This window comes from Eupeodes corollae, chromosome 3 (genome assembly GCF_945859685.1).
Source record: "Eupeodes corollae chromosome 3, idEupCoro1.1, whole genome shotgun sequence".
NCBI classification, from domain to species: domain Eukaryota; kingdom Metazoa; phylum Arthropoda; class Insecta; order Diptera; family Syrphidae; genus Eupeodes; species Eupeodes corollae.
In genome coordinates, this window is record NC_079149.1 from 88669970 (window position 1) to 88814148 (window position 144179).

The 144179-nt window shown below is 34.8% G+C and overlaps 9 protein-coding genes and 1 pseudogene across 14 annotated transcripts in view; 4 read left to right on the forward strand and 6 right to left on the reverse strand.

Moving 5' to 3' along the window:
* Positions 1-5186: 5186 nt before the first annotated feature.
* Positions 5187-8038, reverse strand: LOC129950889 (fatty-acid amide hydrolase 2-A). The gene is made up of 6 exons (XM_056062821.1): positions 7487-8038; positions 6650-7346; positions 6403-6584; positions 6199-6341; positions 5568-6000; positions 5187-5502 (listed from the first exon to the last, which is right to left on the reverse strand). Exons 1-6 carry the CDS (start codon positions 7649-7651, stop codon positions 5356-5358), a joined length of 1767 nt encoding a protein of 588 aa, XP_055918796.1. The 5' UTR covers positions 7652-8038; the 3' UTR covers positions 5187-5355.
* Positions 8039-13122: 5084 nt separating this feature from the next.
* Positions 13123-62964, reverse strand: LOC129951330 (pH-sensitive chloride channel 2-like). 2 transcript variants are annotated; one of them, XM_056063427.1, is made up of 7 exons: positions 62145-62964; positions 21264-21373; positions 20230-20634; positions 20007-20165; positions 14377-14532; positions 13969-14315; positions 13123-13900 (listed from the first exon to the last, which is right to left on the reverse strand). In XM_056063427.1, the coding sequence occupies exons 1-7, from the start codon at positions 62678-62680 to the stop codon at positions 13610-13612; spliced, it is 2004 nt and encodes a 667-aa protein (XP_055919402.1). In that variant the 5' UTR covers positions 62681-62964; the 3' UTR covers positions 13123-13609. The 2 variants fall into 2 exon arrangements, with proteins under 2 accessions (XP_055919402.1, XP_055919403.1); XM_056063428.1 differs by lacking the exon at positions 62145-62964 and adding an exon at positions 47622-48002.
* A 37079-nt stretch (positions 62965-100043) lies between these two features.
* On the forward strand, positions 100044-101467 carry LOC129950886 (cyclin-dependent kinase 1). The gene has a single exon (XM_056062819.1). It carries the CDS (start codon positions 100213-100215, stop codon positions 101107-101109), a length of 897 nt encoding a protein of 298 aa, XP_055918794.1. The 5' UTR covers positions 100044-100212; the 3' UTR covers positions 101110-101467.
* Positions 101468-116236: 14769 nt separating this feature from the next.
* Positions 116237-118855, reverse strand: LOC129951602 (transducin beta-like protein 3). The gene is made up of 2 exons (XM_056063844.1): positions 118725-118855; positions 116237-118657 (listed from the first exon to the last, which is right to left on the reverse strand). Exons 1-2 carry the CDS (start codon positions 118751-118753, stop codon positions 116254-116256), a joined length of 2433 nt encoding a protein of 810 aa, XP_055919819.1. The 5' UTR covers positions 118754-118855; the 3' UTR covers positions 116237-116253.
* Positions 118856-119865: 1010 nt separating this feature from the next.
* On the forward strand, positions 119866-120647 carry LOC129952837 (uncharacterized). Its single transcript, XM_056065692.1, has one exon. The coding sequence runs from the start codon at positions 120150-120152 to the stop codon at positions 120597-120599; it is 450 nt and encodes a 149-aa protein (XP_055921667.1). The 5' UTR covers positions 119866-120149; the 3' UTR covers positions 120600-120647.
* An 875-nt stretch (positions 120648-121522) lies between these two features.
* On the reverse strand, positions 121523-122853 carry LOC129950676 (uncharacterized; annotated as a pseudogene).
* A 619-nt stretch (positions 122854-123472) lies between these two features.
* LOC129949540 (transmembrane protein 186) lies at positions 123473-124295 on the forward strand. Its single transcript, XM_056061061.1, has 2 exons — positions 123473-123837; positions 123899-124295. The coding sequence occupies exons 1-2, from the start codon at positions 123549-123551 to the stop codon at positions 124231-124233; spliced, it is 624 nt and encodes a 207-aa protein (XP_055917036.1). The 5' UTR covers positions 123473-123548; the 3' UTR covers positions 124234-124295.
* On the reverse strand, positions 124229-125159 carry LOC129949539 (28S ribosomal protein S7, mitochondrial). Its single transcript, XM_056061060.1, has 2 exons — positions 124999-125159; positions 124229-124943 (listed from the first exon to the last, which is right to left on the reverse strand). Exons 1-2 carry the CDS (start codon positions 125031-125033, stop codon positions 124304-124306), a joined length of 675 nt encoding a protein of 224 aa, XP_055917035.1. The 5' UTR covers positions 125034-125159; the 3' UTR covers positions 124229-124303.
* Positions 125160-126647: 1488 nt separating this feature from the next.
* LOC129952621 (uncharacterized) lies at positions 126648-134805 on the forward strand. Its single transcript, XM_056065338.1, has 4 exons — positions 126648-127477; positions 127545-127827; positions 134117-134163; positions 134226-134805. The coding sequence occupies exons 1-4, from the start codon at positions 126787-126789 to the stop codon at positions 134636-134638; spliced, it is 1434 nt and encodes a 477-aa protein (XP_055921313.1). The 5' UTR covers positions 126648-126786; the 3' UTR covers positions 134639-134805.
* A 5126-nt stretch (positions 134806-139931) lies between these two features.
* LOC129949825 (pyroglutamyl-peptidase 1) overlaps positions 139932-144179 on the reverse strand; it is an 11020-nt gene continuing 6772 nt past the window's right edge. For all 5 annotated transcript variants that reach the window (XM_056061483.1, XM_056061484.1, XM_056061485.1 and 2 more), the window contains exon 3: positions 139932-140741. In XM_056061483.1, coding sequence (XP_055917458.1) covers positions 140250-140741 — 492 coding nt within the window. In that variant the 3' untranslated portion in view covers positions 139932-140249. The remainder of the gene's footprint in view (positions 140742-144179) is intronic.

Genomic DNA, 144179 nt, shown 5'->3' on the forward strand with positions numbered 1-144179 from the left:
TTTATTTTGCAAGTTTTGACGAGTGCTTCGGATAATTATCCTGCTGTAGGATCCATTTTAAAGGCATATCCTCTTCCGCATATGGCAGCATCGTGTTCGTCATAATATTAAAATACGCTACTTGATCCATTTTGCCTTCAATAAGATGAATAGGTCCAACGCCATACCAGGAGAAACATCCCCAAAGTAGAATACTTCCACATCCATGCTTTACAGTCTTTATGGTATATTTAGAATTGAGTTCACAACTTTTTGGCTTTCGAATAACTTACCTGCTATCACTTCCGAACAAGTTGATCTTCGTTTCGTCAGTCCAGAAAACAATTCTTCATTTTTGAATTCCTTCCTGTCCGGTCCAACTAAGATGTTCTTTTGCAAATTTTAAGCGAGATGCTATATTTTTTTTCTTAAAAGGGGCACTGTCCCTGCGATTCGCTCGTGCAAATTAGTTTCGGCAAGTCTCCTGCTAACTGTTCTGGAAGAAACTCCAAGCTGTAACTCGGCTCTAATCTCTTTTGAAGACTTAAAAGGATCTTTTTTCTTGGCTGGCCTAATTGTTTTTTTCCTCGTTGGCTTAAATGCGTTTACAACTAGCTTGAGAGATCTACCAACTTTCTCAGCTATTTTTCTTAACGAAAACCGTTCTTTACTTACTTAAGAAGGCGCTACAGTCCGGGGCGGACCTGGGCCTCAACCAACAAGCGTCTCCAGCCAGCTCGGTCCCTAGCTAGCTGTCTCCAGTTTCGTTCTCCAAGTTGGTTGAGGTCCTCTCCCACCTGAGTGCGCCACCTGAGTCGTGGTCTTCCTCTACTGCGCCGTCCCTCGGGATTGGATTCGAAGACCTTCCGGGCTGGAAGACCTACATGACCTAGCCATCTAAGCCGTTGGGCTTTAATTCTGCTAACCAGGTCAGTGTCGCTGTACAGCCCGTACAGCTCGTCGTTATATCTTCTCCTGCATTCTTCATCTATGCGTACGGGACCAAAAATCACCCGAAGAATTTTCTCTCGAAGCATCCTAAGACGCTCTCATCTTTCTTTTACAGGGTCCAGGCCTCAGCGCCATAAATGAGAACCGGGATGATGAGTGTCTAATACATGCTTAAGAGAGGACTTTACTTCTCAATTGCCTTCTAAGTCCAAAGAAGCAGCGATTTGCAAGAGTTATTCTTCGTTTGATTGCAGCGCTGGTGTTGTCTGTGTTTATAGCGGTTCCAAGGTAGACAAAGTCCTTAACTACCTCGAAGTTACATCTGTCTATGGCGACGTTTTGTCCAAGACGTCTTTGTTCAATGTCCTTTTTTGATGACAGGTTATACTTGGTCTTGCCCTCATTGACCACTAAACCCATCTTCTTCGATACCGTCACAATGCTCAAAAACGCTCCACTGACATCACGCTTTGATCTTCCAATTATGTCAATATCATCTGCGTATCCGAGTAGTTGGATGGAGCTTTGGAAGATTGTGCCTCTAGTGTTGACGGTTGAGTTTTGCACAATTCTTTCCAGAACAATATTAAAGAAGTCGCATGGCAGTGCATTGCCTTGTCCAAAACCTTTCTTGACATCAAATGAATCGGTGAGATATTTTCCGACCTTGATAGAGCAGCGTGCATTCTCCATCGTAATTCTGCATAAAGGGATAAGTTTAACAGGGATGCCAAAACTAGACATTGCTCGGTAGAGCTCTTCCCTATAGATGCTGTCATAGGCGGCTTTAAAATCGATAAAGAGATGGTGGGTATCGATTTGAAGCTCATGGATTTTTTCCAGGATCTGCTGCAGTGTGAATATTTGGCCAATGGTGGACTTTCCTGGTCTGAAGCCACACTGATAAGGACCAATCAGGTTGTTGACGAATGGCTTCAGACGTTTACATAATACGGCAGAAAGGATCTTATACGCAATGTTAAGGAGACTGATGCCTCTGCAGTTGGCGCAGTTGAGAGGGCCTCCTTTCTTAAGTATCGGGCACAGATTCCACTCATCGGGCATGCTTTCTTCCGACCATATTTTGCAGATGAGTTGGTGCATGCTCCCTAGCAAGTCATTGCCTGCCGCTTTGTTTGACTTAAGTTTAGATATAGCTATCTTCACTTCGTCAAGGTCTGGTAGGCGGAATTGTTGATCTGCGTCGCCGAGATTGAGTGGTTCTATCTCTCTTACAGTGGAATTCGGTTCGTCATCGCGGTTATATAATTTGGAGAAGTGATCTTTCCATATTCTCAGCATCGACTGCGGTTCTACTACGATGTTTCCCTGATCGTCTTTACAGGCTTCGGTTCGCGGCTGGTACCCTTGGGAGGTTTTTTTTACCTTTTGGTAAAATTTACGAACATCATTCCTGTTGTGACATCCTTCTATATCCTCGATCGCGCGCTTCTCATGCTCTCTTTTTTTCCATCTAAGAAGCCGGTGTTCCTCTCTCCTCTTCTGCTCGTAGAGCTCGCGAGCAGCTCTAGTCCTTTTGTGCAGCGCCGTTTTGTATGCCTCTTGTTTCGCTGCGTACGCTTGCCGGCATTCGTCGTCAAACCAAGGGTTTCGCTGTAATGGCCGTGTGAAACCTAGCACTTCAGAGTCGGCATCTCTGATGGCTGCAAGGCAATGTTGCCACTGGTTTTCAATGCTTAATGCAGGCAGCATAGGACTCCTTAAGAAGTTACTAGAGACTCGATCGGAAGAGGACATGGCAATCTCTTGCGATTGAAATCGTCTAACGTCAAATCTTCTCACAGTACTTCCTTGTTTTGGCTTGGATCGGGATATCCGTAGCCTTACCTTGGCTACAACGAGGTAGTGGTCTGAGTCAATGTTGGTCCCTAGGAATTTTCGAATATCCTGTATACTGGAGAAGTTCGTGCGTCGATCTTAATGTGGTCAATCTGTAATCTCTCTGTAATTTCAAAAAATCCTTATTAGTCGTAAGTCTTCACATGAACCATGTATGCTAAAACAATTTACCTTATTACAAATACATAGTATTAAGGTTATAACCTCAAGTTTTTGAAATAGGAGCATATTAAAAAATCGGTATTTCTGAGTACATACATATACAACCATGGCCAAAATAATAGCAACGCTCCTTACTTTTAGGTGATGTCTGCTTTATAGCAGTCTAGAACCTCCTCTAATTCTTCGGCTGCACGTGGTCTTTTAAGGGATCTAACATTCCACGTACCGATCCGAAGTTCGTTGTCCTTACTTCGTTTGCGTGGGTTGTCAACAGTGAATCCGTCCGTATCCGAGGCTTGTTGTTGCTTCGCAACTAAAGGTATTTTGTACGTGGCCAGGAAGTCACCCGACGGCACAACCAGCAACTTGGAGGGCCAGATCCTTAGTATAACTCCAAGGAAGGGGAGCCGGATAAACCGCTCCTTACAGGCCTCGGCTCCGAATATGTCGAAGAAGCCCTATAAGGTGTTCACTAAGTAGTTAAACCTTACTGGAACTGTAGACGCCACCGTTGGTTCCATCTCGAGAATTCGTCCGCTGCCGCCTGGATAAGGAGGGGCGTTAGTGAAAACACCTCTCCCCACCTCTCTCGTTTGCTGCCCCAACAACTTTCCACTGGGGTTGGAACCCAATCTCCAGTTGAGGTACTAGGCACCCGATGTTCACCGCGGGGAGGTGAGAGTAGGAGTTGATAGACAGAGGTGGGTTTTGAGAAAAACCTGTGGACGCTTGTGTCTTCTTGAATGCACATGTCTACCATTTGAACATCTTCTTTACGCAAAATTAAAATTGTACTTTTCTCTTCTTTGCTGCAGTGCGTTCCACGCGCCATAATCTCTAAACTTTTAAACTTTATATACATTTATATATAAAAAAAAAACAAGATGGTACATACCGCTTGGCTAATTTAAGATATTTAAAATATTATTGATTTTTTTTAGCTTAAAGATAAATACGTCTTGATTATTGCACTGTTTCTATTTTAATGAGCAGGCAAAATATAAACTCAATAAACTTGTCATTTACAATAAGAAAGAAAGAGAGAAAAAACTAAGGATCCCATAATTTAAAATAAAGTAGTATTACTGAGTTTATAATAACAGTTAGAATTATGAAAATTGCTTGCGCCGGGTATTTTTTCCCAATATCAACTCTAACATAATAAGTTCCTGGATGGCTGCCCAGATATCTCCTCGACCATTCGTTTCCATGAGATCCCTATAGATTTTATATACAATGAGAAGATTCTCTGTGTTAAAAAATCAAGTTAATAATTTTACGTTAAAATCAAAACGGATATTGTCTTCGAATGAAACAGAAATCTCATTTTCGAAATATGTACTAGTAATATTTTTTTCATCATCCAAAAGTAAAATTTGTAAGCGTTTTTGAATTGATGTATTTCTAAACATCAATACAATTTAAAATAAGTCAAATGTCAAAAAATCACTTAACAATGGGCAGGTTCAGACGACATAAGGGACTTGAAAGTTAGGCAAGTTTCCCGTATCTGATTGGCCAGCTGCCAAAAAATTACCTTCCAATTAAGGCAAATTTAATGGAAAGCTGACTGGAAAGTTAGTCAAGAAAAATCTCCATAACTTCAAGTCAAGTCTACTTCTATCAAAATGACAGTTGATAATGTTTTTTTTCATTAAACTGAAAGCTGAACTTTATTACTCTATGATTTATTGATATATGTATGATTGATCTATTTAACGCTTTATGTAAAAGGGTTCCTTGTCAATTTAGAAGAGAAATAACTAATATTTCCTTACAATACAAAATACAAGTGTTTTTAAGTCAGTAGATTTCTTCGTACTTTTTGTTCTATGTACTTAAAGAAGAGATTTAAATTTCATGACGCTGAATTTAAAATTCATGACGCTGGAAAAACTAACTAGTTGCCTTGGTCAAAATGTACGTTCTAAGAATGAAGTTGACTGCAAATGAAGTCCCTTGTGTTGCCTGAACCTGCCGAATTCCTTGCAGATAAGAAAATAAATCTTTTTAAAATATTGAAAGTAGATTTTACTTTAAGATAAGGTTGACTATTTAGAAAAAAAAAACAATGTTTTTAGGAATTCTGACTTGGAAATCAAACTCATTCTACCGCAGAAATTTGCTTAAATGTTTCCTAAGTTATTATCGATTTTAACGACAAGGATACATCCAAATAAAAATGTTCTTCTTTGTAAAGAATGACCGATACATATTTGAATGTAAAAGTTAGATGAACTTTATCAACAGAACCCGTGACTTTTTTTTATTAAAATTTATAAGAATTTATGTTAATACTAAATTTAATATAATTTCATAAAAACTTAACATACAATTAATTTCTTCCTTTTTTTAACATTCCTCTCACCAATTTACAACTTAAAGCTTAAATATTAAATTTGATTAATTCCTATTTTCAAAAGGAGCAACCCATCCACCAAATTCCTTTTCGAGTTCTTCAGCTACAGCCAGACAAAGTCTATCACAATTTTTAGCAGCCACAACTTGTATGCCAAGTGGCATACCCTTCGAGTCCAATCCCATGGGAACCTGAATCACAAAAAAGTATATTTATAAGCACAGCTTTTAACAAACAAATAAGCTCATAAGCTCACCTGTGTAGCTGGAACACGTAAGACATTGAAAATACTAAAATAACTAAAGTCCATAATCTTAATAAGTGGATAATAATGGAATGGTGCAGTTCGGGGCGAACTATGGAAGAATAAAACACCATCATCACCAAGAAGTTCAGCTAATGCTTCACTGCATTTTGTTGTTGCTTCTTCCATCAAAGGACCCTTTTCAGCGGGAAGCAATCCATCGATGAGTGAATATATCGAAGCCATTGTGAACTCACTTCTTCCCATGATTTTCTTGAAAAGCTCTACGAATGGATTTAAAGAAGCTCCATTGCCCAGTAGTTTGTTAAAATCAGCTGGTTCCCGAGTCATCCAATAGCGCCATAGTTTTCCAGTAATTTCAGTTCCTGGCAATGATGCCTGCTTCACTTCTTCACCGGTAAGGTCAGAAAAGTAGCGTGTTACCCTAAAAACAGGAATAATAAAGGAAAAGTAGAGAGACACCAAAAATGCGTATAATTATTGGAAACTAAAAATATATTGCACAATTAAATTATTCAACTTGTAATCACTTAAGTTTTTAAGCTTTGTTATAATTAATAAAGCCTCCAACCCAATTTCTAAAGTTTGATGAAATCAATTAAAAATAAGCAAAATCACTCACTTGAACATCATTGACTGGGTTTCACGATTCACTGGATTGCACGCAGGCATATCGTTACTGGGAATGTAAAAGTATCGCAATTTTGTAACATCAACTTCTTCGCTTAGTTTCAACTCAGAAGACATTTCTGGTTCTGCAAGAACCTGAAAATAAAAAACAAATGATTTCCTTCATCAAACCTTTCAAAAGAGAGAAAAGATAAACCTTAAATAGAGGCATTAAATCGGCAGCATGTCGAGACATAGGACCTGCAACGACCATCGTTTCCTTTTCCTTTCCAGTTCTGAATGTACATCCTTTTATATTGACTGTTCCCACAGTTGGTTTATGACCAAAAACACCACAATTGAATGCCGGAATTCGAATAGATCCACCAATATCGGTTCCTGAAAATATTCCAAAAACCATCGTGAGTTTATGCGTTGCTAAAAAAACATTATTTAATTCTTACCTAATCCAAAGCCAGTAGCACAAGCTGCAATCAAAGAAGCTTCACCGCCCGACGAACCACCGGCACTTCTCCTGGTGTCATATGGGTTGTTAGTCTGTCCAAAGAGAGAACTACGGCTTTCAGTCCACTTATTGACTTCAGGAACATTGGATGTAGCAATGATAATTGCACCTGCTTCCTTCATCAGCCTCACACACTCAGCGTCGGCAACAGATTTTTCATTTTTTCGAGATATCAATCCAAGGGTGTGGAGTTTGCCTTTGACAGAGGTGCTGTCTTTTGTGGTAAAGGGAACTCCAAGGAATGGCTTCTTTGAGAAATCGCTTTCGGTCAATAGGCCACTGGCAATTTTTTCATCAATTTCCTTAGCTTCGTCGAGTGCTTCCATAAAGGGACCATCGGCGACGGCATTCAATACTTTATTCACTTCTTTCATGCGATTAATATAAGCTTTGACCACATCGTGAGCCTTGAGTTTTCGTTCTCTTATCAGTTTTGCCAATTCCACTGCACTCTTGGAGCAGAGTTTTTGGTCGTCTGAACTGATAGCTGGACAACGTTTCTTATCACCTAAATACCACCCAAGGCCAAATTCGAGAAGGGCGTCGAGTACAATGTGCACAAAAACTAAGAACGTCCCCAAGATGTTTGCCCAAACTGAACCCATTTTTGAACTTTTCTTGCTACGACGATGTCTCTGTAATTAAAAAAAAAACTTATTACAAGAAACTAAGGGTATACGTATAATTATGCAATCTTCATTTTATTTGGTAATGTTTCAACAATTTTTTTATAGCGATTGCAGGGAAACATTATAATGGAATAATCTTAACCAACCTTTCTACTTGTACTTTGATCAGTCTCTGATGCACGTTCCCTGTGGCTCTTGTGTTCTCGGTTACTAGTGCGCTCGCGGTGTGAACGACGATGTCGTCTGTGCCTATGGCTACCACTACGCTCGCCTTCGGATTCTTGAGTATTGCTATCTTCAATTACGCTCATTGCAATTTTTAATTCTTCTTCTTCGATTCGAACCAAATATAAAATGCTTATCTCAAGAAATCTGATATAATAACAAAAATGGTAAAAAATATAAATAAATTGCTTAGGTTGCTGCGCGATTGATTTTCACAATGAAAAACGCTGATTTCATCGAACTTTGGATTCGAATTCGATTGAGCTTCTTAGCTCATTTAAATTCAGTGAGTTGGATATTTTGTTTTAAATCGCTTTTAACATAGTGACAGGTAGTATAACATTAGTAGATGGAAGCGGAAACAACTGTGGTCGTGTTGGTCGAGGCCGGAGCAGGTTTAAAATTGATAATTTATACGTAATTATTAAATTTTCGCAGTCCCCTCTTCTTTTTTCATTTTGTGGAGAAAGTTGCTTAATGTTTATTCGCCTTTTGTCAGTAAACAACTATTTTGACATATAAACAAAAACATTAGAATGGCAGTGTTCAGCTGAGTATATTTTGCATCAAGTCGATAAAGTGACATCTTTATGTCAAGTTATCACCTAGCCAGTATTCACATTGAATTTTTTTAGGGCGACATCCAGTCGTATTATTTTATCATTTATCAGATATTTATTTCAAAAAATGATTTCTGCCTCAGTACTTTTACTCTAAAACGAGATAAAATGTTGCTAATTCAAATTATTTCAAAATAAAAGAGGTCAGTCATTTTGTCATATGAGAAAGAATGATTATTATAATTGTTGACTTCAGAAATTTAGGGATATATTTTCCGCCGTGGATAATCTGTTAATAGTTGGTAAGGTTTTTAACAACACTTTCAGAGGTTCTTTTTCAATGGTGCTAATAAATCGTAAGTGTCTGATTAGTATAATACATAATTGTCTTTGAAAACTCTACATAACTTCCTAAAATGCTAGTTAACGTGCGAATTTGAGGATGTATGAGCTGAAATAACTACGCACTATAAATAAAATAACCATGAATTTTCGATTTGATTATCTTAACAGTTCATGGCATTTTCATGGTCATGGGTTAATTTGCATTGGATTTTTTTTGGCAGGTCGTTTGTAGCTATAATTAGAAATTTCTGCCATTGAACACAATTTTCTGATTGAAATCCACCGACAAATTTTTACTGGCAGAAATCTGTCAAGTGTGTGAAATTGAAGCACAAACCAGTGGAACGATTTATTTCACTTTTGAACATAAAAGTTCAGGAAAATTACTTACTTACTTAAGGTGGCGCTACAGTCCTGTGTAAACTAGCGCCCAACAAACTTCTCCATCTAGCTCGGTCCCTAGCTAGATGTCTCCAGTTTCACGCTCCAAGTTGGGTGAGGTCATCTTCAACTCGTGCGCGCCACCTGATCCGCGGTCTTCTTCTACTGCGCTGTCCTGTGGGTGTGGATTCGAAGACTTTCCGGGCCTGAGCATTGGTTTCCATGCGCTCTACGTGAGCCAGCCTTCTTAGTCGTTGGACTTTTACCCTTCTGGCTAAGTCTACGTCGCTGTACAGTTCGTTGGTCCATCTTCTCCTCTACTCCCCTTTGATGCACACGGGACCGTAGATCACACGAAGAACTTTTCTCTCGAACCGACCCAAGGTGCTTTCATCCACTTTTGTCATAGTCCATGCTTCTGCATCGTATAGCAGGACGGGGATGATAAGGGTCTTATATAGCAACACTTTGGTCCCTCGAGAGAGGACTTTACCACTCAATTGATTTGTTAGCCCAAAGAAACAGTGGTTAGCAAGAGTATTCTGCGTTTAATCTCAGCGCTGGTGTTGTTTTCTGCGTTTACAGCGGAGTCTAGGTAGACGAAGTCCTTGACTACCTCAAAGTTACGTCTGTCGATGGTGACGTTTTGACCAAGACGTCGTCGGTGTTGTATGTCCTTTCTTGACGACAGCATGTGTTTTGTTTTAACCTCATTAACCGTTAAACCCATTTTTGCAGCCTCTGCTTCAATACTCACAAAAGCGCCATTGACATCACGCTGAGTTCTTCCGATTATGTCAATGTCATCAGCATATGCCAGTAATTGGACAGACTTTTGAAAGATAGTGCTTCTAGTGTTGAGGTGTGAGCTTTGCACTATTCTTTCAAGCACGATGTTAAAAAAATCGCATGACAGCGCATCACCTTGTCTAAAGCCTTTTTTGACATCAAAAGGTTCTGTTAAGTTGTTTCCAACCTTTATGGAGCAGCGTGAATTCTCCATGGTCATCCTGCACAAACGGACGAGTTTGGCAGGAATGCCAAAACTAGACATGGCTCTATACAGCTCGTCCCTGTATATGCTGTCTTATGCTGCCTTGAAATCGATGAAAAGATGGTGGATGTCGATTTGGTGTTCTTGGGTTTTTTTCCAGGATCTGCCGTAATGTGAATATTTGACCGACTGTGGAATTTCCTGGTCTAAAACCACACTGATGAGGACCTATCAGGTTGTTGACGATGGGCTTTAGACGTTTATTATATTACGGCAGAGAAGATTTTATAGGCGATGTTAAGTACGCTGATTCCTCTATAGTTGATGCAGTTTAGAGGGTCTCCTTTTTTCAGGATCGGGCAAACAATACTGAGGTTCCATTCATCGGGAATGCTTTCTTCCGACGATATCTTATAGATAAGTTGTTGCATGCTCCCAATCAACTTATCTCCCGCTGCTTTAAAAAGCTCGGCATTCAAGCCATCCGCCCCAGCGGCTTTATTAGACTTCAGCTTAGATATGGCAATCTTTACTTCGTCTAAGTCGGGAGGACGGGATTGTTGGATTTCGTCGTCTATGTTGTAATGGATCATCCTGCCTGACAGCGGAATTCAGTTCGTCATCACCGTTATACAGTCTGTAGAAGTGGTCCTTCCATATCCTCAGCATTGACTGTGGTTCCACTATGATGTTTCCACTTTCGTCATTGCAGCCTTCGGTTCTAGTTTAATGTATCTGAATTTCGTTTCACCTGTTCATAAAACTTTCAAACTTCATTCCTGCTTTTAAAGCTCTTAACATCTTCGACCGCACGCTTCTCATGCCCCCTCCTTTTCCTTCTGAGAAGTCGGTGTTCCTCTCGCCTCTTCTGCCTGTTGTTTGGCTGCATTTGCCTGCCGACATTCCTCATCAAACCAGGGGTTCCTTGTTGGTGGCTGTTTGAAACCCAGCACATCTAATAACCGTGCGCGTGATCGAGGAGATAGAGGGATGTCACAACAGGAATGAGGTTCGTTAATTTTACCAAAAGGTAAAAAAAACTTCCCAAGGGTACCAGCCACGAACCGAAGCCTGTAAAGGCGATCAGGGGAACATCGTAATAGAACCGCAGTCAATCTTGAGAATATGGAAAGACCACTTCTCTAAATTATAAAACAGCGATGACAAACCGAATTCCGCTGTAAGGGAGATAGAACCACTCAACCTCGGCGACGAAGATCAACAATTCCGCCTACCCGGGAACGCTGCCGAACTATTCAAAGCAGCAGACGGGGGCTTGGTAGGGAGCATGCACCAACTCATCTTCAAAATATGGTCGGAAGAAAGCATGCCCGATGAGTGGAATCTCAGCATAGTATGCCCCATACATAAGAAAGAAGATCCTCTAAATTCCGCCAACTACAGAGGCATCAGTCTCCTTAACATGTCATATAGGATCCTCTCTGGCGTATTATGTGAACGTCTGAAGACAACCTGATTGGTCCTTATCAGTGTGGCTTCAGACCAGGAATGTCCACTATCGGCCAAATTTTCACACTACGGCAGATCTTGAAAAAAAACCAGGAGTTTCAAATCGATACCCACCATCTCTTTATCGATTTTAAATCCGCGTATGACAGCATCTATAGGGAAGAGCTCTACAGAGCAATGTCTAGTTTTCTCATATCTGTCAAACTTATCCGTTTGTGTAGAATGACGATGGAGAATGCACGCTGCTTTATCAAGGTCGGAAAAGATCTTACCGATGCATTTGATGTCAAAAAAGGTTTTAGACAAGGCGATGCACTGTCATGCGACTTCTTCATCATCGTTCTGGAAAGAATTGTGCAAAACTCAACCGTCAACACTAGAGGCACAATCTTCCAAAGGTCCATCCAAATACTCGGATACGCAGATGATTTTGACATAATTGGAAGATCAAAGCGTGATGTCAGTGGAGCGTTTTAGAGCATTGCGACGGAAGCGAAGAAGATGGGTTTAGTGGTCAATGAGGGCAAGACCAAGTATATGCTGTCATCAAAAAAGGACACTGAACGACGACGTCTTGGACAAAACGTCACCATGGACAGCTATAACTTTGAGGTGGTTAAGGACTTTGTCTACCTAGGCACCGCTATTAATGCAGACAACGACACCAGCGCTGAAATCAAACGAAGAATAACTCTTGCAAATCGCTGCTTCTTTGGATTTAGAAGGCAATTGAGAAGTTAAGTCCTCTCTCGAGCATGTAGAATCACCATCTATAAGACACTCATCATCCCGGTTCTCATTTATGGCGCTGAGGCCTGGACCCTGTCAAAGAAAGATGAGAGCGTCTTAGGATGCTTCGAGAGAAAAATTCTTCGGGTGATTTTTGGTCCCGTACGCATAGATGGAGAATGGAGGAGAAGATATAACGACGAACTGTACGGGCTGTACAGCGACACTGACCTAGTTAGCAGAATTAAAGTCCAACGGCTTAGATGGCTTGGTCATGTAGAGCGGATGGAAATCAACGCTCCAGCCCGGAAGGTCTTCGAATCCAATCCCAAAAGACGGCGCGGCGCAGCAGAGGAAGACTGCGTCTCAGGTGGCACACCCAGGTGGGAGAGGACCTCAACCAACTTGGCGTGCGAAACTGGAGACAGCTAGCTAGGGACCGAGCTGGCTGGAGACGCTTGTTGGTTGAGGCCCAGGTCCGCCCGGACTGTAGCGCCACCTTAAGTAAGTAAGTAAGGAATATTAGATGGTAACTGCGAGCTATGACTGCAAATTGTTCAACATTTCTTAGCCAATTTTGAAAATGTCACTAGTTGTTCAAGAGCATTTTGTTACATTTTTTTAGTAGTTCTTTTTGGCAAAAAGGATAACCCCCTAAATATCAAGCTTATAAAACCTTAGTGTTCTAACTCTTGCCTCACAGTTTTTGTTTAATATGGCTTTAAACCAAGCATTGTAGTGTTGGGTATATTATGATGGAACGAAGATTCATATAGAATAAATGCAAACAGTCTTTATAAAATAAAAATAAAAACAAATTATATTACAATTATTTACACATATATTCACGTATTCAATAAAGTTATTAACATAAAATGAATTTTTTTCTATTGTCTTTTTATAAAAGAATTAAATCGCATCCATTCATGAATTGCAATATTTTATAACAATGTAATGTAAAAATATATATATAAGGTTTATGAAGATTAAAATATAAACGAAGTGAATGTTATAAAATACGTTATATATATATAATACTTAACAAACAAAATGGCATAACTAAACAAAATACAAACAATTCTATTTCTGATATTCAATTGAGACGATATTTGTGAATCTTATGCATATATAATACACTATCTTCAGTTTGATCACATTAAGTTGGCGTTTTTGTTGTTTCGAAAAATAAAATAAGTAAACTTTAATTTAAAAAAAAAAACAAACAAAAGTTTATAAATTAAAACAACAACATTAATAGAAAAATTCCTTCAAACTGGTAAAAAGGATATTCTCATAGGAACACTTTTGCACAAAAAACACACATAATTAAAATATTTTTCTTGTTTTTCACTTATAGAATAATAAAATGTTGACTATTAAATATAAAAATAAATACATAAAACAAAAGAAGTATACAAAATGGTAAAAATTAAGTCTGAATTCATGGCTCAGTTCCATAAAAGAGATTGTGCAAACGTTGGTCGAGATAAAAAACATTTCTTTTTGTAATTTAAAAAACCTGAAAACTGGCTACATATGGCGTAAATGACGTTTTGAGAACATTTTTATAAACAATAAACAAATGTCCAGAAGAGTGCATTGAATACGATGAATGACAGAGGGAATATGAATCTTGCCCTTCTGTCAATCCAAATGGAGATTTCTTGAGGCGTCATTGTAGTCCAACCGTTGCGATTGGAGTTGCCATTGTTTTTGTTTCCACCGACAAAATTGTCATCTATACTGATTGAGGCACATTTAGACATATTGTTGTTTGAACCCTTCTCCACATCAAGTGTAAGATTGCCATTTCCCGAGAAGTCTTCTTCACACTGGGTTGTGATAATAGGAAGTGTCTGAAACAAAAACAATAAAGATAATAATAAAATTTAGGAAAATAGGAAAACTCTTTTTCTCTACTTACATGAACAGTCAAATAATTGTTGTAGTTATGTGGTTCCTTAGTGCTATTCTCTGACTGTCCATCGTTCAAACTCGAACACGATCTTGACTTTTGCATTCCCATATCCTTTCTGGCCAATCGTGGAGTAAGTGTTGACTTTAAGATGTATTTGCTGTTGATTTTTTTCAGCTCAACGTTCTTCTTTCGTCGCCAGATGGTGTTAACGAAAGCAAACTCCACCAAACTTCCAAAAATAAACAACGTGCATCCCAAGAACCACACTTCGGAAACCTTTATGTAACTGACTTTGGGCAATGTTTTTCCTTGTGCTGAAGCCAGTGTAATAAACGTCAACATAGTACTTGTTCCTATAGTGATTTGGGGTATGTGAAACATTTTATTAGATTGAAATATTTTAAAAAGACTTACCCAACATAATTCGTGGAGCTGACTGATCGGCTTGTAACCAAAAGGATACCCAAGAAATGGCCACAATCATCATCGAAGGTAAGAAATAGTCCATGAGATAGTAGCCTACTTCACGTGTCAGATGCACAGTGAAACTTAAAGAACTGTAGTTACCAGCTATAAATAAAAATGATCAACAATTTCATTACGCCACTATCTAAATTTAGAACATACATAAGTTAAAAAGATAGTGTTTTTTTTTTGTTATGAAGGCAATTAATAAAATATAAATAAAAGTAAGTAAAAAAGAAGAATGACGAATTAAGTAAAATTAGTTCGTACTTTTTATAGTCTGAATTATATCCGGCAATCAATCTTAGTGAAGAAATCAAGATAATAAAACATTTAGCAGCTATCTAGTTAAATTTGTCTATGTCAATTGAGGTATCAGTTATTTAGGGCTTAACGATGGAAAGAAAATTTTTGTAAGGTGCTATAAACTTTTATTTACTAAAAATGTGTAATGTGAAGTTTTGGAATTTGTGACACATCGAGTGAACTCAATAAGTGTGTTTGGTAACATAGAACCATTATATTTTATCTTAGACGTGTGGTTTTTAATCTGGCAATATTTTTTACAAAATGATTCGTCTTGACAGCTATTGCTTGATTTCTGCAAAGATGAGGGAACTCTTGTTCTTTTAAACGTTTCTAATGACGTGGAAGTTGACAATTATGATTCGTTAAATTCGTAAATACAATTAATTAATCATGTCAAAATAAGTTTAAATAGATTCTCGATCTTGAGTTTGTTCTTAAGGATACAAATGGTTTAGTTTCTGAATCAGACTTTCCTTTAGTTAGAAATTAAATTAATCACAAAGCCATATCCTACTCATATTTGAGGCTTTATAATTTTCAACCTGTGAGTAAAAATAATTAATTTAATTTTAATTACAAAAGGGCTGACTTTATTTTATTAAATAATTATTATATTTCCATTAATTGGAAACTTGCTTTAACAGATAAATAGATTTCTATAGATTTTGGATTTTAAATTTTGTTTGAGTGTGTTCAGCGGTTTTTCAATGTGATTTGAAAGAGAGCGTCTTTTAAAGGTCCTTGGCCAATAAAAGGTTTTAGGAATTAGGATAATGTTAAAAACAAGGCTTAATGGCTGAATCACAAACACGCTTCAGCTTCGGCTTCACCTGACGTTCACGACAAAAACACTCTATATAAAGATATAAATCCTTAGTACGTATCACCCTCCAAACCCCACTTGTTTAAATCGTTGCATTTGTAATGTAGACGAATTCAACGAGAAAAATTGACGTGTTTTCACGCATACATAGAAATACTTACAGAGTTTTTTGGGGAAATTTAATAAATTAGAGGAGAAATTACACGCACACTATAAAAAAGTTTATGAGGCTGATTTCTTGTTTAGCTTGTAGTCAAACCAAGATGTCTACCGGGGATTTATATCTTCATATAGAGTGTTTTTGGTTCACGAGTTCAGCCATAGGAATTTAATGCCTGCTATCACAATGGAACTTCGGCTTCACGTTTCGTTTGACAATCGTTAGTAAAGGAACGTAATGTGACTCCAAACCGAAGCTCTATTATTTTTAATTATCTGAACTTTTGCTTTGTCTGATAGCTCAACAGCTGTACAAAAATATCAACAATCAAAATATTTGCTCTTTGGACGGATGAAATAATATAAATGTCATTCAAAGCAACCTCGAAGCAGGCCCACCGTAACGCAGATGAAGCCGAAGCTGAAGCGTCTTTGTGATTCACCCGTAAAAGGGATCTAAATTTACAATTAAAGCCGACGGTGAATGCTCTTATGATACCAAAGCAACATGTACCTTGTTCGCAAAAGTGGTAATTTGTGTGCCTAATGATTTTTAGCTGAAGCACAAGAACGCATCAACTTCGGCTTCGGCTGACGTTTACGAGTTCAGCCATAGGAATTCAATGCAATCTATCGCAACGAAGCTTCGAATTCACGTTTCATTTGACAATTGTAAGTTAATAACGTAATGTTACGTAATGTGACTCCAAACGGAAGCTCTAGTTCAAATTTGCTGAACATTTGCTTTGTCTGATAGCTCAACAGCTGTAAAATGTCAACAAACAAAATACATTTGCTTTTGGAGGGATTCTTATTGGTTATTATAGGCTGTGTAAGCTACTTCCGCGATAAATTTAACTTTTTCGATTTTAAAACTCATATTTTTTTATTTTGAGAAAAAATTACAGCTGCTAATGACAGAAGTGCCATTTGAGAAATGTCATATTGGAAATGTCATCCAAAGCAACCTCGAAGCAGGCCCAACACATAACGCAGATGAAGACAAAGTTGAAGCGTGTTTGTGTTTCAGCCATTAAGTTCTTGAATTCGATGTTTTTTCTTTGACAGATCAAGATCGAGTAATTAAAGCACTGTTCACATGAGCACGACCAACGACAAACGAATGAACGAATATTCGTCGATTTTGACATTTCTTTCACATGAGAGTTTTTCATTCGTCGCGATTGAATACCATTCACCACCGAAACCAAAACAAGAATGATTTTTTAAGTACGTGCGATTATTTTATTCGTTGCCAGTATGGATAATTGTGAAACGCGAATAAAGTTTGACAGTTCGTATCAACTACAATTTTTTTCGCGACGAGTACATTTGTTTTCTTAAATTTATTACTATATGATTTTGAAAAGTAAAAGAATGAATCATAAATCAAATATAAACTATATTGCTATCGTTTTGTTAAGGATTTGTATGAAAATATGTCTTCAAACGTATTTAAACTCACATTTTGTAATTCATTCGTCGTTCGTTGGTCGCACTCATGTGAATACTGCTTAAGTCAGCTTGACTTAAATATCGGTTAGATTTAATTCTTTTACTTCTGCTATCTAAACGTCCGATTTCACTGAATTTTGCAGTGAAAGAAGTTATAACTTCAAAAAATCATGGTTTCTGTAGTGGTTGCTTAACAACAACTAATTCATGTCTTTTCGAAAACTTTTGTTTGAGGAATGCAGGTGATGTCTTACAAACACGTTGCTTGAAAGCATTCGGTAAAGAAGTCTACCACACTTTTTCAACAGGATTTAAACTTGTTTTTCAGAAATTATTGGAATCATATTTATCGAATCGTAAGTAGATTGTAAAAATTGAAGATGATCAATCTTTTTTTATTGAGATATTGGCAGATCTGCCTTAGTTTAATCATTTGGTGCCTCTCCTTTTTAATGTGTGATTTCACTTGGAGATGTGTTATAAATTATTTTTTATAAATCAACTTTTCTCTGGTGTCTTTTTAGAAGAGTGGAAAATATCTTTGATTAGCCCTATTTAAAAAAGTAGTCTTAAGCATTTTATTATATTTTCGACCAAAACTTTCGGTGATTGCAAAACTTTTAAAAAAGTTGATTCTCAATAGACTGAATTTTGCAGTGAATAAAGTTCTAACTTCAAGAAATAATGGTTTCCGTAGTGGTCGATAAACTACAACTAGTTTGTGTCTTCTCAGTAACTTTTGTTTGAGGAATGCAGGTGATGTCTTACAAACAAATTTCTTGAAAGCATTCGGTAACGTTTACTACACTCTTTCAAAAAGAAAGATTATAAAAATGGGATTTAAACTTGGTTTTCTGAAATAATTGGAATCATATTTATCGAATCGTAAGCGGATTGTAAAAATTGAAGATGATCAATCTTTTTTTATTGAGATATTGGCAGGTCTGCCTTAGGGTAGTCATTTGGGGCCTCTCCTTTTTAACTTATTTGTCAATAAGATTCAGGATTGTTTAAAATTTGCAATTTGTGTAATGTTCGCAATATTAAATTTTTCAGCATCTTCAATTGATGACTGTTTTGAGTTCCAAAAAGACATAGATGCAGTGTTGTATAAATATCTCTAAGTGCAAAATATTAAGATGATACTCAGTTGAAGTCTTGGTTACCGCAGTTGTTATATTGACTACCACAGTTGTCGTATTGACTACCACGCTAGTCAATATGACAACCGTAGTTTCAATTTCTTTTAACCAAAGTTGTCATGTTGACTACAAAGTTGTAAATATTTCGCATCCCAAAATTGACAACCGAAAATTATTGTTCTTTTGTCTATCGCGGTAGTTGGCTGAAAATTGAATGTTTTGAATATAATTGTGCAAAACTCAACCGTCAACACTAGAGGCACAATCTTCCAAGGGTCCACCCAATTATTCGGATATGCAAATTATATTGACATAATTGTATGATCAAAGCGTGATGTCAGTGGAGCGTTTTTGAGCAGTGTGACGGAAGCAAAGAAGATAGGTTTAGTGGTCAATGAGGTCAAGACTATGTATATCCTGTCATCAAAAAAGAACATTGAACAACGATGTCTTGGAGAAAACGTCACCATGGACAGCTATTACTTCTAGGTAGTTAAGGACTTTGTCTACCTAGGCACCGCTATAAACACAGACAACGGCACCAGCGCTGAAATCAAACGAAGAATAACTCTTGCAAATCGCTGCTTCTTTAGACAATTGAGAAGTAGAATCCTCTCTAGAGCAAATAAGGCACTCATCATCCCGGTTCTCATTTATGGCGCTGAGGTCTGAAACCTGTCAAAGAAAGATGAGAGCGTCTTAGGATGCTTCGAGAGGAAAATTCTTCGGGTGATTTTTGGTCCGGTACGCATAGATGGAGAATGGAGGAGAAGATATAACGACAAACTGTACGGGCTGTATAGCAACACTGACCTAATTAACAGAATTAAAGTCCAACGGCTTAGATGGCTAGGTCATGTAGAGCGAATGGACATAAACGCTCCAGCGCTTAGGCAGGTGGATAAAGACCTCAACCAACTTTTCGTGGGAAACTGGAGACAGCTAGCTAGGAACCGAGCTGGCTGGGGACGCATGTTGGTTGGGGCCCAGGTCCGCCCGGACTGTAGCACCACCTTAAGTAAGTAAGTAAGTATCTTTAATAATATTAATATTGAAATATTGCAGCGTTGTTTTGTCACCTGTTTTTTCAATATATTTAATTTTCGAAAACTAAATTGAGTCGAAAACAATTTTCACCAACTTTTAGTAATATTTGTTGAAGTTTTTATTTTTTTTTGTAAAAAAAACTGTCAATTCGATTTTCCAAAAGCGTTGTTTTTCAAAAAATTGAATTCAAAGATTTTTAGCGGGCAACAATAAGAAGTTATCAGCCTCTTTTTTATTCGTGAAAATCACACGTTCACAAAAAACACCCTTTACAAAATATAAATTGAAGAGTAAATATTTAATGTATAATTTTTTCTCTCAAATAAAGTCTCCGAATGTTTCCGTCATCGTTGTTCAAGAATATATGTTTTTTATATCGATGCAGTTATTGTTTTTTTTTTATAAATATTTACATAAGGCATATGCTCATAAGTAGTAATAGTAATATTAATTAAATTTCGTTCAGTAAACAAGAAAAACTGGTAGACCCGCCTAGAATCATTTTTCATTATAGTTTAAAAAGGTGGAAAACAGAATGAAAAATGTCTCAAAATAGATGCTAGAGTTATTCATAAGATAACTTATACTCGAGATATCTCCAATTGTTAACGTTTTGTTTATAAATAAAATATAAGAGGACTTACCAAAAGCTCCATGCCTTAAATCATTTAAGTCAGCGTTAACTACAGTCTCGTTGGACCAAGCACTTAGCAAAACATATTCAGTCAAATGTAGATCTGGATCAAAAGTCACCGGAGATTTAGTTTCCCAATGAAGAACAAGTTCTGATGTATTATACATCCCTACAAATAATAACAAACAAAATATTAATGTTTTGAAATAATAAACAACATATCAAACACTTACAGCTTTCCAAAACTGTTGAACAGTATTGTTCATCAAAAGGAAACTTTTGCAAATTCATCCAACAATATAGAGTTGCTTGTATTCTCGTTGAAATTATCACAGTGCCATCTGGTGAGATTGATGTTAAAATATCTTTTTCGGCTGTACCTAAAATACTTGAGTCTCGTTCGTTGGCAAAGAAAATATGTGGCACCCAAAGGGTATCCCTTAAAGATTTTTCCCCCAAAATCGGTTGCTTCCTTTTGGGGGCAACCTCTTTGAACACCAATCGAGGATCAACAAAACGCAATTGTAATAATGCATGCATTTTGAATTGCAAGTCGTGAGCTTCTAAATTTTGCATAAAGTAAACATAGGCACGAGTGTGTACGTCGACAGGCAGACGTTCACCTTTTTCATTGAAAGCTGAAAATAAAATTAAAATTAAAAAAAAAACCATTACAATTAAGTAAAAATGTACATAAGCTTATATTAAGTTTTTTTTATGAAAGTTTACTTAGGCTAAGCTTGTTGAAAACAATTTGACATGGTTCCTCAATTTGTCACCGAAATCTGAGTCTCGTAGCACTAAAATTTTCAAGAAATTTGAATTCCCTAAAGTTAATCTTAAAAACAATCGTTACAGGAGGAAGTAATGAATGAAAGGAACTGAGGATAATTTTAAAAGAAAAAAGTAGGTTAAAACAGTTATGACTTTAATTAAATCTATTTTTCTTTTGATTTCCTGAACCTAGCTTTGATTTTCTTTCTTTAAACCATAAGTTCCCCCGCACTTTAATATCTAATTGAAAAAATGTTTCTAACCTTGAAGACAATTAGCCTATAAATACAAGCAATTATAATTAAACATTATGTCATTATAAAAATGTTCTTAACTTAACGCGTCAATTAAATAATAATGTCAATGATGTTAATATTGAAATTATTGAAACATCTTTCATTTATTTTGTTGTATCATTATAAACAAGTTTAATCTAAGTTTATTTACTAACTACTATTTAATTATGTATATATATAGTCAATAAATAACTTACTTATTGGTCTCTCAAGGCGATCATAACGACAAGGTGCCGTTAGTCTTTGGATCAGTTGGGTTTGTGACAAACTGTCTGCATCGACTAATGTTGGGCATTCTTCGTCCGATCTGAAAAAAGGAAACAAAAAATTAAAAATTGGTAGAATATTTCAAAACATTATTCTTCAAATAAAATTATTTTTTGATACATTTAATCGTCGATAATATTTACGAACATATTTTAAGTGTCAAGCTTTAATTTGTTGCGTTTTAGTTTCAATAGCAGTATTAAGGGATACAGGGGGGGGCATAGTATAAATCATAACAACCCTGGAATTTTTTTTTTTCGAAGAAATTCTCTTGAATTTAAATCTAATCGCATTGCGTTAATTATATTTTAAATTATTAATTTATCACATGTAAATATATAAAAATAAATTTTGTATTTAAGTGCTTTCCACTTTATTGGTTAAAGGGATAATTTTAACTGAGGACTGGACCAAGAACATAATAAACGGTGATTTTTTAAGAGCTTAAGAACTTTTTTAAAAAAAAACGCATAAAATTTGCATAAAATCATCGATTCTGTATTTGAAACGTTAGATTGGTCCATGACATTTACTTTTTGAAGATAATTTCATTTAAATGTTGACCGCGGCTGCGTCTTAGGTGGTCCATTCGGAAAGTCCAATTTTGGGTAACTTTTTCGAGCATTTCGGCCGGAATAGCCCGAATTTCTTCGGAAATGTTGTCTTCCAAAGCTGGAATAGTTGCTGGTTTATTTGTGTAGACCATAGAATCGCGAGCTGTGTGGCATGTAGCGCCATCTTGTTGAAACCACATGTCAACCAAGTTCAGTTCTTCCATTTTTGGCAACAAAAAGTTTGTTAGCATTGAACGATAGCGATCGCCATTCACCGTAACGTTGCGTCCAACAGCATCTTTAAAAAAATACGGTCCAATGATTCCACCAGCGTACAAACCACACCAAACAGTGCATTTTTCGGGATGCATGGGCAGGTCTTGAACGGCTTCTGGTTGCTCTTCACTCCAAATGCGGCAATTTTGCTTATTTACGTAGCCATTCAACCAGAAATGAGCCTCATCGCTGAACAAAATTTGTCGATAAAAAAGCGGATTTTCTGCCAACTTTTCTAGGGCCCATTCACTCACTGGCTTCAGTTCTTGCACGAGCTGTATTTTATACGGTTTTACACCAAGATCTTTGCGTAAAATCTTCCATGTGGTCGAATAACACAAACCCAATTGCTGCGAACGGCGACGAATCGACATTTCACGGTCTTCAGCAATACTCTCAGAAACAGACGCAATATTCTCTTCTGTACGCACTGTACGCATTCGTGTGGTTGGTTTAATGTCCAATAAAGTAAACTGAGTGCGAAACTTGGTCACAATCGCATTAATTATTTGCTCACTTGGTCGATTATGTAGACCATAAATCGGACGTAAAGCGCGAAACACATTTCGAACCGAACACTGATTTTGGTAATAAAATTAAATGATTTGCAAGCGTTGCTCGTTAGTAAGTCTATTCATGATCAAATGTCAAAGCATACTGAGCATCTTTCTCTTTGACACCATGTCTAAAATCCCGCGTGATCTGTCAAATACTAATGCATGAAAATCCTAACCTCAAAAAAATCACCCTTTACAAAGGAAATCCAGGCCTATTCCAATCCCAAATCCGTATCAACTTTTAACCACTGGATGGTCCAGGGAGAGTTATGTATATTAGCCTCGAAGCTCATACAGTAAAGTTCACAAAATGTTCACAAAATTTAAAAATTGGAAAAACTCAAGTAATACCATTGAATAATTAATTAATTTGTAATTGTTCAATGCTAATACTTTAAATTTAGCATGAAGACTTTTTCTGAGAGAACTAGCAAAATTGCAGATTCTTCTTGAGAAAGCAATTTTTTTTATTTTTTTAACACAAACTAAAGTTGCCTTTAAATTTCTGAAACTCGTCTTAAATGTCATCTTATTTTTTTGTACGCTAATGAAGAGTTTTTGGTTTTCCTTAAATTTATCTATTAAATACAAAAACTTTTAAGATCTTAATAAATTGAAGAATTCTACTTCTTGAGGTGAATTTCTTTTTATTTTAAGATTTTATTGTGTCCAGCAAGTGTAGGGATATTTATTAGGAGATTGTTTTGAAATCGAACAAAACTTCGAAATTAATTCAAACTTATTATAAAAGCGTAAATTCAAATGTAGTACAAAACGCTAAGATTATCGTCAGTGTTCGTACATGACTTTGGACGACTTGTGGTTCAAAGAAGCCACACAAGCTTTTATTGTGTAAGAAGTTTCCAAGTCAAATAATTTCATATTTCGGTACCATAAATTTATCACCAAGATAATACGATTTTCCACCGTAAAATTTTTACTTGGGGCATATAAGAACGATATGGCTAGTTTTACATTCGTAAACTCGAGATTTTAATCAAATATTACATCGCGATGAGAAGTCGAAAAAAGTGGATCTCCCGATTCCACCCATCTGACTGTTTGTCCGGGTTTCGATTGACTCCAAATTTGGAAATTAGGATCTTAAACCGATTAGTATTACTTTTCTTTTTTGTTTTAAGACTAAAAATAACAGCAGTTATTATTATTATACATACACATTTGTTGTTCAAAAATCGAAAATTCAAATTTCATCAAAACCATATCGCAATGAGTGCGTGAAGTTAGCCCCCCTTTTTTTGATTTTCCAATTTTAGAAAGTTGTTCCAGGTTGTTCCCGGTTTGTTCCGCATTGTTCCAAAGTTTTTTTGAAAAATACCCGAAAATGGGGGTTTCAGACCCCAAAAACTATTTTTGACCTAGCCCCCCCTTTTTCGAAAATCGTTTTTTTGAAAATTGTTCCAGATTGTTCTAGTTGTTCTAAACATTGTTCTAAATTTTTGGACCTCTATGATCAAAATTTTAAAAGTTATGGGCAAAATTTGAAAAAATTCTAGCCCCCCCTTTTTCGAAATTCCAACTTTTTTTATTTTTTTTAGATTCTAAAAAGTGTTCTAACCATTGTTCCAAAAAATGAGAGTCGTAAAATGTATATTTTAAGAGATATTGGCTCCAAATTTTTTTTTTCAAAAATGCAATATACATCTCCCAATTTTTTTGTTTTTTTTTTTTAAGCCTACATTTTAATAAAACGTGATTAAGCACATGCACAGCAACCAAAACTTGGCTTATAAACTATTATTTACGCTGATGATCGATCTTTCAAAAAAATGACTATTTTGTAAAAAATATTTTAGCCTCCCCTTTTCAAAAATTAAAAATTAAAAAAGTGTTCCAAGTCAAACCATACTTCTCCCAGCTCGTATCCAAATTTTGTCCAAAACCATAAGCAAATAACGCTGAAGGCGCACAAAAAAGAAACAAATAATATTTACCCTCCCGAGTGCCCCCCCTCGAAAAATTTTAAAATTTTAAGCCAAAGCTGTATTCTTTTAGCAAAGAACAAAATGTTTTTAAGATTCCAACTCTATGAAGTTAAAAATTAATATGCCTACACTCAAAAAAACATCCCCAACCCCCCATTTAAAAACTCCCAAACTTAAACAATATTTTTATATCCATAATCACTCACATAGAATTGTTCCAAACTTTCATTCAAATATGTTCAAAAATAAAGATATTAAGTCCAAATAAAACTTAACAGTGTACCACTCTGTTAAACATATTCTGGCCCCCCTTTTCCGAAATTCAAAATTCCAAAACTTGTTCCCAATTGTTCCGGGGCTCTTCTAAATTGTTCCAGAGATTCGTTTCTTAATATTGATTTTTAGTATGAAAAATTTACAAAAAATGCATTTCGGAAAAGGGGGGCCAGAACAAGGATAACATGATTTTTCGACTTAAAGTGTTTTTTTGGCTTCAACCCTTCATTTTTGAATATTTTTGAATGAATCTTTGGAACAATTTGATTTGAGTGATTTTGGATAGGGAACAAGTTTTAGATTTTCGATTTTGGAAAAGGGGGGGCGGGGGTGCATTTTTTGTAAATTTTTCATACTAAAAATCAATATTAAGAAACGAATCTCTGGAACAATTTAGAAGAGCCCCGGAACAATTGGGAACAAGTTTTGGAATTTTGAATTTCGGAAAAGGGGGGCCAGAATATGTTTAACAGAGTGGTACACTGTTAAGTTTTATTTGGACTTAATATCTTTATTTTTGAACATATTTGAATGAAAGTTTGGAACAATTCTATGTGAGTGATTATGGATATAAAAATATTGTTTAAGTTTGGGAGTTTTTAAATGGGGGGTTGGGGATGTTTTTTTGAGTGTAGGCATATTAATTTTTAACTTCATAGAGTTGGAATCTTAAAAACATTTTGTTCTTTGCTAAAAGAATACAGCTTTGGCTTAAAATTTTAAAATTTTTCGAGGGGGGGCACTCGGGAGGGTAAATATTATTTGTTTCTTTTTTGTGCGCCTTCAGCGTTATTTGCTTATGGTTTTGGACAAAATTTGGATACGAGCTGGGAGAAGTATGGTTTGACTTGGAACACTTTTTTAATTTTTAATTTTTGAAAAGGGGAGGCTAAAATATTTTTTACAAAATAGTCATTTTTTTGAAAGATCGATCATCAGCGTAAATAATAGTTTATAAGCCAAGTTTTGGTTGCTGTGCATGTGCTTAATCACGTTTTATTAAAATGTAGGCTTAAAAAAAAAAACAAAAAAATTGGGAGATGTATATTGCATTTTTGAAAAAAAAAATTTGGAGGCAATATCTCTTAAAATATACATTTTACAACTCTCATTTTTTGGAACAATGGTTAGAACACTTTTTAGAATCTAAAAAAAATAAAAAAAGTTGGAATTTCGAAAAAGGGGGGGCTAGAATTTTTTCAAATTTTGCCCATAACTTTTAAAATTTTGATCATAGAGGTCCAAAAATTTAGAACAATGTTTAGAACAACTAGAACAATCTGGAACAATTTTCAAAAAAACGATTTTCGAAAAAGGGGGGGCTAGGTCAAAAATAGTTTTTGGGGTCTGAAACCCCCATTTTCGGGTATTTTTCAAAAAAACTTTGGAACAATGCGGAACAAACCGGGAACAACCTGGAACAACTTTCTAAAATTGGAAAATCAAAAAAAGGGGGGCTAACTTCACGCACTCTATCGCAATAGATATTTTCATTTAAATTGTATCTACATTTTTGTTCTTAATTTGGTTTCTATCAATAAAAAAAAATATTTTTGCATTGCTCCAGAAGTGTTCCGCCCATAGAACCGTTATTTTGTTTTTACCGACTTCAGTCATTTTGTTTTCTGCATAAGCTTTATACAGTCTCAAAAATATTTAATGAGCAAAAATTTCATTGTTTTTATTTTTAAATTAAAAAAATATTAAACTTTTTGTTTTGAAAATTTGCTGTCTTGAAAATGGGTCATAATTTTTTACGAAATTGAAATGTAAAACGTATATTAATAAGCTCCGAATAACTGCATACTTAAAATATTTGTACACTAAAACTGAAATATTATATGTACAGTTGTGTTCATAAAAGTAGCAGTGCTGGTCACATTTTATTAGACTGTAAATTATTTAAATAATGGAAATTCTTACAAAAAAAATTACCATGTAACTTGCATCTTACGGTCTTTCGTATTCCTACAAGAGACTTTTAGCTTGAAGTTATACCCTGCTTTTCCCGGTGAACACCAATTATTTCAAACTCCCTGGATATAGAGTGTTCATAAAAATAGCAGTGCTTTTAATTTTATGATTAAAAAGTGTTAAAAAATCAATTTTTTATTTTTCGTTGAGTTAATATTTTACTATATAAAGTATTTGTAACATACTAGCATATAAAAAATTAATAAATATTAGCTCAAAAATTAACAATGGGACGGTCAAGACACTGCACCGAAAAATTCGAAAAATTATTAGAAAACTGCGTTTGGAAGGAAAAACCTACCAAAATATTCCAGACAGCCAATGACGCTCAATAAAAATTAAAAATGCTGCCTTCAAATGATAAAATACATTAAATAGAACTTACAACAAAAAATTCAGTTAGCAAAAGAGAACCTTTTCATAGGCTCTAGGAAAGTAAGAAAGGGACTTCAACTTTATAAGCGAAGTTACCAGCCCAAAGTCCACGCAAGGTACGGTTTTGACGAAACGGCATGTGACCAAGAGAATGGAGTTGGTTAAAGCGCATAGAGATTAGGCAAAAGAGAAATGGAGGAATGTTCTGTAGAGCGATGAAAGCAAAGTCTTCCTTTTAGGGTCCAAAGGACGCCGGGAATATGTGACAAGACCCTAAAATGCTGAAATCGATCCACGGTACCCTATAAAAACAGTATGAGGCAAAAATTATGATATGGGCTTGCTTTTAATATTACGGGGTCGGGCCTATTTATCTTATCGGGGGTATAAGGGATGCAACCGACTATGTGAAAATTCTCGAGCAGGTAATGTTACCCTATGCTGAAGACGAAATGCCGTTGGTTTGAGTATACCAACAAGACTATGACCCAAAGCATACGTCAAAAAGGCAAAACCATGGTTCGCGCAGAAGAAGTTATCCGTTATGGAGTGGCCCGCTCAATCCCCCGACCTTTACCCCATCGAAAATTTGTGTGGGGGTGTTAAGAACGCAATGTATAAAGCAAAACCCAAGAATTCGAAAGAATTGTGGTGAAGCAGTGCGTGATTCGTGGAACGCAATACCAGTAGAGAGGTGTCAGGTTTTAGTTGACTTGATGCCACGTAGATGCATAGCAGTCATAAAAAACAATTGTTAAGCAACAAAGTACTAATTGTAAGGTAATGTTATTTGTATAATTTCATATAACTTATTACAGTTTTTCTTACTTCTAACGTAATAGATCCTTTACTTTGTCATGCACTGCTATTTTTATGAACAAGCTAACGGTAAAAAATCAATAATACTTATTTTCTGTTTTTATGAACAAAATATTTTAGTTTGTTATTAGATGTTTAATGAAATATATTATAACGTTGATATTGAAGCACTTTTTGTTTTATTTGGAGAGCACTGCTATTTTTATTTAAAAAAAACTGCTATATAACAATTTTAATTTTTTTTTCAAACCAAGTTTTTTTTGAAAAATCAAATGGCATTTAAATTTTTGAAAATAACTTTTTTAACAGTTACATTTTTAAATTTTCAAAAACAAGACATATTTTTAACGTTTTTGCGTACGTGAGCAAGTTCGTAAAACCCAGTCGTGCATTTTTAACTTCTCATAGGAAGTTATTGTAATCGGCCCGATTTGTCAAACTTAAAATTTTGACATTTTTCGACTTTTCAAGGTCCCTATAATCTAAATAAAAGATCTTTAGAAAGATATCTATGGATGCGTGTGTACCGGCGGCGTTTGTACGTCCATACGTTCGGGAAGTTTTTTCGTCGTTCTTTTACCAAAACAATTTAAAACAAGAGACTAGGATGCGACCCACACTGATAACTTCCCATCCCGTCTGTCGATTTGTCTTGCTTAAAAGTTTGTCTATATGTACTCGTTTCAATTTTTACCAAATTTGCGTACTATTTTTTGTAGATTTTATTTTTTATGAAAAAAACGGACTGTTGGATTTTTATATAAAAATTACTGAATATCGAAAGCAATATTTTCTGTGAAATCCAATATTTTTAAGTTTGGAAAAACTATTTGAGTCGAAGTTTTAAATAAATAAATTGGGTGGCGCAATAGTCCGTTGAGAACTAGGGCCTAGTAATTTTGTCTGGAATGGACGGGACCTACAGGTTATATGCCGAATCCGAACGGTTAATTTGAGAAAGCACTTTTTCAAGACAATAGTTACTCTTGGAGAATTTGTCAATTCCTAGCAAGAGGCAGTACCCGTGAAAAGACTTTAGATGGCATAGGGAGGGATCGAACCCAATACCTCTGGCATGACAGTCCAACGCACTAACCATCATGCCACGGGGACTACTACGAAGTTTTAGTATTGTTTTTTTTAGAGTTTTATTTTTTGTAAAAGAAACTGTCAGTTCGATTTTCTAAAAATTTTACCAAATGTTGAAAACAATATTTCTTATGAGATAAAATTACTTTGAAGCCAATATTTAAAATTTTTGAAAAGATATTTGAGTCGAAAATCAATTTTTACCAACTTTTATACATTTTTTTTTTAGATTTTTATTATTTATAAAAAAACTGTCAATTAGATTTTTCTCAAAATTGTATTAGATGTCAAAAACATTATTCTTCGTTGCACAAAATTGTTTTAGAGATGAAATCATATTTCAGTCGTAAAATTTTGGAGGTGACAATTTTTTTTTTCAGTTTTATTGATTTAAAAAAAAAACCGTTATATTGATTTTTTTTCAAAAAATATACCTGTTTGGCATCATGTTACAATATATTATATAAAATTAAATTCAAGTCTCTAGCGTTTTTGGTTCGTAAGATATTTAGAGTTAACCAAAATGTTCAACTTTTTTCAAACTACTATGGTAAAAAAAAACGCCCACTCAATTTTCTTGAGAGCCCTTTCTGCATCTTTCTGCCTTATTATCTGTATATCAAAATTTATTTGAAGTCGATATCTCTTCTGGTTCTTGAGCTATGGACGACGAAAAAAACGTCGCGAACGTACGGACGTACGGACGTACGGACGTACAAACGTACGTACACACGCACGCACAGACATCTTTCTAAAAATCTTTTATTTCGACTCTAGGGACCTTGAAACGTCGAGAAATGTCAAAATTTTCAATTTGACAAATCGGACCCATTACAATAACTTCCTATGGGAAGTGAAAAAAGAGGAAAGCATTTTGGTTAACCCAAAATATTTCACTAACCAATAACGCTGGTGACTTGAATTAAATTGTATATTATATATTTTTACGTGATACCAAACTAATATATTTTTGGGAAAAAAATCAAGGAACTGTTTTTAATAAATAAATTGTATGCAACGATGGCCAAATTTTAAGACAAATCTATTGAACAGTTTTCTTACAAAATATTGGCTTTAAACTAATTTTGTCTTATAGAAATATCATTTTCGACCTTCAGTAAAATTTGTATGAAAATCCTATGGGCAGTTGTTTCATACAAATAAATCAACAAAAATATTACGCAAAATTTGTAAAAATTAATGTTCGATTTTCGATATCTCGTGAAAAAATGATTTTATTTTGTGCTAAATTTTCTTAAAAAAAATCCAATTTTTATTTTTGTATGCAGGAAATAAAAAAATTCAAAAAATGCAACTACAATTGGTTTTGACAAAACCCTGTATAAACAAATAGATGTTAAAATTAAATTTTTTAATTATATGCTAAATACTGTTTGTAATTTTTAGTTTATTAACTTCCCATAGGAAGTTATTGCAATGGGTCCGATTTGTTGAAAATTTTGACATTTCTCGACGTTTCAAGGTCCCTAGAGTCGAAATAAAAGATTTTTAGAAAGATGTCTGTGCGTCCGTATGTCCGTACATCCGAACGTTCGCGACGTTTATATCGTCCTCCGTAGCTCAAGAACCAGAAGAGGTATCGATTTCAAATAAATTTTGTTATACAGATAATAAGGCAGAAAGATGCAGAAAGGGCTCTCAGAAAAATTGCGTGGTGGTTTTTTTTACAATAGCAATTTGAAAAAAAGGTGAAAATTTTGGTTAACCCTAAATATCTTACGAACCAAAAACGCTAGAGACTTGAATTAAATTTTATATAGTAAATTGTAATGTGATACCAAAGAAGTATATTTTTTGGAAAAATTCCATTTAACGGTTTTTTTTATAAATCGAAAAAACTGAAAAAAAAAATTTGTCACCTCCAAAATTTTAAGACTAAAATATGATTTCATCTCCAACACAATTTTGTGCAACGAAGAATAATGTTTTTGACATCTGATACAATTTTGAGAAAAATCGAATTGACAGTTTTTTTTTATAAAAAAAGATAAAAAAAATATTACTCAAAATTGGTAAAATTGAATATCGATTCAAATATCTTTTCGAAAACTTGAAATTTAGGCTTCAAGCTTATTTTTGCTTATAAAAAATATTAATTTTAACATTCAAAATCGAATTGACAGTTTTTTTTACAAAAAAATAAAAACCGAAAAAAATTAACAAAAGTTGGTAAAAAATGATTTTCGATTCAAATATCTTTTCAAAACTTTTAGATAATACCTTCTTAATAATTTTTACTTATAAGAAATATTGTTTTCAACATTAGGACACAGTTTGAGAAAAATCGTATTGACAGTTTTTTTACAAAAAATAAAAACCTTAAAAAAAAAAATGTATAAAAGTTGGTAAAAATTGATTTTCGAATCAAATATCTTTTCAAAACTTGTAGCTATTGGCTTTAAACTAATTTTATCTTATAAAAAATATTGTTTTTAACATTCAATAAAATTTTGAAAAAAATCGAATTGACAGTTTTTGTAAAAAAAAAATAAAACTCTAAAAAAAAAACAATACTAAAACTTGGTAAAAATTTTCTTACGACCCAAATAGCTTTTCAAAAATTAAAAATATTGGCTTAAAACTTATTTTATTTCACAGAAAATATTGTTTTCGATATTCAGTAATTTTTATATAAAAATCCAACGGTCCATTTTTTCAAAAAAATTAAATCTACAAAAAATAGTACGACAAACTTTTAAGCAAGACAAATCGACAGACGGGTTGGGAAGTTATCAGTGTGGGTCGCATCCCAGCCTCTTTTTTTTATGAGAATAAAACTAACAATTTTTTTAACGAACCACGACAACCTACAAAAACAAAAAAACACTGATAAGAAATGGAATACAAAAAAAGAAAAATATTTACTTCAAATTATTTTTCTCACACAAAATATTGTTATGATCATTTTGTAAAATTTTTAAATCGACAGACGGGATGGGAAGTTATCAGTGTGGTTCGCGTCGTAGCATCTTTTTTATTTATGTTTTCGTAAACGAAAAATGAAGGACCTTGTATAATAACTTGTGGAAAATTGAACTTGTTTTGAACTTTATATTTTTTTTTTTTTGATAATAAACACACACTCAAGGGGATATTACTACCCTTATTATGCAGATGCACAGTGTGAGCACTAGGAAGAGGAGAGAGGGTTTAAAAGGAGATGTCGGTGCACATTGGTTTTGAATTCCTGAATATTGCAATGACTAGGAAAGACAGAGTGTGGTAAGTCATTCCACATTCGCGTAGTACGGCTAAAAAACGAATCTCTGTATTTGACAGTACGACCGAAGTTGGGCTCGAAGGTATACTGATGAGCATTCCTAGAAGCGCGAGTATTACGGTTGAACTGTTTAATTTGAGGAATGCAGCTGGCTATTTCACTAGAGCATAAGCCGTTAAAATAACGGTAAAAAAGGGTCAGACAAGAGACCTTACGACGATGTTCAAGCGAAGTAAATGAACTTATGATGATATTATCATCTATCAATTTAAATGCTCTACGTTCAATACTATCCAAGAGGCTTAAGTAAGTTACTGGAGCACCAGCCCAGAGATGGGAGTTATACTCAAGCTTTGGACGTATGTAAGTCTTGTAGATAACAGCCAGATCAGAAGGGGTGAAATATTTCTTGCATCGCCTAAGAAAACCCAAACACCTTGCGGCATTTTTGGCGACATCGCGTATGTGGTCATTCCATAAGAGGTGGTTGGTGACACACATACCGAGAATATCGAGGTGTTCAGTCTCATTGATGCAAGTGCCATCCATGGATAATGGCAATGGGGGTATGTCTCGCTTTATGGATACAAGACAGCATTGCGTTTTCGAAGCATTAAATTCCACGCGGTTTTTTAATCCCCATTGAACAATGCTGTTTAGATCGGAATTTAATGAGCTTATCATATTTTGTCGTTGCAGTTCCACATCCGAAGAAGAGGGATGTGAGTCTGAAAACGAATATGAAAAGCTAAGAGTACTATCGTCAGCGAAACAATGTATTGGATTAGATGTTGCAGTCAGAAGATCATTAATAAAAATGAGAAAGAGTGTTGGAGATAAAACAGAGCCCTGGGGCACACCAGCATTTAATTTATGGTTTTCAGACTTGAATCCATCCAATACTACTTGTATTGAACGATCCGAAAGGTAATTACTAAACCAATGAAGCAGGGATTCATGAAAACCGAATGCACGCATTTTCGATAACAGAGCCTGATGCCAAACCCTATCAAATGCTTTTGAAATATCAAGTGCAATAATCTTACTTTCTCCAAAACGATGTAAAGATTTGCCCCACTGTTCGGTGAGATGAACCATGAGATCACCAGTGGACCTATTGCTACGAAAGCCGTATTGCCGGTCATTAAGAAGCTTTCGATTTTCAAGATATTTCTTGAGCTGATAATTAATCAGCGTTTCCATGACCTTGGGAAGAAGGGACGTAAGTGCAATCGGTCGGTAGTTAGAGGGTGAGGAAGATTCGCCTTTTTTGGGAATAGGCTGGACAAATGCCGTTTTCCATCCGCTCGGAACGAGACCAGAGGAGTAGGACAGATGAAAAAGCTTACGCAGTGGTTTTGCCAGCGTTGAAGAACACCTCTTCAGAACAATAGCGGGGATACCATCCGGACCAGCGGATTTATGTGTGTTTAGATCTCTTAGGACTCTTGTCACAGTACGAGTGCGAAAAAAGATTGGTCCCATAGAATCACTTACTCGCTCTAGTACAGGCGGAGTCATAACACTCACTGGCAGCGTAGAATTGGCGGCGAACTGCCTGGCAAAGAGATTAGCTTTCTCTAAAGAGCTAACAAAAGGAGTGTCATTGACAACGAGCGTAGGAACCGAAGAAGAGGAAGAATTCCTCATGTTTTTTACAAATGACCAAAAATTTTTACTGCCTTTGGGACATTGCAGTATATTTTGCCGTAAATTTTGGTCATGTAAAAATTTGGTCCGTCGAATATGGGCGTTGCACTTTTTCCGGCTTTCCTCAGTACGGTTGGCTTTATAGCAACGGAAACTAACCTCTTTGACCCTAATAACCTCTTTACAGCTCGCATCAAACCAAGCGTTTACCTTGGGTCTGATACTTTTAACCCTGTTTGGTATAAAAGTTCTCATTCCCAGGAGAATTAAACTTGTGATCATATCAGCGCTGGCGTCAACGTCACTATCGAGGAAGCATAGTGACCAGTTAAAGATCCTGAAGTAATTATTGAGGCCGTCCCAGTTGGCTTTCTCGTATTGCCAAACGGTTCTCTTAGGAGCTCTTTCTTTAACTGAACAGTTTTGACACGAGAAATTTGCTGATATAACACAATGGTCAGATGTGCCTAGAAGAGATAGAACACTAACAGTGTACTTATCAGGGTCAGAGGTAAGAAACAAGTCAAGAGTGTTTTCTGCTCGACCTTCAACGTCCGATATTCGGGTGGGCTCGTTGACAAGCTGAGTTAGGTGGTTGAACTCAGCGAAGATTTCTGCACACACTCCATTGGGTGTTGTCTGGCCTGAATGTTGAAGCCATGAAGAATTGTGTACATTGAAATCGCCCGTAACAACGTAACAACAATTCTTTGGATGGAATCAGACAAAGCATCAAATTCACGAGAAGTTGATACTCTGTCTAAATTTGGGCTTCGAAATTGTCTAAAGAAAAAAATATTCCAAACAAATGGAATGGTTACTGAATTCCTAAAACTAAACGAAAAGCTAAATTTTTTTAGGTCAAAAATGAATTCTAAAACTTATTTATCAATTCTTAAAATTGAAAGATCTGAAAGAAGAAAAACGCTTATTGTGATGTTATTTTAACTTTAGCATATTAACTGCTGATAAGATAATATCTATAGGTATGTACATTTTCCTTACGACGCGCTTCTTTTCAAGTCTTGCAATATTTTAATTAATTTTTCCTACATTATGTGCACAGAAATACGTACCTGTTGTTTGCTTTCTCTTAAAAATAATTAAGATCACCTGAACGTGTTTGAACAATTGTGTTTTAACAACATTTTTGTAAAACAGAACCTCTTCAAAATGTAACGTGTTAATGTGATCTCATTGTTTTTCTGATTCCTAAACATACATACATGACAAATTGTGCAATTCGAAAACAGTCAATTATGTACCTTATTTTTTAAAAATATTAAGTTTACGTACTTCATTAAGTAAAGGTTTAGTTAGTTGGAGTAGATGCAAGTGATAAAATTCATAAATTTTAAGAATCTTAATTGCAATCTAATGAGTAATAAATAAATAAATAAACCCCGACCGATCCACTCTACTTTGATTTAAATTTTTAAACAGTCAATCATAACAATGATAACATTACCGCTGCTGTCTGATTAAATGTCATAAGTGGCAGGTAAATATTTGAAAATCACAATCTCGTCAAGCTTCAAAGTGGAGGGGAATAGGTCTAGCACACAACATTTTAAAAGCACATTACTTGTTGTTTACAAGCATTCATCTTATTCATTAAATGAAAAAGGAAATGAATCAAGAAAATGGCGCGTGGAAAAAAGAAATGTAACGCCAATTTAGAATTGTAGTACTTTTAATAGTTAACAACAATTAGCATTGTTATTTGAAGGTCTAACATAATGGTTTAGTTGGTGGTGGTGGTCTATATCAACTCGTTATCACTTTTTAGGCTAACCGAATGCACATCAAGTTTAAGTTTAATCAACGCAAAAAGAAAAGAATGTAGCCAAACTTTATAAAAGTGCTTAATATAAAATGCGTAGAAAAACTTTTCACAGTTTTATTAGTAAAGTGCGCACTTCTTAACACTAAACTGGTCGCCCAGATTTTCTTACTAGAATTTAAAGTGCACTTTTCCAAATCCATAAACCTTTTTTTCAATATGCAATTGAAATATTTACAGCTTACAGTTTAAACGGTTTCAACAGAAAAAGGCAAAATAGTTTTTGAAGGAAAGTTTTCCTATTGGTTATAACAAGTGTTTGAAATATATTAAAATATATACAAATAATGCCAAAAAAGCAAATAGCTAAAATTAAATTTTAAACTCCAAAACGTAGGTTTCAAAGCTATGAAATTATCAAATTCAAGTTTTTTTTTAACTTTATTTATTGTCAAGTAAACGCTCATAACTAATGGGAGTTCCCAGAAACTAAGTAAAATACTAAAATGTTTTATTTGTATCTAGACGATAAAGATTATTACTTTGCAAAAATATCATTCAAACTATTGCTTATAGATATTTTGAGTTTTAACTTAGACTTAAAAAAACAACGTTTTTCGATTTTTTTAGCATTTTAAAGTATATATATGTATATTAAAAATCTTATATGATAGAAAACATTACACGCACGTTTTCAATTCAGGACATCTAAGTCCCTTAAATAAGAATTGTTTTGTTTGTGGAACAAAAAAAAACGTGATTTTGTCAACCAGTGTTATCAAAACGATTCTTAGACTATTAATACCATTTTGAAATTTTGTTTATATAGAATTTCCGCATACAGTGTTTGGGTCAATCATATGACCTAAATCCAAATTTTCAGCTTTTTAAATTGCTAAACAACCAAGCATTCCTTTCTGCATCTTTTAGGTGTTATTATTTTCTAAAAATTATTATTATCTAAATGATACGACTCATACTCTTTTCTAAAACTTTAACAAAATATTAATACCAATATTTTGGGTTAGATACAAAATTTGAAGTCAATATCTTTCTTATCAGTTTTTTGTTGTTTTTGCAAATTTTCGGATTTTCCAAAAAAGTTGTCAGTTAAAAATTTAAACAAAAATTACTAAAAGTTACCAACAGCATTTTGAATATGATAGAATATTTTTGATTTCAATTTAAGCAGCAATTTTTAAAAGTTTGTATTTCTTGGTTGACAACATTTTGAATAGAATGAAATAATTTTTAAGTCAATACCTTCATCTATTCTCGACATATTCGAATCGAACATCAGTTTTTACCAACTTTGGGTGGTATTTTTTGATGATTCTTATTTTTTGTAATGAAATTTTTATAACAAATGATTTTCTACCAATTTTTAAAACAATATTTTGTATAAGATTAAAATAGTTTGAAGGCAATATCTTTAATTTTTGAAAACTCTTAGCAGAGTTTTTTTTAGATTTTTTGTAAATCAATTTTTGAAAAATTAAAAAAAAGATTATCTACACAAATTTTAAAATAATATTTGTTATAAAATAAAATTAGTTTAAAGGGAATTATCTTTAATTTTTGGAAACTTTTAGCGTAGTTTTTTTTTAAATAAAAAATTAGTTTTTGGAGGAATGAAACGGCATTTGATTTTTTGAAAACGAACTTTTTTAAATCTTAAAATACAGGAAATACTTCTAAACAAACTCTTTGAATACATGAGTAAACTTGTGCGACTCAGTCGTGAGTTTTATTTAAATTGCTGTAATGAGAAAACGCCCACTCAATTTGTTCGATATTATAAACTGTAAGACAAAATTTATTTGTAGTCAATGGAATACAATTTTAAACGATTTAGTAAAATTTTGAAGCCATTTTTGATATTTACTGAGCCTAAAAGATGGAGTGGATGGAATGTTCCAGTCAACAGTTGGGAATTCCAATGAATTGGTCCGTTTAAACTTATTTGCTTTGTTTGATTTCACGAACTGTCACTTTATAGACGTCACTCTTTTTATGCTCGGTTTTTAATATAAGGCAATTAGCGATTTATTAATTAGTAAAACGAAAAGTTTAAAATTTTGCAGTCCCTTAGTTAACTGCTAAATATTAAGCAAAAAGCTTAAAAATAAATTGTTAAGCCCTTAACAAATAGGTTTTTTTTTGGCAAAATATCTCTGCTAGTTGTGGAGAAATGGACAACGAAAAGCTCACTTAATTCTGATCTTGACAATGGGGTATCAAAACCGTGTACAATTAAATTTTTCGAAAATTCAATGCTGTCTGCTGTGTAACATTTAATAAATGTTACCCATAGATGTATAGTATAAAAAATGTAGGGATGACTGAACTTAATTACCTGAAATGATTGAAATCATTCGATTTGACTTTTTTGCCATTTGTAGCCTAGTAGTTCTTATAAATTATAAATAGTGTAACTAAACGGTGATTTTTTAAGAGCTTGAGAACTTTAAAAAAAAAAACGCATAAAATTTGCAAAATCTCATCGATTCTTTATTTGAAACGTTAGATTGGTCCATGACATTTACATTTTGAAGATAATTTTATTTAAATGTTGACCGCGGCTGCGTCTTAGGTGGTCCATTCGGTAAGTCCAATTTTGGGTAACTTTTTCGAGCATTTCGGCCGGAATAGCCCGAATTTCTTCGGAAATGTTGTCTTCCAAAGCTGGAATAGTTGTTGGCTTATTTGTGTAGACTTTAGACTTGACGTAGCCCCACAAAAATAGTCTAAAGGCGTCAAATCGCATGATCTTGGTGGCCAACTTACCGGTCCATTCCTTGAGATGAATTGTTCTCCGAAGTTTTCCCTCCAAATGGCCATAGAATCGCGAGCTGTGTGGCATGTAGCGCCATCTTGTTGAAACCACATGTCAACCAAGTTCAGTTCTTCCATTTTTGGCAACAAAAAGTTTGTTAGCATTGAACGATAGCGATCGCCATTCACCGTAACGTTGCGTCCAACACTGCGTCACTTGGTCGATTATGTAGACCATAAATCGGACGTAAAGCGCGAAACACATTTCGAACCGAACACTGATTTTGGTAATAAAATTCAATAATTTGCAAGCGTTGCTCGTTAGTAAGTCTATTCATGATGCATGAAAATCCTAACCTCAAAAAATCACCCTTTATTCATCCATTTATCTCTCTTAAAAAATACAAGTTTTTTTTGTTCAATATCGAAATGTAAAATAAGTATTTTCGTATTGAGTCTTTTTTCTATGTAAATGACTTCCGTATTTAAATATTTAAGATTACACACTTCTTGTGTTGAAACCCGTCTTCCTTTTCCATTCATATTTTTATTATAAAAAGTAATAATCAATTAACGATTATTTTAAATAAAAAAAAATACAAATATGTTCAGATCAAATAATTAAAGTATCTAACGAGCAAGATGACTTTATTGATTTTAAATTATTCGCTTATTTAACTCGATTTAAAGTGATTAGTGTTTAAATAAAAAATAAAACTTTGCTTAATGCAATTGCTACTTTATTTATTTATAAATCGTCAATAGCTTAAATCACACACACCTCAACTATAAAAGAATAATTAAGTGGGAGTGGGAGGTTATGATAAAAACCAAATAACCTTAGAAACATGCAAATCTTGTGTCAATAATAATTCTTACCTAATAATTTATGCAACAATTTGTTATTAAATATTTCAGAAGATATTTGTCTTTTTTTTTTAAACGGAAAAATTGTAAAAATTGAGAAACCGGGAAACCACAAAATCGTTTAATTTTTTTAACCATGTAAACAGATCAATCTTACTCCGCGCCATATTCATTTCATTGTACATGCCTTCAAAACAGCTCTATCATGATGTTAAAATTGATGGGCTGTGATAAAAGTGTGATAAACACTTTTGTGTAGGGAATTAATCGATTGCTTTGATGACAAATTGTTATCTTTCAAATATTATTTCTTTGTTCAATTAGCTTGTAACAATACTCAGAAAACACAGAACTTTGGGGACAAGCGGGAATTTTGTATAAAGGTTGCGGAAATCTGCGTGTGAGCAAAGAATTCGATATGATAATAATTTAAAATTATTCGTAAGATGATTTGTTTTTATTTGATAAGTCTGTAAATATAATGATATTACTTAGAAAAAAAACAAAGAATAAGATAATTTTTGGGATATAACCATATTTATTCATCCTCCTTAACAAAGCCTAAATACCTAGAGAAAGGAAAAAAAAGATAAGACAAATTGATTGCTTGATATAATAGACAATGAGTTTTTTAAATTTTGCAATTAATTGCAATTTAATTATTTATCAATCGAAAATCTGTATTTATTCAAAATCTGTTTTTAATTAATTTTGTAGAAGGTGTTACCGCTGATGATGATTAGTATATTTTTTAATAGGAAAAATCAGAGAAATGAGACCCGTTCGGCGCCATATGTGTGTTTTTTTTAAAGAATAGATAATTGAGTTTTTATATAATGTTAAGGGAAAACAATACTAATTGAGCTATAACATTATATGGAATCAATTTTCCCCAAACTGAATTATAATAAAATGCCTAAGCCTAGACTGAACTTTTTTTTAGTCCAGTCAATGAACTAAACAAATTGCCTTCACCTCAGAAAAAAAACCAACAGTTGTGAAACTTGGCACACTTACTCAGGGATGTCTGGTGATGACCCAAAAATCTGACGTAAACTATAAAAGATACGAACAAAACCATGAAAGCTTTTTTTATAAAATTTAATGAGCTTTAATTTTTTGATACTTCAAATAGTTTTCGAGATAAACGTGAAAAACTGAAACAATCTCCATATTTCTCTTGACTGCCGCTAGAGCTCACGTCGGATTCTTGGTGAGATTTTTTTTGGTCATCACCGGACATCCCTTAGTAAGTGTGCCAAGTTTTAAAACTAATGGATTTTTTTTTTTGAGGTGAAAACCTTTATTAATTGGACTATTTCTCAAGATAACGGGTTATCCATTCCATCCATTCGACATCTGTCAACCAAAGTTGTTAAAGCTATTATTTTTTATTGTCAGTTAAAAGTCTGCTATTTACGAAAATGGAAACATTAACTATCGCTTAACGCATACAAATTGTTAAAACCTACTACAAAAATGGTGATTCTGTATCAGACGTACCTTAGCAATTGGCAGAATTGTGAAGAAATTGGAAGAGACTGGAATGGTAACAGATATTGTAAGCAGTGTTGCCAAGTCGAAATTCTAAATAAAGTCAATTCTGACTTGTTGACTTTATTTGTCTCTTCCAAATCAAGTAAAAAAAAGTCAAATATTTGAAAATTTGGTTTCTAGTCAAAAAAAGTCAAATATCAAAACACCAAATAAAGGGTGATTTTTTTGAGGTTAGGATTTTCATGCATTAGTATTTGACAGATCACGCGGGATTTCAGACATGGTGTCAAAGAGAAAGATGCTCAGTATGCTTTGACATTTTATCATGAATAGACTTACTAACGAGCAACGCTTACAAATCATTGAATTTTATTACCAAAATCAGTGTTCGGTTCGAAATGTGTTTCGCGCTTTACGTCCGATTTATGGTCTACATAATCGACCAAGTGAGCAAACAATTAATGCGATTGTGACCAAGTTTCGCACTCAGTTTACTTTATTGGACATTAAACCAACCACACGAATGCGTACAGTGCGTACAGAAGAGAATATTGCGTCTGTTTCTGAGAGTGTTGCTGAAGACCGTGAAATGTCGATTCGTCGCCGTTCGCAGCAATTGGGTTTGTGTTATTCGACCACATGCAAGATTTTACGCAAAGATCTTGGTGTAAAACCGTATAAAATACAGCTCGTGCAAGAACTGAAGCCGAACGATCTGCCACAACGTCGAATTTTCAGTGAATGGGCCCTAGAAAAGTTGGCAGAAAATCCGCTTTTTTATCGACAAATTTTGTTCAGCGATGAGGCTCATTTCTGGTTGAATGGCTACGTAAATACACAAAATTGCAGCATTTGGAGTGAAGAACAACCAGAAGCCGTTCAAGAACTGCCCATGCATCCCGAAAAATGCACTGTTTGGTGTGGTTTGTACGCTGGTGGAATCATTGGACCGTATTTTTTCAAAGATGCTGTTGGACGCAACGTTACGGTGAATGGCGATCGCTATCGTTCAATGCTAACAAACTTTTTGTTGCCAAAAATGGAAAAACTGAACTTGGTTGACATGTGGTTTCAACAAGATGGCGCTACATGCCACACAGCTCGCGATTCTATGGCCATTTTGAGGGAAAACTTCGGAGAACAATTCATCTGAAGGAATGGACCGGTAAGTTGGCCACCAAGATCATGCGATTTGACGCCTTTAGACTATTTTTTGTGGGGCTACGTCAAGTCTAAAGTCTACACAAATAAGCCAGCAACTATTCCAGCTTTGGAAGACAACATTTCCGAAGAAATTCGGGCTATTCCGGCCGAAATGCTCGAAAAAGTTACCCAAAATTGGACTTACCGAATGGACCACCTAAGACGCAGCCGCGGTCAACATTTAAATAAAATTATCTTCAAAATGTAAATGTCATGGACCAATCTAACGTTTCAAATAAAGAATCGATGAGATTTTGCAAATTTTATGCGTTTTTTTTTTTTAAAAGTTCTCAAGCTCTTAAAAAATCACCGTTTATTTCCAAAATAATTTTGTCCAATGAAAAACAAAGTTTTTAACATCGGGGTAAAATTTTGAGAAAAAATCGAATTGACAGTTTAAAAAAAAATAAATACCTAAAAAAAACGTTACTGTTGGTAAAAATTGAATTTCGACTCAAATATCTTTTCATAAATTTGAAATTATTGCTTTTAACTAATTTTAACTTGTATGAAATATTCCTTTCAACATTCTGAAGAATTTTGAGAAAAATTGAATGGACAGTTTTTTTTTACAAAAAATAAAAACCTAAACAAAAAAATGTATCAAAAGTTGGTAAAAATTCATTTTCGACTCAAATATCTTTTCAAAAATTTGAGATATTGGCTTTAAACTACTTTCATCAATTAAAAAATATTGTTGTCAATATTAAGTAAAACTTTGAAAAAAATCGAAAGTCAGTTTTTTTTACAAAAAAAATAAAAACTTGAATGAAAATTTAACAAAAGTTCTTAAAAATTGATTTTGACTCAAAAATTTAATTAAATTACTTTTATCGCTTAAAAAATATTTTTGTCAACATTCAGTAAATTTTGAGAAAAACCTAAATGACAGTTTTATTTACAAAAAATACAATATACAAAAAAAATACTATAACTTGGTAAAAATTTACTTTCGACTCAAATAGCTTTTCTAAAAAAAAATAATGTCTTCAAACTTCTTTTATTTAAGAAATATATATATTCAGTGGTTTTTTTTATAAAAATCCAACAGTCCGTTTTTTTCATAAAAAATTAAATCAACAAAAATAGTACGCAAATTTGTTGAAAATTGACGTTCGGCTCTTGATATCTCCCAAATTAATTTCGTTCATCCAATTTAAATTTAAAACATTTAAGAAATGCTACTAAAATTGGTTAACATTTGTTTTCGACTAAAAATCTATAACAAAACTAGATTTTTAAACTTTACTATTTCCTTATATGAAAAATATTGTTGTTAATTTTAAAATGTTTAAGAATAATTCAACTGATAACTTTTTTAACCCAACACGAAAACATACAAACTTTTAAGCAAGACAAATAGACAGATGGGATGGGAAGTTATCAGTGTGGGTCGCATCCTAGCCTCTTTTTTAAATTTAATTTTTAGTATTTATCCCATAGGAAGTTATTGTAATCGGTCCTATTTGTAGAATTGAAAATGTTGATATTTCTCGACGTGTCAATGTTCCTAAAATCAAACTAAGAGATTGATTGAAATATTAGATTAAGACCTGTCCAAGATGGAAACGGACAAACTTAGGCCAGTTTAATGGCCCATTGTGATACCACATGAATCTTGAGGCTTCCTCCTAAGCTCAATTTAACCAGCTTGAGTCCCTTACGAAACGTGAGAGGCTGATTATGCTGCTTTGATTAAGATCGTTAAAGAAGAATTCTCCTAGGTAATTCTTGCGTTTCGAGTCAGAGCAGGGCATGGCAGAGAAGATGAAGAACCGTTCCTTCCTCTTCCTCGTCCATACAGCTTCTGCAAAAGTCATTTGAGAATACGCCTAGTCTCGTGGCGTGCTTTCCTATTAGACAGTGTCCGGTTATGACACCTATTATCGAGCTTATATGCGATCTGCTTAGAGGGAGCAAGCCCCTTGAACGTTTTAAATCCAGTGTTGGCCAGATGTTTTTTGTGACTTGACACGTGGTGATGTTGTTCCACCTGGTGCCTGCCCTCCTCACAGCGTCTTGCATTAGCAGCACTTTTACAAGTAGCATTAGCAGCAGTTTACAAGTAGCGATTGGTATGCCAGTACTTGCCAAACGTGGTAGGATGGGCTGTACTGTACCGTTCCTGGCGAGTTCATATGCCTTACAGTTACCTGAAATGTCTCTATGGCCCGGCACCAGCAAAGGTGAATATTAAACTGTTGTGCCATATCCATTAGAGATAATCGACAGTTATGGACTATTATAGAGTTTGTAGAGACAGATTGCAGAGCTTTGATAGCGGCCTGGCTATCTGAGGCTATCTGAGAAAATACGGATATCATTGTGACGTGATACCACAAGGATATAATTTTTACAAAAAAAATCGTTCAGCAGTTTTTTTATAAATAACAAATGAACGGAAACATTTAACCACAAACATTTTACGCACACAAAATGAGTTTATCTCCAACAAAATTGTATGGAATAATTTTTTTGAAATCTGGTAAAATTTTGAGAAAAATCGAACTGATTTTTAATAAAAAATCATTATTCAATCTTGGTAAAAATTGATTTTCGACGTAAATATTTTTTTTTTAAATTTAAGTTATTGACTTCCAACTAACTTTATCTATGACATTTTTTCTTACAAAAAAAGAAAACATTACTGCAACTTTGTAAAAATTTGCTTTCGACTCAATTATCTTTTCAAAAATCAAAAATATTGGCTTCAGACTAATTTCTTTTCAGAGAAAATATTATTTTCGAGATTCAGCAATTTTTTTTGTAAAAATCCAACAACCCGTATTTTCATAAAAAATAAAAACTACAAAAAAATTTTACCTAAAATTAGTAAAAATTGGTGTTTGGCTTTTGATATCTCGTGAATAAACTAATTTTCAAAAAATGCTATTTCAATTGGTAAAAATTAATTTCGACTAAAAATCCCGCTAACAAAAATAGAATTTGAAATCAAAATGTTTCATCATATGTAAAATATTGTTGGTAAATTTATTTATTCTTGTTTCAATTTCATTTTTAGAAAAATTAAACTGACAACTTTTTTAACAAAACAAGAAAATCTCCAAAAACACCATAAAACTGATAAAAAAAGAGTCTGGGATGCGACCGACCAACACTGATAACTTCCCATCCCGTCTGTTGATTTGTCTTGCTAAAAAGTTTGTATGTTTTCGTGTTGGATTAAAATAATTGGCAGTTGAACTATTCTTTAAAATTTTAGAATTCTCAACAAAATTTTTCATACACAGAAATAGTTAAGTTAAAAATTTAGTTTTGTTAAATAGACTTTTAGTCGAAAGTAAATTTTTACCAATTTTAGTAGCATTTCTTATATTTTTACAAATTGGATGAATGAAATTTGTTTGAGAGATATCAAGAACCGAACACCAATTTTTACTCATTTTGGGTACAATTTTTTGAAGTTTTTAATTCTCGGCAAAGAAACTAGTCTGAAGCCAATATTTTTAATTTGTGAAAAGTTAATTGAGTCGAAAAGTAAATTTTTACAAAGTTTTAGTATTGTTTTTTAGGTTTTTATATTTTGTAAGAAAAACAGTCACTTAAATTTTCCTCAAAATTTTACTTGGTGTTGACAACATTTTTCTTTCAAAAGATAAAAGTAGTTTAAAGCCAATATAAAAAAGTTTTAAAAAGATTTTTGAGTTGAAATCAATTTTTACCAAGTTTTAGTATTGTTTTTTTTTCTAGGTTTTTATTTTTTGTAAAAAAACTGACAATTCGATTTTTTTTTGAATGCTAAAAACTAATTTGCTAATTGGAAGCCATAATCTTAAATTTTTGAAAAGATATTTGAGTCGAAAATCAATTTTTACTAACTTTTGTAAAATTTTCTTTTAAGTTTTTATTTATTGTAAAAAAAACTGTTAGAAACTTTATTTTTCGTTGCACAAAATTGCTTTGGAGATAAAATTATTTTTTATTCGCAAGATTTTCGAACTGACAATTTTTTTTAATTGGATTTTTTTTTCAAAAAATATACTGGTTTGGTATCACGTTACAATATATCATATAAAATTTAATTCAAGTCTCTAGCGTCTTTGGTTCGCAAGATATTAGGAGTTAACCAAAATGTTCACCTTTTTTTTAAACTGCTATGCTAAAAAAACCGCCCACGCAATTTTATTTGAAGTCGATATCTCTTCTGGTTCTTGAGCTATTGACAACGAAAAAACGTTGTGAACGTACGGACGTAGGAACGTACGTTACACACGCACGCACATACAAACATCTTTCTAAAAATATTTTATTTCGACCTTGAAACGTCGAGAAATGTCAGAATTTTCAATTTGAAAAATCGGACCCATTACAATAACTTCCTATGGGAAGTTAATAATTTTCAATTCAAGGATTATTAAAAAAACTTATTGACTTAAAATTATTTATCTTATACAAAATATTGTTATGAATATGTTCTTAAAGTTTAAGGCAAGACATTATTTTTAAATTCATAAAATAGTATCAAAAATGTCCTTTAGAAGGTAAAACTATTTTTATTCAATGTTTACTAATTTTTAGTTGTTATTTTTTCAGTTTTTTTTTTCTAAAAATTTTACCAGATATTTAAAACGTTATTATTCGTTATATATGATTATTTTAGAATTAATATCACTTTTTCCTCGAAAAAAATTGTAGGTGAACATTTTTGTAATCTTTTTTGATTTATAAAAGAACCATTCATTATTTTTTTTCAAAAACGTACTTATTTGGTATCACTTAACGTTATACAATATGTAATTTAATCGAAGTCGGCAGCGTTATTGGTTCGTGAGATATTTGTGGTCAACCAAAATTTTCACTTTAAAAATACAAAAACTCGTATTTTTAAAATCTCTTTCTGCATCTTCCGATGTTATTATTTGCAAAAAAAATGTTCTTTGGAGTCGTTATATCTACTGGTTCTTGAGATATGGGCGACTAAAAATGGTACCCCGTAGCCATGCACACACATACATTCTATAAGAACCTCGAAACTTCGATTAAAGTCAAAATTTTAAAATTCGACAAATCGGACCGATTAAAAATACTTCCTATGGGAAATTAAAAATGTTACAATGTTTCCTGTTTTTCTTTTAGCTTTTAAAAGGTAAAAATTAAATTCTAATTCCATCAGAAAATAAAACACACTTCTTATTTAACAACTGTAAAATCTCATTATCTGCGCTAGATTTTCAGTTCTCATGAGAAAATGTTATAACTGTAGTGCCTTTAAACACATAAAAACAACTATTTTCCATTAAAATCTTTCCGGCATGTCTAAATAAATTGTTATAAATTAAAAAGTTGTTAACCGCTCCCACTTTTTACTTTAAAAAACCATATCACATTTATTCACCACTCGAACTAAAAAATAAACAAAAATACAAAAATTGAAATAAAACTTACAAAACTAAAGGTATTTGTGCTGCTGCCAAGTATAACAAGATTCCGACCAAGAATTTTAAAACACCATCAGTATTTAAGTTCAACATTTCAAAATAATTTATTTTTAAGCCACGTTTGATGGTTCAAATTTTCAAAAAAAAAAAAAAAAAATAATGTGACGGTCCAATGGAACTGAGCTCAGACCTAATTAATTACGTCTTGTAAATTCGCAGGATTATTACACTTTGAAAATAAAGCACCAACTAAACCATGATATGCAACTTCGTTAAAAAATCAAGTACAAAAGACATTTGTTCTTAAATGTTCCTTAAAATTTAATGAGAGCAATTAATAAAAAGGAGATATGTAGGTACTTAAACAGTTATATAGACTGTTGGCACTGAAGCTAGGAATGGGAACGACTTCGACTTTTTTGTTTAAATGAAACCAATTACCAATCAACAGTAAATTTAAAAATCAAGAGACTAAATCAAGAAAGTAATGCTTTGTTGTCTCGAAGAGAGAATTCGATCATGAATCATTTCGAAATACATACTGACTATATCGTATGAAGTGAGTTCGACTCGAGTATTTAAGAGAGCTTTTCCATTTTCCCAACTAACAAAAGAAGAATATTGTTTAAATAAAGTGGAAAAGAAATAAGTTGTAATCTTTAAAGGTAACTATGTTATATTTAAATGGTAGCAATAAGTTCAACTTTACATAACACAACGCTGCAAAAACATTAAAAAGAGGCTGGAATGGGACCTACACTGATGACATCCCATTGGTATCAATTAAAAAATAGGCTGGTATCCGACCCAACCCCTGGTGTCAATTTGTCTTGCATAAAAGGATTGTAGGTTATAGAGTCTTGTTAAAAAAGTTGTAAGTTGAATTTCTTCAAAGAAATTAAAAATTAATAACAATCTTTTGCACATGTTAAAATTGATTGATTTCAAAATCTGTTTAAGTGAACCAGATTTTTAGTTGAATATTAATTTTTACCAATTTTAGTAGTATTTCTTAAAAGTTTTTATTTCTTATACAAACAAATACAAATTGGATGAATGAAATGGATGGAATGAATGGAACCGAACATACATTTTTACCAATTTTGCGTACTATTTTTTTTGTAGATTTTAATTTTTTATGAAAAAAAACTGACCGTTGGATTCTTATAAAAATATTACTGAATGTCGAAAACAATATTTTCTATTAGAAAAAATTAGTTTGAAGCTGACATTAAAAATTTTTGTAAAAATATTTTAATAGAAAGTAAAAGTTTACTAATTTTAAGTATTGCTTTTTTTAGGTATTTATTAAAAAAACTGTCATTTAAATTTTTTTTGCAAAACTTTACTGAATGTTGAAAACAAAATTTCTTATAAAATAAAATATTTGTTTGGAAATTATATTTGAGTCGAAAACTACTTAAACCTCAAATTTTACCAACTTTTGGTAATGTTTTGTTTAGGATCTTATTTTTTGTAAAAAAAACCGTCAATTAAGTTTTTGTTCAAAATGTTACTAAATGTTGAAAACAACGATAAAATTAAAAAAATCTTCATTTCTTTTAAATGAACAGTTCAAACAAATTAAAAGGGAGTATGAGTTTAAAAAAACAAATTCAAAAAAAGAGGCTCTGATGCGACCCAAACTGATAACTTCCCATCCCGTCTGTCGATTTGTCTTGCTTAAAAGTTTGTCTATATGTACTCGTATCAATTTTTACCAAATTTGCGTACTATTTTTTGTAGATTTTATTTTTTATGAAAAAACGGACTGTTGGATTTTAATATAAAAATTACTGAATATTGAAAACAATATTTTCTGTGAAATAAAATAAGTTTGAAGCCAGTATTTTCAATTTTTGAAAATATATTTGCGTCGAAAATCAATGTTTACCAACTTTTGTTAATTTTTTTTTAGGCTTTTAATTTGTTGTACAGAAACTGTCAATTCATTATTCTTCGTTGCGCAAAATTGTTTTGGAGATAAAATCATATTTTAGTCGTAAAATTTTGGAGACGACAAACTTTATTTCAGATTTTTTGATTTATAAAAAAAACCGTTAGTTGTATTTTTTTTTTCAAAAAATATACTTCTTCGATATCACGTGACAATATATTATATAAAATTTAATTTAAGTGTCTAGCGTTTTTGGTTCGTAAGATATTTAGTGTTAACCAAAATTTTCACCTTTTTTTCATACTGCTATGGTAAAAAAACCACCCACGCGATTTTCTTGAGATCCCTTTCTGCCTTATTATCTGTATAACAAAATTTATTTGAAATCGATATCTCTTTTGGTTCTGAGCTACGGACGACGAAAAAAACGTCGCGAACGGTAGGACGTACGGTCGCGGTCGTCTGTACACACGCACGCACAGGCACCTTTCTAAAAATCTTTTATTTCTACTCTAGGGACCTTGAAACGTCGAGAAATGTCAAAATTTATAAATTGACAAATCGGACCCATTACAATAAATAAAAGATTTTTAAAAAGATGTTTGTGCGTGCGTGTGTACGTACGTACGTTCGTACGTTCGCGACGTTTTTTTCGTTGTCCATAGCTCAAGAACCAGAAGAGATATCGATTTCAAATAAATTTTGTTATACAGATAAAAATTCAGAAAGATGCAGGAAGAGCAGAAAAATTGAAATATTGGTTTCAAACTTATTTTATTTCACAGAAAATATTGTTGTCGATATGCAGTAAGTTTTATATAAAAATCCAACAGTTCGTTTTTTCATAAAAAGTAAAATCTACAATTTGATACGGGTACATATAGACAAACTTTTAAGCAAGACAAATCGACAGACGGGATGGGAAGTTATCAGTGTGGGTCGCATCCCAGCCTCTTTTTTAAATTTTTAATTCGAAAAGTCGAATCGATTACCCATTAGAAGTTAAAAAAGCTCAAAATAGACTATTTGCGATTATAAAGAGCACCTACGGTAGGTAAACAACATATCCTAACATTATATCTTTGGGATTTGTTATTTTATATGTGTTATAATTATGTTAAACTAAAATGGAAAAGCAGTTAGCTTAATTATACAAAGTTCATCCTTTACATACAATTAACCTGAACTACCTATGAAACATTTTTTAAATCAGTAAATAGAGGGTGATAAATCTTAATGGTCCATCTTTCTAACAAAAGCAAAGTGTATTGACGTCTTCGAAAGAAAACAGTTTGACAAACTAAGCCATGCTGTACTTTTAAAAAAATTGTAGAAAATTTGAAATAATTATAAGATTATTTCTTAGCCTTCATTATACTTAAGTGACAGATATTACAGTGTTGTTATTAATGATAATCGTTCAAGTGAATTTTCATTCAGTTCAAAGAGCCTTATGTGCTTAATTGTTAGATCTGTCTATGTATATTAAGATACTAGAAGAAGAAGGTGTCCAAAAAAGATTTTTAAGGTTCGCCTTACGTTTGTATTCATGGTCCAATAGAGAAATGCTTCCACCTTCATCTAGTAGAATGAAACTTATTATTTATTTGCTTATCACAGAAAATATTTGCAATTCTGTTATGTTAATCCTAAATGAGTCTCTATCATCCTCATCAGTCTTGAATTGCTTTAATTTTACTGTTTGCCGCGTTAATTTAAGAAATATTCGATCCAACTATGAAACTTATAGTCCAATTAACCGGTTAATATACATTTTTAGTACTACACGCTTTCTTAGGTACGTAGAAATGGCGATCTCAAGGCAACCTAGCCTGAGATCCAATTAGCGCTGTAGTGCGCCGTTTTGATACCAAAAACTCGTTTGACCTTTGTTTGAAAGGGATAGATTTATAGAGAAGCTTCATAACGATTATGTTAGAGCCATTTTGTTGCATTGAGAAAAAAGATTAGGTCTCTAATATTTGTCTCAGATAGATCATCGAGTTCTTGAAAGAATGTTTTTCATTCTAGTGTTTGCCAAAGCAGGACATTTGCAGAGGAAATGGATTATCGTTTCACTTTCTCTTTGGTCACTCCAGTACGGCAAAAGGTGTTGTTAGAGATACCCAACTTCTCTGCATGAACTCCTATAGGCCAATGTCATGTACAAACCGCAACAATCCTGGCTATGTCTTGCCTTGGCCTGCATAGAAGATCGTTTGTACGGGTTTTATTATAGGTGGGCCGTATCTTCTCAGATATAATGCAGTTGGGTTAATTGCTCCACCTTCGGTTTGATTCAGTTTGGTAGATAGAAAAGATTTTACCCTTCATAGCACCAAGAGGAATTTTAACCATTTTCGCAAGTGAGCTATGAAGGGCCGATCCTTGCCTGGCTAGCTCGTCAGCCCGTTCATTTCCCACGATACCACTATGGCTCGGAACCCAGATCAAGGTGACACCGAGGTTAATATTCAGGCTCGCAACCTTAAAACCCTTACTAAGGCTCAAAGTAGGAGGCAGTAGTCAGTGTCATCAATCAATTTCGATGTGTTGCTGTGACTATAAGGTTTTGACAACCAGCTGTTTGATTCCTTCAGCCTGATAGCGCTGCAGGAAACTATGAATTTAATAAAAAGGTCGATTGGTAGAAGATTCAAAATAACGTTTAAGGCGTCCGTTGGGCAAGCACGCATGGCCCCTGTGGTGCCCACGCAAGCTGTTCTTTGAACCTTCTTTAGCTTATTATATTATAGGCTTTGCTTAGAGCAGGTCACCACACAATCGAACCATATGTCAAGATTGGACGTACTACGGCTGTGTACGTCCATAAAATCATCTTCGACTGAAGTTCCCACTTTTTGCCGAAAGTTTTGCTGCAGTCGTAGAAGGCAACACAGGCCTTCTTAACCCGTACTGCAATATTTAGTTTCCAGTTTAGTTTAGGGTCGAGCATAACTTCCAAATATTTTGCACTGGAAGACAATGATAGGATTTGCCCGTTGAGTCGAGGTAGCGTGAAGGACGTTACTTTAGTTTTGGTGGTAAAGAGCAACAGTTCAGTTTTACTTTGGTTAACTCCTAGTCCACAATTCGTGGCCCAGTTGCTAACTTTCTTCAAAGCTGACTCCGTGATTTCACTAATCACAGAGGTGTACTTTCCTGACACCAATAGCACCAAATCATCCGCATAAGCTACCGCCTTCACTCCACATCTCTCTAATTTAATAAGAATTGCCTAGAGTGGCTCGAATCTTCTTACCACTGAGCAGTCACGATTTCTGATTAACTCAGTTAATGAAAACATAAAACTTTAATACTTTTACACATGATAAAAGATTTTATTTGAGGTCTTGAGTTATCTATTGTTATACAATTGTGTGAATTAGAATAAGATGTTAATTATTAAGTATAACTTAATGCTATTAACTTTGTATGCATCATTGTCAACTTAGATTTTATTTATTTTTTATCACTCATTTAAATAAAATGAATTAAGTACTTTAATTTTAACACCATTTTATTTTAATGAGTATGCAAAAATTGATTTATTGCACATTTAAATAAAAGTTATGGATTATTTTTATTTTGCACTAAAATAATAATTTTTCTTCTCACAGAAAAAATAATTTTCCTTCAGAAATTAAACACATTAGTATTGGAGTTAAGTTAAGAAGATAAATACTTGTTTTAAAATATCAATGTAATCTAATTTTTTGTTACTAAATGCATTCACATATGCGTGAAGGGTTAAAGGTCTTTTAAATGCAAAGGTCCTCAATATAAAAAAGGAATAAATGGCAAGTTATCAAAAGCAATTAAGAGACTGTAAAAATGCAGTATTTCGGACTGCTCAATCACTTGTCTACGAGCAGTGATTTAATTTACACAACCAGCTTTTAACGAGGAACTTTTAGACGGAACAATGCAGAGGGATGAGGTAAGTGCATCCATTAAAGGGCTAAAGGATGGGAAAGCTGCTAATTCCGATAGAATACCTTCGGAATTCCACAAGTATGGGTCGGACAAGCTGATCAACAAGATAACGGACATATTTAACAACATCATGGATCACGGAATGATACCACAGAAATTTAAGGAAGCTCTAATTTTTCCCATCCATAAAAAAGGTGGTACAAAATTCCTTCAAAATATAGAGAAATCTTGAGTGCATCATACAAAATATTTACTGCGGTTTTGCACAAACGACTTAGAACTTGGATTGACTCATACAAGCAATTGAAAGAATTTCAAGAAACTATATGTTTTTCGTTGATTTTAAGGCAGCTTTCGACACAATAGACCGAAATGCTTTCATAAATAAGTTGTATAGAATGGGAATGTCATATAAGTTTCGACGCGTACTGCAAACCATCTATATGGATACCAAAGCAGCTGTATGGGATGGAGAAAACGTTTCCGATTGGTTTGAAACGATGAAAGCTGTGAGGCAAGGTTGTATGTTAAGTCCAAGCTTATTTGCACTTTTAATTGACGATATCACCGATTGTTTGCCGGGAGGAGAAGAGTGCTGGAACTATCATCAAGGCGAATGACATAGTGTTGTTTGCGTACTCACAACAATCGCTGCAACTATTGATTAATAAACTAAGGGAGTATTGTAGAACGTGGAAATTTGTTGTCAGTCTAGAGAAGTCGAAGATTATGGTTTTTCGGAAAGGTGGAGGAAGCGTAGGTTTGAAAGAGCGGTGGACATTTAACAATGAGAGAATCGAAGTCGTTACTTACTTACTTAAGGTGGCGCTACAATCCTGTGTGAACTAGGGCCTCACCCAACAAACTTCTTCATCTAGCTCGGTCCCTAGCTAGATGTCTCCAGTTTCGCGCTCCAAGTTGGGTGAGGTCACCTTCCACTTGTGCACGCCACCTGATCCGCCGTCTCCCTCTACTGCGCTGTCCTGTGGGTGTGGATTCGAAGACTTTCCGGGCCGGAGCATTGGTTTCCATGCGCTCTACGTGACCCAGCCATCTTAGTGGTTGGACTTTTACCCTTCTAGCTAAGTCTACGTCGCTGTACAGCCTGTACAGCTCGTCGTTCCATCTTCTCCTCCACTCCCCTTTGATGCATAAGGGACCGTAGATCACACGAAGAACTTTTCTCTCGAACCGGCCCAAGGTGCTTTCATCCGCTTTTGTCATAGTTCATGCTTCTGCACCGTATAGCAGGACGGGGACGATAAGGGTCTTATATAGCAACACTTTGGTCCCTCGAGAGAGGACTTTACCACTCAATTGCTTTCTTAGTCCAAAGAAACAGCGGTTAGCAAGAGTTATTCTGTGTTTGATCTCAGCGCTGGTGTTGTTTTCTGCGTTTACAGCGGAGCCTAGGTAGACGAAGTCCTTGACTACCTCAAAGTTACGTCTGTCGATGGTGACGTTTTGACCAAGACGTCGGTGTTGTATGTCCTTTCTTGACGACAGCATGTGCTTTGTTTTGCCCTCATTAACGGTTAAACCCAATTTTGCCGCCTCTGCCTCAATTCTCACAAAAACCCCATGGACATCACGCTGAGTCCTTCCGATTATGTCAATGTCATCAGTATATGACAGTAATTGGACAGACTTTTGAAAGATAGTGCCTCTAGTGTTGACGTGTGAGCTCTGCACTATTCTTTCAAGCACGATGTTAAAAAAATCACATGACAGCGCATCACCTTGTCTAAAACCTTTTATTGACATCAAAAGGTTCTGTTAAGTTGTTTCCAACCTTTATGGAGCAGCGTGAATTCTCCATGGTCATCCTGCACAAACGGACGAGTTTGACAGGGATGTCAAAACTAGACATGGCTCTATACAACTCGTCCCTGTATATGCTGTCCTATGCGGCCTTGAAATCGATGAAAAGATGGTGGGTGTCGATTTGCTAAAAAAAAAATATGATACCGCAGAAAAACTTCTCCGATTTTATATCAAAAGAATATTTCGGCTACCACCTAATGCTCGGAACTACATGCTTATGCTGGAATCGGGTATATCGCCACTATTTATTAAAACCCTTAAATTTCAAGTTGACTACATATGTAATGTCCTTAAAATGTCTGATGAACGTTTCCCTAAAAAAGCAGCACTTCAGGCGATAAATAGCAAATCAAATTGGTTTAGAGATTGAATAGAGCTAGCGAAAGAAGCTTATATAGATCTTGCACCTGATGATTACTTAATGTGGAAACCCTCTCTGCATCAGCTAATTTCTATTATAGATGATCGATTAAGATGTGAGTTTGCAGCTGAAGCAGAAGAATCCTTCTACAGAAACACATATAAGAATCTAAACCACAAAAACTACTTAGCATCCAAGTGCTGGACAGATACGTGGTTTAATATAAAATATCTTTAAAATGTAAGAAGACAGAATCATGCAACTATAAAGATCGATGGATTCCTAGCAGCTTGCATGTTGTGCTTAATGCTTTAAAAGGTTGCATGGCATTATTTTTGGAATTTTCAGCAAGTCAAACCAATTGTTTTATTTTAAAATCTGGGCCATTAATTTTTTTTCGAAGGTGAAATGGTAATTTTTGTCTTCGATATAAAGTTGGGGCTTTGGCATTGACTTTTAGAAAACTATGTATCAATGAAATGGCTGTAGCTTTTAGTCTTTTGAGGGAATTTTCAATGACTTCTTCATACTTTTGGGCGGTACCTCTGCCATAAGTTGAGTTATGTTGGTATTCAATGTCTCTTAACCCTAGAAAGATAACCATATTTCATAGACCATAAGAGATACACATGATTTAAACGTCGATTCGACGTAGGTTATCTTTCTAGGGTTAAGTTCAAAATCAACCTTTTGACCAAGCCGGTTTTAGATCAGGTTTTTCGACAATAGATCATCTACAAACCGTTAATCAAATAATAGTAAAATGCAAAGAGTATAACATCACAATATACTTTGCCTTGATCGATTTTGCAAAAGCGTTTGACACTATAGAGCAGAGATTTATTTGGAAGGCGCTTCTCAATCAAGGTGTAGACGAAAAAATAGTTCAAATCCTAAAGAAAATGTATGACAGGAGCACATCCCACATAAAAACGGAATGCATCGGACCAGATTTTAAAATATAGCGAGATGTAAGGCAAGGAGATCCAATTTCACCAGCACTCTTTTCCGCAGCCTTAGAAGGAGTATTTAGAAAGCTAGACTGTGAAGACAAAGAATTGAAGATAAATGGCAAATGTTTCTCAAACCTCCGATGACATTACAATTATCGCAACAGCAGTGAAGAACTTCAAACGATGCTGAACGAACTGTGCTCGGAATGCGGAAATATTGGGTTGTCAACAAATCAACAGAAAACTAAAATTATGACAAATGGTGCTTCTGATCCAGTTAGTGTTAATGACAATATATTAGAATACTTTGAAGACTACACATACTTTGGTCAGATTATCTCATTATCTCTCAAAGACAAAGAAAAAAAGGATATAGAGCAGCGAATGACGAACGCTTGGAGGCAGTTCTGGAACGTTAAGCATCTTCTTACATTGAATATTTCGAATAAAACAATTAAATATGTGTTTGACTCAACAGTTCTTCCAGTCCTCACCTATGGGTGCCAAACTTGGCAAGTCACGAAAAACACTGAAATGAAACTCCAATCATGTCAGAGAGCAATGGAGAGAGCTATTTTGAACGCTCATTTTCCCCAGCAAATTAACCATCAGAATATAAGAAGTCAAACTAATTTCAAAGACGTTGGACACAGGCTTAAGAAACTCAAATGGAAATGGGCAGGACATTTAATACGTACACCTGATAATCGATGGACAAAATTAGTAACCGAATGGATACCCTTAGAAAGCAAAAGAAGCGTAGGTGGACAACATAAACGCTGGAAGGATGACATCCGAAAAATATGCCTTCTTTATTGGAGAGAAGCACTAGATAGAAGAAGATGAAGAAGTCTGTTATTATTACTTATGTTATATTATAATGTAAAGATATAAAATCTAAAAAGGAAAGAATTGTTAGTAGAAAAAGTGATTGATTCGTGTATATCCTGTGCGTGCTCTTGATCTTACATATTTTTATTATTTAGCATCCAAGTGCTTGAAGGATATCTATAAAATCTTAGAAGATAAAATCATGCAATGGTGTTAAGATGGAGGGATTCCTAGCAGCTTGCATGTTGTGGTTAATGCTTTAAAAGGTTGCACGGCATTATTTTTGGAATTTTGGGCAAGTCAACCCAATTGTTAACTTCCCATAGGAAGTTATTGTAATGGGTCCGATTTGTCAAATTGAAAATTTTGACATTTCTCGACGTTTCAAGGTCCCTAGAGTCGAAATAAAAGATTTTTAGAAAGATGTCTGTGCGTTCGTGTGTACGTACGTTTGTACGTCCGTACGTTCGCGACGTCTTTTTCATCCTCCATAGCTCAAGAACCAGAAGAGATATCAACTTCAAATAAATTTTGTTCTACAGATAATAAGGCAGAAAGATGCAGAAAGGGCTCTCAAGAAAATTGCAAGGTGAAAATTTCGGTTAACCCTAAATATCTTACGAACCAAAAACGCTAGAGACTTGAATTAAATTTTATATAATATATTGTAACTCGATATCAAAGAAGAATATTTTTTGAAAAAAACCCATTTAACGGTTTTTTTTTATAAATCGAAAAAACTGGAAAAAAATGTGTCACCTCCAAAATTTTACGACTAAAATATGATTTCAGCTCCAAAACAATTTTGTGCAACGAAGAATAATGTTTTTGACATCTGATAAAATTTTGAGAAAAATCTAATTGACAGTTTTTTTTTATAAAAAATAAAAATCTAAAAAAAACATTACCCAAAGTTGGTAAAAATTAAATATCGATTTAAATATCTTGTCAAAAACTTGAAATTTATGCTTTAAACTTATTTTATCTTATAAGAAATTGTTGTCAATATTCAGTAAAATTTTGAGAAAAATCGAATTAACAATTTTTTGTACAAACAATTAAAAACCAAACAAAAATTAACAAAAGTTGTTAAAAAATGATTTTCGACTCAAATATTTTTTCAAAACTTTGAAATATTGGCTTAACACTAATTTTATCTTATAAGAAATATTGTTTTCAACATTCGATACAATTTTGAAAAAATCGAATTGACAGTTTTTGTACAAAAAACTAAAAACCGAACAAAAATTAACAAAAGTTGGTAAAAATTGAATATCGATACAAATATCTTTTCAATAAGTTGAAATTTAGGCTTCAAATTTATTTTATCTTATAAAAAATATTGTTTTCAATATTCTGAAAAATGTTGAGCAAAATTGTATTGACCGTTTTTTTTACAAAAAATAAAAACATAAAAAAATTAATAAAAGTTGGTAAAAATTGATTTTCGACTCAAATATCTTTTGAAAACTTTGAGATAATAGCTTCTAACTAATTTTTACTTATGAGAAATATTTTTTTCAACATTAGCACAAATTTTGCGAAAAATCGAATCAAATTGATTTTCGACTTAAATATCTTTTCAATGCTTTGAAATATTGGCTTCAAACTAATTTTATTTCACAGAAAATATTGTTTTCAATATTCAGTAATTTTTATATAAAAATCCAACAGTCCGTTTTTTCATAAAAAATAAAATCTACAAAAAATAGTACTCAAATTTGGTAAAAATTGATACGAGTATATATAGACAAACTTTTAAGCAAGGATAAAGGATAAAGGATATCTATAAAATGTTAGAAGACAAAATCATGCAACTACATTAAGATCGATGGATTCCTAGCAGCTTGCATGTTGTGGTTAATGCTTTAAAAGGTTGCACGGCATTATTTTTGGAATTTTCAGCAAGTCAAACCAATTGTTTTATTTTAAAATCAGGGCCATTCATTATTTTTTGAAGCCGAAATGGTAACTTTTATTTTCGATATAAAGTTTTGGCTATAGCATTGAGTGTAAAAAACTATGTATCAATGAAATGGCTGTAGCTTTTAGTCTTTTGATGGAATTTTCAATGACGAGGTACATACTTTTGGGCTGTACCTCGTCCATAAGTTGAGTAATGTTGGTATTCAACGTTTCTTAAGTTCGAAACCGAACATTTTGATACTTTTCAGGTAGTTTTTAACATGGTCGCACATTTTAGCGGAATCGCAGCCATAAGTTAGAAGTAAAAGACAAGGGAACTTTTTATAAAATGAAGCCAAAAATGATCATGTTGTTTGGCTTATTGTTCCGTCTTATTGTAACCATATATTGTCCATGTCAGTGATAAATTCCAATATTCAAGAACACTTTTATTTGCAGTAGCAATATTTTTAACTGGGAGTGCATTGAGATAATGTACAGTCCTCTCGCCATCGGAAAATCTTAGAAAGTCTTCAAATTTCTTCACAAAAACGAGAAGATAGTAAATTATTTAAAAGCAAGACACAAAATGACAAATTGTTTTCCTAAACTCCCTCCGAAAAAATAAATTCGATTTTTTAATTTAAGAGCACGGAATGAATAAAAAAAAAACTTGTACAAGTAAAATCGTAAATAATAATTTAGAAATACAAATTTTAACCAATGTAGGAAATAAATTATGTTGCACCATAATAATAATAAGACTTCTAAAGCATACGAGGGAATATCAACTTATTTCTTCAAGAGTAATTAAAAAATGATATTTAACTAGTTAAGATCTGCTTCAGTTATGTAAAAAAAAGAGGAGATTTCAAATAATATTGATTTGAATCTTACGCTATTGACTTTGATTATTTTTTTCTTCTAAAACATCTGGAAATAAGTTGCTTATCATACTAAAGTTATACATACTGAGACTTAAAGATTCAAAGCTTTAAGAAAGAAAGTTTCCAATGCTTTGCTGTTACAAAGTACGAAAAATAACTATACTATTTTATGTACATAAACGCAAATAATAGTTTAATTTAAGGCAAAAGATAATAGGAAATGATATAATAATTATTATTGATTTAAAATTAGTTCAAATTGTTCCACAAAAACAAAAAAAAAAACATAATTAAAACACTATACATATATAAATCTTTATACAAAATAAGTTTACTTTATATTCTTTAACTTACATTGTTATTGTTGTGACTATACTTAATAGAAGATTAAAATAACAACTTTTAGGTTACAAAATACTTGACTCATATTTTTGTATTAAGATTTCTTTTGTTATTCAAATTATAGAAATTTTAACCCAAACTGTGGGAGTTTCATTATTTCATTCACAAGAATTTTTATAATTTAAATTTAGTAATTTTCAATTGCCTATCACATAAATCAAAGAACAAAAACTATTTTTTTACAAAATTATAATTATTTAACTGACATAAATCTCGGAAATAAAATAATAATTATGTAAATAATTTTAAGTGAGTCATCTGGTATATTGGGATAGGTGCAATATTTTTGTCTACTTAATATTTCTATAAATTTATTCAACAATTCATAAATCACAATCATTTGTAATTTAAATCAAACATCGATCTTTTGTTTGATTTATTTTTAAAGATATTTAATAGATAGAATTCTTGTTCATTGATTAATTTGTCTATATAAAGTTCAACTTGATAGATATCTAATATTTCTTACTTTTATGAATACATTTATTATTATCTTTTAGCTAAAAAAAAGAATCTTTTTCGTATTTTTAATCGAAAAAGGAAATGAAATCATAAACATTAACACAGGAGTAAACTTAGATTTTAAGTCACATCTTCCTTTTCTTTAAAGATCTAATGTAATCCAAAATTTTACAAATAGGAACAATAAGTTAATTATAAATTAATAAGGTGGCGAAACAGTCCGTTTAGAATTAAGGTCTTACAACTCTTACAACTCTCAACCATTCTTGTGTGCAGGTACTGTTGTCAGCGATCTAAGGGACCTACAATCTTAAACCGAATCCGAACGACTAGTTTGAGAAAATGCTTTTAATGACAAGAATTACTCTTGGAAGATTTGTCAATTCCTCGCAAGAGGCAGTACTCGTGAAAAAACTGTAGGTGGTACAATCTTATGTAGATGAGGTCTGCAAGAAATTTAATTTGTTTAAGGACTTTTAATTGCCGACAAACACGGTGGTAATCAAACTTAAACTAACAATCTGGCGTTCATATTATAGATACTTTTGAATACACTTAGCAATTAGATTATCGTTTTTTCATAATATTTTATAATTGCACAGGTGTTTCTTTTTCATTCACAACAATTCAAGTTTTTAATTCAGTTCAGACTTTATAAAAACCGACTAAAGCTAGAATTTAAATAGCTATCAAATTATCTCATAATATTATTCAGTGTTTATTTGCTTATAATTGTATGCATATTTCTATATAACATAATGAGGAATTTCTAACTTTAGTAAAAACCCTGCGAATTAATTAAAAGAAATTCAAGGACTTCCAGAATATAGAAAGTCAAATATAACATTTGTAATAGAACAAGAAAATACCCAACCGTGTATTTATGACGACAAAATCTATAATGCGCCCATCATGTGAGAAGTCACAAGCCTTACACATTATATCGGCCTTAAGCCCGATCATTTTAATTTTGTATTTAAAAATAAAATAAACAAGGTTTTACTTTGTCTGATAATAGACAAATGAAGTTTTGAAGGAAATCAACTTGGCGAGTCAATAAAATGTCACTAACCTGAAGATGATCTCTCCTGTTGGCTTGGACAGATGAATGCTGGCATTGACTTTGGCACTTGGAATAAGTCCATGCGCATCGTGTTCATAGTCTTCGGTTGCCGTCGTTGTTAATACAGCTTCACTTCCGTTATTGGTCGATAGGCTTATTACTATAGTTTGTCCATCGTTTGGTGTTTCCGTAGATATCGGCGTCATAGTCGAATTCATTTTTGGGACAAAGGAACGTGGTGCAAAATTTATTTTGGATTCTTTTCCACCATCATGTAAAGAATTAGTACCATTTGTGGCCCCTAAAACTATCGATTCTGATATCAATGGAGCTTCAGTAAGATCATCGGGAAGAATCGTGGAAGATAGTGGATCTTCGGTGATGAGAAGTGGAAACTCGGTTCCATTTGTAGTTTGCAGAAAATGCTGGACCGGAGGCTGAATTTCATCACCCTCTTGTTGAATTATAAGCTTGGTTGTTGCGATACTCGGGGCAATTTGTATCAAAATGGCTATAAAAACCGTTGCACAATTCAAAATCACCATGTTTCTACGTTTTTTTTTTTTTGTTTTCAACCGCGCACTTTTATCCGAAATAAGACAAACGAACCCAACTTAAAATCCTTTCCCGCCTTGAAGCGGCCGTTAAAGCGATCGTTAAATTCAAATACGATTATAAGATGCTCTCGAATTCCCGTAAAAATTAGAGCAAAATTCAAGTCAAAATCTCTTCCGCTTTTATAATTAGTACGCAAAACGCAAATGAAGACGAAATTTTGGAGCTTGGAAAACTGCGTTCAAATCGTGCAAGCAACAGGTGGAAACTGAATTAACTTCAGGTAAAGTAGAAAACTTAAAAACCACCAATTCCAGAGAATGTTAATTTTTGTATTTTTTGCGAGAAAGAGAACTTCGATTGTGTATCTATCTACTTAATGCAAAATACAAAAGGAACAACAAAAACAATTACATATATTAACTCAATAAAAAAAACATTGCTAAACAAGACAGAGAGTCGGTTAACAAAATGTTGTCTTAGCTTAATGGGCGAGTAAAAATCCCAAGAAATAGAAATCTTAATCTTTAATGACACTACTATACTACTGCCGGCCGGCATGGCATGGCATGGCACGGCGACGACGAAAGGTGGCGAATGGCGGCGTGTGCTTAATGTTATCAGTCGTCATTAATGATACAAGAGTAAGACTTACGACTTCGTTCCACATATACGTGCTTAATAATATGTGTCTATGACTATACCTATGATCATGGGAAAAATTCTCTACGTCTGTTATTAAAGAACTCGATCGTTTCGCAAATTAGAAGCTGTCGCAGTGGAGTATCTGGTCCAGAGAAATATTGGATTTTCCTTCCGAAACAAGTTTTACGGAATTTAAAATATGTATCTCGAAGACATGTGTATTGCTGAGCAAGACAAACATATCTATGCGAGTCATTGCACCAGCATAAATAAATTGTCACATTCGGAAAGGTTAGTATTGATTTATTGTAAGAAGTTTTCTTGGAAATGAAAATAAACAAAAGAAGAGGCATTAGCATCTCAACCTGCTTTGACTCACTTTACATCTTAATCAAAAATCTAGTTGATCTTACAAGATTTATTCGGGGTGAATTAATTAGGGATGGGCGTAACTAAATACTAGTAAAATTTTTATTGAATGTAATAAACGATAATAAATGCTTTTACTGGTAAATTTTCATAGTAATCACTAGTTGTTTTTTATTTATGCATTTATTTATAAATCAATCAAAGAACAAAGTACTCTTATAAACGGTGATTTTTTAAGAGCTTGAGAACTTTTTTTATAAAAAAAACGCATAAAATTTCCAAAATCTCATCGATTCTTTATTTGAAACGTTAGATTGGTCCATGACATTTACTTTTTGAAGATAATTTCATTTAAATGTTGACCGCGGCTGCGTCTTAGGTGGTCCATTCGGAAAGTCCAATTTTGGGTAACTTTTTCGAGCATTTCGGCCGGAATAGCCCGAATTTCTTCGGAAATGTTGTCTTCCAAAGCTGGAATAGTTGCTGGTTTATTTGTGTAGACTTTAGACTTGACGTAGCCCCACAAAAAATAGTCTAAAGGCGTCAAATCGCATGATCTTGGTGGCCAACTTACCGGTCCATTCCTTGAGATGAATTGTTCTCCGAAGTTGTCCCTCAAAATGGCCATAGAATCGCGAGCTGTGTGGCATGTAGCGCCATCTTGTTGAAACCACATGTCAACCAAGTTCAGTTCTTCCATTTGTAGCAACAAAAAGTTAGTTAGCATTGAACGATAGCGATCGCCATTCACTGTAACATTGCGTCCAACAGCATCATTGAAAAAATACGGTCCAATGATTCCACCAGCGTACAAACCACACCAAACAGTGCATTTTTCGGGATGCATGGGCAGTTCTTGAACGACTTCTGGTTGCTCTTCACTCCAAATGCTGCAATTTTGCTTATTTACGTAGCCATTCAACCAGAAATGAGCCTCATCGCTGAACAAAATTTGTCGATAAAAAAGCGGATTTTCTGCCAACTTTTCTAGGCCCCATTCACTGAAAATTCGACGTTGTGGCAGATCATTCGGCTTCAGTTCTTGCACGAGCTGTATTTTATACGGTTTTACACCAAGATCTTTGCGTAAAATCTTCCATGTGATCGAATAACACAAACCCAATTGCTGCGAACGGCGACGAATCGACATTTCACGGTCTTCAGCAACACTCTCAGAAACAGACGCAATATTCTCTTCTGTACGCATTCGTGTGGTTGGTTTAATGTCCAATAAAGTAAACTGAGTGCAAAACTTGGTCACAATCGCATTAATTGTTTGCTCACTTGGTCGATTATGTAGACCATAAATCGGACGTAAAGCGCGAAACACATTTCGAACCGAACACTGATTTTGGTAATAAAATTTAATGATTTGCAAGCGTTGCTCGTTAGTAAGTCTATTCATGATAAAATGTCAAAGCATACTGAGCATCTTTCTCTTTGACACCATGTCTGAAATCCCGCGTGATCTGTCAAATACTAATGCATGAAAATCCTAACCTCAAAAAAATCACCCTTTAGACTAATAGATAACAATATTTCAATATAACTGCAATAATATATATATAAAAATAAAAATAACAATAATATATAAATATACTAGCTGCTCGGTACGTGCTTCGCTACGTATAAGGCATAGTATTAAAAAAAATGATTATTAAGTTCATACATTTAATCAAAAAAATATTTTAAATTGCTAGCTATTTAAAAAAGTAAGAGTATAAACTAAAAAATAAAAAAGAATTGGGTACTATATGGGTTAGTCTAAAACAGTTGGATAAACAATATTTTTAGTTTCTCCATTTTGAGCATAAGCATACAGTTGGGGGCACCGAATCTGGAACAGGCCACATAAAGTTGGGCAATGGGCATGTGAAAAATATCATTCCTTCAAATTGACACCACATACGTGAAGTGTTAGCCCTTGGGCCTTATTTATGAACATCGCAAATGATATACACACAGGATAATCTATTGAAATCAAATGGCATATCAGTTGGAATCATAGGGATACTCTACTCAGTATCAAACACACTTCTCCTTTTGATTTAAAATTTAAGATTGTAACTTCAATCAAATTTGGGAATAACTTTTTCACTGCCAATCTGGTGCCATTACACAGTTTTGGTGGATTAATTTTTGGCAATAATATAATCAAAGCAGCAATTTTCAGATTCAATCAATGAAGTTGTAAACCAGCCGGTTCCAATGAATTTAAAAATTCAATTGGATAAATCATTGCCTCATCTTGATTCATAACAGTGTCAATTGAGCAATATGTCGTGACTACACGTGGCGGTTTCTCTTCAATTTGAAAATTGGTGGCATTGATATGTAAGTTTTCGGTGCTAAAATGGTGCCTTCTCTCAACCAATTATTATTTCTGTAATTTTGAAGAATATTCGGAAAAATACATTCAATCAACTCATCTGTCTGTTGGTATTTTGCCATCGCCTATTTCTAACAATTGTTTTAATAACTCATGAGCAGTTGCATCATTATGTAGCTGAATACGCATATTAATATTCAGTGTCAATTTTCGTACATATCTCCAAAGAACTGAAGACTTCAAACAGGCGTTTTTATTTCATCAATAGGAGTTAATCGAGGAATGACAGGCAATGTTTGACGAAAGTCCCCTGAGCGCCACCAAAACAGCTGTTGATTACCGCGTAAATCTTGCATTGTTCGATTAAATGCTTCTATTGATTTTCTATTCGCCATTGTGCACTCATCCCATAAAATAATTGACATTAATCGCAGAACTTTTGCCATAGCAGAAATTCTCAAAATATTGCAAGTTAGAGTTTCAATCACCCGTTCATTCAATGGCAATTTTAATGTACAGTGTGCGGTCCGACCACCTTCTAATAATGTAGCAGCAATTCCCGAAGATGCAAGTGCCAATTCAATTTTCTCTTCCGATCGAATAGTCGCTAAAATCAATGATACAACGAATTTTTTGCCTGTACCACCAGTTGCATCCAAGAAATATAATCCACTTGTATTATTGGAAACGGCTTGCATGATTGTGTCATACACATGTTTTTGTTGAATATTCAATTTGGTTATATTCGATTGTAAAAATAACCGTAAATCATTAGAATTGATTTCCTGCTTACGTTGCAATTCACGATCAAAAAAATCATGTATCTCACGATTTGGTGCGGTCATACCCAAAAATTGTGCTAATGCTTTATTTACAATTGTTAGACACATATCTTCAATTATTAATACAATTTCATTGTACATTTCCAAATTTATCAACAAATCGGGATTTCCTTAAGTATTAGTACAAATTGTTTGTATATGAGAGTATAGAAAGATGTTGATTTAACACCTTTTCAAGATTTCTTTTTTAATTTTCTCTACGTACAAACCTTCTCTGGACTTCCACGAATAATTCAAGGCCAAAATTAGCCAAATCGGTAAAGGCATTGTTGAGTTATAACATTACAACGAAAAGTGGCATTGATATTTATATATATAGATACAAACGTCAAGTAGATCTAAATACATTTAAAACATACATGTTAAAGGTATCTCTTGTGCAAATTCTAAAAAAGTCCAAACTTTTGACACTCCTTTAGTAAGCTCTATTGATAAAGCCAACTTATTTGCAAGGCAGTTCGCCGAAAATTCTCCTTACCAGATAGTGTCATGACTCCCCCAGTTCTTGAACGCGTAAATGATTCTATGGGACCAATATTTTTTCGTACTCGAACTGTGGCGAGAGTTCTTAAAGATCTCAACATTCATAAATCCGCTGGCCCAGATGGTATCCCCGCTATTATTCTGAAGAGGTGTTCTTCCACGCTAGCAAAACCACTGCGTAAGCTTTTCCATCTATCCTATTCTTCTGGGCTCGTTCCGAGTAGTTGGAAAACTGCATTTGTTCAGCCAATTCCAAAAAAAGACGAATCTTCTTCTCCCACAGATTACCGGCCGATAGCACTAACCTCCCTTCTTTCTTAAGTCATGGAAACGCTGATTAATTATCAGCTTAAGAAATATCTTGAGGAACGGAAGCTTCTTAATGACCGGCAATACGGCTTTCGTAGCAATAGGTCCACTGGTGATCTCATGGTTCATCTCACCGAACAATTGAACAGATCTTTACATCGTTTTGGAGAAAGTAAGATTATTGCACTTGATATTTCAAAGGCATTTGATAAAGTTTGGCATCTTGCTCTCTTATCGAAAATGCTTGCTTTCGGTATCGACGAATCTCTTCTTCGTTGGATTAGAAATTTTCTTTCGAACCGTTCAATACAAGTTGTTTGGGACGGATTCAAGTCTGAAACTCATAAAATAAACGCTGGTGTGCCCCAGGGCTCCGTTTTGTCTCCGACCCTCTTCCTCGTTTTTATAATTGACCTCCTGTCTGCTACTTCTAATCCAATACATTGTTTCGCTGACGATAGGACTCTTAGCTTTTCATATTCGTTTCCAGACTCACAACCCTCCTCTTCGGATGTGGAACTGCAACGGCAAAATATGATTAGCTCATTAAATTCCGACCTACACAGCATTGTACAATGGGGAATAAAAAATCGTGTGGAATTTAATGGTTCGGAAACGCAATGCTGTCTTGCATCGTTAAAGCGAGATAAACCGTCTTTGCCACTATCTATGAGTGGCACTTGCATCACCGAAACAGAAAATCTTGACATCCTCGGAATGTGCATCCGCACTCACCTTTTGTGGAGTGATCACATATGCGATGTTACCAAAAATGCCGCAAGATGTCTAGGTTTTTTGAGACGTTGCAAGAAATTTTTCTCTCCGTCTGATCTGGCTACTATCTACAAAACCTATATACGTTCGAAACTTGAATATAACTCTCATCTCTGGGCTGGTGCTCCAGTAACTTATTTAAGCCTCTTGGACAGTATTCAAAAAAGAGCTTTTAAAATGATTGGTGACATTAACATCATCAACTCGTTTACATCACTCGAACATCGACGCAAGGTTTCTTGCCTCACCCTTTTTTACCGTTATTTTAACGGACTATGCTCTAGTGAAATAGCCAGTTGCATTCCTCCCCTTAAACAATTTAACCGTAATACCCGCGCTTCTAGGAATGCCCATCAGTTTACCCTTGAGCCCAACTTCGGACGTACTATGAAGTACAGAGATTCTTTTTTTAGCCGTACTACGCGAATGTGGAACGCCTTGCCACGCTCTATCTTTCCCTGTCATTGCAATGTTCAGAAATTTAAAACCAACCCTTCCCTCTTTTCCTAATGCTCACACTGTGTCTTTGGCATATTAAAGGTATAAAAAACCCTTTTAGTGTTTGCTAATTATAAAAAAAAAAAACTAGTACAAACTGAATTTGCTTCTCTGATGCAACGAGAAATCGGTTCATTACGACCATAGTTAGATCTTTGAAATTGCTCGTAAAAAAAATATTATCTCTGAAATTAAAACCAGGAACACTAATAGATATAAGTGCAAGAAGTTGAGCACATTTAATATGATTATTAAGTATATCTCTAATAAACATTATCGCAAAGTATGCAAACCGATTTGCCAAACTCTGCAAACCAAATAATAGTTTCATACGATGGAATAACAATACCCCAATTAAGTTTATATCTAATACATAAACCTTGAAATATTTTCTGGATTTTCTCGATTCTTACAATTGAGTTATAATAGTAAGGGATCCAAACTGTGTTGCAGTACTCAAGCAAAGACCGAATGAGATAAATATAAAGAGTTTTTATGGTATACGGATCTATGAATTCCTTACTATTTCTTTTGATGGACCCTAACATTTGGTTAGATTTATTTATTATATAATCAATATGAGGAAGAAAAGAAAGCTTAGTGTCAAGGATAACACCTAAATCTTTCTTTTGTGCTACACGATCCAATATAGAACTATCAATTTGATACTCGTAAAAAATTGGGGAAATCGTACGAAAGCAAGACCTTACTTGGCACTTTGAAATATTAAGATATTAAGAGTTTATATTTCACCAATCTGCCAATTTATTTAAGTCATCATTTAATAAAAAAACAATCATCACAGCGTTTTATACAACGATATAGTTTAAGGTCGTCCGCAAAGAGAAGACACTGAGAATTTTGAAAAATGTTGGGAATATCGTTTACAAAAAGCAGGAACATTAAACGACCTTAGGGGCTACCTTGAGGGACACCAGATGGAACCAATATTTGATTAGAGTGATACTGGTCCATCTTAACTCTCGATGTTAAATAGGATTTCAACCAATCCAGAAACTTAGAATGAAATCCAAGTTTCAAAAGTTTGTGTAATAGAATATGATGATTAACGCGGTCAAATGCTTTAGCAGAATCAGTAAAAATTATATCAGTTTGACTATAAGATTCAAAATTATTAATTATATAGGTAGTCATTAATGTTGCATATGCATAAAAACAAAGTAAATACTAGAACACTATAGCACTTACTATAAGACACAGTGAGGCATAATATGCTAAAGGGAAAGTAATTATTCATTTTATTTATTTTTGTTTATTAGAAAATTAAAAAAAAAAACTAATTTCAATATCTTTTTTTATTTTTACTTAAAAACTACTTAAAATTAGGTCCTTAAATAAAACTTAAAACTAACTTAAACTTCCTATTCTACCTATAAACTACCTAAAACTAGAACAACCACAGCAGCAAATCTAACATTTTTTTTTTTTATTTTCATATTTTTTTGTCCTTTTTTTTCTTATTCCATTTTTTTGTATGCTTTTTTTGTCTATTCTACTTAAAACTAAACCCTAAATCTATAAAACAAGTATGTACGCCGGCCAAGCCTTAAAACCCCATCCCAAATACCCACTATCAAGTGCCGTTTTAAGCCCCTAGAACTGGTTCTCCTGCTTCACCCTATCAGTTCGGTCCCGTTCGGACACAGCCCTACTGAACCGAAGGAGCTCTGCTCCTACTTGTGCCATGACGTCCCGACTGCACCTATCTAAAAAGAGGAAGGCCTCTGGTAGAATGAAGCCGCTCAAGCGTGCAGTCTCAAAATACTCTTCGTTCGGATAAAACGCCCCGAAAATCAAATTGTTGGTCGAAGACAAAGCTCTTGCAATGTGACCTTGAACGAGTTTTATCACGAAATTGTCAATTCTGTTGATTCGAGCCCCGTTGTATAGGACCTCGAATAGTAATGCATGTAGGAAGATTCGGCTGTTCGACAAGCCGGTACAGCGTCGTAAACACTGCGGCTCGAACACCCGAAACTTCTCCATCTGGGAAGGGGCAACGTTGAACCACACAGGACAACCATAAACGATCATCGGCCGTATGAGGGCCATGTAGCAAATTACCTTCACTCTGGAGTCAAGCCGACTGATTTGAAGATTTGAATTTGCCGCCATTTGTGCAGTGAAGTGTTGGCAACCCCGAAAAAAAGCAATTTGACAGCTAACAGTATCAAAATCAAATGGGGTGGCGCAACAGTCCGGTGTGAACCAGGGCCTAGTGACTTACAACTCTTAGCCATTCCTGTGTGCGAGTACCTACTGTTGTCAGGAATGGTAGGGACCTACAATTTTAGGCCGAATCCGAACGGTTAGTTTGAGAAAGCACTTTTTCTTGACAAGAATTACTCTGGAAGGATTTGTCAATTCCTCGCAAGAGGCAGTACCCGCGGAAATTATTTTTTTAAAAATTAAGGTGGCACAGGCAGGGATTGAACCCAAGACCCCTTGCATGACAGTCCAACGCGCATAACCATCATGCCACGGGTACTACAGCTAACAGTATAGGGTTATTAAAAATGGAGCGTTACACGATAGAACAACGTGTCTTCATTATTAAAGAATATTTCAAAAATAGTGAAAGCTTGGCGGCTGCAGTTCGAAAATTTCATACAAAATATGATCGGAATAGTGTCGGAAAAATTCATGGAGACTGGATCCGTTGGAGACGGCAAACACACTGGTCGTTCAAAAACAAGCCGTTCAAATGTGAATGTCGAAGCAATGCGTGAGAGTGTTGCTGACAATCCAGGAACCTCAATTCGACGTCGTGGACAAGAATTGCAAATTTCAAGAACCTCTCTACAGCGTATACTCACCAAAGATCTGTGTCTTCATGCTTACAAAATTCAATTAACACAACAATTGAAGCCTAATGACCATGGACAGAGAAGAGAGTTCATTGAATGGATTATTGAACATCAACAAATGGACCCTGATTTTCGAGCAAAATCATCCTAAGCGATGAAGCACATTTTCATCTTGATGGCTTTGTCAATCGCCAAAATTGCCGCATTTGGGGTTCGGAGAACCCACATGTGATTGTCGAAAAACAAATGCATCCACAACGCGTGACTGTATGGTGTGGGTTTTGGGCTGGAGGCATAATTGGGCCATATTTTTTTTTAAATGATGCTGATGTCAAGCAGTGACTGCTACTGGTGCTCGATATCGCGACATGATTACACTGTTCTTTCTGCCAAAATTGGATGATATTGATGTGTCCAATATGTGGTTTCAACAAGACGGTGCCACATGTCATACATCACAAGTCTATTTCAACAAGCCCACAACCACCCGTGCATTAAACGAGGAGATTCAACGCTGCATCAACGAAATTCAGCCAAATTTATGCAGAATGGTCATGGAAAATTTCAACAAAAGAGTGCGCATGTGCATGCAAAGCCGTGGAGGCCATTTGTCCGATGTGTTATTCCATACATAACCCTATCCTATGTACTTTACGAGTCAATAAAAATATAACTATCAAAAGACTAAAAACGGCGTTTTCTATTTAATTCAAATCTTGCGTTAATTTTGGGATACCCTTTATTACTGTCGAAATATAAATACTGATCTAACCAGATACCGAGGTACTTCACTAGACTGGTATTTTAATAACAGAAGAGGAACTAAAGAAGAGGAAAAAAATCGGACCTTAAATCAACGGGAAATAAACCAATCAGCCTTAAAGTATGGGAACATATTTTCTTAAAGCTTATCCATGCTGACCAAAACCTATTAGTTTCAAGAATACCTGGTATGTTAAGTTTTATAAGCAAAATTACTTTTACATTTGTTTTGTTTATAGGTGGTCGATCTGTGGGATCAGGTTACCATAACAAGGAACGAAAAAGAAGTAGTTCTTCAAGTAGTGCAGAAGAGGACAAAGAAGAGTCAGAGCCGCTTGCTTGTCAATCGTTTGCACCAGCACCAAAACGCGAAAGGCGTTTGGAACAGGAGACTAAAGAAACTATTTCTGTCACTAATAGTGGGCTTTAACGTTTAGAGCTTTTGGAAAACTTAAAACTTTTGAGGATGCAACAGGCGCTTCTTCAGAAAAGTTTGGCTAGCAATGATGACGATCATTCACTGCACTCAACTAATGGCTCTAAAAATATTTTTTCCGAAGACAGACGAACATTTTATAATTTATAAAGTCATACTTTGTTTTATTTTATTTTGGATGAAGAACAATTTTTTTGTTTTTATACATTGTAAGTATCTTTAATAAAGTTATAACAAAATTATAATTGTGTATTGTATACCACTTTTGCAAGCTCATTTCTCTTCATCTGTTCCAATCTTCTGATTTGCAGTCCAAAAGCATAATTCTCTGACCAAATTTTCACTCTACGCCAAATTTTGGAAAAGATCCAAGAACATAACATCAAAACACACCATCTTTCATCGTTTCTGCGTCAAAATTGGAAGAGACTCGACTGAAACCTTCGAAACCACTAGAGGAATTCGACAAGGCTTCAATATTGGTCTTGAAAGAGTGGTGCACAAAACCAACTCCAATAAAGTGGCACCATCTTTCAAAAATCCACACAATATCTTGGATATGCAGATGGCATCGACATTTTGGGAAGAACCAAACGAGCAGTGACGGGTGCTTTCTCTAATGTCGAGTCTGAGGCGAAGAGAATGGGTCTTGACATTAACGAAATAGAGTCTAATCACACCGTAGACTTGGTCAAAATGTGACAATTGACAGGTGCAACATCTAGGTGGTAAACGAATTTGTATATATGGGCACTGCTGTTAATTCTGCAAATGACAACAGCGCAGAGATCAAACGCAGAATTACCCTTGCTAATCGCTGTTTCTTTGGCCTTAGTAAGCAGTTGAGAAATAAGGCTCTATCGCGAAGCACCAAAGAGACACTGTACAAAACTTTAATCATCCCAGTCTTGCTGTATGGTGCAGAAGCGTGGACCCTCTCCCAGGCGGATGAAGAATCTTTTAGTATTTTGAGAGGAAGGTTCTGCTTACGATCTATGGCTCGGTTTGTGTCGACAGGCAAAGTAACATCTGGCGGAGAAGATTTAATCAGGAGTTATTCGAGCTGTACAGCGACTTGCCACTGATAAAAAAACTGCATGTACAACGCCTAAGATGGCTAGGGCATGTCGAGCGAATGAACATCGAAGCTCCAGTCCGTAAGGTAAGGCAGGCCTCATCTCCGGTGGTGTGATCAAGTTCAGGCCGACGCACGTCAACTTGGTATTCGAAACTGGAGGCAGCAAGCTAGAGATCGAGTTATCTGGCGAATGTTATTACTTGAGGCCCAGGAGCACATGATGGAAAACTGTATTTCCTGTTTAACCTCCAATTGTTGTGGGTAATCCGAAGGAAATTTAATGCAAAGAGAAGATTTATCCAATACACATATGTTTTGTTACATAGTCCACAGCTCTACAAACATAACTCTGATGCTCGCCCGTGTCTTCTTCAGCGCCAACTTGAAAGCCTGGATCTCCAACATATCTCAAGAAAATGTTCATCATTTCTTCAGCGGACGTTGCTCTTCCCCTTCTTTCAAATTGAGAACCTTGATAAATAAATTACAAATAAAATATCTTACCCATAAATATTCGCTCAGCCATTCATCGTTATCTTTTTCAAAACTATTATTCCTTCGCTATTTATAAACTTTTTCAGATCTTAAATTGAAAAAAAACTGTCATATTCATACTGGTAATAAATGTTGGCATTTAACAAGAGAAAGTTTTTACTAGTAAATGTTCAACTTGGTATTTAGAATATTGAAAAATGTCAGTTAATAGTAGAAATAAAAGTTGGTACTAGCTTTGTATGCATAAGTACTTACTATACTTCTGTCTACCTTCTATCTACCTGAGCGTCGAACTTGTCGGGTTGTAGAAGCTGAGTAAGGTCAATGATTTTGGGAATTATTTCTTCAGAAGAGTAAGGTCAATGATTTTGGGAATTATTTCTTCAGCAGAGTCCTGAAACCAAAGGTCGCTCACCCCTCCCCTTCCCAATCCTTACCCCCTCCTCCGTCTGCTTTGTGCTATTATTTTGGCTGATGTCTCCTTATCCCCTGACTGTATAGTGTACCACTGTTTGTCAATACCTAGTTTCCTTCCTGGGAGGGACGCTTATGGCTTAATTGCTGTTCGTCTCTCAACTGTTTTTGCTTTTACAACAGACAGAAAACTGAATTTTCTCTGCTAGTTAAATTTAACTTACTTTCTTCTGTTTTTGTTAGCACAATTTAAATTTTTTCAAATATGTGTACCACCATTTTCAAGAAATTCAGAAAAATGGATCCACTTAAAAATAATAATACAAAATTGCCCTTTGCCCAAACCCTGCCGAAGAAGATTCGAAATTCGGTTGATGTTTCTACAAAGACAAAAACAGATGCCCTGAGATTTTACACCCTAAGGGCGTGGTATTTGCCCACTTTTTTATTTATATATGTTATTAAAATTATTTGCAAAATGTTTTTGTATTTGAATTGTTAGCATTGGAACGCATAACATAAATCGGAAGAGCTGTGGGTCTTAAAGTATAAACAAACAAAACATCGAAAACTTAATATTTATAATTCAAGACACGTGGTTTTCTTTCCAAAGAACAGTGAAACCACAACAGAAACATAAATGTTAAAAAAGGCAGTCAAATTCTGCTGTGAAAAGTAATGAGATTTATGCAGATGCGAAGTTTTAAATTTAACAAGGTTTAATACAAAATAATTGTAGCAGTGTGATATCGAAGTCGATCTTACCATTTGTTATAGTAAATGGTAACTGACTAGAATTTAATGGATTATATTTTTGGTGTGACATATTAATTTCAGGAACTCCAAAATGTAAAGAAACATTTATGTATGTTTGTTAAAAAGAAATTTGAGTAATGACACTTGGAGTTTTTAAGGTTAGTCCATATGCAAAACGGTACCAAAACTAGAAACTACAAAATGATGCATGTCAACTGATAAAATCATTCCATTTCCAGCTCAGCGATAAAGTTTTGCTTTCATACATTGTATCAAAAGCATTTAAGATGCACCACGAAAGTATGTTAAGTTTTAACCTAAGAACTTGAATCTGATAGATTTATTGGATAAATTTCAGCAGATATTGTCTAGTCAACATTTTGATCCATAATAACTTAAGAATGTTTATGCAGCTATTCGACACTCAATTCTCAGTGTCCTATGAGTTACATATTAAATAACTTTATCTTCATCATCTTTTATAAAACACTTAAAAGCCTACTTTATTATGCTACATTTTGCGAGGTCTTTATCAAAAACAAAAAACCACCACGTTCATTCACTCCTCGAACTTTGTGTATCATTTCATTATCAATCAATTCATTGCACTTAAGTATAAGGTAGATTTAAACCTAGAGAATTAACATTAAAACAAAAAGCAGTAAAATGTAAATAAATCAATCCATTGAAATAATTTGCAACACCCTCAAATTAAATGCTTTACGAGCTTACTACAAAATCTCAATTCAACTTATAGTGGCCTTCCGGTTTCTATATTCTGAACATCCTCAATGCTTATCACGTTTCACTTACCGAATAAAATTCCTACCTATAAGCCCAGAGTCGCACCCGTGATTGTATGGGCAAGTTCAAGTCCAACCAAGTCTACTGATTCGCCAATTTACTCCCTAAATCAACGATGAAAACAAACAATTTATTGGCAAACTATTTGCTATAAAGCTCCAATAATTATTATTATTATGTTATCTTTGTGCACTTAGTATTGAACCTGAACAAAATAAAAAGAAGTAAAACAGTAGCCTCAAATAAAAGAAGTAAACATTAATAATAATTATTATTGCAAAACCGAAAAAACTTTTTATCGGGGCGAACATGAGATACCAGAATCACGAGGTAAACAGTAAAATCAGCAACTTAGCTTGGGAATGGTCGAAATGGCGTCGGTGGCGGCGGCGATTCCTTTCATTGTAACGCCATCTATTTGCATTCAACTTAAACATTAAACCGTAAAAAATTTAAATTGCTCTCATTTTTCTTTGTTTTATTTGTACTTTATTTTAAAGACAAATATACATATTGTTAATATTTCTGAAAATTAAACACAAAAACCTTTATAGGTTTTAGGAGTATGCTTATGCATAGTGCAAGTACCTTGTGATTCGAATCTACAAATTTTCAAATTGTAATTAAAAATATAAATCTAAATACACAATTTTGATTAAATAAACATGTGATAGCGGTGAAACTCCTTGAGGTTGAAACATTGCGGATGTTCGTGCAAGCTTTTTAACTGCGGAGAAGTGGTGTTGTTTGCATAACTCTGGTCTCTTTTAATGTATACTTAAATAAAAACATTAACGCACCAAAAAATGTCATGTGCGTCTTGTGCATTCCAATTAAAGACGAAAAAGAAGAAAAAGAAGATAATCCATACAATAATCCATACAATATATAAAATCACAAGAAAAGCTAAGAATTCAATTATTTTTCGACACACAAAAATGGGCAGGTACAGACGATATAAGGAATTTGAAAGTAAGGCAAGTTTCTGGCATCTGATTCGCCAGCTGCCATAAAATTGCCTTCCAATTAAGGCAACTTTATTGGAAAGTTGACTGGAAGGTTAATCAAGAAAAATCTCCCTTACTATCAAGTCAAGTCTACTCCTGTCAAAATGACAGTTGATTATGTTTTTTTATTCAACTGAAATCTGAACTTTATTACTCTATGATTTACATATTTATTTTGGGCACAACTTCAACTAATGCTTTCTGAAAAAAAAGTTCCTTGTCGATTTGAAAAAGAAACAAGTAATACTTCTTTGGAATACAAAATGCAAATCGTAATGGACTTGTAGCTTGCCTAAGGAGTGTTTTCTAGACAATAATCTTTTTGATAGCTTTTGTACTATGAACTTAAAATAGAGGTTTGTGAAGTATAGTTCTAAATTTGAAATTCATGACCCTTGAAAAACTAACTAGTTGCCTTGGTCAGAATTTACGTTCATAAAATGAAATTGGCTGCAAAAGTCCCTAATGTTCTCTGATTGCTAAAATGACAACTTTAGTTATCAAATTATCAAAAGATTCCAACAGTTTTATAAATATGCCATATTTAAGAGATAAAATACAATAGCTTAGAGTGTTTTTGGTGCATTTCGTGCAGAAATGAAGGAAATTGTTTTGAAACGTTCCTTTTTTCTAAAAACAAAGCACAAATTTCTTGTTTTAATTTCTATTAATGCGAAGAACGCTCCAAAAATTTAAAAAACTAGAAAATGAGGGAGGATCTGATATGTAAAAACGTCGGGCTTTTTTTGACGAAGTTTTTCGAACTCAATTTCCGGGAGTCTCTTATTACTATTATACTATCAATCTGCGTCAACAAAACTTAAAAATTGTAACGCCAAAAAGGTTTGGTTCTTGAATTTAACGAAATAGTTTTATTTAAGTACATAATTTCTCTAAAACATTAAATTAAAACAAAGTAAGGTGAGTAAACAGATAAGTTGGAAAGAAAAGTTTTGTAGTACTCACAAATTACACGTTTCAAAGCGTTTTTATCAATAGATATGAAACGTTTAATTATTTTTCACTTAGCCATTAGTTTAACAAAAGTGTCACTTGATTTTTTTGGGACATTTTTATTATTGAAATTTGTGTTCGAATCTCAGTTCTAGAGCATTCAAAGCAAATTCACTTCAAAAGTAGATTTATTTATTTTTTTAATATCTTTTGTATTCAACAGAAAATCAATTTTGAAAGAAATAAAATAGTCGCTAGAACTTGATAATTTCTTCCAAAAAGTCTGTTTAAAAATATTTCCTATATTTTAAGATTTAAAAATGTACCTGCAAAATTAGTTTTTCTCAAAACTTTAAATGCCATTTTATTTGTCAAAAAAACTAGATTAACCTATTTTTTTCGAAAATTATTTAAAATTTTGTCTTAAAAATAATTTTGGTATAAGTACTAAATAAAGAGCTTATAACTATATGAACATTTTTTCTTTTCTGAGATATCGAATTTTGTAAACAAAATTAGTATTTTATTAAAAATAAAAAAAAAAAATTTTTGTTCATAAAAAATCGTCATCAATTTGATCATTGACAAGAACTTGCACAGAAAGAGAAGAATTTTGAAATCGTTCCATTAGTTCTTGAGAAAACATTAAAACAAAATTAAGGTTTTTTGAATGGTACCCTTCTGGAGCAATACGAAAATATGTTTTTCTTGTATGAAGAAGCCAAATTAAGAACACAAAATTAAGAGAAGGTTTTAGAAAAATCACATGTTTGAACCAAAAAATTAGTGTGGGGACTGCTGTTATTTTTCGTATTGATAAAATGAAAAAAACGCCTTACACTAATCGGCTGAAAATCTTAATTTCAATCAACAGAATTGTTTGGACTGTAGGGGATAGGAAAGACAGACAGACGGAAGAAATCGGGGTAACCACTTTTTTCGTAATGTCATATTTGATTAAAAAATCTAGTTTGAAATTGTTTACTAATGTAAAACTTGCTATATAGTTCCTATATGTCTCAGTAAAAATCACTTCAATAATCACTATTTAAGTGTGTCAAAAAAATGTAATAATAAAATTGAAGGCCAGTTAAAGGTATTTAAAGGCAACTTAATATAAAATTTATGATCTCTTATTCAAGGTTTCTTCTTAAGAACCGGAATATTTGCTCTTTTTCTTAAAAACAATTTTTATGAAAATAATTTAAAACATGAATAAAGTTTTTTTTAAATTCTAAATTGAACGAAAATCAAAATTTTAGTTGTTTTTGACAGCAAACCACTTTTTGGTGAATGTCGTTAAATTACTAATAAATCTGTAAATGAAATCTTTACTTATACAACTTAACTGTATAAGCTTTTTGGCTCATATGACCCCTCCCCCTGGATCGTCAATTGGTCAAAAGTTGATGAATTTGTGCTATGTTTTTGGAGTAGGGCTGAATATCCAATTCATATTATGTTCTTGATCCAATCTCCAATTAAAAATGTACTTTTAGCAACAAACTTTAAGGAAGTAAAATACATATGTTGTTTTCATACACAAAAAATAAATAATTCAAAATATAATGAGGGTCATATCGATTAACGCAATACGATTAGTTTTGAATTGAAGCGAATTCCTACGAAAAAGCAAACAAATTATGACCCCCCTCATGACCCCTACGAAATCCCCCCCTCCCTGGATCCGCCATTGTGTCTCAAAGATTTAATATTTGTAAAATATTTACCCAAGTACTCTCAAGAAAAGTGATTCAAATCTTCCAGACAAGTACAGAAGGATTTCTATTCTTAATACTTTACGAATTGAATTCTTAATTCAATTCTGTACGTAACGCTAACCAAGTGGTTTAAGAACACTGATCTTCTTCTTGGCAAGTTTCAAACAAGATTTCGGTCGAGATTTTCAACTATGTATCATATTTTTGCACTGACTTGTATTTCCAAGAATCATTTGAGAGAAACAAGAAAGTTTACTCTTTTTTTGTAAACTTCAAAGCAGTTTTTAACAAGGTTAACAGAAAGTATCTGATGTTTCAACTTTCATTAAGTTTCTGGAGTCATCTAGGGCCTAGGTTTGGGATGGATCAGAATATGGAGACTGGTTTTAAACTACATTTAGTGTTTCCAAGGGCTGCAATTTAAACCAAATAATGTTTACTTTTTTTATTGACGATGTCTGTGATGTACTTTCATTAATAAAATAAGGGAACTCTTCAACAAAATCTTTTCAAATGCTGACATCACCTCCTCTTTCAAGAAGACGGTAATTTGTCCAATACACAAAAAGGGTCCTTTAGACATTGCTGAAAATTACAGAGGTACATGTATCGTTTTTGAATGTGTTAACAAAAATATTCTGCGGTATACTAGTAGAGAAACTTCAAAAATGGGTCGAAAGGAAAAACATTCTGTCGGATCTCCAAGCCGGATTTAGAATAAACTTTTCAACAATAGATCTATATCTTCACTCTTTCATCAATCATAAAAGCTTTTCAAGCAAGGAACAAAAAAGTTTATTCTTTCTTTGTGGGCTTTAAAGCGGCTTTTGACCTTGTAAACAGAAGAGCGCTCTTCTATAAGCTCTTACAATTGGGTCTATCTTCGAGGTTTTTGAAAGTAATTAAAGCGATGCATACTGGAACTAAAGCAGCAGTCTGGGGTGGGAAGATATTTTCAGAATGGTTCGATACATGTACACTGTACAGGAGTAAGACAAGGTTGTCCACTCAGTACCTTGTTGTTTTCGCTGTTCATAAACGAAATAGAGAAAGCCTTACCTGGAGGAATACGAATATTTGATTCTCTTATAAATGTGCTATTGTACGCTGATAACCTCGTTCTGTTGTCGGAATCACCAGCAAAACCTACAGTTGATGATAGTGGGGATTATTTATTAATACAGACAAGGCAAAACGAATGATCTTCTCATGATTCTCACGAAACCTTAGCGGAAATAGATGACTTTAATGGAAATCCTTTAGAAATTAAATATTTAGGTGTAAAGCTAAATACGACCCTAAATTTAGTGCCGTTGTGAAAACAACTCCAACTCTCTGCAACGCTTCTCAGGTCTGGAGTGCAGTTGAGTACGAAGTGATAGAAAAATTTCAAAGAATTTTTTTGAGAAAACTCTTCAATTTAACTCAAAATCCACCGATTTATGCAATACCAAAACTTCTCTTGTACCTACCAGGAGAATAGACTGTCAAAAAGTTATCGGTAATACTTTTGGAGTGATACTGTATATAGATTTTAAAAATTTAAACAACTTAAAGGGGCAAATTTAGAAGACGTAGTTTGAGAATTCTTCATTATGACGGCGGATCAGATAGTAGAGAACTATACTCTCAGCTAAACTATAACTTAAACCAACGAAACTACTTCCATGATGGACTTAGCTTCAAAGCGTTTCTTTCGTTTTTAAAGCAATATGTGAACTTATAAACAGTTTAAATGCTAGACCCTATAACTTCAGCTTCAATCAATTTTATACGTTATGCCATTTAAAATCAAAGGGGGATTGTTATCACTTCATAAATGTATATCCAATATTTTATCAACAGAGGCTAGTGTTTTTTTGGTAAAAATACATTGACCATGCAAGAAACACTCCAAATTTTGAACGAATGTGATTGGAAGACCTTAAGCACCTTTTTAAAGGCCATATTTAGGTATAGATTCTTACTAATGACGAAATATGTTAAATTTTTTTACCTATTTAAGGTTGAAAAATGTTTATTAACAAAACATGTAATTTATTTACAAAATTTGGTAACTAGGCTGACGGCTAAGCCATAGCTTAATAATTCACAAAATTATAAATCTTTATATATAAGAATATGAATAAATCAATTTTTTATTTACTTACTTACTTACTTTTAGGAAGAATACTCTGATTCATAACCTTTGATATCCAACTGAAAGTTTTGATCTACGAGGTCGATTTAGTTCTAAATACTGACAATCCGTTCACTTTGTAGCTGCAAATCAACGAATTAAATTCTTTTTTCGAGACATGAGGCCTGCATGTAAATACAAACAAAACAAAGAGGCTGGGATGTGTACCACTCTGATATCTTCCCAACCCGTTTATCGATGTGTCTTGCTTAAAACTTTAACAGTTCATTCATAATCATAACAATTAATTCTTTCGTACGGACGTACGAACATATGCACACACGCACGCACATAAATCTCTCTAAAAATCTTTTATTTAGATTTTAAGGACCTTGAAACAATAGGAATGTGAACATTTTCAGCCCGTTCAGTTCGTCCTTATATCTTCTCCTCCATTCTCCATCTATGCGTACGGGACCAAATATCACCCGAAGAATATTTCTCTTGAAGCATCTAAGACGCTCTCATCTTTATTTGACAGGGTCCAGACCTCAGCGCCATAAATGACCACCGGGATGATGAGTGTCTTATAGATGGTGATTTTAGATGCTCGAGAGAGGACTTTACATCTTAATTGCCTTCTAAGTCCAAAGAAGCAGCGATTTGCAAGAGTTATTCTTCGTTTGATTTCCGCGGTGGGGTCGTTGTCTGTGTTTATAGCGGTGCCTAGGTAGACAAAGTCCTTAACTACCTCGAAGTTATAGCAGTCCATGGTGACGTTTTTTCAAAGACGTCGTTGTTTAATGTCCTTTTGATGATAGCATAAACTTGGTCTTGCCCTCATTGACCACTAAACCCATCATCTTCGCTTCCTTCGCAATGCTTAAAAACGCTCCACTGACATCACGCTTTAATCTTCCAGTTATGTCAAAATCATCTACGTATCCGAGTAGTTGGATGGAGCTTTGGAAGATTGTGCCTCTAGTGTTGAAGGTTGAGTTTTGAACAATTCTTTCCAAAACGATGTTGAAGAAGTCTAAAACCTTTTTTGACATCAAATTCATCGGTAAGATCTTTTCCGACCGTGATAGAGCAGCGTGCATTCTCCATCGACATTCTGCACAAACGGATAAGTTTGACAGGGATGCCAAAACTAGACATTGCTCTATAGAGCTCTTCCCTATTGATGATGTCGTTCGCGGCTTTAAAATTGATAAAGAGATGGTGGGTATCGATTTGAAGTTTCTGGGTTTTTTCTAAGATCTGCCGCATTGTGAATATTTGGTCGATAGTGGACTTTACTGGTCTGAAGATACACTGATAAGCACCTATCATGTTGTTGACGAACGGCTTTAGACGTTTACATAATACCGCAGAAAGGATCTTATATGCAATGTTAAGAAGACTGATGCCTCTGTAGTTGGCGCAATTTAGAGGATCCCCTTTCTTATGTATCGGGCATACTATGCTGAGATTCCACTCATCGGGCATGCTTTCTTCCGACCATATTTTGAAGATGAGTTGGTGCATGCTCCCTACCAAGTCATCGCCTGCTGCTTTGAATAGTTCGGCAGCGATGCCTTCAGCTCCAGCAGCTTTGTTTGACTTCAGTTAAGATATAGCTATCTTCACTTCGTCAAGGTCGGTAGGCGGAATTGTTGATCTGCCTCTCGGAATGTTCGGATATCCTGTATACTGGAGAAGTGTCGTGCGTCGATCGCAATGTGGTCAATCTGGTTGACGGTTGATTGATCAGGAGATTTCCATGTCCCCATGTGGATATTAAGATGCGTGAACTTCGTACTAGCTACCAGAACGTCTCGCCCTGCACCGAAATCGACCAGCTTGAATCCGTTGTCGGAGGTGGTGTCGTGAAGGCTGTATCTCCCGATTATGCCACGAAAGATGTCTTCTCTTCCTAGCTTGGCATTAAAATCTCCTAAGACAATTTTAATGTCATAGCCAGGGCACTGCCCATATGTCTTGTCGAAGAGCTCTAAGAATATGTCTTTGGTGTCTTCATCTTTCTCCTCTGTTTGGGGCATGCGCGCATATTAGGCTTATGTTGGCGAATTTAGCCTTGATGCGGATTGTCGTGATGCGGTCGCTCACACTGTTGAAACTCATGACTTTTTGCCTGAGCCTAGTTCCAACAACAAATCCACACCCAAATAGACGCTGTCTTTGTTCTCGGTAGCAGTCGCCGTAGTAGATATCGCAGTCCCGGTCCATCCCATCGCACTTCTTGGATGGCGGTAGTATCTGCCTTGCAGCAGTTTAGGGCTTCCGCTAATTGGTCGGCTGCACGTGGTCTGTTAAGGGACATAACATTCCACGTACATATCCGAAGTTCGTTGTCCTTATTTCGTTTGCGTGGGTTGTCAACAGTGCATCCGTCCGTATCCGAGGCTTGTTGGTGCTTCGCAACTGAAGGTATTATTACGTGGCCAGGAAGTCACCCCGACGGCACAACCCCCAACCTGGAGGGCCAGAACCTTAGTATAACTCCAAGGAAGGGGAGCCGGAAAAACCGCTCCTTACAGGCCTGGGCTCCGAATATGTCGAAGAAGCCCTATAAGGTGTTCACTAAGTAGTTCAACCCTACTGGAACTGTTGTGCCACCGTCGTTGATTCCATCTCGAGAATTCGTCCGCTGCCGCCTGGATAAGGAGAGGTGCCTTTGTGGAAACACCTCCCCCCACCACTCTCGTTTGCTGCCCCCAACAACTTTCCACTGGGGTTCGAACCCAATCTCCAGTTGAGGTACTAGGCACCCGATGCTCACCGCGGGAAGGTGAGAGTAGGAGTTGATAGACAGAGGTGAGTTTTGTGTCCTCTTGAATGCACATGTCTACCATTAGTTTTCTTGAAATAATTTTAATAAATAAAATTATCAATATGTTTAAAAATATTTAATAATAGGACTTATGAATACTTCACTGATCTAACCAGTGACTATATCTAGATACATTATTTTGTATGAATTCTTTACGAAATTAATATGTTTTCATTGTCACCTTAACCTATTGTCAATTATATTTTTGAATCCAACCATAAGATCTTTTGTTTTTGATTTCGTTTCAAACCTAACCTACACCACTGAATACATTAACTGTTTTGCATTGAAAGCGAATAATTTTATGATAAACATTTTATTTATTTCATACTTGAAAATTGAGGTAAATGGCCTGAAGGTACTGATAAGGCTTGGCAATTAAAACTATTTGCTAAACAACCACTAATTATGATTAGACTTATTTCTAAAAGCACATTGCACTTGAACCTCAATAAACTTCACTTTCAAATAAGGCACACTTCAAGGCAATTGACTTTACGCAACTGTAATTATCATTAAAGTATTTTCCAAGTTATCGGATTAAGAATACATTTTTAAGTAGGATATAATTTTACAATTAAAAACCGGCTTAACTTATCAATCCAGGTTGTTTTTACATATTCACGTGCAAACCAACATAAAAAATGTAAATAGGTAAATAATGTAAATAGGTAGGACAGTATTGATTCAATGAGTCAATGATGACTTGACTTTGTATGACATTGACTTTTGTGCCACGAAACGAACATTGCATCAATTTCAAATATCTTGGAAAATACTTCTTCTATCTTATTAACATATTTTGCGCATAATAAAGTTTGCAAATAATAATAAAATAAGAAAGACTTGCTTACAACCTGACAATACCATCTTTGTCCTTTAAAAGTTTGTTGACTAAGACCACACATGTTTTTTATTATATGTAAATAAATTTATAATTGTTTTTCCAACACTTAACTAACTATTAATTCGGTGCATTCTTTCCGCAGAATTATTAATCAAGTTATCTTTGTTCGCATTTTTTTCTGGATCACGTGCTAAGCTAATTAAAAAAGACGCCGATCATAAATTTGACGTAATTAATACTCGTATGTTGACTTAAGAGATGTTTTGAATTTGGTCTTTTTTTTTTAAATAATAATAGGAAGAATAATGAATGTATGTTGATATTAATTTTCGCTGAAGGCTGAATTTGGAACAATAGAAGAACGTGGTATAAACGGCTTATTCAGATCGCTTTTTATTGTAAAAATATTTATTTAACAATACATACATATAACAATAAGTATAGGTGAATAATAAACCTGAAACATTATTTATTATTATTATTTTTAAGTCTATTCGTAGTATATAATGTTGTGACGATCCTTTAAAACAAAAATTGAGAAGTGAGAACACATCTCGTCCGAAACGTTAAGATTTAGGCTTACTTGATATTATATTTATTTCATTTTCAAAATATTAACAATTATTTAGATACTAAAAGCTGTTAAGCTGGCGTCTGCCCGACTGACAAAATTTACTCACAGTTAATGGCATTTTAAAAGTTAAAGCTTAAAGGAGATAGGTACAATTTTATCATATAAGAATAGAAATGGAGAAATATAAAACAATGAACACAATTCTTTGGCAAGATGGTATTAAAAGGCTTTATAAATGATTTAGATTCTATAGGATTGGTGTTACATCACCAACACTGTTAAGAAGAGCTATTACCTCTGCATCGCTTAGTAAAGGGTTATTTTTTAAAGGCTATAGGGAAGTTTAAAAAAAAACACATAAAATTTAGAAAAATTCAAAAAATCTTTATTTGGATCGATAGTACGGTCCATATAATTTAATGTTTGAAGATTATTTCATGAAAATGTTGACCTTGGCTACGCCTCAAATGGTCCATCCGCTCAATTTTGGCATGTACTCTTTCCAACATTTCGGCCGGTATCTCAGGAATAAACATTTCAAAGTTTTATTTTTCCAATGCGTCAATTGAGAGGGTTTGTCTCTATAGACATGAGCTTTAACACAGCCCCACAAAAAATAGTCTAAAGGCGTTAAATCGCACGATCTAGGCGGCAAATTGACCGGCCCCGAACGTGAAATAAAACGTTTACCCAACTCGCCTTTCAATAAGTCCATTGTGCGCGTTGCGCATTGCGCGTGCTGTGTGACATGTTGCACCGTCTTGTTCAAACCACGTGTCAAGTCTAGTTCTTGCATTTTGGGCAAAAAAACAGTTGGGTATCTTCTCACGCTCATCATTTACAGTTGCGTTACGGTTCGTATCATCTTTGAAGAAGTGCGGTGCAATGAAGCCACCAGCCCATAAACCGCACCAAACTGTGACTTTTTCTGGATTAATTGGTAGCTCTTGCAATGCTTCTGGCTGATATTCACTCCAAAATCTACGTACTTACTTACTTAAGGTGGCGCTACAGTCCAGGCGGACCTGGGCCTCAACCAACATGGGTCTCCAGCCACCTCAGTCCCTAGCTAGCTGTCTCCAGTTTCGCACGCCTAGTGGATTGGGGTCTTCACCCACCTGAGTGCGCCACCTGAGTTGCCGCCGTCCCTCGGGATTGGATTCGAAGACCTTCAAGGCTGGAGCGTTGATGTCCATTCGCTGCTAACTAGGTCAGTGTCGCTGTACAGCCCGTACAGTTTGTCGTTATATCTTCTCCTCCATTCTCCAACAATGCATACGAGACCAACAAATTTTCTCTCGAAGCATCCTAAGACGCTCTTATCTTTCTTCGACAGGGTCCAGGCCTCAGCGCCATAAATGAGAACCGGGACGATGAGTGTCTTATAGATGGTGATTTTAGATGTTCGAGAAAGGAATTTACTTCTCAATCAGCGATTTCCAAGAGCTATTCTTCGTTTGATTTCAGCGCTGCTGGTGTCGTTGTCTGTGTTTATAGCGGTTCCTAAGTAGAAAAAGTCCTTAACTACCTCGAAGTTACATCTGTCCATGGTGACGTTTTGTCCAAGACGTCGTTGTTCAATGTCCGTTTTTGATAACAGCTTATACTTGGTCTTGCCCTCATTGACCACTAAACCCATCTTCTTCGCTTCCGTCGCAATGCTCAAAAAAGCTCCACTGACATCACGCTTTGATCTTATATTTACAATGACAGTGCATCGCCTTATCTAAAACCGTTTTTGACATCAAATGCATCTGTGAGAACTAATCTACAATTCTGCTAATTCACATACCCATTGATTCAAAAATGAGCTTCGTCGCTGAACAAAATCTTTCGGTAAAAAAGTGTATCTTCGGCCAACTTTTTAAGAGCGCATTCACCAAAAATTGTACGTTGCAGTAGATCGTTTGGCTTCAATTCTTGTACCAGCTGTATTTTGAAAGGGATCACACCTACATCCTTCGGCAAAACTTTCCGCGTTGTTGAGTAACAGAGGCCCAATTGCTGTGAATGGCGACGAATCACAATAGGCCATATAGCCGCTTCACTGGGTCAATTAAACTGTCCATAAAAGGGAAGAAGCGCGCGATGAACTTTCTTAACAGAGCACGCATTTTGATAATAAAATTCAATAATTTGCAAGCGTTGTTCGTTTTTAAGACGATTCATGGTTAAATTATAGACCAAACTGAAGGTTATTGACAGTGAAACAAAACATAAAATGTGCGTCAGCTGTTAAAACCAGTGTTGCCGAAAATATAATTCCTAAAAAATCACCCTTAACATCACTGCCATCACATCAAGGAAGGTTTTTCTCACTTCTTTCCAGATTTGGCACTTTTCAATGGAATTCATAAAGTCTTCTATTACTGACATGTTGCAATGCAAAGCGTTTAAATTATTGGAAAATCGTCTCGTTTTTTTTCTATAATAAGCACACACTCAAGGGGATTGTACTACCCTTATTATTTAGACACAGTGTGAGCACTAGGAAAGATGCGGCCAAGACCGGTATAAATTTTTGAATAGAATTCATACTAAAATAATTTCTTTTGCAAAGATTGCGTTGAAGCCCGCTGTATGTAGTTCTTTGCATAGATGGGGCGCTTGATAGATATATTCAAGCCCATAATTCTCGTCTTATTTGACGATAAGATTGCATGACTGCACGTTGAGGCTACAATTCATATCACAATATTTAGCCAGTTAATTTCTCGAACCAAAGACTCTCCTTTTGAATAGTATACAGAGCTATAACTTTTGGCAATCTTTGTGTAGGCTTGTTAAACACTCTTAAATATATACACTCTCTATATATAGATTTAGCGTTTCAACAGAGATCGACAGTAGGTCGATGATCAATGATGATCATAAAATTTGGCGAAAAATCTTTAGACTTAAATCCTTAGTAATTTTTATGTTTTTCATGTCAATAAGTTTGCGCTGCATACAAAATTATAGATTCGGCTACTGAAGTGAAAACTATGTATTTTACATTAAGGAAAGAGGATTGTTTGCAAGACATTTTTTCCAAGTAGCGCTTAATGGTCTCTTGGCTTTTACAAGTTTCTTCTTAAAATGGGTTTCCATTTGTAATTTTCTTGCTATCATTACACCAAGGTATTAATATGACTTCACTACTTCGATTGATTCGAAATACCATTTTTTATTACTGGCCATTCTGCCACAACTTTTTTTAATCACCGATTTCGATTTATTTAAATTAACTGTTAATTTCTATTATTAGCAGTCTACAACGAGTAAGTTGCAGTGTTTGAGGTGAAAAAGCAAAATTGACAACATTGTCGGTAAACAGAGGTGATTTTATCTTGGTTTCAGCAAAACTCTAACCCACTGGGTTGATCGTCAATTATGTCGTCGATAAACAGGGAAATCAGATTGAGACTCAAGGGATATGCTTATTTTACTTTCATCGTTATTTCAAACCAATCCTGCCTTTTCTAAAGATTCAAAACCGCAGTTTTATTTCCTTCATAAAGGTTATCTAGCACTCTTATAAATTTTGTTGACATTTCCTTGTTGTAAACAAAATTCTTCTATCGATATTATCGATGACGGTCACGAAATCTAGGAATAGGACCTAAAGCACTATTCACATGAGCACGACTAACGAATGAACGAATATTCGTCAATCAATCGCGAATGAAAACTATTCACCACCGAAACCAAAACAAGAATTATTTTTTAGGTTAAGAACGCTCGATTATTTTATTCGTTGCGAGTGTGGATAATGTGGAACTCGAATAAAATTTGACAGTTCATATTAACTACAATTTTTTTCGAGAGGAATAAATTCGTTTTCTTAAATTTATTAATATATGATATTGAAAAGTAAAAGTATGCATCATGAATCAAAAAGAAACAATATTGCTATCGTTTTGTTAAGAATTTGTGTGGAAGTATGTCTTCAAACGTATATAAACTCACATTTTGTAATTCGTTCGTCGGTCGAAAATTTTAAGGTCCTTGCACATGAGAGCGAACAACGAATGGACGAACAAACATGATTTTATACATTTCAAAAAGTCTATTTCCAACAAAAACACATTTAAATTATAAGAAACTAATTGATACTTATGTAAGGATAAAAAAAGTTGCATTTTGTTCTCTAAAACAAGAAAATTTTGTAAAAACATTTTGGTAGTAACGAATTGCAGTGTGGTTGCTACGAACTGTTAAACTCTATTCGCGTTCCACATACCATCCACACTGCAACGAATAAAATGTTCGCGCACAACCTTAACCTCAAAATTATACCGTTCTTGTTTTTTTTTTTTGTTGAAAAGGGTTATTATAAATTGACAATTCGTCGCTGTCTGGAAATAGAAATAAAGCTCATGTGAAAGAAAAGTCAAAATATGCGAATATCCACAGTTCGCAGTTAATAGTTCATGTGCAAGATGCTTTATAGCTTCTTTTTCAGCTGCAAAATTATTTCCACTGTCGTTCGTTGAATAGCCGCATTTTAACTTCTCCACATTTGGGCTTGGTTTGCATTTACGCAAACTTCTTCCTCCGTTATAACAACATCCATTATTTAATCTTTGTGAAAGGGTTTTCGTACATTGGAATCAATGCATCATAGTCAGAGCATATACATATTTGGAAGTAGGTTTTTAGCATTTCAACAGATATGTTGCCACTGATTTGAAGACATTTCCCATTAGGGATCTTAACAATTTTCTAAAATGTTTTGGAGTCCTTGCAATTTGTAAGTTGAAAAGCTTGAGATTCATAAAAAAAAAACTATTTTTTCCTTTGTCAGATCACACAGTGGTCCAGAAGGCACATTTAACGCGAATTAATTCTTGGCTTTGTAAAAACCACACAAAATGACAAAAAATCATTAGTTATGGTAGTATTTGGAAAATAGAATTTGCATTTTACAAAAATAAAACTATAATGCTAAATACTTCATTTAATAAAAGGCAATTAATTTAAGTATTAGGAGCTTATATTTAATTCTACATTAGGTGCTTTGAGCAGATTTATTGCTTCTAGTTCCATTTTTTTCTTTTTACAACATTTTCCCTGTAAACTTAATTCAGATATGATCGGATCTGATGACAACAAAAAATAATTAAAAAGATCAATGTTAGTATGCTCTGCTGTATCTTTTCTGCTTCTATGTTCTCTTATGAACTTAAAATCTTTATTTTTGGCCTCTTGTGCTTCCTCACCTAACTGTCCAATAGGCAAAATTGCTTGCTTAATAACTTCAGATCCATGAATTAGCACTTTGTGAACACTTGTCGGCATATTATACCACGGATACAAGGACACGTACTGTCTTGCAGTTTCCAGGGAATACTGATTAAATTTAGTAACATCTATTTCGTATCCAGATGAAATGGATTGCAGAATAATATAAAAGCGATAAATTAAAGACTCATCCAATCCAGTCACTTCAGCCGACTTTTTATAATTTTCAAAAAAAGTTCTTGCCGTATTACCCGTATTCGTAGATCCATATCCAGGTTTCGGCTGGTCTACAATGATGCCCAATGCTTGCCTCAATTTATAAACGATGTCCTTTTTCCTTGATTCTACTAAACTTTTATTCTCACCTCTGACCTGCCAAGATTTGATGTGCAATCTATATGATATATGCAAGCAACATTCAAAGAACCTTATCCAGGAATGTAAGGTTGACAGTCCAAAGTCTTGATTTTCAACCCTGGGATTTTTTTGGGTTACATTTTGTAAAACTGATCGATCAGTTTGAATTTTTTGTTAAACTTTCATATAAAACCTTTTAAAACACTGTTTGTTTTGTTTTCGGAAAGCATCCAAAGAGTAAGATCCTGCCTGCTTCACATTCAGCGTTATACCACTTTTCGATGATCTTACTTCTGACAGAAGGCGTTTGTCCACATGACGGATATTAGGATTTTATTATTCTTTTTCGACTTGCAGATCCTTTTTTTCACTTTTTTTTCTCTTTCCAAAAAAGTTACCGTGGAAGTTTGAACCTTTTCAGGTCTTTAATGTACAGATTAATGTTCTTAAAACTTCAGCACTAGCATACAACGCTTTCTTAAATAAAACAATAAAGCGTGATTAGACGCTTAGAGTTTACAAGGAGCTATAATACAACTTTGAAATTAATTAAATATTTTTGTTTAACTTTTAATATTAAGTGTGATCTAAATATTAACCAAATAAGTTTTGGGGATACGTTAATAGTAAACATACATTTGACGGATAGCCAGCTAGTATGACCTTTCAAAATTCTTCAAGCCATCTTATTTACTTAAGGTGGCGTTACAGTCCTGTGTGAACTAGGGCCTCACCCAACAAACTTCTCCATCTAGCTCGCTCCCTAGCTAGATGTCTCCAGTTTCGAGCTCAAAGTTTTGTGCGCCACCTGATCCGCGGTCTTCCTCTACTGCGCTGTCCTTTGGGTGTGGATTCGAAGACTTTCTGGGACAGAGCATTGGTTTCCATGCGCTCTACGTGACCCATCCATCTTAGTCGTTGGACTTTTACCCTTCTGGCTATGTCTACGTACAACCCGTACAGCTCGTCGTTCTATCTTCTCCTCCACTCCCCTTCGATGCATACGGGACCGTATATCACACGAAGAACTTTTCTCTCGAAGCGACCAAAGGTGCTTTCATCCGCATTTGTCATTGTCCATGCTTCTGCACCGTATAGCAGGACGGAGATGATAAGGGTCTTATATAGCAACACTTTGGTCCCTTGAGAAAGGATTTTACCACTCAATTGTATTATTAGTCCAAAGAAACAGCGGTTAGCAAGAGTTATTCTGCGTTTGATCTCAGTGCTGGTTGTTTTCTGCGTTTACAGCGGAGCCTAGGTAGACGAAGCCCTTGACTACCTCAAAGTTACGTCTGTCGATGGTGACGTTTTGACCAAGACATCGGTGTTGCATATGCCAGTAATTGGACAGACTTAAGTGTTGACGTGTGAGCTCTTCACTATTCTTTCAAGCACGATGTTAAAAAAATCACATGACAGCGCATCACTTTGTCTAAAACCTTTTTTGATATCGAAAGGTTCTGTTAAGTTGTTTCCAACCCTTATGGAGCAGCGAGAATTCTCCATGGTCATCCTGCACAAAGTGACGAGTTTGGCAGGAATGTCAAAACTAGACATGGCTCTATACAGCTCGTCCCTGTAGATGCTGTCATATGCGGCCTTGAAATCGATGAAAAGATAGTGGGTGTCAATTTGGTGTTCTTCGGTTTTTTTCCATCAGGATCTGCCGTAATATTTGATCAACTGTGGACTTTCCTGGTCTAAAACCACACTTATAAGGACCTATCAGGTTGTTGACGATGGGCTTTAGACGTTCGCATATTACGGAAGAAAAAATTTTATAGGCGATGATAAGTAGATGATTCCTCTATAGTTGGTGCAGTTTAGAGGGTATTTGAAGACTGGCTTTAAAGATTTTTATCAGCAATCCCCCGTCTCTTATTTCCCCCAACACACGAGATTACACTCATCTTCCACCAATCAATTTTTCGATCTCTGAGCCGTCTATTCGTGAAAATATTTCAAATTTTAAAATAAATATTTTAATATTTTAAATGGATGTTTCAGTCCTGATCCTGAAGGAAAACTATCATTTATGATGAACAAATGTCTTTCCATTATTTCTTCTTTTCAACGAGTCTTTAAAATATTCTTTGAAAGTATTCATACCTAACTCCAGTCCATAAAAAAGATTCAAAAAATGTATTTACAAATTATCAAACAAAAATTCTTGAATACCTACGCTTGATTTTTATTGGCGCCATACTATTCCGTTCTTATTGATAGAATAGAAAGCGTTCAAAGTAGATTTTTAAGATTTTGTCTTCGATTTTTCCCCTGACCTGATAGATTTTCACACACTCAAAAGTTTCCCTTGATAAATCTTAATTCTCTTTCTGGTCACAGAGAGTATTTTCAAAAACTTATTGAATATGATTTGGTAGTTTTGTCTAAAGTCGACAGGAAAAGCCAAACTTGTTACAATTTTAGAATCTTTTTTTTTCCAAACTGTTCAAAAAATTCAAAAAGGTCACGAAAATCTGCAATTCTGGTAGTAAAGTATGGGTCTTTTTCTTATGCGATGGAAAACCCAAAAATGTATAGCAAGGTCTTTCCGGAGTTTTTCAAAAAGAAAATCTGGCAGTATTTCTTCTGGCACAATTTTCGGAAGTTAATAAAAATATTTCTATTCAATAAAAATATTGAAAAACCAAGAACAATGGCCTTGTTAAATTAATACTTAAGTCTTGAGTGCAAACATTTTAAAGTTTTAAAGCTAAGGTGCATAAAAAAGTAAAAATGGTTGGACCATAATTTGAAAGGCAAACATCATGTTCTGCGGATAATTTATTTATATAAATTCGTTTTGTTGCAATTCACTGGATTGTCCCTAGTTCAATATAACAAATAACATGCTAATATATACTACGCTTTAACCTTAAAATACGACAATAAGAAATTATGTTGTTGAAACATCTTATTAACATCTTTAGCCAATCTTCATTTTTTAAAATATCAAAAAAATACTCAGTTATATTGTCATCTAGGTGTTTGTAAACAATCGTGTTAAATATTAACAAACACATTTAATATTGCTTATTCAAAAATGTTGTTTATTAAAGTTAAGTGCGTCAGTTGAACCATCATTTGCATGATTTATATGCAAAAACTCAGTCAGTAAGTTGGATTGTTTTTCGAATACAATTAACCTTAACAACGAGAGGCAAATGATCTTGGTTAAAATAAAGACTGACTGAATTTTTATAGCCTTAGAACGTGATGTTACATTTTTAGCTCAATAAACAAATTTTATACATATATGATGTTAAGATCACTTCCTTTGAATAATATTCTATAATATGTGAATCATATTTATCTATCTTGGCGTTAAATATTTGTTAAACAATTAAGATCATGTTGATGGTTAAGAACGAGAAGATCGAAAGTATACCTACGAGAAAACAAGAGTTAATAAAAGGAATTCCTATATTATACACTTGGTAATTTTTTTTTGATAAGATAAACTTAATTGCTTTGTTATTAAAAAGAATAATAAACTTTTGTGATCAATTTCTTTTATACAGTAATTAGGCCAATAAGAAGTGATAAAATGTAGGTACATAAACAATTAATTACTTTTTTGGTACAACTACCTGGAACCTCCGGCTTGGCTACATTATAACTGCATCGAATTTATTGCTCTGATTTTTGAGATTTAATTAAGAAGTAAAAAAACAGTTTGTCGGTAATTGTAAAATTTACTGCCTAAAAATTCCATAATTCTCAATAAATAAATTAATTAGGTGGTGCAACAGTCCGTTGAGAACTAGGGCCTAGTGACTTATAACTCTCAACCATTCCTGTGGTCGAGGTATGTTGTCAGGAATGAAGGGGACTTCAATTTTATGCTGAATCCGAACAGCTGATTTAAGAAAGCACTTTTAAAGAATTCAAGAACTTCAGCAATAAACGTCAAAATATTGTGTGATCCTCTAGTCCAACTTTTGATTCATGATGATTTTGCATTGGATGCGTTTTCTGAGTTAAATGAGTTTGAAGTCTCATTTATTTAATCTTTTGAAATTTGAATATAAAATTATGAGAATTATTTTCTAAGGATAATATCATGAAAACACTTTGTCCGGCATTGGTTCTTTCAAAAGTTCAACTGCAGCGACAAAAGTTCTAGTTCCACAACACAACACTCAATGGTTGCCAAAAAAATATCAGCTGTTTGACAGTTGAGAATCCTTATCCGAATGGGCTTGCTATGGTTATTAAAATGGATGTGATTTACTGACTAAACGACTATTCACTTCTTTTCTACTTGAGCGTCGAACTTGTCGAGTTGTAGAAGCTGAGTAAGGTCAATGATTCTCGGGAATTATTTCTCCAGAAGAGTCTTGAAACCAAAGGTCGCTCGCTTCTCCCCTTTCCAATCCTTACCCCCTCCTTCGTCGACTTTAAGCTATTTCTATTATGCTGATGGCTGATGGCTCTTTATTTCCTGACTGTATAGTGTAGCACTGTCAGTCAATACCTTGTTTCCTTGCTAGGACGCTTATGGCTTAATTGCTGTTCGTCTCTCCTTTTCAACAACATATCCTTCAACTTCCCAATAGGGCTAGATCTAAGGTGTTATACGACCCGTGCCGATGATCTTAAAATAGCTCAATCATTAACGGAGTATCCGGATACCAGGCGACCTCCGGATTCCTTCCTCTGGTCGCTAGTGGAAAGTTCGTGAATAATGATCTTTCCACTACCAAAGAGAGTAAACCTCTCCAGGATGCTCCAAGTGGTAGTCTCCGTAGGGTTAGCAGCGTCGTGAATAACGACCCTGCCTCCACTACGAATACCGCCACCCAACCTAGGATCTCACATAAACAGCGGCGTTATGCGATGAGGATTCAAAAATCCCCTTGTTCAACATTGGAGGATGGAAGTAATCCCATCCTTAGCAAGAGGCAGGAGTGGGCTAAATCCATCCTTGACAAAACAAACGACCACACGTCAAAGCGTCAAAGGTCTTTGGAGGAGTCCACTCCCGTCCCTCAAAAGCCCAAAGTGCTTTTTAGGGACCAGCACCAGCGCTCCCAACATGGCTAGAGCACCTCTCACTAGACCTTTTAGTGATGTACTTAAAGAGCCCAAAAGGATCATAGTCACGGTCATTGATAGGAACAATATTGATGGAACGATTACCTCTTACCGTTGGCATACGGGTCCACCGCCTGTAACAAGCGATGGGGGTTGGCATCAAGGTAATGTCAAACTCATCGCTTGTAACGATCAGAGGCCGAGCGATCTCTATACACTTGCTGTCGGCATGCAGCGCGAAGTTTGGCCAGGCGCAAAACTCGAGATCGTTGCAAAGAAAGATATTCCTTGCAGGCCGGGAGATCGCGCATGGATTCCGAAAGAACCCTCATGTCTAGATGACATAAGTGAAATTATCAAGATCAGCAACTCGGACCTCCCTTGTCACGACTCGAATATAGTGAAACTGGAGGAGCCAAAGGGTCTTTATCGAAGTGCGATTATCGTAATCAATAAAGACTCTATGGCTTCTCTGGTGCGAAATATGGGAGTATATTAAGATATGGGTTCGAAACAGTCACGCTCGGCGTTTTTAAAAAAGATGAGGTAGACGCTTCATGCTAGCCTCCACAACCCTCTTCGAAAGCTGTGTCGCAAGACATAGGAGGTCCCAGTGCTGCTATCACCTTCCCATCCTTGGATGTGGATGATGATGTACCTGGACTCTCTGCTGTCGCAGAACAGTCTTCTTCCAAAGCTGTGTCGCAAGACGTAGGGGATTCCAGTGATATCATCAGCATCACCTTCCCATCCTTGGATGTGGATGAGAAAGCAGCAGGGCCCTCTTCTGTCGCAGCACAGTGTTCTACTATAAATGTCAAAAGTTTCTTCGTTCTTCTTCGTCTGATCTGGATGAACTGGATTTAACAGTGATGGAGCTTGATCTACCTATTTGTGCCAAAATGCTGCAAATACTACAGATTAATCTCCAACACCCTAAAATGGCTTCGGCCTCCCTTCTTCTCCGCCTGTCAAAAACTGGGGAAGATGTCGTTCTCATCCAAGAACCCTAGATTGTGAAATCCCTGGTTCGAGGATTGAGAACTCCAGGCTACTATGCAGTATATGTAACAGGAAAAGGTAACCCAAGGTCCGGGATACTAGTAAAACGTAGTCTAAATGTATTTTGATTTCCTAATTTTAGTAATAAAGACGTCACCAAGGCCCAGTGGCTGGCACCATTATGAAGAAGACCGTCGCTGAATCAACAAGACGTAAAACCAACCTGATTAAGTTTGAAAGTTCATTACCATCAGATTGTAATGCTTGACGAATATTTTGGCAGTGAAAAGGCTAATTTTATTACCTTAAGATAAACTTAAGCTGTATTTCTATCATTTTGTTTATAATTTGCACAGAATTTAGGTTTTTAAATTATTTAAAATCACATTTATTAATTTATTGGTTGGTCATTGGACGCTTTCATGTGAATAGTCCTTAAATCCTTTTTCTGCAGAAATATTTCAGGGGCATATTATGTGCGTATTTAATTACAAAGATTGGACCTTTCAACACACTGCTTTTTTAAGAATAATTGTACAGATGTCACATGGATTTAGCAAATTGTTTAAAGTTAACGTAGCCACTTTGTGATTTTAACTTTAGCAAATTGTAAAAAAAGGAGATAGTACGATGTTGAAATCGTTTAAAATTAGGTAAATCACTTTTTAGCCTAGTAAGTTGGTTAAAATCTATTTAACAATTTATTAAATCGTTTGAAATTGTTTCGCCATTGAAACCATACAGAAAAAATCAAACGGTGTCAAATCACATGATTTTCGTGGCCAGTTGACATCACCAACTTCAAACGTAAAAAACCCATCATTGGATGTGTTTTGTGGTTAGTTATCCCGTCTTGTTGGATTCCCAAATCGTTCAAGTCATGGTCTTCAATACCCCTCAAAAAGCAAGCATGGACGAAGATATTAGCTTAAGCGAATAGAGATTACAATGTTACCTCAGACTTTGCCTCCGCTTCAGATCGTAAATATCGTTAGTCCGACCGCAACGCCAAAATTGATCTGTTTTCTATTTAGGTGACGCTTTAGCTGACAAATGTATTGTTATTGTTTGCTTTATTTTAGAATCTGTGTGTAGCATCATTATCTCCCCCTCTGTTGCTAAAACTATAAAAAAAATAGTTGAATTTAAAGACCACGTTTTAAAAATTCTTACATATCGTAAAATACGGTAAAGTTAGTAAGAAGCCTGTCGAATTCCTTGAAATTTGTTGATGACAACCCTAATCATCGCGTAATGTGCGAAAAATGGCTGATGTTGCAAATTTTAATAATCTTAACACATAATTTAATTATCTCAATCCATAATCCTTAATGACAAACAATCAACTATTATAATTCAAACGATAGCTAAGTTTGACAAGTGTTAAATGCTAGTACTAATAAGTTGGAAGGATGAAATGAGTAACCCTTTACTTTAGCGCATTTTGTAGTAAAAATATGGACAGCTTAATGGGCTTCTTAAACGTTCAGATAATTGCAATTCTCAGCAATCTACAATGACGATCAATATTTTTTTTAAAAAATCATTACCAAACTAGTGACTAGTAACGTATCCATTTTAAAATCGCATTAAAGGTTTGTCCAAAGCTTTACTTTGTTTGCAAAAATTATTTGTTCACCTCTAAAAAACATAAAGATACATTTTTATGTATGTATTTGATTGAATGCATGGGACTTTTCAAGTACCCCTTTAATAATAAATATGTGTTTACCTCCCTGAAAATAAATCGTCCAGTGAACCCTCAACCAAAGAAACAAATTTTGTTTTGAAATTTAGCTGAATGATATCGCAATTTTTTACTTTGTTTGATTTTTTCGCGTTCTTAGGTTGGCACCAATGGACTGTCAAGTCAAGCGCGATTTTTTGTAATTTGAAAAGAAAAATCTTCGTTATAAGCGTGTGACACTCCCGTAAGTTTATGTTGGAAAAATAGTTAAAAATTGCATAAATACTTTTCAAAACACACAAATCCAAACGACAAACAATCCCTGGTGCAATGGACGACTTCCAAAAGATTGAAAAAATTGGCGAGGGAACCTACGGCGTCGTCTATAAGGGTCGAAACAAAGTGACTGGACAAATTGTAGCCATGAAGAAGATACGCCTCGAATCTGAGGACGAGGGTATTCCATCGACGGCAATTAGAGAAATTTCACTGCTAAAAGAACTAAAACACCCGAACATAGTTTGTCTAGAAGATGTTCTGATGGAGGAGAATCGTTTGTATTTGATTTTCGAATTTCTTTCTATGGATCTTAAGAAATACATGGACTCACTACCCATGGACAAAATGATGGATCCCGAATTGGTGCGATCATATTTGTATCAGATAACAAATGCGATACTTTTCTGTCATCGCAGAAGAGTGTTGCATCGTGATTTGAAGCCACAGAACTTGCTGATCAACAACAATGGCGTCATAAAGGTCGCTGACTTTGGCCTGGGGCGATCATTTGGAATTCCCGTACGGATTTACACTCACGAAATCGTCACGCTTTGGTACAGAGCTCCAGAAGTCCTCTTAGGCTCACCTAGATACTCCTGTCCCGTCGACATTTGGTCCATTGGCTGCATATTCGCAGAAATGTCTACAAGAAAGCCCCTCTTCCAGGGCGATTCAGAGATTGATCAGCTATTTAGGATGTTCCGTATACTCCGGACACCGACTGAAGACATTTGGCCTGGAGTCACATCCCTGCCAGACTACAAGACTACATTCCCATATTGGTCAACCAATCAGTTGGCCAACCAAGTCAGGAAACTCAATGCAGTTGGCCTGGATTTGATCAAAAAGATGCTGGTCTACGATCCGGTGCATCGTATCTCCGCCAAGGGAGTCCTTGAACATCCGTATTTTGATGGCTTCGACAAAAAACTGGTACCCACAGAATAATTAAACAAACAAACAATATTTAATTATTATTAAAATTAAAAAAATGTCAGTATATCGTCTCGGTCTCGTATCTATGTTGTAGCACATGTTTTAATCGATTTTAGCTTTAAAAAAGAAACAAAATACTAACCAACTACTTACTTTTAAATACAAACTGTACAAAATAATTTTAAATGAATTTTTGTATTTTTGACACTACTTATCCGTTATCGTCATCCTCACCGTCATATTCATGACCGCCAAAAGATATCAAGGTAACAAGAAGGCTGATTAAATAGAGAGCACAAGGCTTCGTTTTTTAAAAAATATTAAAACTGTAAGAATTTGTATGTTTTATAAATAAAAACAAAATTTATGACTTGTTTTTATTTAATTTGATTTAACAACAAATTATTCTCAGTGAAGGAATTGATGAAAGTTTTAAAATTTAATCACAAATAACATTTTTGCAATGCGCAAGTTCATAAACGAATTTTTTGAAAGTTTGAATTTTGAGAGGGCGTTAAATTATTTAAGGGGTTTTAGGGTTATTGTTGTGATTAAGCCAGACGGTTTTCTTTGACGATAAACTACATTTCTGTTTATAAGAAACAAATTTCTACCTCGGTTGCAACTTTTGTTATTTTTAAAACAAGACTGAAAGTTATTTCAATATTTTAAAAAAAGTTTTTAGTTTTAATTAAAACCCTGGAAAAACATTAGAAATGAGAAAAGGAAGAAAAACAAGTGCGTCGAAATATTTCTATATATATTTTTTTTTTAATAAAAGCAAATATTTTCTTGTGAACGTTTTTATGTACGGACAGGCAGTTTATTTCCATTTGCATAAGTTTAAATGTAGTCAAGGGTACACAAATGTAAGATTTATTTATGGGTGAAGTAGTTCCACTTTTTGTCAATTTTGATTTTTTCTTGGCCAGAGGTAACTTTTTAGTCGTTTTGGTGAGAGAAAAATGAATGTTTATTGGTGTAACATGAATCGATTGAAATAAAATTAAAAATTAATTGAAGTTGTTTTCAGGTTTCAACCTTAGGTCAATCTGGATCGATTTTTTATTTTCGAAATCACTTCAAGTAAAAATGTTAAATGAAAGCCATTAAAAAATAGATTTAAATGCTTTATCCGTTTTCTCAAATGAGAAGTAGAATTGCAATTGTCCACTAACCAAGTCTATTGCAAAAATTAGTTAAACTTCATTTTTGATTATTAAAATTATTTCTTCTAGCCAATTCAAATCACACTTACTAATCTAGTCCAATTGAAATCACTTGAAAATAGCAAATATCGAAACGTAGAATACAGAAATTCACTTCATTTTAGCTTCGAAAACATAAAAAGAAATCCATACAAATGATTTTCAGAACTACAGTTTTCATTTTGAATGGATTTGGAGTGAATGTCGAACGTGCAACCTAGCTGTATGGTTGCTAGAGAAGATAGATTTCTAGGACTGCTGGAAGTTCTAACTTTTGCATGGCTTAGTGATTGGATAGACGAAAGAAAGCGCATACATTTAGTTCATTTGAATTTACACGATTCAAATAAATCCATTATCCGTTTTAGAAATGGCATCTTTTAAATATACAATACTCTACTCAAATTGATCTCGTACAATCTGTTGGAAGTTGAGTATCCATTACTAGTCATTAGTTTATTCCTATTTCGTTGAGGAGTTTTTGATTTAAGAGTTTTTAAAACAGTTCATATTTTTGCCATTTTAAAATAATTATCGCTGCAACTCTGTGGACTTATAGTAGAATAAGAATACGAATAAAACGGTCATCAACTATCTCAAGAATTGTTGGTGGGCGAATTGAGGTAACGAATAAAATGCAAAAGTGAAAGCAATTTTGTTGTGAGTAGTGTTATTTTTATATTTGCAATATAAATAGAAGAAGAAAAAATAAACACCGAAACACATTTAAGATGATATTTTCGATTTTCAATCTCAATACAGTTTTTTTTCAGAATTGTAACCATACTTTTTCTTACTGTTGAGATTTTCTTAAACCCTCATAAAACCCTTAAAAAAATAAATAAATTATGTGGTCCAACAGTCTATTTAAAACAAGGGCCTAGTGGCTTACAACACTCTAAAACATTCCTGTGTGAGAGTAATGTTGTCAGTGATTTATTTATTTATTGAATTCATGAAACAAACTAATGTAAGAACTTAAGACTAATGTTAAATTTATTCTTAGATTTATAGCTTAACTGAAGCTTACGGAACATACCAAAAAGTAATACTTGTTTTAAACTGGAATCAATTGGTTGAGGGGACTGTTTTTACCATAGTTCGATCTGCTTGATATAGAACATAAAGGAACTTGTCTTCTAATACTTGAACGGATATAAATAAAGTTTAAATGTTCCGAAATTGATGGTGATATGACTGACCATTGATAAATTTTATAATAAAACACAGCTGAATGTACTCTCTGTGTTTAGAAAGCTATGGAAGATTTATGAGCGTGAGCCTATGATTGTACGATGGAAGTTCGAGCCTATTGGACAATGGGAAGAAACGGAGGCAGAAACGCATGAATCTTATTTGTACTCCTTCTATTCTGTTTATATGGACGAATAAAAGGGAGCCCATATTATGCAGCCATATTCCAATATTAGTCTTACTTACTTACTTACTTAAGGTGGCGCTACAGTCCGGGGCGGACCTGGGCCTCAACCAACATGCGTCTAAAGCCAGTTCGGTCCCTAGCTAGCTGTCTTCAGTTTCTCACGCCAAGTTGGTTGAGGTCCTCTCCCACGTGGGTGCGCCACCTGAGTCGCGGTCTTCCTCTACTGCGCCGTCCCTCGGGATTGGATTCGAAGACCTTCCGGGCTGGAGCGTTCTACATGACCTAGCCATCTAAGCAGTTAGACTTTAATTCTGCTAACTAGGTCAGTTTCGTCGTTATATCTTCTTCTTTATCTATGCGTACGGGACCAAAAATCACCCGAAGAATTTTTCTCTCGAAGCATCCTAAAACGCTCTCATCTTTCTTTGAAAGGGTCCAGGCTTCAGCGCCATAAATGAGAACCGGGATGAAGAGTTTCTTATAGATGGTGATTTTAGATGCTCGAGAGAGGACTCTACTTCTCAATTGCCTTCTAAGTCCAAAGAAGGACCGATTTGCAAGTTATTCTTCGTTTGATGTCAGCGCTGGTCTCGTTGTCTGTGTTTATAGCGGTTCCTAAGTAGACAAAGTCCTTAACTACCTCGAAGTTACATCTGTCCATGGTGACGTTTTGTCCAAGACGTCGTTGTTCAATGTCCTTTTTTGATGACAGTAATCCGAGTAATTGGATGGACCTTTGGAAGATTGTGCCTCTAGTGTTGATGGTTGAGTGGTGTGTCTATGCTTTAAATTATTTTCATAAAATTTGTTTCTAAGAAAAAGAGCAAATATTCAGTTTCTTAAGATTAAACCTTGAATAGGAGATCATCAATTTTATATTAAGTTGCCTTTGAATTCCTTAAACTAGCCTTCTATTATATTATTACATTTTTTTGACGCACATAAATAGTGATTATTGAAGTGATGTTTACTGCGACATATAGGAACTATATAGCAAGTTTTGCATAAGTAAACAATTTCAAACTAGAGTTTTTAATCAAATATGACATCACGACGCGACGGTAGAGAAGCCGAAAAAAGTGGGTACCCCGATTCCTTTCGTCTGTTTGTCTTTCCTGGCTCCTACGGTCCAAACAATTGTTCTGATTTAAATTAAGATTTTCAGCTGATTAGTGAAGGGAGTTTTATAATAAAATGCAAATTTTTTGGTTCAAACATATTTTATTTTCTAAAACTTTCTCAAAATTTTGTGTTCTTAATTTGGCTTCTTTCTACAAGAAAAACATATTTTCGTATTGCTCCAGAAGGGTACACCTCAAAAAAATCTTTATTTTGTTCATAAGTTTTCTCAAGAACTAATGGAACGATTTCAAAATTCTTCTCTTTTTGACCCAGTCGTGTATTTCATTTCTTTCAAAATTGGTTTTCTGTTGAATACAAAAGATCTTAAAAAATTAAATAAATCTACTTTTGAAGTTAATTTACTTTGGATGCTCTAGAACTGAGATTCAAACATGAATTTCAATAATACAAATGTCCCAAAAAATGAAGTGACACTTTTGTTAAACTAATGGGTAAGTGAAAAACATAATAAACGTTTCATATCTATTGATATAAAAGCTTTGAAACGTGTAATTTGTGACGGCTTCAAAACTTTTCTTCCCAACTTATTTGTTTACTTACCTTACTTTGTTTTAATTTATTTTTTTTTAAACAAATTATGCTCTTAAATACAACTATTTCCTTAAATTCAAGAACCAAACCTTTTTGTGTCTACAATTTTTAAGTTTTGTTGACGCCTTTATAAGTTCCAAATACGAGTAAGCAGATTGATAACGATAGTAATAAGAGACTCCTGGAAATTGAGTTCGAAAAAACTTCTCCAAAAAAAGCCCGACATTTTTACATATCAGATCCTTTCTCATTTTCTGGATTTTTAAAGTTTTGCAGTGTTCTTTGCATTAATAGAAATGAAAACAAGAAAAGTGTGTTTTGTGTTTGGAAAAAAGCAACGTTTCAAAACAATTTTCTACATTTCTGGGCGAAATGCACCAAAAACCATTTAAGCTATTGTATTTTAGCTCCTAAATATGGCATATTTACACAACTGTTCGAATCTTGGAATGCTTTCATATGAGTCATCCAAATTAAATAGTTAGACCACAATTTGCTGGACAACAGCAGTTATTAAATTACGTTAGAATCCTTTACAAAACATTAGAGAACATTTTTAAGCAGTGAGTAAAAACTCATCTAAGTGTATGATGATGAAAAGTCTGGATGACAGTGCATGGCCTTGTCTAAAACCTTTTTTGACATCAAATGCATCGGTAAGATCTTTTCCGACATTGATAGAGCAGCGTGCATTCTCCATCGTCATTCTGCACAAACGGATAAGTTTGACTGGTCTTACAAATGATGTATAAAGAAGTTTAGGAATATAATAAAAAGAGTCTAACTGATAATTGACATTTTGTTTGCGTGTAAAACACATTGATTTACATTTGTCTATGTTTAGTAAAAGCTTATTTATAAAACACCATTCACGAAAACTATTTAGATCATCTTGTAGGAGTAAACAGTCGTCAAGTGAGTCAATAAGTTTAAAAATTTGAACGTCATCAGAGTAAATAAAAACAGATGAGTGTTTTATAATAGAATATTAAGTCGTTAACGTACAAAACAAATAGTAAAGGTCCTAAGTGGCTACCTTGTGGTACCTACGCCAGAGTAAGTATGTATGATCTATTATATAAGTACGACGAAACCCAACTAACAAATTTATCGTTAAAGCCTTGTGATTTAAGTTTGTAAGTTAATGTTTTATTGCACAATTTATCCAAGGCCTTACTAAAGGATAAACCTTTATAAAGTTTAACTAACCAACCCTCTGTATCTGGAGCTGTTATTTTAAATTTAAGTAGTATTTCTGTCGCAATTTTGTATGAAGTTTTCAGCAAACCTTGAATTTAATACTATTCAAAAACACATTTTGGAGTTAATTGTCTGATTGTGAATCCAAACTTCGATTTTAACTGCCACCTCAAATTTAAAAAAAAAAACCTTTTCAATTTGATTGAATTGTTTAGCAGAGGATGGATGCGGTATAAGAACAAGAATTATTTTAATACGTTTGGCCTTTTTCTGTTGAAAACCGTTTTGGCATAAATGGTTCATCCTTTTCTTAACATTAACTTGGGACAGGTGAAATCTAACATCGTATGAAGATTTTTCGAACATTTTATGAAACGCTATATATTTTCAACAGTACGACCATTTTTCCATTTAACATATATCACACACATATTTTTTTTAAACATTTATAATATTAACTGCTATACTTAAAACTAACATCATTCCAACTACTTATAAAAATGGTATTGTTAAGAAAACGTTAATACAACACCAACGGAAAACTATTCCAGTAGTAATGCTAATATTTCAACACTTAATATTTTTGAATCCGATATCCTAAATGGAATCTCAAAATTAAAACCGAGTTTGAATCCTGGTAATGATGGAATCCATCATTTGTTTTAAAGCAATGCCAATTTTCGTTAGCTTTACCGCGTCTGATAATTTTTAATAAATCCCTTTCTACTGGACTATTTATGAATCAATGGAAATTTTCATATGTAAGTCCTATTTACAAATCAGGCGCAAAAAAATTAGTACTAAATTATAGTGAAAAAAATCTCTACAATCCCTAAATTATTTGAGCTCATAGTGAAGGATCATTTGTTTTTTAATATAAAAGAACATATTTGTAATGTGCAGCATGGAATTATGTCAGGAAAATCAGCTTTTACAAATCTCATGCTTTATTGTAGATATTTCATCGATTCTTTTGAATCTGGCTACCAGGTTGACACTATCTATACTGATTTTGTCAAAGCTTTTGAATCAATTTGTCATTTAATTCTTATAACTAAACTAAAAGTTGTCGGTATTCATGGGTTTCTTTTGAAGTGAATATCTAGCTACCTTAATGACAGAACACAATGTGTGAAATTGGGAAATTTTGTTTCAAGTATTATTAAAGTTTCATCTGGAGTTCCTCAAGGAAGTCACCTTTGACCACTTTTTTTTTTAATATTTTCGTTAATGAAATTCCATTTCTTTTAAAAACTGTTTTATGTTTAATGTATGCTGATGTCATATATTTGCATACGAAATAGAATTGATAATCAAAATCTTCAAAATTATTTAAATATTTTATCCGTTTGGTGTGAAAGAAATGTTCTTTCTTTGAATATACAAAAATGTAATGTTTTTACTGAACATCGAACTTTGGATCCAATAATCAACAACTACCAAATTTTCAATCAGATTTCTGATCGCAAATCTGAGATTCGTCATCTTGGAATCATTTTCGATTCAAAGTTGTTGTTTTCGTTACATATGGACAATATTAAAATCAGGGCTAATTCAATGCTTGGTTTCGTTAATAGAAAATGCAATGAGTTCTCTCAACATAACGCTTTAAAATCAGTTTACATGTCTTTAGTTCGTCCAATTCTTGAGTATTGTTTAATTTTATACTTCCATTAGGATAACAGGTATTAAAAGAGTGCAAAAGGCTTTTACAAGATTTGTTAAAATGGAGAGTTGAAACTTTATCATGTGTATCTAGGTGTGCCTTAATTGGACCTGATTCATTAGAAAAAAGATGGTCTATTCAGTGTTTGTTGTTTGTGCGTGATGGATTTTCTTATCGTATTAAGTGTCTACCGATTCTTACTTACTTTGAGATCTATATTCCGAAGAATTGCGGTTACGTCATTTTCTTAATAATCCAAAACATATGTAGATAGATTATGGTTGCAATAAATCCTTTTTTAGGTGTATTAAACTTTTCAATTCTTTATGTAATGAACTTGATCTCTCAACAAACAAATTTGAATTTAAGATTAATTTAAAAAATATTGATACATTAGCTTTACGATAGGTATTTATTTAAATATACTTATGTATATATATATATATATATTGTATATATTATTTAGTTATATTGCTCATTGAATTGTGAGTAATCTGTCTGAATCTCTATTTAATCGTGACGAATTCGCCACAATTTATTATATTAAACGTTTGCGTTTAAGACACATTGCAAACTATTTTTATTGCATCTTTCCTAAAATTGATTTAGATCTTGTAGCTCTTTACACTCCTTGATGAAATTAATAATTCGAAAAATTTTAACATCATTTATTAGCGATTATGAATTAGCGATATGGAATTTGTAAAAAGAAGAAGGCAAACCATTAATAAATAAAATAAACAGCAATGGACCAAGGTGACTCCCTTGAGGTACACCAGAATTGACTTTAAATTGACATGAAGGATACTCCGGAACTTGATGCTATAATATCTATCTTTTAAGATATAATTGTACTTATTTTAAGTAATGCTGCTAAAGTCTGTAAATATGCAATGGATTTGACAGTGTTTTTCAAATAATAAATTAATATTTGTAAATTTTAAAGAAATTATGTCCCAGACAAGGAATTCAAACAATTTATGAAGAGCAGACAATCTCACTATAAGACCAAAATTCGTACCTGCATTTTTAGAACCTTTCTTAAAAGCTGGAATTATTTCCAAACGTCTGGGAACTTATAGACTAAGAGCCGGCATCAAATTTTGGAAGTGGAGTGATAACCAAAATATATATACATAGACATACATGTATGTATGTGTAGATACAAGCAACATAATGCAAAATTTAACCGTCTGTCAGGTTTTTTTTCAGCCGGGGCGGGGGTGGGCTTTCGAAAATGGTAATTTTTCCAATTTCAGGGTCGAAGTGTTAACCACTTAAATGGACATATAAACAAAAGGGGATGGTGCCCTGATTCTAAAAATGTGTGTGCAAGACGTTTTGCTCTCTCGACCTTCCCTTGCCAGACGCATTTAAACAAATTTTAACAGAAATTTGCAAATTAAATCCTGAATAACTTTTTTTTATTAACCATAACCAAAACAAACATATACCAAAATATCAGAAAATTTCCAATACGTTTTCTTTTCAGTCTTATGCTTGCCAGAAAACCCCAAAAGAATGCACAAAAGCCACCGTTTTTATTTAAAGCATAACAATTGTATTTTATTTAGATAACAAATTTTAAATTAGAATATAAAAAAAGACTATTCTTCATCATCAGATTAGTCCGATGAAAATTTTTGTGAAATATTGTCTTCTTCACTATTATTTTCCATTGAATATAATAGCCGCGTTTTATTATCACCATGATCTGATCCGGATCTTGGATTTACATGCATTACACCAACAACACAAGATCCTGCTTTGTGTTTGGATCTCAATTTGAGATCCAAAATTTAATTCTTTTTTTCACAACAAGGAGCGCTCTATCATTGTGATTTCACATGTAAATGTTGGTATCATTGCAAACAAATTAAATAAAACCTGTGTTGCCATATAAACATTTTAATTTGACTGAAATAAAAGATTTTTTTAAATAAAAAGCGAGAAGCTTTATATTTATTTATTTGGTATATAATCCATGAAATAATTAGATATTTTAACAAAACTAATTAATTGGTGAAATTCAAATAATTAAGTCCAAAAAAATGTATATTTGACATAATTTATGGGTAATATTTTGCCCAAAAAAAGGAACAAAAAAAAATCATTGAGCAAAATGTTCTATGGGCAACTCTGCTTTAAATGTCAAAAAAACATAAATAAAATCGAGAAAGCTGCAGCAGAAAAAAATGTTGAAAATACTTTTACATGAGAATTTTTTGAAATCATTCTTTTAATTGAAAATGGTTGTAAGAAACATTTAGGTGACATAAATTAGAACTCAGAACCGTCTAAACCATCTCAATGAAGAGAGTAGTTTTGAAATGACAGTGGTTTGTATGTAACACTTCCAAGAATTTCGAGAGAAAATCATACAAAATTCTTAAAAGTGTTACATACAACCCACCGTCATTTCAAAACTACTCTCTTAATTGGGATGGTTCAGACGGTTCTGAGTTCTAATTTATGTCACCTAAGTGTTTCTTACAACCATTTTCAATTTAAAGAATGACTTTAAAAAATTCCCATGTAAAAGTATTTTCAACATTTTTTGATTCTCAAAAAAAAAGTTAAAACAATTTTTTGATGGAAATTTTTTGAAATAATTTTTTGAATTTAATAGAGTTTACGGAATCAGTTAGCAGACATAAATTAAAACTCCGAACCGTTTGAACCATCACAAAGAAGAGAGTAGTTTTGAAATGACGGTGGGTTGTATGTAACACTTTTAAGAATTTTGTATGATTTTCTCTCGAAATTCTTGGAAGTGTTACATACAAACCACTGTCATTTCAAAACTACTCTCTTTATTGAGATGTTTTAGACGGTTCTGAGTTCTAATTTATGTCACCTAAGTGTTTCTTACAACCATTTTTAATTTAAAGAATGATTTCAAAAAAATCCCACGTATAAGTATTTTCAACATTTTTTGATTTTTGTGATTTGCACATTTTCAGAAGTTGTGGAGCTACAACTGGAACTTGAATCATCATCGATAAGATTCAATAGGGATAAAATTGAATTCTTTGATTCTTCGCTTTCATCAATTTCAAATAAAAACTGCAAATTATAAAAGTTTTTAAAAGAGAAAAGAAATAAAAATTAAAATGAATACTTCGATCAACCACAGCAGCTTCCATTTTGGGTATTTGTTTATATTTTTTTTGCTTCGGAATGTCACTTTTGAAAGAACGAATTTGACACTGCTACCAAACTTTAAATAATAAAAAATATGATGATCCAATGCTGTTTTATTATCATGATCTGATCCGGATCAGATCACGATGATAATAAAACGCGGCTAATAATAATAGGAAAGGATCTTTCTCTTTAACCAGTTTTTTTAATAGGTCAATGACTTTTCTTTTTCGCATAGTTTTTCTTTAATAAATCCGCGACATCTTTAAATGAGTGAACTTCTTTTAAATTCAATAAATGGGTGTAGTACGAGGGGCGTTCAATAAATTCTCGGTATATCGGGGTGAAGCTGTGGTCATATATATAAATTGACTTATTTATCAAGAAATACTATTATTTTAGTGCATTCATGTAAAATTTCATATAAATGTGATTATTATTTACCGTTTAATCTCTATTCAAACAGAATCATAATGGCAACTGAGACGATGATGGTGAAAATTGATCATCGCACTGTAATTAAATTTCTCACTAAGCAAGGAAAAAGTCAAAAAACTATTCATGAAGAAATGGTAGCAGTTTACCAGGGTTCCGCACCTTCATTATCAACTGTGCAAAAGTGGTCAAGTGAGTTCAAGAGAGGCAGAGAGAGCATTGAAGACGACCCCCGCTCCGGCGCCCCGGCTAGTGCTTGTACGGGAGAAAGCATCAAAGAAGTCGAAAAACTTGTTCTCGAGGATGCCCGAATAAAGGTGAAAATGATGGCAGAGATCACCAAGCTTTCGACTGGTACCATTCACACCATCCTTCATGACCATCTTAACCTTTCAAAGGTCAGTGCAAGGTGGGTGCCACGAATCCTCAGCGCCTCAGAAAAAAGTGAGAATCGCATGCTGTAGAGAGCTTTTGGAGATGTGTAGTGAGAACGCGGACGGTGTTATGCATCGGATTGTTACTGGGACGAAACATGGGTTCACCACTATGACCCTGAAAGCAAACAAGAGTCCATGCAGTGGCATAAAAAAGGAACAGACCCCTCGAAGAAGTTCAAAGTCACTCCGTCTGCCGGGAAGCTCATGGCCACAGTTTTTTGGAACTCAAAGGGAATCTTACTCATTGAGTACAAAAAAAAGGTGAAACCATCAACGCCAAATTCTACGCTTCCACTTTGCATAATTTGCGGGAGGAAATTAAAAAGAAAAGACGGGGTAAACTCGCAGCGGGTGTGTTGCTTCTTCATGACAACGCTCCTGTTCACACGGCGCGAGTTTCCAAGGCTGCTGTGCGAGATTGTGGTTTTGAAGAAATTCAACATCCACCCTATAGTCCAGACCTTGCCCCTAGTGATTACTTCCTGTTTCCGGATTCGAAAAAATGTCTTCGTGGAAAAAGATTTTCGGATGATGAAGAACTCAAGTCGGCAATAAATGGGTATTTTGCAGGGAAAGAGGAAACTTATTTTTTTGAGGGTTTAAAAAAGCTTATCTCAAGATGTAACAAATGCATTGATGTTAGGGGAGATTATATTAAAAAATAAAAAGAATTTAAATTCTAATGAAACGTTGCCGCCAACTATTACAAACAATAAAGATCTACATATATAGTTGCTTTTGAAAATACCGAAAGAAAATGACCGGATGTACAGTCGAAACTTCATTTTGTATTATGTACCTACTATAATTTTTGGTCATTCAATTTCTCTTTGGTATTTTAAATACTTTGCTGAAAAGTGTTCTGGCTCGAATCTCAAACAAATATTTCAGCTATTTTGTACAACTGGTCAAAGTGGAAAATTTTAAGACTTACATGATTCGGAGATGGTTTGATTTGAAGTTACCAAATGCTTTGGAATAGCAGTAAATTGTTTGTAGCAACTTACACTATCTATTTCGGTTGGAAGGTTTACATTGGAAAATTTATATTTAAGACCTTTTCGTAAACTTAGAATAGTATGGCATTTTTTTAAGATAGTTAATACTTAATTTTTCCACGTTGATTTGAGCTATCAATGTGTATACAACACTCATGCTTATGTGTTTATGATGTTTTTTGTAATAACTAATAACAAATTGCTTTTAAAAAGTGGTAAAATGAGTCTTTGACACACACTTTAAAAATCAGGGGAATTCGTCTGATATGGTTATGGTTAATAGGAAAAAAGTTATTTAGGATTAAATTTGCAAAATTCTGTTAAAAAGTATTAAAATGCGTCTGGCAAGGGGAAGGCTGAAAGCAAAACGTCTTGGACACACATTTTTACAATCAGGAGAATTTTTCTGATTTTTTGATGTATCATTCATGTGGTTATCATTTCGACCCAAAAAGTTGATTTCCGCTCATTTTGGCGGCAGTCAGGCAAGTAGAAAGCTTAAAGCAAAACGTATTGGACACACTTTTTTGACATGAGGGCACCATCCCCTTTTGTTTATATATCCATTTAAGTAATTATCACTTCGACCCCAAAATCGAAAAAAGTACCATTTTTGAACGCCACCTCCGCCCCCGGCTATTAGAAATTTTCAAATCGTTGAAAAGAAGATTAGGGAACATAAGACACACATTTTTTTCGACATAAATCATTTAGCTTTGAAATATTGTCATGTATAGTGGCCTCAGAAAACGAAAATGGATTGGTCTTCCATCAACTGTATTCTTGAAAGACCTTTAAAGGCAGTCTTAAAATATTCTGCGAATATGATTGAAATTGATTAGAAGATGGCTTGAAGAATTTTGAAAGTTTACACTAGCTGGATATTCGTCGAATTTACGTTTACTTTTAACGGGCTTCATTTATAAATCACACTCAGCATTAGAAATGAATTGAGGTTAGCAAAAAGTATGAATAAGTCAAAAAGTCGTATTGCAGTTCTCTAAGCGTCTTATCACTCGTCAATAGTTTTAACTTCAACCAGGCCTTATTAATTTCTTTTTTTTTAGAGTTTGTATATGCTAATGACTATAATTATTAACAAATAGTTTTACTTTTAAATGTTTACACTGCTAAACAAATATTTACAAAAAAATTGTTTGAATGAACGACTGAAAAAGGATGATATAAAACTACGAGTAGGTTCAACTTAACATTTGATGCTACATATCATTAAATTGTTTTCATACTTTAATTCGGAAAAAATTTGCCAGAATTTTGTTTAGAAAATTAAGCAGAAAAATATCCATCTAGGCCTAGTGACTTACAACTCTCTGTACTGTTGTCAGCGATGGAGGGGACCTACAGTTTTAAGCCGAATCCGAACGGCTAATTTGAGAAAGCACTTTTCATGACAAGAATTACTCTTAGAGGATTTCTAATTCCTCGGAAGAGGCAGTACCCGTGAAAAAATCTTAAGGTAGCAAAGACAGGGATTGAACTCAAAACCTCTAGTTGACAGTCTGGCTTTTTACGTAGACGAAAATATCAACATGTTTCTTTATTTCGACTTTTTGTACAAATTTTCTGGCGTGTTATTCAAAAAAGAAAAAAAAATACATAATTTGGCCTAAATCATTTCAAAAATGTTATAACAGCATGCAAACAGTGAGGTAAGCATAGGAATTGGGGTAGGCTAGGACGAGTAAATGCAAAGTTTCACTTTGTTTAAAAATAGTAATTTATAATAGGAGAGAATATTTGATTTTCTGGAATAATTTCCATTTTGCCTTCTGGCTTTTTCAACATTCCTCTGTGAATTAATGTTCAACATTTTTGAACTGTGAACATTTCATAAAAAATATGGTACTTTTTCCAACTCCCTAAAACTGTCTTCGAAGCCTCAATAAATAATTAATTTGACCAGGTATACTTCTAATGCTTATGCATTTATTATTAATTAATTATAAAAAACTATTGGATCTCAAAAAAAATTCGGTTACCTTAAAATAAGGAACAGTGCCTTACATATGTAAGTATAACCGCACCTGAAAAAATGCGTTTTATAGAAAATCTACCTAAAAGAGTGACTCCTTATTATTTTTTAATTGAGTTGCATACACTAATCAAGCAAATTGAGTAGAAAATAAAGTACCGTTATTTCCTCCCCTGGTGTTTAAAAATTAAGAACAGATTTTAATGTATTGCAAAAATATAACTGCATTTTTTTAAAGTTCATTTTTAACAAAAAATTAATATGCAATTTTGTTGCTTTTACTTTCCACCAAGCTAAACATTCTAGAGAGTTCCATTCTATCACAACTTTCTCTCGCAGCTCAGCAACACTAGCAAATTGCCTATTGGGGAGAATACAATTTGCGGGTTGAAATTCTTCACTCCATCAAATTAATGTTGTTCGTTCCGAACCAAACCAAACTTTGACGACTTACGTGAATTGGAGCATTATCTTGCTGGAAGACATGCTCTACTCGATAAAATCTTCCTAAATAAGGTACTAAATTCACCTTAAGGACCGAAGTGTAGACAGAACTATTTATTCTAGTAGAGGTTAAGGCAAGTGCAACCTTACCACGCTCGCAGAAGGCACCCAAACCATACAGCTGCCACCATCAAAGTTCCTCTTTTAAACAAGCTTTTTTCTTTCCTTAAATCTTAAGCCAATATCCGCTAAAATCATCTGGTGCATCAAGATTAAACTTTTTTTCATCAATGAAAATAACCTAATAAGTAACGGTACTTTATTTTTATCAATTTGCTTGATGACGGTGCAGGTGCGGTTATACTTATGCAAGGCACTCTACTACACAAAAAACTTTTTCTTAAGGTTTCAAACTCTTTAAGTCAAAAAGTAAAACATCATAAACAAATCATAACATCCCCACTCGCCAAAAGTTCTGATTTATATTTTTACTTACATACTTCACTTTCAATTTTTAATTGATATTATTTATTTATTTATAAAATAAAAAAAATATTCATCTTATCTTAAAATATTTTATTTGTCTACGTCATCTACTTCCATGCCACCACCGTGAGGTTGCATGCACTTAAGTGTAAATTCAATAAATTTTAAATCCTTCAAATACTCCGTCATCCGCTTAAAATGCCTCTCTGTATAGGGTAAGGTCTCTTCTATCATCTTTCCCAGGCCCGATGGTTTGAATTCCTTCGCCAACACCAAATTTATCAGAATATTCAATACCAACTGTGCTGGTCGACAATTTCTACTGTTGGTGTTCCACGTTATCGCATGTCGCATTAGACTCTCTTTGTGTAGTTCGTTAAGTGACCGGATGGTTTCTTCAAGGCCGGTTTCTTTATTCTTGATAACGGTATTGATGATTTTTAGAGTCAAATGGGGCTTCTCCAATTTCAAAGCCAATCGAAGGGCTTTTAACATTTTTTTCTGAGCTATAAGATTGCTCAGTTCCTGCTCCTGGGCAGCCAATTCTTGACGCTCCTGGATTTGAGTCAGTTTTTTCTCCTCTGTTACGTCCCTCCATCGAATCAATTTCGAATCAGCTCCTCCACTAAAGAAATGTGTTTCTCCGTGGGCCACCGCCAGTGTCCATATCCGTGCTTCGTGTTTGTCCAAAGTCAAGGTGCATTCACTGCTTTTGATGTTCCAAAGTTTTATAAGTCCATCGCCCCCTGCCGATACCAATTGCATACCCTTGGAAATGAATTCCGCCCGCAGAACTGAACTCTCGTGGCCTTGGATGGTCTTCAGACAAGTCATATCGGTCAGGGACCACATCCGAAGACTGCAGTCAGCCGAAGTGGTCAGAAGAATTTGATCAATCGGTGAAAACCGAACGCACCACACTCCACGACGATGCCCACGGAGAACTCCGAGCAGAGACAAGGTTTTGCTATCCCAAAGCTTTGCTGTTTTATCTTGCGAAGCTGTGGCGACAATAAGATCGTTGGGGGAAATGGCCACGCAGTTGATGTCCTTCTCATGGGCAATAGCCGTTGTTGTGCACACCAAAGGATGTAGATCCACTTCTTCGGTCGAACTATTTGCAAACTTCTTCGGCACTTCCCACACCTTAAGACACGTATCTTGACTTGCCGAGGCACATATCGTATGTGTGACTCTGCCAAATGCCACCGAACCCACGCTTGAGGTGTGCTTCGTTCCTTTAGCAACGCATTTAACACTAAAAGATCCGGGATCAAGCTCCCAGATCCTGATGGTGTTGTCTTTGGACGAGGAGAGCAAAAAGTTTTTGTGTGAAGCCAGAGCCAGTACAATGTCAGAGTGTCCTTTGAGAATGGAACAATTCATGTTGGTTGTGTCGTAGAATTTGATGTCAGAACTGTTTGTGGCCACTGCCAAATAGCGGGAGTTCTTGCCTACAAAGCAAACGTCAAGTATTTCATCACTGAAACCGATCAACTGCTTCGCACAATGAAAAGTGGAGATGTTGTGCACCATGATGTTGTGATCGGCGGTTACCATAGCCAGTTGGTTGGTTTTGTGGCATTGCAGCAACTGAGTGACTGCTAGGCCTCCGTCTTCGGAAGCTTTCGAAACAGAACTGTTCGTCTGGGTGTATATGTTTTTGGCATCGGAGCAATTCCAAACGCGAATGCAACCATGTTCTCCAGCTACAGCAGCGAATGTTTTACCTTTGTTTTCCGCTGCAGCTAAGTCAAATCCATTTGGCAGCTTTAGAGTCTTGGGGAGGATACAAACTCCCTCCAGGCCTTCGTACAGGGGAAGTACCTTTACCTGTGCACCGCTATCGACATTCCATAGGATCAAGACCTTATCTCTGCTCACAGAGGCCAAGATGTTTGAATCTGGATCAAAGGAGATAGCAGTGACTTTGGAATAGTGTCCGGTGAAAGTGGTTTTAAGAGTTTTGGTGGCGTAATCCCAACAATTGATCTTATTGTCATCTCCCGAACCAAATACCAGTGTATTTTCTGTGTCTGGATGGAACACCACCAGAGCCACCACTCCTTGGCTTTCGTGCAGAGCACACAGGCATGTCTTTCGCTCATAGTCCCAAATTCGAATCGACGCATCTGACCCACCAGAGGCAACAACTCCTCCTCGGCTACGAAAAGCTAATCTGGCAACAGGACCTTTGTGAGCACTTTTCCACATTTTTTCCAATGTACCTGTTTGTTTCTCCCACATCTTCAAGAGGCCACTTTTGTGAGCAGTTAGAACGTGCAAGTCATCGGCACTTAAAGCGAACGTATACACAACATCCTCTTCCAAATCTGTAGATTGCACTTCACCGATAGAATTAACAACATTCCCTGCATCGATATTGATAACGTTGATTTTGCCAACATCTTGGCAAAGGAATTCCTCTCCATTAGATGTCCAGGCGACGGTTCCTCCAGTGTAGAAAGCACCGAATTGGGACTCAGCTTCGAAACTGTGGTGGCAAGTGGAATTATGAATGATTTTAAAGTTATTTCATGTGAAGCACGAGGGATACTTACGCTTCTTTCAGTTTGATATTAGTTGCCATCTAATTTTTAGGTGTATTTGATGTTAATTTAAAGGATTTTATAATAAAATGAAAAGATGAAAAACTTCTGCGATAGCAGCACGTGTTGTGTTTTGATGTCAAATGACATTTGTGGATATAAACAAAACTTCATTACCGGCATGTAACCAAAATTCAATTATTTTAGTACTGCCACTTTCTTAAAATTAAATATAAATTAAACTAAGTTCACACTTTTTTCAAACATTGTGTGGGAATTGAACTTTTAAGGAATCTAATTTAATTGCAATTTTACAATCCCCTTAAAATGGTTAAATCCTCTTCTTTGAGAACAACTGCAAAGTATTCTTAAGTCATGACTGAAACAATCATAAAATAAGCTGAAAGATAAATGAAGAGTAAAATATTGATATTTTTTGAAGCGAGAGATAATCCAGGACATAAAACAGTCAGATTTTTGCTAAATTTTATGAGACCAAGATTTGCACTTTCAAATTTTTGCTTTTTCAAATATTTTGACAGATGGAACTTTTGTTGTAATCACCCAATTTATATCGTTTGTAAGAAAAATCTTCTTAAAGGGTGATCAAAGCGTACGATGATAATTAACAACTTTATTTGACATTTCTCTGTTTAAATCTTTGACAAATCAAACCTTGGTAGGTGCACAGATATTGTTGATTGTTGAAGCATTTTGTAAGCTTCCAAATCAAAATGTTTTTGTGCTCTTCGTGTTTTAGACGAATGAGAATCTAGATGATGATTGTTGAAAAGCAGATGCATCCACACAGAATGTCTGTTTAGTGTGGCTTATAGCCTGGTGATGTCCTCACAAAATCTCAATTCCCGTTGTCGTAGTCAAGAACAATTCAAGACCTAAAGGCTAAGATGACAAACGACATTAATTTATTCTTAACGTCATTGAAAATATTGGTGAACATTTTTCCGATATTTAATAGGTTTCGGAGAGAAAAAAATATCATTTTGACATTTGTGAAATATCAAAAAATCACTTCGAATACATGTGAAACTAAAGCTAGCATCACACTACCAATGAATTCACTGACAACTGACAGGCTGTGACGTAAAAATTACGTCACAAAGTCGTCAGTGTGGTTGTGCGTAGTGTGATAGCCAGTTTTGGGACGTCAGTGAAGTATGTCAGTGCACTGACGTGTTCACTGACAAGCCGAAATTGCGTCAGTAACTGACACGAAAAATGGCAAGTGTGATAAGTAGTCACTGACACATGGGACAACTGGCAGACTTTTTTGACAAGAGCGTCAGTACACTGACAGTGTCCCATCACTGACAACCCATGTAATTTCATGTGCTGTCAGTGTTGAAATCCTGTCAGTGAACTGACAGGTTTTTTTGAAATTTGTATGTTTTCTGCAGGAGGTTTTATTTATATAAAATGAGTGGAGGCAATAACATGGCTGATTCCGAAGCATCCATTAAAGCCAAGAAGCGGGCTAAGCGTGAGAGGGCTATGAACCATAAGTGGATATTTGAGCAGGAGACGTGTCTAATAGAGCATGTGGAAAAGCGACCACCGCTTTGGAACTGCACCCACCAAGACTATAAATGCCCAAATATAAAAAGTGATTTGTGGGGGGAAGTCGTGAGGGAATTAAACATCGACACGATCAAGATCGAAGAAGCAAAAATAAAGTGGAATAATCTACGAAGCAATTTTAAAGCTTTTTTGAACAAGCAACGCACCAAAAAATCTGGACAAGGTGCTATAGACGGAACCGCTACAGCTAAATACCCCCATTATTCGGAATTGATGTTTTTAGAATCGGCCGATGTGCAGCAGTCATCGCAGTCCATCTCCACGTTGGAATTGGTAATTCCAGTTTAATTTGCTAACATATATTATTAAGTTAATTTGAATTGCAGGATAATCCTATGACCGATCAAACCTTTTTGAATGATTTGGGTTAAGCGGCAGCAACGCAGGCGACAGACGACAATAGAGATGCACCTCCCCGGACTCCGACATTTATCTTTCAACATCGCAAGCGAGCAACATCAAAAACATCCGTTACGCCATCGCCTACACCTTCAAGTTCTGCAATGATTAAAGACTCGGCCCTAAATTTGCTGAACAAATTGGAAGACCGCTCTGAAGCCATCATACGCAAGGACCATTTTTGTGTATTCGGTGACCTTATTGCTGGCCGTTTGCGAATGCTAAGGCCGGAGCAAGCGGAACAAATGGAGATGGAAATAACGCAGACGATGTATAGCTGCTTGCAGTCCTTTCGAGCTTCAGATTCACAAAGTTTTGTCATAGTTGACGTCGACAGCAACATTCCGGAGTCATCAACTTCGCCAGCTGCTCTGTCTCCACCTACCGTATCTCGTGTCATTCGGCCAAAACCATCCCGGTCATTGGGGTTGCCACTTCCACCACGAAATGTGGAGAAAAAATTGAATCGGCAAAAACGGTCCAAATGTGTACAGAGACCATTTTCTTGGATGGTACGTGGACTGACTTGGATGATATGGAAGTTGAAGAACTTATTGAAGAATCGTACCACCAAAATAATCTTTAAATAAATTAACTTCCTACAAAAAACCATGGAAAACAATACTTATTTTTTTAATAAAACAAACAAACTTTAATAAAATTGTTTTAAATTTTCTAAACTTTTTAAAACTTTTCTGAAAAATAAATTAGACGCGAGAGTATTGCCAATTGAGTTCTCCTTCCCCTGTGAAATAATGCATCAATTCCTCTTGTATCTTTTTCGCGTTGTCTGATGAGTGATGACCCTCCAATCGGTTGCAGTGCATGCATCGATGCGGTTGGTGCTTCAGCACGCCAATCAGCCGGTCTCAAAAGGTTGTCTTCAGCATCGTATTGATCGAATGCAGATGCTGGTGCGTACGTTGGCTTGTTCACCGTCATCAAAAAATTATGAAGCACCGCACACGCTAGAACCACTTGCTTTGCTTTTTCGGGATCCAAGAGAATATAGGATGCCGAAGGACGCGAAAGCGCGCCGACATGATACCAAACACGTTTTCAATGATGCGACGTGCGCGAGATAAACGATAGTTGAAAACACGTTGGGTCATCGTTAAACCTCGGTTTGCGTAAGGCTTCATTATGTTTGGTTGCATGGCGAAGGCATCGTCCGCGACGAGGACATAGGGCACTGGCATTTCTCTGATTCGGTGGGGGCAAATGCAGCTCATTCCTATTTAGGCCTTGGCTGAATGAGCAGCGGGTGAAAACACCACCATCAGAAAAGCGTCCGTTTCGACCGACGTCAACGTACAAAAATTTGTACTCCGCATCCGCTACTCCCATCAACACAATGCTATGCGTGCCTATAGATAAAAAAAAAATAATAAGCATTTTCAATCTATCTTTTGATGAATGCACCGGGCGTACCTTTGTAGTTGCAATAAAGACTTCCAGCGTTAGGTGGTGCGTTTATAACCACATGCTTTCCGTCCACAGCACCAATACAATGAGGAAACTGCCATTTGTCCCAGAACTGCTTTGCCACCGCCTCCCATTCGACTTCATTTTTTGGAAAAGGCTTCTATTTAAACGACAAGGAAAGTTATTATTCATCAAATTGTATCGCCAGTCGCCAAATTATTGACAAATCATTATTGAAACAAACCTTTAAAAAATCACCCACAAGAATCTTGTAAATGGCATCGAGGACTTCTGGAAGAATGGCAGAAATAGTTGGTTGCGCTATGCGGAAAAGCAGTCGCAGGGAATTAAAACTCTCGCCGGTGGCCAAGTAACGCAGAGTGAGTGCGAGTCGTGCTTCCGCTGAAATGCTTTGCCGGAATTTTGTATCGGCTTTTGCAATATGTGGCTTCACTAAATTGAGCATATAATCGAATTGTTCGCTCGACATGCGCATTACATTCCGATATAGATCCGGCTCTTCTTCCCGTAATTCCATGAGCAGCTTGGCAGAAAACCCTTCCTTTTCCCTGCGCTTCAACCATTTCTTCTGCCAAACACTACGCGGTCGACGCTTTCTCCTGTCGTCATCATCGTCGCTGATGCTTTCCAACACACACCCCGCCAAATAAACCATCGTTGAGGTTTCTGCCATCTCGAACAATTCTTCTTCCAACATTTTTAAGGCAGCCACAATGTTCACAGATATTATTTTTTTTTATTTAATTTATTTATGCGTCCACACAAGACCACTGACAACATAATATAAACAAAAACAAGAAACTGACAGCCACTGGCCGTTGATATTCAGTGCTGCCAGTATAGTGTGATAGCAAAACTGCTCACTGACCCAATTTCATGTAAATTTCACTGACGCCACTTTCCAGTGTTATGTGCCAGTGAATCATGTGTCAGTGTAGTGTGATAGTCAGTTTTTAAGGCGTCAGTTCACTGATCGACTCGGAAAAAAATTCACTGACTAGCATCAGGTGTCAGTGAGTTTTGGGACACACTGGCACAGGCCTGTCAGTAAGTGTGATAACTTTTTTTGCTCAACTGACCACTGACAAGCAATTGCTTCACTGGCGTTAAAACCACGTCAGTTTTTGTGACGTCACTGCCTGTCAGTGGTCAGTGAATTCACTGGTAGTGTGATGCTAGCTTAATTCATCGGATTCTACAATCGACTCGGATCGTCGATGATTTACGTTTTATCGATTTCTCTAAAGTGGGAACTCTTGTCTTTTTAATTTATTTTTGTTGCCTGCCCTGTTTATTATGACAGAAGAAAATGAAAACATAACCCAACTTTTAGCAAATATCTAAACTTTATTTATTTTGTTTGCGAATTGCAAATTGTAATTTAAAAACAAAATGATTCAAAGAATTAATACAATAAAATTATTTAAACATCTTTATACATCACCAACCGTCAACTCATTAATAATAAGACATGCTGTCACTGCCAGACCACAAATTGAACAGAATGAAAAAGAAAAGTGGTCAGAAATCTACCGACTTCCCTTGATTCGATTAGCATCAGCTTTTAACAAACTCAAAGTATATCAAGCTATTGTAACAGCTATAGGCACACCTACCGTAATTGCTCTGGAACAAGCCGGACATCTAGATCCAAATTTTGGACTTGCTTTTGGGACATTAGGTGAGAACGAATTTAAAGAAAATAAAACCGAAAAGAAAATCAAATAGTTTGTTTATTCTAGGAATCACTGGAGTACTAACGTTGAGTGTGTGTAGCTTGCCAATTCGACAGCTTATAGGGTTTATTTATATCAACGAAAAAGACGACAAAATAAAACTAGGATACGTCGATTTTTGGGGCAGAAGGCAGCACCATGTAATGGATGTTCAAGACATTCTCCCTCCGTGGGAGATGCCTGAACGTAAAATAAACCTCAAGATTCTGGATGAAATAAACCTTTATCAATCAGTAATCAATCGACAAGACGAATCACAATCATTTAAACTTCTTAACCGCTTTGGAGTTGTTCGTGAACCTGAAAGATATATTAGAGTATTTGGAGACGGATATGTTTAAGTTTTTCTTTTTTTTATTTTGTCAAACAAAATAAAGTAGTAACAAATCAGAGACAAATTAAATCTAACATCTAACTCCATCTGTAGTGAGCATAAGCACGGTTAGCTTCAGCCTGCTTATGGAGATCTTGCTTCTTCTTCACAACACGTCCTTGACCAGAAGCAGCATCCAATAACTCCCAAGCCAGCTTCTCTGGAAGATGAACACTTTTCTCCTTCTCCTGGGCAGACTCAATAAGCCAGTTCATCGAGAGGAAGTATGACCTCTTATCGGTGACTGGCACTGGGACCTGATAGGTAACACCTCCTCTTTTTATTGGTGTCAATTGCAGGAGCGGCCGGCAATTCTCTATTGCCGTATGTAAGATCTTCAATGGATTTGTTTCGATCTTTGACTTCTCCTCCGGGTCATCGGCTAGATTATAGCGTTCCAATTGAATTCGTTTGATATTTTCAAAAGTTCTCTTCATCAAATCCCGCGCCAGGACCTTTTTGCCTTTGCGCATTACGTAATTTGTAAATTTGCTCAAAATATCATCGTGAAACACCGAAGAGGTATCATTATTTCGTGCTGGTTTGATTGGCAAGTGAGCCAGTTTCAAGTGTTCTCCAGTTTCCCTTAGGAAAGCCTGCTTTTGCTTCTTGAACACAGGATCAACATAGGTAGGAGGATAGACTGACATGTGTTGTACGGCAACTACTGTTGGTAGCCTACGAAGAATCGTGTTGAATTGTTTGTTTAAAAAGTTATTTAAATTTACTTTACCTGGTTATGGCTAAGGAAGTAAAACTCCGCAACATTTTGGAAGAAAATTCTTCGATGTTTCTCCTCTAAATAATTATTAAATGCAGAGATTTGGGTTTATTTCATTTGGAAAAAAATAAACCACGGTAAAAATTGTAATAATTTTTGACATTTGAAAATCTTAATCTAATGTCAAACCATAAGGGTTGTTCGAACTCATGCGATTCATATTTAAGCTACAGAACATGTTAGGGAAAGTAAGGCCTACTCTGCATTTAGATATTGGCAATTTAAAGCTGCTCTAAGTTGCTGCTAACTAAGTTTCTTTTTATCGGAAACTTAGAAACAATGGTGCCGAAGTTGAGTTCAAGGGTAAACTGATTGGTTTTCCTAGAAGCGCTGGTATGACGGTTGCATTGTTTAAGGGGAGGAATGCAACTGGATATTTCACCAGAGCATAAAAAAGAGTTAGGCAAGAAACTTTGCGTCGATGTTCGAATGATGTAAACGTGTTGATGAGTCAATGTCACCAATCATTTAAAAAGCTCTTTTTTGAATACTGTCCAAGAGGCTTAAATAAGTTACTGGAGCACCAGCCCAGAGATGAGAGTTATATTCAAGTTTCAGACGTATATAGGTTTTGTAGATTGTAGCCAGATTAGACAGAGACAACTTTTTTGCAACGTCTCAAAAAACCTAGACATGCATTTTTGGCAACATCGCGTACTTGATCGCTCCACAAAAGGTGGTTGCTGATGCACATTCTGAGGATGTGAAGATTTTCCGTTTCGTTGATGCAAGTGCCACTCATAGATAGTGGCAAAGACGGTTTATCTCGCTTTAACGATGAAAGACAGCATCAAACACATAGTAAAATATTCAAACCTATTAAAATTAGCTAAATCATCTTTTAAGCTTGTCAAATTGCTAAAAAATGACTTTGAGATTTTCCTAAATCGTTTAAAATTTGGCACCAGTGCCATATTAAGAGTATTGAGTGATTTTTAGTTCAACAAAATCAAAATATTTTTGAGTTAGGTATTTCGTTATTTATAGAAAATACTTTAAATAAATAATAACGATAGGAAAATAAATGTTAACAGTTTTATTTTGCATGGAAAGTGGAAATACACTCAATTCTGTTGAGAGTTCTGAACGTTGTGAATTGTCAAATTCAAAATGGTTTTTTATTTTTCGTTCAGACTACGATTTTCGAAACATCCAACATGTGAGATTAGGAAAAATGTATACAAAAATCTGGTTGCTCTGGCAAAAAAAGTTCATATTGTGATAAATAATTAGTTAAACATTTTATTTCTTTAAAAAAAACTACAATATCGATTCTTATGTCAGATATTACAAATATCAGTGCGTGACATCTGAATTCTCAAATGCATTTACAAAAGAATTCTGGGTTTCAATCGCTTTTAACAGGCTTAGAAGATTCACAGATTCGTACATTTCTGTGATTTGCTCAGAGCTAAAAAAGAAAACCGCCAAATGAATGAAAAATTTAATTTTCCTCGATCTCATACAATCAAAATGAGTTCAAAGCAACTCCAAAAGAGATATGTGTCAGAACGCAGCCATTTACAGTGTTCAGGCGCTTTGTCATTTTGCTGTCAGCTAACCTCTAATAGCTTGCTGCTTACTCGCTGGCTGCTAGCAAATACAAATAGTCAAAAATTGAACATTATCCGGCGTCAAATCGGCTAAGAAATACTCGCTCCTGTTTTGTTTTGAAAATTCATTTGTTTTGATTCGAAAATAAATAAGAACAAAAAGAAAACAACTTCAACGTTTCCGATAATGGAATTGGAAAACTCAAATTGCAACGGATCCATAAAACGAAGTCGAAACTTCTCCGAAGAAATTGGTTCGTTCAAAATCATTCATACCGACTCGGATGCAGATGTCGACGATCAGTCTCTAAACAAGAAGAAAATCATAAGTGAGTATAAGATCGTCTACAATGAAACTCGTCAATCGAATCGCCACAAAACGCCCAGCAAAGTTTGGAAGTACTTTGCCCTTGCAACCAAGCATACAGCAAGGGCTGACAGCAGTTTAAAAGATGAAACTGATGACAGAGTTCTTTGCATGCTGTGCTATTCCAAGGGACGTGTGCACGTTTACAAAAGCAAGACGTCCTCCTCGAATCTGTGGAAGCATCTAAATCGCAAACACGACATTGAAATCCCCTCCGAGAAGATGTTCGCCGTTTGCACATCCAGTCTCGATCGGTTTGAGTTTGCTGCTGAAGAAATCGACGAAGGGAACAGCTCAATCGAATACCCTTTACCACCACTGGAAGACGACAACAATGATACTCTCATTAAAACTGATGAGTTTGAGGAAATCGAAGAGTACCAAGAGGATGATTCAAATCTGCAATCTGGTATTGCCATTGAAGCGGATGAAGAGGAAGAAGAAGCCGAACAGAATGTAGAAGCCATCCTAAAATATGACCTCAATCCACCGACATTGACTATGCAGAAAGGTCTGTTAGCTGTTAATCTGCTTTAGAATTCAAAAATTAAGTTCTTGTTTTATTTTTTTATTTCTAGACATTGGATTAGCAATTGTAGAAGAAGTCGCTAAACGACCGATTCTCTACGAGCTACAATCCAGCAAACTAGCATCGGTTAAAGCTACAAAGGATCTCATGTGGGCTGAGATTTACGAAGCCCTAGGCCAAATAATACCAATCGAACGAATCCAGAAAATTTGGAAGAACATTCGTGATCGGTATAAGAAAATTCGCAACTTCGAGAGGGATGGTCAGGAGTGCTTTGCTAAATATAAATATTACGACCATTTGGCGTTCTTGGAGGAAGCTGAACAATTGGGGTAATTTTAAATGAATTTCACATTCAAATTGAAAGAGGATTATTTTTTGATTTTCTCAAAGCGGGAGTTGACTTTGGAGACAGTTCATCACGATTCGTATTTTATACTGTAAAGAAATATTAGTTATTACTGCGTTTTTAATATCCCCCCACAAATTGTCGATGGGGTTTATGTCGGGGGATTGAGCGGCCCACTCTATAACGTATTACATCCTTCTCTGCGCAAACCATGATTTAGAATTTTTTGACTGCATTTCCTCGTCAGCATAGGGTAGCAAAACATAACCTCCTCGAGAATTTTTACATACTTGGTTGCATTCCTTATACCCCCATGGGAAAATAGACCCGACTCCGTAGTATGAAAAGCAAGCCCATATCATAACTTTTCCTACACCATGCTTCACTGTTTTTATAGTGTACAGTGGATCGTATGCTGCATTTTAGGGTCTTCTCACATATTCTCGACAACCCTTGGACCCAATAAGGACTGCTTTCCTTTCAATGCTCCACAGAACATTCCTCCATTTCACTTTTGCCCAATCTCTATGCTCTTTAACAAGCTCCATTCTCTTTGCCACATGTTTTTTCGTCAAGAATGGTACCTTGCGTGGACTTTGGGCTGGTAACTTCGCTTATAAAAGACGTCTTCGTATTGTGACAGCGTTAACAGACAGTTGAGGTCCATTTCTTATTTTCCTAGAGGCTATGGAAGGGTTCTGTTTTGCTAACTAAACGATTTTTCTGTCAGTTCTTTCAGTAGTCACTGACCATTTTTGGTGAGCAGCCTTGGATGTCTTGAATATTTTGGTAGGTTTTTCCCTCCAAACGCAGTTTTCTCATAAGTTTTCGAATTTTTTCAGTGCAGTGTTAATCACAAAAGAAGGTCAGAACGGTGTCCATCCTCTTTCTCCTTTAATAATGAAACTTCCAATGGTAATGTAACGATAGGTAATTACTTTGCGTTATGTTTTAAAAATTCTCTCCATTCTTACAATTGCATTTCTACATCAGCCAATGAAAACAATTTTTCTCAAGTTAATGATAAGATCACTCCGAACCGTGATAGTTTTACTGACATTTTACTAAAAATAGGTCGCTCTTTTCCTTTAACTACTCAATCAAATGTTTGTATTTATCCTTATCTTAAGGTACATATGGTAAATATGGAAAACATCTTTTAAAACTCCAATTCACAAGAAGATAAACTATCGACGAAATGCTAAATTTTCTCATATCCCAAAAGTCTTTGGAAGCATCACCTCCAGCATAGCAAAAATTATTTTTAAAAAAATCTACCACTGCAAACTTTGAAGAGTTCGTTTTATTCACTCTACAAGCCTTAGAAAAGGGGAATGAAGTTAATATGATCACCACTGACTTAAGAAAAGGGTATGAAAATATTTCTCATAGCCTTATAGTTTTTAAACTCCTCCATAGGACGGAAACATGAATATTATATCCGATTTAGATCAGCACATTCCAATCCTATTCTAGCCACTTCTAACTTCCTATAAGGAGTATTAAAACAGCTCCCCGTAAGTACTGTCTTTATAATCACCCCATACACACAGTAGATCTCGGCCTTTTAGCTAACGTGAACTGAAATTTCTACTTAACATTGATGAAATGATTAATAAGGCCAACTGTAATAAGGTTTGTTAAAAAAATAGTCTAAAGAACTTTCTAACCCTTGTGTAACTCTTGAATATCCGTCTCAGGTAAGGTCTCCCATATCAAGAATAGAAAGCATCCAAAAAGATTTCTTTGTTTTGCACTTCAATACCTTCCTTCGGAAAATCCTTTGATCTTACACTTTTATATTTACCGTTTCCATCTCTTAAAGCTTATGATAGGTTTTGTGGCTGTCCGTGATGGAGTAGGACACACTTAGGCCAGTTTAATGGCCCATTGTGATATCACATGAATCTTTAGGCTGATAGTTGAGATCGTTTAGAAGAATTCTCCTTGGTAATTCTTGCGTTTTTGATCTAGAGCAGGGCATGTACAGAAAAATTGAAGAACTGTTTCGTTCTGATTCATACAGCTTCTGTTTCATTTAAGAATACGCCTAGCTTTCCTATTAGTCAATGCCCGATTGTGACACCGATTATCGAGCTTATATGCGATTTCCTTAGAGATAGCAAACACCTTGCTCGCTTTAAACCTACTGAAGGCCAGATTTTTTGTGTGACCTAACACGTGGTGCTGTTATTCCACCTGGTGTTTGACTTCTTCACAGCATCCTGCATTAGCAATAGTTTACATGTAGCGATTGGTATACCAGCATTTGCCAAACGTGTTTGATGTACTATTTTTGTCGAGTTCATCTGCTTAAGATTTTCCTAGAATATCTCTATGGCCCGGCACCAAGCAAAGTTGAATATTAAACTGTTCCTTCTCGAACACGCTACAATCATTGGGAAGGCAGAATGAAAGACTTAACTTCAGTCGTTGAGAGTAAACATCTCCACCAACCCCTTAATTTGTTTTTGATCCATCTGTGTCAAAGTGGACTGACTCTTCTTCCAGGAATACTTTATCCTCCCAGAAAGATCTGCAAGGCATAGAAGTCTGGAAGTTGCATTTGGGGAATGTTGTAGTCTGTGTGCTTTGGAATTGATTCTAAATACTTAAGAATAACGGAGTGGCCAATGTTGTTGTTAATACAATGCGACGAAGCTTTGAGGTGAATAGTAGAGCTTGTAGCAATTTGTTTGTTAAATATATCAAGAGGTGTAAGGTACAGATAGGCCGTTCAAAGCATATACATACTTTTCATAATAAATAAATAAATAAATTGGGTGGCGCAACAGTCCGTTGGGTACCAGGGCCTACAGATTTACAACTCTCAACCAATCCTGTGTGCGAGTACTGTTGTCAGCAATAGAAGGGCCCTTCAATTTTAGGCCGAATCCGAACGGCTAATTTGAGAACCATTTTTCAAGACAAGAATTACTCTTAAGGTATTTGTCATTTCCTCGCAAATTTTAAATTAAGGTGGCACAGGCAGGGATTGAACCCAAGACCCCTTGCAGTCCAACGCACTAACCATCATGCCACGGGTACTCAACATTCTTTTCATACTAAAACTTAAGTTCACATTAATTTAAAACCTGCATTTCTTGATAAAAGGCTTTGTTATTTGGGCAACACAAAACCTAATAACTCTTTAGTTAAAGACAAGTATATTCGCCTTGAAAGGGAATTCAATATTCTTAACAAGTTTCTATATAAAATGTATATTATCTCGTTTGAGTGTAGTTTAAAAGAAAATAGTAAATGCTTTTGGACGTTCATTAAAAACAGAACAAAAAACAGTGGCATTCTAAAAAGGATGCAGTATAAAAGTGCTGCCTATTCCGATTTGACTACGATTTGTAATTTGTTTGCTGAATACTTTGAATCAAACTATGCAAGTAGCATAGGTCACCAACAATCTGTTTATGGCAACGACAATCCGATTAGAAGAAGCACATTTAAATGTGAATTATGACAATCGTCCGGGTCCAGAGGGAGTATGAATTGTCTTAAAAATGTGTACTGCAGTACTCTCTAAACCTCTTTCCTATATTTTTAATCTCTCCCTTTTTAAAGGTGAATTTCTTTCTTAATGTACAAAATTCTTTCATAATTCCTATTCATAAAGCAGGACGCAAACAGGAAATATCTAACTATTGTCCAATCTGCAAACTGTCCACCATTCCAAAACTTTTTGAAAAACTTGTTTGTGATAAGTTTTCATTTTTGCTTGAGGAAGTAATATCGCCTTTTCAACATGGCTTAGTATCGGACAGGTCGACAACTACTATCCTTTCTATTTTCACAAACTACGTTCTCAATAAAATTGAAGCAGGGTGTCAGTTTGACGTCATCTATACTGACTTTAGAAAGGCCTTTGATAAAGTCAGCCACACTATTCTACTGAAAAAACTATCAAGAATTGGTTTTCATTTAAATATTTTGCAATGGTTGAAATCTTATCGTATCTTCAATTTATTTCCATTTGTAACGTTCATTCTACTCCATGTGTACACGTGTCAACAGGAGTCCCTCAAGTTAGTCACCTGGGACCCTTAGGTTAGGTTAGGTTGGAGTGGCTGTCCAGATGTCATTGACACACGTAGACCTCAAGGGTCCATTGTGATACCACTAATGAGATTACTCATGGGAGAGTAATGAATTTAAACAAACCATTTTGTTCTTTTAATAAAGTTAGAGAGACGTTTTGTGTCAATCGTTGCCAGTTCACTGGTGTTATCGAAGAAGGGATTACCGTATTAGAAAGTAATTCCTTCTAATGGAGAGTGCTGGACATGTACATAGAAGGTGTTGGACTGTTTCCACTTCCTCCTCTCGTCCATGCAGCTTCTACAGAAGTCATTTGTGTAGACCCCTAGCCTCAGAGCATGTCTTCCTATAAGGCAATGTCCCGTTATTACTCCAATTGTAGAGCTCATACTTTGTCTGCTCAGTGATATCAAGCTTTTTGACGGTTTTAAGTCCATACTTGGCCATATTTGCTTGGTTGCTAGGCAGGTGGTACCTTGTAACCATCTAGTATTTGTTGTTTCTAGAGCATATTGCTTGAGAAGATATTTGCATGTAGCAAGTGGTGTTACTATGTAATATTTTTGTCTAACATAAGGCAGAAGTTTTCCGTTTTTGGCGAGCTCATCGGCTTTGCAATTTCCCGGAATGTCTCTGTGGCCCGGCACCCAAATGAGGTGAATGTTAAACTGTTCCGTCATCTCATTCAGAGATGATTGACAATCGTGGACTGTTCGAGAGTTTGTGGAGACAGACGCGAGAGATTTAAGAGCGGCTTGGCTGTCTGAGAAGATTCGTATATCCTTACAAGATATAACGTTTTCTTTGAACCAGGATAGTGCTTCTTTAATCGCCATTACTTCTGCCTGGAATACACTACATTGAATGGGAAGTCTATAGGATAGACTGAGATTCAGTTGTTCTGAAAAGATACCACTTCCAACTCCGTGATCGGTCTTTGAACCGTCAGTATAGAAGTGTACCGCATGGTCTTCCAGGGGTCCCTGGGACCTTTACTTTTTCTTATTTTTATTAATGAGATGGCAGATATTTTTCATAATTCTCTAAGATTTTTATTTGCTGACGATCTCATGTTTTATAGATGCATAAAACAAACTAATAATTGCCTTCGCTTGCAAGAAGACATTAACATGCTTATTGAATGGTGCAAGAAAAATCAAATATCTTTAAACGTTTCAAAATGTCAATGTTTTTCATTCTATCGTTCTTACTATCCTACTTTTTTTCGAATATAAAATTGGCAGTAGTGTTCTCGAAAGAGTCAATGAAAAGAAAAATCTTGGTGTTGTTTTTGACCTCAAACTCAATTTTATCAAACTTGTTGAATATATTTCTGCCAGAACTAACTCCATGCTTGGTTTTATTAAAATAAATTCAACAAACTTCTCAGACCCTTATACTATTAAATCTCTTTTTTGTGCATACGTAAGATCTATTTTAGAAAATTGTTGTGTTGTTTGGAACCCATACTATAGAATTCATTCATTAAGAATTGAAAGAGTCCAAAAGAATTTCACTAGGTTTGTTGTATGCACCTAAAACTTCAAACTCCACTAGACCCACTCCCACCAACAATCATAAGTTAACATTTAAGATAGTTTTTGAATTATACTTATAGCTTCAAATGAGTTGCATTCGTTGCGAGATAGTTAGTGCGAAGGACTGTCATGCCAGAAGTCTTGGATTCAATCCCTGCCTGGGTACTGTCTCTTCCGAGGAATTGTCAAATATTCCATGAGTTAAATTATTGAAACTTACTGTAAAAATGGTGGTTTAAACGTGGCCATCATAGTCAAACAGTAAAATTGTAAAGAATATTTTGAAAGAGAGTTACTGATGGCGCTGCAAATTTTACAATAAAATATCGAAATGAAATAACTAATTTCAATTCTAAGCGGTAACTGGTTGACTAATTATTGGGTGAATCGGGAGATGACTTAAGTTTAACATTTCTTTTTGGGCCTTTAATCTATCAAAACCGAAACGAAAAAGATCGATAGTTCTTTTAAAAACAAAAAGACATTTTGTGATAACGATTTTCTGAAAAGCTTGCAATCGAGTGAGTTAGTTTTTTTTTCCAGTCACATGAAGGAAATCCTTCGCAAAAGCGATCTATCTGCATGGTATTCGAAGTTTGAGAAAAAACAACTTGAACACTTTTTTTAAATCTTGAAGAAATACATTTTTATATGTAAACCTTTTTCTTAATACATTTCTTTCAGAAGTCAATTTTCCGAAGTAGAATTTGAAGAACCAATCGAAAAAAAACGTAAAGCATTACAATTCATTGCCTTTAATATATATTTTCTTACTTAAATTTGTTTTCCTCAGCTCGCACAGAAGACTTTTCTTTTCTCATTGAACAAACCGATAACATGCTATCGAGTGTTGACGATCTTGTTCAAAGTGATCAAAATTATACCACCGAAGATGTTGTTAGTGAAACGAGCAGCAATTGTATCGTCAGCAGTAGTAACCCACCTCCTATAACAGCTACAATTTACCCGATGGAAGTGCATTCCAACAACTTTGATAATATTCCAACAAAGCAACCTGCATCGCCCAGTCCTGCAGTACAACAGCAACAATCCGCCAACACATCATCTAATTCGAATTCCACCGATCAAATGGATGAGTTTGATTTATTTGGTAAATTGATAGCCAACAAACTCCGCAGTGCTCCTAGGGATCGAGTGAATTTGATCGAAGTGAAGATAATGCAAGCAATTTTGGAAAACATTTGAAATGTTCTATTACAATGTTCCACACTGTAAATATATACCTAGTTTTTAATATTTATTTATAATATAATAAAACAAAGAACTGTATATAACATATAACAAAGTTGAAGGCTCGAATAAAATAGTCTAAACTAATTATTTTTGGTGGAGCCTTTTCGTTTAAACTCTTATATAGGTTTTTTTATTTTCGTGCATTACATACTGATCCTCCAGAAATCACAACTTCTTGATGGGATTAGTGTTTACAATTTCATTAGCCCCACAAAGAAATAAAGAGCTGCATTTAACAGAAAATATATTTTATGTTAAAAATCCACAACGTTTCATGGACACACTGCGTTCTTCATCGACAAGTTCAAAGGGAAAAGTATTGATACGATTTTTGGAATTAAGAGCTGAACTATTGATGTTCTTACAAGATTCAAAACGGTCAGTGTCTCTACATGCAAACAAATTTGATTCTTTTCCCTGCGTTCAAACAGCGTTAAAGTTGGAAATAAAACTATTGAGTTACACTTTTCAGAAGTGGATTCTAAAATTGAAAATGAATAAAGATGGATTTAAAATGCTTTTTTGAATAATTCGGTTGAACTTGGTCATTGTGTCGGAAAACATTGGCAACACCTACAACTACAATACAATATTATATTATTTCTATGTACATAGGTATATAAGCCACACCATATTAACAGCATATTTTGTCAGTTATGAAATGCCAATAAATACAATAATTTCTGATGAGCAAGATTATTCTTGTCAAGCAGTTAACCTGAATAACACAGTCATGAACCTGGAACAGTGAAAGAAAACCGTATAATTTTTGTTAAGCTTTGCGGTTGTAAGTGCCCTTCGCCACTTCATACCTACATATGTGAAGTCACATTCTATGGACATCAAAACTAAGAAGTAAAACAGACTTAACTTGGAAAACGATTTAATCGTTAAAGTTTCAAAGATCAATCCAAGATTTCAACATTTACTTTTGTCGCCCCCTAGGAACTCTTCGCGACCCACAATTTGAAAAACAACGGACTAGGTTATTACAATGGATGTATATGACGGTAACAAGACCAAACGTCAGCCATATTTATATGCGATTTAAAAAAAGGTTTATTTATTCGCAGCATCAAAAATCTGTATGATTAAAAAATGTATTATGTTACACTAGGTAACCCTACTGTTTATGTTAAAAGAAATGTCAGAAACGGAGTGAAACTGGAGATTTCTGTTTACTTTTTTCCACTCGAATTCAAAAATAATGGTAAGTGAATGAATAGAGTTTATTTTCAGTGCTATTAGACGGGAATAACTAGGCTAGCTCACAATTTTGTATAGGTATTAAATTAAAAGAAAGAATTGTATGAACATATATATTTATTGAAATTTGTGGTAAATTGATTAATACTTTTTAAGTTATACAGCGAAACCTTTTACACAAAATCTTAAATGGAATTGTGAAGAAAATATAAATCATAGGGTAATAAAGTTCAGCTTTCAGTTCAATGAAAAAATATACTCAACTGTCATTTTGACATAAGTAGACTCGACTTGATAGTTAGGATGGGCAGGTTCAGACAACATAAGGGACTTAATTTGCAGTCAACTTCATTCTCTGAACGTACATTTTGACAAAGGCAACTAGTTAGTTTTCAAGTGTCATAAATTTCGAACTTGGATCTTTACTTCACTAACTTCTACCTGTAGTGCATCTTTTCCAAATTGACAAGGTACTTTTTTTACAGAAAACATTAAATGGAGTTGCAAAAAAGTAAATAAATCATAGAGTTCAGATTTCAGTTGAATCAAAACAACATTGTCAACTTTCACTTTGACAGAAGTAGACTTAACTTGATAGTTAGGCAGATTTTCTTGACTAACTTTCCAGTCAACTTTAAAGTTGCTTTAATTGAAAGGATATTTTTTAACAGCCGATGACACAAACTTGTCTTAATTTTTGAATCCCTTACGTCGCCTGAACCCTCTCGATGATTTTTCTTGACATTACTTTTCGGTCAATTTAAAAAAAAAGTTGCCTTAATTGGAAAGCCAATTTTTTGGCAGCTAGCTAATCAGATACTTGAAATTTGACTTAATTTCCTTTATGTCGTCCCTTATGCTTTCTCAAGGAGTAGAGGTTTTAAAGAGAAAAGTTGTATGCATCATTCAGGAATTATTTGTTGTCATTCTTCTGGAAGGCCCGTTTTAACGTCCTTAATATTTCCAAAGTACGCGCAGGTGTAAGAATGTTACTAAATTAAGATATTATCAAGGACTTTAGAATTGTGTAATTTAAGGAAAATCGTATCTGTGTATTTAAAGATATTCAAGTTTCAAGTTCAAATTCACCTTTTGCTTGATTTTTTTTCGTTTATAAGCAGAGCCTTATATTATAGGAACCGTTAAACACACTCATATGTATTTGGAATCAAATTAATGATAAAATTTGTAAGTACTTAGTGTAAAAATTGTTATTCTAAGATTAACAATATTTGAAATGATCCATTTAATTCTCAAGTCTTTGAAACTATGTTTTTTTTTCAAATCAGTAATAGTAATGTAAAGGTTGGTTAAATTTTAGGGGCCGATGTTGATTTTGAATAAAACATAAATTACCTTTTTTTTATAATAAGCGCACACTCAAAGAGATATATTACCCTTATCACGTAGACATAGTGTGAGCACTAGGAAAGGGAGAGAGGGTTTGAAAGGAGATGTCGGTGCGCATTGGTTTTGAATTCCTGAATATTGCAATAGCTGGGAAAGACAGAGTGTGGCAAGGCATTCAGCATTCGCATAGTACGGCTAAAGAACGAATCTCTGTACTTGACAGAACGACCGAAGTTGGGCTCGAGGGATATTGATGAGCATTCCTAGAAGCGCGAGTATTACGGTTGAACTGTTTAAGGAGAGGAACGCAGCTGGCTATTTCTCTAGCGCATAAACCATTAAAATAGCGGTAAAAGAGAGTGAGACAAGAAACATTTCGACGATGTTCAAGTGACGTAAATGTGAGGGGAGGGGGAGAAAAACTTCTTGTATTGCCTTGCGGCATTTTTGGCGACATCGCGTATGTGATCGTTCCACAAAAGGTGGTTGGTGATACACATACGGAGAATATCGAGATGTTTAGTTTCCTCGATGCAAGTGCCATTTATGGATAATGGCAGGGGGGTATATTTCGCTTTAACGATACAAGACAGCATTGCGGGTTCGAAGCATTAAATTCCACGCGGTTTCTTATTCCCCATTGTACAATGCTGTTTAGGTCGGAATTTAATGAGCTTATCATATTTTGACGTTCAAGTTACTTTCACCAAACCTATGTAAAGATTTGTTCCACTGTTCGGTGAGATGAACCATGAGTTCACCAGTGGACCTATTGCTTCGAAAGCCGTACTGCCGGTCATTAAGAAGCTTTCGATCTTCAAGATATTTGTTGAGCTGATAATTAATCAGCATTTCCATGACCTTGGAAGGAAGGGACGTAAGTGCAATCGGTCGCTAATAAGACAGTGAATAAGATTCGCCTTTTTTGGGAATAGTCTGGACAAATGCGGTTTTTATGCAGTACGAGCGGTACGAGCATGCACTGGTTATTCAAATCTCTTATAAAAATGTTTGCTCAGATTTGTGCACGACTTTTCCAATTGTACGTACATTTGGACTAAATTGATCGAAACAATCACGAAGTGCATGATATGCGCATTTTTATTTGAACGTCCATTTTCATAATAAGTTTGAATAACTTTGACGCGTTGCTCGATTTTGTGACATTCCATAGTTCAAATTGAATTAGTCTGAAATTTTGAAATGTCAAATGAAATGCACAAAAAAAAAACTTTACACTTAGGTGCCGTTCTCATTCAACATCGGCACTTGAAACCAAACCACCCTTTACTTTATTTAAGCGTTATGTGAAAGGTCACTTTTAAGGCTTTAATTAAAAATTCAAGATTCGGCTGACATTAATGGAAAATCACCTTAGAAAGCTTAACTCTTTTACACAAACTTTGGCAAAATTATGTTGTGTTTTCTTTTTCAAAACTTCTAGATAGTAGTAGGCTTACAGCAAGCGTCAATCTACGATCAGAGACTCATCCTAAGTGCATTTGTTAGTTGTTAGTAAACAAAAGTAAAAAAAAAGAAATATAACTTAATTGAATTCTCATATTTTAAGGCTCGTGATTTCCTATTGATTTTAATTAAATTATTTATCTGGTTTTTCGAATTCGATAGATTTCTAGTAAATAGTTGATAAAGGTGGAAATAAGCTTGGCTTGTAACCTGCAAAACTAATAATTTTACCTCAGCAACATGAGAGTTGAACAAAAAATCTTCCTAAGCTGAATGTACTTACTTTCTTAAGCAAGTGAACCTGGGCGTCGACAAACGTGCGTCTCCAGCCAGCATGGTCCCTAACTAGCTGTCTCCAGTATCGCACGCCAAATTGATTTAGGTCTTCTCTCACCTGCTTGCGCCACTTGAGTTGCGGTCTTTCTCTGCGCCATCTCTCGGAATTGGATTCGAAGACCTTCCGGGCTTGAACGTTGGTACCCATTCGATCTAGATGGCGCAGTCATGCAATTCATTGGGCTTCTATTCTTTTAACCAGGTCAGTGTCGCTGTACAGCCCGTACAGCTTGTCGTTGTATCTTCTAATTCTATGCTGACTGGACTAAAAATCACCCGAAAAATTCTCTCGAAGCATCCTAAGACTCTGTCGTCTTTCTTTGAAAGGGTCCAGACTGGGATGATGAGTGCCTTATGGATGTTGAGTTTAGATGCCCAAGAGGACTTTACTACTCAATTGTCTTCTAAGTCCAATTATGAACATTCAGATTCTGGACTTAGTTGCTTAATGTACATAAGTATATTTATATATACTCGTATGTAGTAAAGACCGTACGCAAGTGGTCCCATTTATTTTGCAATATTGAAGCTGTTTTTCGCGCCCTATAACCGATCTTGACATTTCTTATCGTTTCTTCTCCGTCGCCTCGCATGGAATCAAATCCAACATCTTCCACATTATGGAAATTGTTCAAAGCTGTTTTGTTTATCGACACTGACAAATTAGAGAAGTAAATAAAGTCCTTTTTCTCGATCGAATATTTAATTCGGTAGCAGTTCGTAACGTCTAAATTGTTTTTAATTATTCCCAGTTTGCAGTTTCTGTTTACTCTTTCATCCCTTCGTAGATAACAGGATAATATCAATTAAAGAAAAGGTTTTAACACAATCAACATTTACCTTTTCCCAAAGGAATAATTAACATGATCAATAAAATTGCAAGTAATTAATTATAATTTTATCTTTGTAAATAGTTGGTTATTTATTTTAAAATGCATGTAGTTTAATAATGAAGTATAAAAGTAAATTGGAAATTACATTTATAAACATAAATGGTCTGAAATAAGTTACGAGTTTTTACGAACGTAAAATTATTACATTGATGTGTTTATAATATAGTTAGTGGTGAAGAATCTTTATTTTTTGGTTTTGTTTCATTTAGTTTTCTATAAAATTGGTACTTTATACCAAGGTATATAAACAAAGGCAGATCATTGCTGTTATGCTTATCAATGAAAAATCTTAAAACCGTTGATTAATTCCATCACGCACTATCAGAAGTCTGTATATCACAAAATTGATCACATTCAGCATCACAGAACTCATCTTCCTGTTGGCACTCCTCTTCAAGCTCCTCAATCTGACGAATGCATTCAGCAATAATTTTTAAGATCATATCACTTGTATCCGCACTACTAAATGGCTTGTCAATCGGAGGCACATGGACAAATAGACTCCTGGAGCTATTCTTGTCCAGAGACTTCAAATAAATATAACCACATAGATAATTACCAACATCGTCGGAAGTAACCATTGGTTCGTTACAACCACAAAGTGGTGCTGTTTTCTCGACGATTTTCTTAACATCGAGCTTGGTGCGTATTTCACAGCAAGCTGTTCCATTGTTGGCCAGACACGCACTGCCGCCCACTAGTTTTTTACCCGAGTAGTCCTTCCGATTGAATTTGTGATTGTAAGCGAGTTCCTCCACACGAATACATTTGGTTCCTCCATGAACTCCACAATGGACTACGAGCTGAAATACAAATAATATATTTTTTTAAAATTAATAAAATAACAACTTTAAAATCACTTAAAAGAAAAATACAAAATCCGTTTACTATATCTGCCGAAGGTACAAAGTAGGTCTACAGTGCTGTGGATAATTTGTTCGTTTTTATTGAAGATTGATGAACATATTTTTACTAATGAAGAATTTATTAGAAAAACGAGTAGGGGTTTGTTGTTCCGTTCCGGGATTTAAGTTATTTTCGATTCTTTCAAAATAAAGAAGAAGGAACTGGTTGACAGAATTATTGTTTTTTTCGGGACCATACTTTCAAAAATCATACTTTGATAAAGAATTAATGGACCTCACTTATAACTGATTTTGAAGTTCAAAAAAGAAATTATTCAGGTAACATTTAAATAATGCGAAATGGTACGAGAGGAAATTGTGGCCTTAGAACTTATTTCCAAACTCCAATGGAGGAATTCAACAGCCTCAAATTACAGAACAAAACTGAATTCAAATGCTTATCGTCAATAAAAAAAGAAATTTAAAAAACCTTGCTTTGATTCAATTTGTGTGCGAGCGAGAAAATTATCATTTGCTTGGCTTAATGAGTTTAGACGTAGTAACGAATGCTATGCAAAAAAACCAATATATTGAAGAGAAAAAAGAGCAAACTATTATGAAGCTTAGGCTAAAAAGTTAGCCCGAGTAAGGAACTTTGCCCGAAAAACAAAATGGATCGAAGTATATTATCAGTCGTGGATTGTATATTTCTACTCTACGAAATCATTTCAATCAACTGCTGAACTACTACTAGCAATGTTGGACCCAGTCATGATCTACTATGCCAAACTCTATATTCATGACGGGATTTTAGACAGTGCAATTTCCCAGGGAAATCGACAGGTGCAGACAGGATACCAGCGGAATTCTACAGATATGGCACTGACGAAGTGATTAAGAACCTGGCACACATATAAAAACAAATTTTTGAAACTGGAAACATCCCTCAGCAGTTTAAAGATGCTTCTTTTTTCCTATACACAAAAAAGGCAACATCGAAGATCCATCAAACTATAGAGGAATCTCGTTTTTGAACGCTTCCTATAAAATCTTTACTGCGATTCTACTAAAGTGGCTAAACACGTGGATGGACTCTGCCCTGCTGAGTCTTTTTTGACTCAGTCGATCGAAGCGCATTGATGTTCATGTTGTTTGGATCTGGGATGTCGTTTAAGTTTGGAAGAGTTATTCAGAACTTGTACGCAGACACGAGAGCAGCGGTATAGAATGGAAAGCAGGTATCTGAATGGTTTCAGACGCAGTCGGGAGTAAGACAGGGCAGTGCTCTCAGTCCTAGCTTGTTCGCACTATTTATAAATGGCATCACTGACGCATTACCAGAAGGTGTTAGATATGCTGGAGAGGTCATAAAAGCCTTACGCTTCGCAGATGATATAGTCTTGCTGGCAAACTCACAGCAATCCTTACAGCTTATGATAAATCGACTTTCGGAATACTGTAGACGATATAGCTTGGTAGTGAACGTGAACAAGTTGAAAGTGATGGTTATCAAGAAAGGTGGAGTAAAGTTAAGCTAAAGTGAACAGTGGTACTTTAACAATGAGAACATAGAAAGAGTGAAAGAATACAAATACAGAGGAGTATATATTTCCCAAAACTTAAGTATGGGAAAACACTTCAACGAAAAACTTCTTAAGGCTATAACCGCGATTAACGTGGCATGGAAAGAATGTTTCAACAACAAACTCATTGCGCAAACCAGTTAATATAAATTTTCGAAGCAGTATACAAATCAATCCTGTGTGGGTAGCAAAGAAATTTGAGACTGTGGAAAAACTCCTGAGATTCCATTTGAAACGAATATTCCGCCTTTTTTTGCACCCCAAACTACATGATAATGTTAGAAACTGGATTATAACCATTCTTCATAAAAACGTTGAAGCTGCAAGTCGATTACATTCTCAAAGTACTGAATATGCCCAACAATCGCTTACCAAGAAAAGCAGCTTTACAAACGATACAAAGCAAAACAGGATAGGCTAAAGAGTGGAGTGGGCTAGCAGAAGATACAGGTTTAACTTTAAATCTCAGTGAACAGAGTACATGGAAATCGTCACTGAACCGGGTAATTAGGCGTCTAGATGAAAATTTTAGAAATGTGTTCACAGAACAAGCATCCAGCTCACTTCATCGGATGATCTATAGCAGGCTGAATTATAATTTCAATGAAAGAAACTGCTTCCAGGACATAAATACTGTGGAGCAAATCTCCAACATGTTTCGGCTAAGAGGTGAACTGCTCAACATAAATTACGTTCCACATCACGAAGATTTTCCAAGGGTATGTGATATTTGCAACTTGGCTGAACGAGAACATATTTTCCATTTTGTCGGAAGATGCTCACTCCTGAGAGAAACTAGAAGGAATGTACTTGGTAGAGAATCTTAGCTCGCTCTAAATTAACAATCAAAATATCACACATTTTTCCCTTATGGTTTAAATTATTCTTATTTAGTTTCAGGAAATTCTCAGAAGTTAAGAGGCTTTAATTGACACTCCAAACTTCATATTGAGCAAACCTCAAATTTAATATTTTCATAGTTTTTAAAAATTCGCCCTGGGGCACACCAGCGTTTACTTTGTGAATATCAGATTTGAACCCGTCCAATACTACTTGAATCGAACGGTCTGAAAGGTTTGTAAACCCAACGAAGAAGGTATTCATCAATACCAAATGCACGCATTTTCGATAAGAGAGCTTGATGCCAAAGTCTATGAAATGCCTTTGAAATATCAAGTGCAATAATCTTACTTTCTCCAAAAATAACTTCCAATTTTTTTTTAAATTTGTAAATGTAAAACGCTGGAAAACTTCGTAAAAAAAAAACATTTTCTGCTTTTCATATTCTTTTTAGATTCTCATCCTTCTTCTTCGAAAGTGGAACTTCAACGGCATCATATGATAAGCTCATTAAATTCTGATCTCGACAGCTTTGTACAATGGGGAATCAAAAACCGTGTAGAATTTAATGCTTCGAAAACTCAATGCTGTCTCCTGTCGTTAAAGCGTAACCCACCCTCGATGCCACTATTCATGAGCGGCACTTGCATCCGGGAAACTAATCAACTTTCAGTACTCGGTATGAATATCACAGTTCACCTCTTATGTAATAATCACATATTCGATATTGCCAAAAATACTGATAGGTGCTTAGGATTTCTCCGACGGTGCAAAGAATTTTTCACCCCTTCTGATCTGGCTGTAATTTACAAAACCTGCATTCGTCCAAAACTTAAATATAACTAGCATATATGGGCAGGTGCCCCTAAGACAAAATTAAGTATTTTGGACAGGATCCAAAAAAGAGTTTTGAAAATAATAGGAGATAGAACTATAACCGAAACAATTACGTCACTTGAACACCGCCGCAATG

Excerpts from the sequence above, each read along its gene's own strand:
- LOC129950889 (XM_056062821.1), bottom strand. The coding sequence starts at position 7,651 with ATGAGCGTAATTGAAGATAGCAATACTCAAGAATCCGAAGGCGAGCGT. Across the intron at positions 6,585-6,649 it reads TGCTACTGGCTTTGGATTAG|GAACCGATATTGGTGGATCT; the intron begins GTAAGAATTAAA and ends GAATATTTTCAG. Across the intron at positions 5,503-5,567 it reads TACGTGTTCCAGCTACACAG|GTTCCCATGGGATTGGACTC; the intron begins GTGAGCTTATGA and ends TTTGTGATTCAG.
- LOC129950886 (XM_056062819.1), top strand. The coding sequence starts at position 100,213 with ATGGACGACTTCCAAAAGATTGAAAAAATTGGCGAGGGAACCTACGGC.
- LOC129952837 (XM_056065692.1), top strand. The coding sequence starts at position 120,150 with ATGAGTGGAGGCAATAACATGGCTGATTCCGAAGCATCCATTAAAGCC.
- LOC129951330 (XM_056063427.1), bottom strand. The coding sequence starts at position 62,680 with ATGGTGATTTTGAATTGTGCAACGGTTTTTATAGCCATTTTGATACAA. Across the intron at positions 20,635-21,263 it reads TCGCCTTGAGAGACCAATAA|CTTTCAATGAAAAAGGTGAA; the intron begins GTAAGTTATTTA and ends TTTTATTTTCAG. Across the intron at positions 20,166-20,229 it reads TTCAACAGTTTTGGAAAGCT|GGATGTATAATACATCAGAA; the intron begins GTAAGTGTTTGA and ends TATTATTTGTAG.
- LOC129949540 (XM_056061061.1), top strand. The coding sequence starts at position 123,549 with ATGATTCAAAGAATTAATACAATAAAATTATTTAAACATCTTTATACA. Across the intron at positions 123,838-123,898 it reads ACTTGCTTTTGGGACATTAG|GAATCACTGGAGTACTAACG; the intron begins GTGAGAACGAAT and ends TGTTTATTCTAG.
- LOC129952621 (XM_056065338.1), top strand. The coding sequence starts at position 126,787 with ATGGAATTGGAAAACTCAAATTGCAACGGATCCATAAAACGAAGTCGA. Across the intron at positions 127,828-134,116 it reads GAGGAAGCTGAACAATTGGG|AAGTCAATTTTCCGAAGTAG; the intron begins GTAATTTTAAAT and ends CATTTCTTTCAG. Across the intron at positions 134,164-134,225 it reads AGAACCAATCGAAAAAAAAC|CTCGCACAGAAGACTTTTCT; the intron begins GTAAAGCATTAC and ends TGTTTTCCTCAG.
- LOC129949539 (XM_056061060.1), bottom strand. The coding sequence starts at position 125,033 with ATGTTGCGGAGTTTTACTTCCTTAGCCATAACCAG. Across the intron at positions 124,944-124,998 it reads ACTTCCTTAGCCATAACCAG|GCTACCAACAGTAGTTGCCG; the intron begins GTAAAGTAAATT and ends GATTCTTCGTAG.
- LOC129951602 (XM_056063844.1), bottom strand. The coding sequence starts at position 118,753 with ATGGCAACTAATATCAAACTGAAAGAAGC. Across the intron at positions 118,658-118,724 it reads AATATCAAACTGAAAGAAGC|TTTCGAAGCTGAGTCCCAAT; the intron begins GTAAGTATCCCT and ends TTGCCACCACAG.